This window comes from Ranitomeya variabilis, chromosome 4 (genome assembly GCF_051348905.1).
Source record: "Ranitomeya variabilis isolate aRanVar5 chromosome 4, aRanVar5.hap1, whole genome shotgun sequence".
NCBI classification, from domain to species: domain Eukaryota; kingdom Metazoa; phylum Chordata; class Amphibia; order Anura; family Dendrobatidae; genus Ranitomeya; species Ranitomeya variabilis.
The window spans coordinates 319,154,247-319,298,425 of NC_135235.1; the positions used below are offsets into that span (position 1 = coordinate 319,154,247).

A 144,179-nucleotide genomic window follows, 5' to 3' on the forward strand; every position below is an offset into this window, starting at 1 on the left:
ATTCAGCAAGGAAGTCGTTAAGTGGAGACTTATAGCTCTGAATTCCGCAGGTGGTCAACTGATACCAAATGGAATGACCCGGCTCTCAGAAACCAATTCCTACAGGGCCTCACTGAAAGGTTAAAGGACGCATTACCAGTGTATGAAACTCCTGTGTCTCTGGAGGCTGCTATGTCGTTGGCTATTCAGGTGGATAGACGCCTGGGGGACAGATGGGTAAGACCACCTGCTTCTGAAACCGCTTTCCGGGACAAGATCCCAGTGCTGGAGGAAAGGACCGTGGGTGCACCTATACTTGCGGTGTTAGGCTAGGTTCACATTGCGTTAACAGCAGCCCGTTCAACACATGCGTTAACGGGCTGCTGTTAACGCAAGTGCCAATTTGTCATCGCGCTAGTGCAGATAGAGCATCTGCTAGCTATCTGCGCTAGCAGTGACGGACCCGGAAATGCTGCAGCCCGCGTCTCAGGGTCCGTTACTCAATGACGGCACATGGCTAGCGCACCCCCATTGTGGGTGTGCGCTAGCGATGCGTCCGACATTGCATTCAATGGCGGCATTAACGGACTACGTTACACCGCATTATGCTGCGGTGTAACGTAGTCCGTCTAATGGATGCCAGGAACGCAATGTGAACCCAGCCGGCACCCATGCAGTTTGGAGGTACATTCACGTCACATGTTTCCCCCGACATTTGCAAGAAAAAGGGTGAGTGTTTTTTTTGTGGGAAGAAGGGACATTTTATTGGGGCATGTCCTGCAGTTCCAAAGCAAAAAGACGCGATTAACCCTTGGGAACCTTGAGTTGGATAATCAAGGGGTGTGTTCGTCTTTAACCTGCAATTCTCGTTTTGTCCTGAATTCAGAGGTGGTGCTAGAGAGCAGGTCTGAAAAAAATTCTGTGTTTGTAGACAGTGGAGCTGGAGTCAGTATGGTGGATGCTGAGTTTGCGAGAATTCATGGTTTTGTCTGCTCTAACTTGGCTAAACCAATTCCTATTTGTGCCATCGACTCAGCACCACTTGCACAGAGCTACCCTGCTTCCTGCCCTTCAGGGAGGTTATTTGTGACTTCTAAATTGAGCCACAAGGTAAGTAGAGAATTTCTTAACACTATACTTGCTGGCCACCCAGGTGGTAAGGCAACCGCGGACTTCCTTTCCCGTTGTGTTTTGGTGGCCGTGCTTGCATCGGGAAGTGGTTCGAACATGTGGCTTCCTGCAGTGTTTGCGCACGTTCTAAGGTATCGCATACCCGTCCACCTTGTCCTGTTTCACCACTACCTGTTCCTAACGGGGTCAGGGGAGACAGGTATAAATGTATGACTGTCAGTAAACGCGTGCTAGGTCCGGTCCTGAATGTGAATGACTTTGTGTGGTTGTCTACCAGTTATTTCAGGTTGAGAATTCCTTCCTGCAAGTTGGAACCTAGATTCATTGGTCCCTATAAGATTACCGCCTTCATTGGTCCAGCAGCATTTCATTGGTCCAGCAGCATTTCGTCTTGAGCTTCCTCAGGCTCTTAAAGTCTACAAAGTTTTCCACAGGTCTTTGCTCAAGAGATATGTGGAACCCCTTAAACCCTCACCCCTGACGTCTTCCCCAATAATGGTTAATGGAAACCAAGAGTTTCAAATTTCTAGGATTGTAGATTATCGCCTCTGACGTCGTTCCCTACAATACTTGGTGCATTGGTGGGGGTTATGGTCAGTTACGGACTGGAGCTGAAATTCAGCCCTGGCATTTGAAACCACACAGGCCCATGTTGTCCCCGTCCCCAAGAACCAGATGGGATATATTACTAATATTACCTTGGATGGAGGAAAGAAAGATTTACTACAAGACCAATATTTCAAATGATACCCATGGCATGCTGGGGTAAGTGACTGAGTCAGTGACCTTGTGCGTCATCACAACTGTTAACAGTATGGGTGTCCTGAGAACATGGATTCTGTTAACAATGTAGCAGACAAGGCAGCCCACAGCCAGAGAGGCCCTTCTGGCATTTGCCAGAATTGCCCAATGGCCAGTCCGGCCCTGGTTATGGTCCAGAGGAAAGGATGAGGGTTTCTGTAACAGAGAACACCCCCAGACTGGTTTGTTCATTTCATATCTCTTATCCTAAGAAACCTGGTCCGGAGTGTCAGGAAGCCACTCATAGAAAGGGGGGTACTGTAATGGGTGTGTCAGAGGCTGCAGACCGTTGCACTGAATCTGTCTGCAGAAGGTCTCAGTAGTTTGCTTTGCAGACGAGTGGCCACCTCTACCGGTGCTAATGGCCACACCTGGATCTGAGTGTTGATATGCTTGCTGCTGGCAAGCACGGTTGATATTTCCATTTGCATTTCCCTGTTGAGGCTTGGAGCTGTAGCAGTTGGCTATTGTCCTTTTTTTTGAGTTTGGAGGACGTTGGTGTTTCTCTCTGACTCTTCTCAAACTAAGGGTACCGTCTCACAAAACGATTTACCAACGATCACGACCAGCGATACGACCTGGCCGTGATCGTTGGTAAGTCGTTGTGTGATCGCTGGGGAGCTGTCACACAGACAGCTCTCCAGCGACCAACGATGCCGAGGTCCCCGGGTAACCAGGGTAAACATCGGGTTACTAAGCGCAGGGCCGCGCTTAGTAACACGATGTTTACCCTGGTTACCGTCGTAAATGTAAAAAAAAAACAAACAGTACATACTCACATTCCGGTGTCCGTCAGGTCCCTTGCCGTCTGCTTCCCGCACTGACTGAGTCAGTCAGTCAGTCTGGTCTCCACCCTGCTGGGTAGTAGAAAGCCGATTAACACAAAAATATATGGCAGAACTTAGAGGAAGTTCCTGTCATCCACAGGATCTGCTTTGGGAGGGAAGTTACCTCTCAAAGTGATCCTAGAGTTCCTTCAGAAGGGGCTGGAACAGGGGCTTTCACTCAGCACCCTAAAGGTTCAGGTATCAGCCTTAGGGGCGCTATACAACTACAACTTGTCAGGGAACATGTGGTGGTCAGGTTCATAAAAGCATGTACTAGAGCCAAACCACTCTCAGTATCAAGAATCTGGGACTTGAATTTAGTACTAGATGAATTGACAGGTCCCTCTTTTGAGCCCCTAAATTTGAGTTCTATAAACTGATCACCCTAAAGACCATTCTGCTGGTAGGTTTAACTTCAGCCCGTAGGGAGAGTGACTTACAGGCTCTGTCTGCGAGTCCTGCCTTCACCTTAGTTTTGGAGTATGGAGTAATCTTGAAGCCTCGCCCGGCTTTTTTACCTAAGGTCGTACCAAAGTTCCAGAGATCTCATGTAATATTACATTACCATCCTTCTGTCAGGTCTCTAAAAATCCTAATGGTACTGTCACACAGTGGCACTTTGATCGCTCCGACGGCACGATCCGTGACGTTGCAGCGTCGCTTGATTATCGCTCCAGCATCGTAGACTGCGGTCACACTTTGCAATGCACGGCGCTGGAGCGATAATTTCATGACGTAGTTGCGATGTAGAAGTCATACGGGACATTGGGAATATCGTGCACACCTTTGCTACACGCTGCGATCATGCCGCCACAGCGGGACACTTGACGACGAAATAAAGTTTCAAACGATCTGCTACGAAGTACGATTCTCAGCGGGGTCCCTGATCGCAGTAGCGTGTCAGACACAGCGATATCGTAACTATATCGCTGGAACGTCACGGATCGTGCCATCGTAGCAACCAAAGTGCCACTGTGTGACAGTACCCTAAGGAATTCACACCTTCGATGTCAGGAGAAGATCCATTATGCAGTATTTAGCAACTAACGGAGTCATGGAGGAAGGATAGGGCTCTTTATCTCCTTCCAGGGGACGAGAAAGGGGTCAAGGGTTTTGAAAGCTATCTTATCGAGGTGGATAAGAGAAGCCATCAAGATAGCCTACACACAGGCAAGTTGAGTGGTGCCATAAAACCTAAAAGCCCACTCTACGAGAGCGATGGTAACCTCCTGGGCAGAAAAATCTGACATGTCCATTGAGCAGATTTGTACGGCTGCGTCTTGTTCTTCTCCTGCTACATTTTATAGGCACTATAGACTGGATCTATCACCCTCCTATGATCTGATGTTTGGGAGAAGGGTTCTTGAGGCTGTGGTCCCTCCCTACGTGGCATTGGTTCTCTGTAATTCTCTCATTGGTGCTGTCATGGGTGACAGAAAAACACGTAGCGTATTTTTCAGACTTTAAGACGCACTTTTTTCCTCCAAAAATGTGGAGAACAATGGGGGGGTGCATCTTATAGTCCGGATGTATCTGCTCTGGGTGTGAATTTGCAGGTGGGGGAGCAGCAGCGGCAGAGCAGCGGGTGACTGGAGGCAGGAGCCAGCTACCGCTGCTAACTCCTGTGCCTGCTGCTAAAGAGAAATGAATATTCACTGCATTCCATACCCATGTGAGTGGAGAGCAGTGAATTTTCATTTCTGTTTAATAGCGGACACGCTGTTAGCCGCAGTAGCCGGATTCCTGCAGCTGCCGGGCTTTCGCGTGTGCCTGCTATTTAAGGGAATGAATATTTACTGCTCTCCACTCCCATAGGTGTGTAATGCAGTGAATATTCATTCTCTTTATTAATGGGCACACGTGGAACACCCGGCAGCTGCAGGAAGCCGGCGGCTGTGGCTAACACTGTACCCGCTATTAAATAGCAATAAATATTCATTACTCTCCATGCACATAGTCCCTTTGTGGAGAGCAATGAGTATTCCATCAGCTGTCCTCGGCTTGTAAGCAGTGCATGACGTCATGCACTGACGCAGCTGCTGGCATCGGAACAAGACACTGCGAGCGCAGGAAGGTAAGGATAATGTTTGCTTTTTTAAAATGCTTTTCTTATGGGGCCATGCATACCAGGATTGGGTTTGGAGCCAATCATACAAGATAAGGATGGGGCAATACATATCAGAATGGAGATGGGGACCCAGCATACCAGGATAGGGATGAGGGGACCATGCATGCCAAAATTGGCTTGAGGAGGCTATGCATACCAGGATAGGGATGAGGGGACTATGCAGGGCTGTATTTGCCACTAGGCACTTGAGGGCACGTGCCTAGGGCCGGGACAATGCAGGGGGCGGCACCTGAGCAAGGTTTGTTGTTGTTGTTTGTTTTTTTTTTATAAGTCCTGGGTCACCTCCTGACCGACTGCCCCCACGGCCCCCCCCCCCGGCCGCCCACCTATTCATGACCTTAATGAGCGGTATCACATGACCGCTCACGCAGGAAGAAGGTGCTGCGCTGGGAGTCGGGACAGAGCCAGAGGGATGTCGGCGCGGCCGCGCGGTGAGGGACAGGTGAGTATGAAGGACGGGGGGATGAAGGAGGACATAAGCCATCGCGCCATGCAAGATGGGAGCAGGAGCGGGAGCGGGGGGTGGAGAGATAAGCCATGTATACAGCGGGGGATATGAGCCATGCATATAGGGGGGATATGAGCCATGCATACGGGGGGGGAATATGAGCCATGCATTCAGGGGGGGGAATATGAGCCATGCATACAGGGGGGGAATATGAGCCATGCATACAGGGGGGGAATATGAGCCATGCATACAGGGGGGGAATATGAGCCATGCATACAAGGGGGGGGGGGGAATATGAGCCATGCATACAGGGGGGGGAATTATGAGCCATGCATACAGGGGGGGAATATGAGCCATGCATACAGGGGAGTAATATGAGCCATGTGGAGCGCCCCCACACCACCGCAGGGCCGAGGGGTACCCGGAGCCGGGCCTCTGGGTCTCTGCTCTGGGGTTGTCACGGTGGCTAGACCCGGTCCGTGGCCCTGTCTGTCAGTGGGGGACGTCCAGTGCAATAAGTGGTGTTGTAACGGTGCAGTTGTGGGGTGCAGGTCGCGGTAAATAACGAGGACACCAGGTTGCAGTCTCTTTACCTCTTTACTGGAGATCTCTGAGTCCTCAGTCCAGAATACGGTTCACCAGGCTGCGCAAGTCCGGCCGGTCCAATGGCACCTCCAGAGTTCACTTCACAGGTGGAAATCGGTGCCTTCCTTCTTAGCGCTATGTGTTGTAGTCCTTCCCTGCTGTGCTTACGGAAAGTACCCCACAACCGTTGTGTCTGTTTCTTAAGTTCCCTCACAACTCGATTAAATGATGTTCTTCTAATCTTCCGTCCCTTCCTGATGTTACAGTTAGAACGGCACCCGTTTGTCGGATAGGCCTGGAGTTCTTCCGGGACCCTAGAGACGCCCCTCTCCCGCAATTGCCTCCCAAGACTTCATAGGTGATATGTGTTAGACAGCCCGCCTTAAACTGACTGTCCTGCCGCTGTTTAGAGTATTGCTTGAAGCTGAATGTTATAATACTCCCTCGGCGTTCCGGCCACCGGTAGTGCGCCTCAGTAGGGTGTTGCTCCGGTCTTACAGCACGACCCCTACTGGAATTCTCCTATTGCTTGATCTCGTTTCTCACTCAGCACAATCTATCTCGCTTCTAGTCCCTTCTTGGGTCCCGCCGCTTCCCGGAGCTGGCGCGGACCCGTTACGTTCTTTTCAATGCCAAGCCTCTGTCAGGATCCCACCCCTGACAGAGACCCTACTGTCTCTTCCTCCACAACACCCTCTGCCACTAGGTGTTGCTTCGTCCAATCCAGTCAGCTTTCTGATCTAACTTCCTGCCTGACCCCCAGTTTACCCACTATGGTGGGGAGTGGCCTAATGAATAGAACCCTTAGCTCCCCCCGGAGGCCCGGCTGTGAAATGTATTGGTGTCTGTGATACCTGATCAGATGAACTCCTTCAGTGCCATCGGACGCACCATGGCTCCCCATAGTGGCGGAGCCACAGTACTGCAACGACCAGGACTCTGGGGCGCTGCACTCCCCCCTGGTTAAACACAGTACTCCGGGACTGGGAAGAAAACAACAATACAAGTTAGCAAAAAGACATACAATTTTGTTGAGTGCAATGACAATAAGTATACTTGAACAGGCTTCCCTTTATGGGAGGTAAGGACACTTGAACGTTACAAACATGGCAAAAAAATATCATAGCAACATGCTATAATTTACTTGTTACCCAACCGGGCATTCTACTTAAGTGCAAAATTGTTGAACAATAATTTAACATTGCCTTTAAGGACTCACACTCTAAATCCACTAAAGACCTTTCTATAATCACATTATAAGGCACTTTAACTTTTTCATTCTCCTACTTTGGATCTGCAGGACCGCCTGTCCTATCGGCACCAGACCTACTGCCTCTCCTTTCTGTTACAGGACCGCCCCGTTCAGCCAGGGCCTACTGCCTTTTCAACTACTATACACAGTATAGAACATAACTTTTCTTTCAGTTTGAGAACACTGAGCCGGCTCTACTTGGCTCCTATAAGGACTCACCCACTAACCCTTACGGGTTCACTTTCTGTCCTTAGTAACACATTACTAACTTTCGATGGGGAACGCAGGGTTTACCTTCTATCCCCCCCCTTTTCTTATCAACATTATCAACTATCTTCTTTTCACAACATTAAACTTTCTCATTACTTCCTTTTACTTTTTCTTTCAGAGAACATTATCAGCATTCCTTTACAATTAACTAATGGCATACATATAACTTTTACATGTAAATATTATCAGCATTTTCTTCCATTGACATTATTGCTACCGGTCTTAAAGCAATATCACCATTTACGTGCAACAAATGAACATCCCCTTTAAGAGGGGACCAAATCTCTGAGAGGTAGCACATCTTCTCAAGCTACCAGTCCATACTCATCAAAGGTTCCAGTACGGTATCTTCGCAAAGAGTCCTTGTTTAAGTAAAACCAGTAGGGAGCGCCTTTAATAAGGTGCAAACTATATACAAAAGAGTTCGGATCATGCACTGTTCATGATTCAGCAGTTTTTTTAAAACTTGTGCAAAACTTTTGGTAACAAAAACAAACAATAGGGATCCCGGGTCAACAAAGGGATCCCTTTAAGAGTTTACCCTGAACGGGTTTAGCAGCCCAACAGAAAACAGTAACTATTTACAGATTCATGGTATCGAGGTTTATTCTTTTAAGTCTGGGGGCGGTCTCCGTGAGTACTGCCCTCCTCCCGCCACCACATAAAGGGCATCAGCACCCTGGATAGGGGTCTGAGTACTCACGGTTCTCCTCGGAGTGATGGTCCGCAGACACTTGGCACACAGGGAGATCGGGGGAATGGCCGCAGGTCTTGGGGAATCATCAGGGGGTGGTAGTGTCACTTCCGGCTTGTATTTACGTACATGCAAGGCATACCACCCTTTATCCCCCCAGTGGCGGGTATACTTAACTCGGTCTCCTGGATAGAGATCCCGGCCTGGGTGTCCCTCAATGAGATGCGCCTCTACATCCCGCCGGTTTACGAACACTTCCAAGGCGAGACCGGGCTCCTTAATAAAGCCCCAACCTCCCTGCATCCGGAAGGTGTTGACCACGCCATATCGCTGCGGACCCCAATTCTCCTCAGTAGCCTGCCTGACTTGGGCTTTCTTCTGAAGGTCTTTCTCCCGCTCAGCCTGACGTCGGAGCTCCTTTTTGCGGGCCCACTCCTCTTCTTGCTGCCGCAGCCGTTGGCGGTATTCCCTCTGGCGGATGACCTCGACACTCTCCCCCTCCTCCTGGGCATCCCCTGGGAACCCCATCAGATTGGTAGTGGCCGCGCGGGTCCATTTGAAGGTTACCCATTCTCCCTGGAGCTGCGTGGGTTGTAGGGGGCGATCGGCCGTCTGCAGAGTTTCCCAGGGCCTCTCGCATTCAATGCAGCTACACACCCGTCCGGGTGGTCGTGGTGGGGGCGAGTCTACATCCACCAATAGGGGCTCCTCAATCGCCACGCCCGGGTCGGCGCCGTTACCTGCTCCCGCCGCATCTCCGGTGTCGGTCTCCTCTGTAGTCAATGGTGAGAGCGATGCCTGGTGCGGCCCCTCGCCAGGGATGGTTGCTCGCTGGCACAGACTCCGGAACTGCCGGCACAGCTCCTCCACTTCCGCCCCGAGGATTTCCTGATTAGTGATGCAGCCTGGTAAAGACTCCGCCGGCTCCCGTTGGTAGAACCTGGCACAGGTCTCCTCTCCCTCTCCGGGGTGGCTTCCGCGCTCCATGCTGCCAATCGCATTCTTCCTCGCGGTCTCCAGCAGTTCTTGCCCCTCCCCGTCCGGAGGGCGGCCTTTTTCTCCTCCACCATCCCACACTAGGAGGCGGGCCCTTCTCCTTGATGGGCACATTCTCTGGACATAGTAATAACGGTGAGGGGCGGGCTCCATCTTCGCGCCACTCTTCCAAGCTACGCCCACGAGGACACGCCCCATGCTCCCTGCGCGCCACATAGTGTTATAATGGCGGCGGTTTTGGCGGGGAATGTCGGGACACAGTCTTTGCAACATAATACAGTCCAAGCACAGTAAATCACAGTTCCAAGGCACACATGACCTGATTCTTCAGGCTTAAGTAGATCCTGTTCGTGACGCCAAGTTTGGAGCGCCCCCACACCACCGCAGGGCCGAGGGGTACCCGGAGCCGGGCCTCTGGGTCTCTGCTCTGGGGTTGTCACGGTGGCTAGACCCGGTCCGTGGCCCTGTCTGTCAGTGGGGGACGTCCAGTGCAATAAGTGGTGTTGTAACGGTGCAGTTGTGGGGTGCAGGTCGCGGTAAATAACGAGGACACCAGGTTGCAGTCTCTTTACCTCTTTACTGGAGATCTCTGAGTCCTCAGTCCAGAATACGGTTCACCAGGCTGCGCAAGTCCGGCCGGTCCAATGGCACCTCCAGAGTTCACTTCACAGGTGGAAATCGGTGCCTTCCTTCTTAGCGCTATGTGTTGTAGTCCTTCCCTGCTGTGCTTACGGAAAGTACCCCACAACCGTTGTGTCTGTTTCTTAAGTTCCCTCACAACTCGATTAAATGATGTTCTTCTAATCTTCCGTCCCTTCCTGATGTTACAGTTAGAACGGCACCCGTTTGTCGGATAGGCCTGGAGTTCTTCCGGGACCCTAGAGACACCCCTCTCCCGCAATTGCCTCCCAAGACTTCATAGGTGATATGTAGGGTTGAGCGAAACGGGTCGATCATTTTCAAAAGTCGCCGACTTTTGGCTAAGTCGGCGTCTCATGAAACCCGATCCGACCCCTGTGCTTGTCGGCCATGCGGTACGCGACTTTCGCGCCAAAGTCGCGTTTCAATGACGCGAAAAGCGCCATTTCTCAGCCAATGAAGGTGAACGCAGAGTGTGGGCAGCGTGATGACATAGATCCTGGTCCCCACCATCTTAGAGAAGGGCATTGCAGTGATTGGCTTGCTGTCTGCGGCGTCACAGGGGCTATAAAGGGGCGTTCCCGCCGACCGCCATCTTACTGCTGCTGATCTGAGCTTAGGGACAGGTTGCTGCCGCTTCATCAGAAGCAGGGAGAGCGTTAGGCAGGGTCCACTAACCACCAAACCGCTTGTGCTGCAGCGATTTCCACTGTCCAACACCACCTTCGGTGTGCAGGAACAGTGGAAGCTATTTTTTTTTTTTTTTCCCCTCAGCGCTGTAGCTCATTGGGCTGCCCTAGAAGGCTCCGTGATAGCTGTATTGCTGTGTGTACGCCACTGTGGAAACCAACTGCTTTTTTCAAAGCACATATCCTCTTGTTCCTTCCTTTCTGCACAGCTATCTTTTTTGTTTGTCCACACTTTTTATTTAATTTGTGCATCAGTCCACTCCTATTGCTGCCTGCCATACCTGGCTTACATTACTGCAGGGAGATAGTAATTGTAGGACAGTTTTTTTTTTTTTTTTGTTTTTTTTTTGTGGGAGATTAAGATTGGCATTTCTGCTACAGTGCCATCCCTGTGTGTGCCATCTCTCACTGAGTGGGCCATAGAAAGCCTATTTATTTTTTCCGTGATTTGTGTTCTAAAATCTACCTCAACACAGAAACACTACATCAATCAGTGGGAGAAAAATATTGGCCTCAGTCAGGGCTTGTGTGCCACTGCTGTGTGTGCGCTATCTCTCATTCAGTGGGCTATAGCAAGCCTATATTTTTTTTTTTTTTTTTTTTTTAATATTATTTGGTTTCAAAAGTCTCCCTGAAAAAAAAAAAAAACCTAAAAAAACAGTGGGAGAGTAATATTGCCCTTTCAGCTTGTGTGCCAGTCTTGACTCCTGGGTGTGCCACCTCTCTCCCTCTCATTCAGTGGGCCATAGAAAGCCTATTTATTTTTTTTTTTAAATATTATTGGGTTTCTAAAGTCTCCCTGAAAAAAACAAAAAATACATAAAAAAACAGTGGGAGAGTAATATTGCCCTTTCAGCTTGTGTGCCAGTCTTGACTCCTGGGTGTGCCACCTCTCTCCCTTTCATTCAGTGGGCCATAGAAAGCCTATTTATTTTTTTTTTTAAATATTATTGGGTTTCTAAAGTCTCCCTGAAAAAACAAAAAAAACATAAAAAAACAGTGGGAGAGTAATATTGCCCTTTCAGCTTGTGTGCCAGTCTTGACTCCTGGGTGTGCCACCTCTCTCCCTCTCATTCAGTGGGCCATAGAAAGCCTATTTATTTTTTTTTTTAAATATTATTGGGTTTCTAAAGTCTCCCTGAAAAAAACAAAAAATACATAAAAAAACAGTGGGAGAGTAATATTGCCCTTTCAGCTTGTGTGCCAGTCTTGACTCCTGGGTGTGCCACCTCTCTCCCTCTCATTCAGTGGGCCATAGAAAGCCTTTTTTTTTTTTGGTTTTTTTAATATTATTTGGTTTCTAAAGTCTCCCTGAAAAAAACAAAAAAAACATAAAAAACAGTGGGAGAGTAATATTGCCCTTTCAGCTTGTGTGCCAGTCTTGACTCCTGGGTGTGCCACCTCTCTCCCTTTCATTCAGTGGGCCATAGAAAGCCTATTTTTTTTTTTTTTTTAATATTATTTGGTTTCTAATTCTCCCTGAAAAAAAAAAAAAAACCTAAAAAAACAGTGGGAGAGTAATATTGCCCTTTCAGCTTGTGTGCCAGTCTTGACTCCTGGGTGTGTCACCTCTCTCCCTCTCATTCAGTGGGCCATAGAAAGCCTATTTATTTTTTTTTTTAAATATTATTGGGTTTCTAAAGTCTCCCTGAAAAAACAAAAAATACATAAAAAAACAGTGGGAGAGTAATATTGCCCTTTCAGCTTGTGTGCCAGTCTTGACTCCTGGGTGTGCCACCTCTCTCCCTCTCATTCAGTGGGCCATAGAAAGCCTTTTTTTATTTTGGTTTTTTTAATATTATTTGGTTTCTAAAGTCTCCCTGAAAAAAACAAAAAAAACATAAAAAACAGTGGGAGAGTAATATTGCCCTTTCAGCTTGTGCGCCAGTCTTGACTCCTGGTTGTGCCACCTCTCTCTCTCTAATTGTGGGCCATAGAAAGCCTTTTTTTTTTTTTTTTTTAATATTATTTGGTTTCTAAAGTCTCCCTGAGAAAAAAAAATAAATAAATTAGGTGGGAGATTAATATTGACATTAGTGCTTGAGTGACAGTCCTGCGTGTGTGTCATCTCTGTGATTTTGTGCCACAGAAAACAGAGTGTGTAACATTGTGCCTGATTTTCCTTGTGGTCTCACCAACCTGTTAAGGGATATTGAAATCATACTGAAGTTATAGCTCACCGTGTAAGTTGTTTGATAGCAACAAATAAAGTTACTTTGGTTAAGATTTTAAAACAATGAGGAAGTCTGGTGCAAGAGGTCGTCGTGGGCGTTCATTGTCAGCTGGTAATGATGGTAGTGGTAGTGGAGCATCAGGTGGTCGTGGGGATAAAAATATTCCACCTAAGTCTGGAGCTGTGGAGCCAGTTTCGTCGTCAGGCTACACAAGGCCTCGAACGCTCTCTTTTCTGGGAGTAGGAAAACCGCTTTTAAAGGCGGAGCAGCAACAGCAAGTTTTGGCTTACATTGCAGACTCAGCCTCTAGCTCTTTTGCCTCCTCTTCCGAAACTGGTAAATGTAAAAGCAGCGCGTCGCTTGTGGATGTTCACGGTCAGGGACAAGTCGCTTCCTTGTCCTCCTCAGCAAAAACTACAACAAGAGAGAAGGATGCAGCAGGCGACACAACGGGTCACTCCATGGAGCTCTTTACACATACCGTCCCTGGCTTAGAAAGTGAAACATTTAACAGGCCATGCCCATTACAAGTATATTCTGACATGGAGTGCACTGATGCACAGCCACAGCCAGAGTACTATGCTGCTCCTTTGACTCAGACCACCACATTGCCCTCTCAGGGTACAGATCCACAATCAGACCCTGATGAGACTATGTTGCCCCGCCACGAACGCTATACCACCGACCGACACAGTGACACAGACGAAGTTGCACACGAGCTCGAAGAGGAGGTAATAGATGACCCAGTTATTGACCCCGATTGGCAGCCATTGGGGGAACAGGGTGCAGGCGGCAGTAGTTCAGAAGCGGAGGTGGAGGAGGGGCCGCAGCAGGCATCAACATCGCAACAGGTTCCATCTGCCGGGCCCGTATCTGGACCAAAACGCGTGTCAAAGCCAAAACCTGTTGGAGCACAGCGTTGCCATCCGGTTAAAGCTCAGTCTGCAATCCCTGAAAAGGGATCAGAGTCTAGGAAGAGTGCAGTCTGGCATTTTTTTAAACAACATCCAACTGATCAGCGCAAAGTCATCTGTCAAAAATGTTCAACTAGCTTAAGCAGAGGTCAGAATCTGAAAAGTCTAAATACTAGTTGCATGCATAGACACTTAACCACCATGCATTCTCAAGCCTGGACTAACTACCAAACGTCCCTCAAGGTTGTAGCACCCTCGGCCAATGAAGCTAGTCAGCAACGCAACATCCCTTCCGTCACTGTAAGGCCACCATTTTCCGCACCACCGGCAGTATCTGTGCAGGTTTCTTTGCCAGCCAAAAGCAGTCAGGGTCAGGGAATCACCAGTTTTGTAGGAGGAAATATTGCATGTAGGGCACCGGCGGAAACAATACCGTCTCCAACCGTCTCTCAGTCTGCCATGTCCACCGGCACACCCGAAAGTTCCACGATCTACAGCTCTCCAGTCCAGCTCACCCTACATGAGACTCTGGTTAGAAAAAGGAAGTACTTATCCTCGCATCCGCGTACACAGGGTTTTAACGCCCACATAGCTAGACTAATCTCGTTAGAGATGATGCCCTACCGGTTAGTTGAAAGCGAAGCTTTCAAAGCCCTGATGGAGTACGCTGAACCACGATACGAGCTACCCAGTCGACACTTTTTTTCCAGAAAAGCCATCCCAGCCCTGCACCAGCATGTTAAACAGCGCATCGTCCATGCACTCAGGCAATCTGTGAGTACAAAGGTGCACCTGACTACAGATGCATGGACCAGTAGGCATGGCCAGGGACGTTATGTGTCCATCACGGCACACTGGGTGAATGTGGTGGATGCAGGGTCCACAGGCGACATCAATTTAGGGACAGTTGTGCCTAGCCCACGGTCTAGGAAACAGTTGGCTGTAGGCGTTCGCACCCCCTCCTCCTCCTCCTCGTCCTCCTGCAGAAGCTACAGCTCTTCCACAGAACGCAGTCGGCCAACCACTCCATCGGCAGATGACACTGTTGCACACCAGTTGTCCCATTATGGGCCAGCTACTGCCAAGCGTCAGCAGGCTGTATTGGCTATGAAGTGTTTGGGCGACAACAGACACACCGCGGAAGTTCTGTCCGAGTTCTTGCAACAAGAAACGCAGTCGTGGCTGGGCACAGTAGATCTTGAGGCAGGCAAGGTAGTGAGTGATAACGGAAGGAATTTCATGGCTGCCATCTCCCTTTCCCAACTGAAACACATTCCTTGCCTGGCTCACACCTTAAACCTGGTGGTGCAGTGCTTATTGAAAACTTATCCTGGGTTCTCCGACCTGCTCCTCAAAGTGCGTGCACTTTGCTCACATATCCGACGTTCGCCTGTACACGCCAGCCGTATGCAGACCTATCAGCGGTCTTTGAACCTTCCCCAGCATCGCCTAATCATAGACGTTGCAACAAGGTGGAACTCAACACTGCACATGCTTCAGAGACTGTGCGAACAGAGGCGTGCTGTTATTTATTTGTGGGAGGATACACGGGCAGGCAGTAGGATGGCAGACATGGAGTTGTCAGGTGTGCAGTGGTCGAAGATACAAGACATGTGTCAAGTCCTTCAGTGTTTTGAGGAATGCACACGGCTGGTTAGTGCAGACAACGCCGTAATAAGCATGAGCATCCCCCTAATGCGTCTGCTGATGCAAAGTTTGACGCACATAAAGGAGCAGGCGTCTGCACCAGAGGAAGAGGGAAGCCTTGATGACAGTCAGCCATTGTCTGGTCAGGGCAGTGTACAGGACGAGGTAGCGGGCGAAGAGGAGGTGGAGGACGAGGAGGATGATGGGGATGAGTATATTTTTAATGCGGAAACTTTCACGGGGGCACAGGAAATTGGTTGCGTGTCACGGCCGGGTTCTGGTTTTTTGAGGGACACAAGTGACGTAGATTTGCCTGCAACTGCCCCTCAACCAATCACAACCGGAGATTTGACAAGTGGAACTTTGGCCCACATGGCGGATTATGCCTTACGTATCCTACAAAGGGACACACGCATTACGAAAATGATGAACGATGACGATTACTGGTTGGCCTGCCTCCTTGATCCACGCTATAAAGGCAAATTGCAAAATATTATGCCACATGAGAACTTGGAACTAATATTAGCAACCAAACAATCAACTCTTGTTGACCGTTTGCTTCAGGCATTCCCAGCACACAGCGCACGTGATCGTTCTCACACGAGCTCCAGGGGGCAGCAGACTAGGAGTGTTAGGGGTGCACACATCAGAAGTGGCGTTGGACAGAGGGGTTTTCTGACCAGGTTGTGGAGTGATTTTGCTATGACCGCAGACAGGACAGGTACTGCTGCATCAATTGAAAGTGACAGGAGACAACATTTGTCCAGTATGGTTACTAACTATTTTTCATCCCTTATCGATGTTCTCCCTCAACCGTCATTCCCATTTGATTACTGGGCCTCCAAATTAGACACCTGGCCAGAATTGGCAGAATATGCATTGCAGGAGCTTGCTTGCCCGGCAGCAAGTGTCCTATCAGAAAGAGTATTCAGTGCTGCAGGGTCAATATTAACCGAAAAAAGGACTCGTCTGGCTACCCAAAATGTTGACGATCTAACATTCATTAAAATGAACCACAACTGGATTTCAAAATCTTTTGCCCCACCTTGCCCGGCCGACACCTAGCTTTCCTATGAAAAGCTCTTGCCTGTGAATTACTTTTCTAATGTCTAATTTGCTGCTGCAGATTGTACAGCATACGACATGTTTACACCTCCCTAAATGGCCAAACTCCCCACACGGGGCCGTGGTATCGCGACTTGGCGCAAGCACCCGTGAGACTGCTGTTTGTCTGAAGAGGTGGGTGTGCTCGCTTTTGGTTGACGGCATTGCTACTGGGTCCCTCATAGTACAATGTAGTGTCTCTGGCGGTGGTGGTGCGCACCCAACGTCAGACACACCGTTGTAACATGAGTGGCCCTGGGGCGGTCCCGCCGGCCTCAAGAGAGTTCCCCCCTACCCCAGCTCAAACTGGGCTCTACTACGTGCAAAATTATGTCGCACAGCTCCACCAATCTTTAGTCTATTCGCTGACATCATTCAATGTCTGGCACTGACAATACAAATTTGTAGACATCTATGATGCAACTTAAAGTAGTCTGTGTCTGTGTCCTATATTGGCACCATTAAATAGTTACTGCCAAATTACTATGTCAGAAACACAGCAGATGAGCCCACCCCTGTACCTAAGTATGCCATCTTTTTTTTTGTTTTGGTTGTTTTGCGAGACATTAACATCTATTTATATTTTGGGAGTACTGGGACAGACACTCCTTGCACTACTCCTCCACTCAGCACCAAGCTGCCTGCCCGTGTATCCATGTAACCGCTGTAAAACTGCCATGAGCCTATTGTTTGTTATTTTAGGCCTTTGATAGCCTGTCTGCGGTCCCTACTCCTCCACTGACCACCAAGCTGCCTGCCCGTGTATCCATGTAACCGCTGTAAAACTGCCATGAGCCTATTGTTTGTTATTTTAGGCCTTTGAAGCCTTTCTGCGCTCCCTCCTTCCACTAGTCCTCCACTGACCAGACCACTGCTGCCCGTGTACCCCTGGAACCAATTTTAAAGTGCCTACAGCCAGCCCATTTTATTGTGTTAGGCCTTCGAAGCCTGTCTGCGGTCCCTCCTTCCACTAGGCCTCCACTGACCAGACCACTGCTGCCCGTGTACCCCTGGAACCAATTTTAAAGTGCCTACAGCCAGCCCATTTTATTGTGTTAGGCCTTCGAAGCCTGTCTGCGGTCCATACTTCCACTAGTCCTCCACTGACCAGACCACTGCTGCCCGTGTACCCCTGGAACCAATTTTAAAGTGCCTACAGCCAGCCCATTTTATTGTGTTAGGCCTTCGAAGCCTGTCTGCGGTCCATACTTCCACTAGGCCTCCACTGACCAGACCACTGCTGCCCGTGTACCCCTGGAACCAATTTTAAAGTGCCTACAGCCAGCCCATTTTATTGTGTTAGGCCTTCGAAGCCTGTCTGCGGTCCCTCCTTCCACTAGGCCTCCACTGACCAGACCACTGCTGCCCGTGTACCCCTGGAACCAATTTTAAAGTGCCTACAGCCAGCCCATTTTATTGTGTTAGGCCTTCGAAGCCTGTCTGCGGTCCATACTTTAAATACTCCTCCACTCAGCACCAAGCTGCCTGCCCGTGTATCCATGTAACCGCTGTAAAACTGCCATGAGCCTATTGTTTGTTATGTTAGGCCTTTGATAGCCTGTCTGCGGTCCCTACTTTAAATACTCCTCCACTCACCACCACCAAGCTGCCTGCCCGTGTATCCATGTAACCGCTGTGAAACTGCCATGAGCCTATTGTTTTTTTATGTTAGGCCTTTGATAGCCTGTCTGCGGTCCCTACTTTAAATACTCCTCCACTCACCACCACCAAGCTGCCTGCCCGTGTATCCATGTAACCGCTGTAAAACTGCCATGAGCCTATTGTTTGTTATGTTAGGCCTTTGAAGCCTTTCTGCGCTCCCTCCTTCCACTAGTCCTCCACTGACCAGACCACTGCTGCCCGTGTACCCCTGGAACCAATTTTAAAGTGCCTACAGCCAGCCCATTTTATTGTGTTAGGCCTTCGAAGCCTGTCTGCGGTCCATACTTCCACTAGTCCTCCACTGACCAGACCACTGCTGCCCGTGTACCCCTGGAACCAATTTTAAAGTGCCTACAGTCAGCCCATTTTATTGTGTTAGGCCTTCGAAGCCTGTCTGCGGTCCATACTTCCACTAGGCCTCCACTGACCAGACCACTGCTGCCCGTGTACCCCTGGAACCAATTTTAAAGTGCCTACAGCCAGCCCATTTTATTGTGTTAGGCCTTCGAAGCCTGTCTGCGGTCCATACTTCCACTAGTCCTCCACTGACCAGACCACTGCTGCCCGTGTACCCCTGGAACCAATTTTAAAGTGCCTACAGCCAGCCCATTTTATTGTGTTAGGCCTTCGAAGCCTGTCTGCGGTCCATACTTCCACTAGGCCTCCACTGACCAGACCACTGCTGCCCGTGTACCCCTGGAACCAATTTTAAAGTGCCTACAGCCAGCCCATTTTATTGTGTTAGGCCTTCGAAGCCTGTCTGCGGTCCATACTTCCACTAGGCCTCCACTGACCAGACCACTGCTGCCCGTGTACCCCTGGAACCAATTTTAAAGTGCCTACAGCCAGCCCATTTTATTGTGTTAGGCCTTCGAAGCCTGTCTGCGGTCCATACTTTAAATACTCCTCCACTCACCACCAAGCTGCCTGCCCGTGTATCCATGTAACCGCTGTAAAACTGCCATGAGCCTATTGTTTGTTATGTTAGGCCTTTGATAGCCTGTCTGCGGTCCTTACTTTAAATACTCCTCCACTCACCACCTAGCTGCCTGTGTATCCATGTAACCGATGTAAAACTGCCATGACTGCCTACTGTTTGTTATTTTAGGCCTTTGATAGCCTGTCTGCGGCCCCTACTTGCAATACTCCTCCACTGACCACAATGCTGCCTGGAGTGCCTGCCTGTGTATCCATGTAACCGATGTAAAACTGCCATGACTGCCTACTGTTTGTTATTTTAGGCCTTTGATAGCCTGTCTGCGGCCCCTACTTGCAATACTCCTCCACTGAGCACAATGCTGCCTGGAGTGCCTGCCTGTGTATCCATGTAACCGATGTAAAACTGCCATGACTGCCTACTGTTTGTTATTTTAGGCCTTTGATAGCCTGTCTGCAGCCCCTACTTGCAATACTCCTCCACTGACCACACCAATGCTGCCCGTGTACCCCTGGAACCTATTTAAAAGTTCATAGAGCCTAGTTATATATTTTATTTACTATTAATAAGGCCATGATGGACTACGCTGTACCACGCTACAAGCTAACCAGTCGACACTTCTTTTGCGAGAAAAGCCATCCCAACCCTCCACCAGCATGTAGAAGACCGCATTGTCCATGCACTCTGGCAATCTGTGAGTACAAAGGTGCACCTGACAACAGACGCATGGACCTGTAGGCATGGCCACGGAAGATTACGTGTCCATTACGGCGCAATGGGTTAATGTGGTGGATGCATGGTCCACAGGGGACAGCCTACTAAGTCTGTCTGCAGTCCCTAATTCAAATTGTCCTCCACTGTCTAAATCGGAACTTCCACCTTCTGGCTTTCGGCCTATAGTATCAGAAATTAAACTGCATTTGGCCTTCAACTTTGGTTAGGGCCTACTAACGGCTTCTGCCCCTCCCTGGTGTTGCCCTCAACTAAATAAAGCTGAGCTTCAACCTTCCGGCTCTCATTATGTGGTTTTAAAAAAAAAAATGGTGGTTAGGGCCTACTAACGGCTTCTGCCCCTCCCTGGTGTTGTCCTCAACTAAATAAAGCTGAGCTTCAACCTTCCGGCTCTCATTATGTGGTTTTAAAAAAAAAAATGGTGGTTAGGGCCTACTAACGGCTTCTGCCCCTCCCTGGTGTTGTCCTCAACTAAATAAAGCTGAGCTTCAACCTTCCGGCTCTCATTATGTGGTTTTAAAAAAAAAAATGGTGGTTAGGGCCTACTAACGGCTTCTGCCCCTCCCTGGTGTTGTCCTCAACTAAATAAAGCTGAGCTTCAACCTTCCGGCTCTCATTATGTGGTTTTAAAAAAAAAAAAAATGGTGGTTAGGGCCTACTAACGGCTTCTGCCCCTCCCTGGTGTTGTCCTCAACTAAATAAAGCTGAGCTTCAACCTTCCGGCTCTCATTAAGTGGTTTTAAAAAAAAAATGGTGGTTAGGGCCTACTAACGGCTTCTGCCCCTCCCTGGTGTTGTCCTCAACTAAATAAAGCTGAGCTTCAACCTTCCGGCTCTCATTATGTGGTTTTAAAAAAAAAATGGTGGTTAGGGCCTACTAACGGCTTCTGCCCCTCCCTGGTGTTGTCCTCAACTAAATAAAGCTGAGCTTCAACCTTCCGGCTCTCATTAAGTGGTTTTAAAAAAAAAAAAAATGGTGGTTAGGGCCTACTAACGGCTTCTGCCCCTCCCTGGTGTTGCCCTCAACTAAATAAAGCTGAGCTTCAACCTTCTGCTCCAAATTACCATTTTAAAAAATGCAATAGGCTTTTCCGGCCTACTAAAGGTGTCTGCCCCTCCCTGGTGTTGTCCTCAACTGAACAAAGCTGAGCTTCCACATTCTGGCTTTCGCCCTATACTATCAGATATTAAACTGCATTTGGCCTACTAGTGTGGTTAGGCCCTTGAAACAGTGTCTGCTGCTCTTGGGTTTGCTACTCCACTGAACAAAGCAATGCCGCCTGTTTAGTCCTGTTACCAATTTTGAACTGCATGTAGCCTACTTTATTCTTTGGCCCTATATCTGTTTCCTCCTCATCCTGCCCATTGCCCAGCCACTGCTAAATGAGTCTGCTGGTACATTGACCTAGACCACTACATTCCCCTTGTACTCTACACAGCCAGAATCTGTCCCTGCTGAAAGTAAGGTTCCCCTTCCCGCATGTTATACCACCTTACACAGGGACAAAGAGGAAGGTGCAGATGAAAGTGCAGGTTCCTTCATCAGGTGGGGGGGCATACTCGTTGGCGACGTCACTGGCACAGGGCCCCTCAGAGTACGCAAAAGTGTCGCTGCTGGTGGGAGGCGCCCCCGCCATGCAAACACACCGCCGTACTTTGAGGGGCCCTGTGCCAGTGGCAATGCGAACGAGTGGGCCCCCCCTGCTTGCTCAGGATCACAGCACTTGCAACTTTTAAATACTTACCTTTCCCTGCAACACCGCCGTGACGTAGTCCGCATTTCCTGGGCCCACGAAAAACTTGAGCCAGCCCTACTCCCCCCACAACTTTCCCCCAATTCCCTATGCCCAACTATTATTATACAGTTAATTAAGATTGGCAAGCTTCAGAAACAAGAATGGATGTTTTTGGCATTAAAATGGGCACTGTAGGTGTTTTCCTGGCCTCCACTCACTGCCGACTATGCTTCCCCATTGACTTGCATTGGGTTTCGTGTTTCGGTCGATCCCCGACTTTTAGCGATAATCGGCCGACTGCACTCGACTCGACTCTGGACAAAATCGGGTTTCCCAAAACCCTACTCGATCTTAAAAAAATGAAAGTCGCTCAACCCTAGTGATATGTGTTAGACAGCCCGCCTTAAACTGACTGTCCTGCCGCTGTTTAGAGTATTGCTTGAAGCTGAATGTTATAATACTCCCTCGGCGTTCCGGCCACTGGTAGTGCGCCTCAGTAGGGTGTTGCTCCGGTCTTACAGCACGACCCCTACTGGAATTCTCCTATTGCTTGATCTCGTTTCTCACTCAGCACAATCTATCTCGCTTCTAGTCCCTTCTTGGGTCCCGACGCTTCCCGGAGCTGGCGCGGACCCGTTACGTTCTTTTCAATGCCAAGCCTCTGTCAGGATCCCACCCCTGACAGAGACCCTACTGTCTCTTCCTCCACAACACCCTCTGCCACTAGGTGTTGCTTCGTCCAATCCAGTCAGCTTTCTGATCTAACTTCCTGCCTGACCCCCAGTTTACCCACTATGGTGGGGAGTGGACTAATGAATAGAACCCTTAGCTCCCCCCGGAGGCCCGGCTGTGAAATGTATTGGTGTCTGTGATACCTGATCAGATGAACTCCTTCAGTGCCATCGGACGCACCATGGCTCCCCATAGTGGCGGAGCCACAGTACTGCAACGACCAGGACTCTGGGGCGCTGCACATGCATACAGGGGGGGGGATATGAGCCATGCCTACAGGGGGGGAATATGAGCCAAGCATACAGGGGGGGAATATGAGCCATGCATACAGGGGGGGGGGGAATATGAGCCATGCATACAGGGGGGGGGAAATATGAGCCATGCATTCAGCGGGGGGAATATGAGCCATGCATACGGGGGGGGGGAATATGAGCCATGCATTCGGGGGGGAATATGAGCCATGCATACAGGAGGGGGGAATATGAGCCATGCATTCAGGGGGGGAATATGAGCTATGCATACAGGGGGGGGAATATGAGCCATGCATATGGGGGGGAATATGAGCCATGCATACAAGGGGGGAATATGAGCCATGCATATAGGGGGGGAATATGAGCCATGCATACGGGGGGGGGGGGAATATGAGCCATGCATACAGGAGGGGGAATATGAGCCATGCATACAGGGGGGGGAATATGAGCCATGCATTCAGGGGGGAAATATGAGCCATGCATACAGGGGGAATATGAACCATGCATACAGGAGGGGGGATATGAACCATGCATATGGGATGGGAGGGAGATGAGCCATGCATACAGGAGGGGGGGTCATTATACAGTATTGAGCATCATGTGTGGCTGTTATACAGTATGGTGCATCATGTGTGGCTGTTATACAGTATGGAGCATCATGTGTGGCCAATGGCCATTATACAGTATGGAGCATTATGTGTGGCCGTTATACTGTATGGAGCATCATGTGTGGCCATTATACAGTATTGAGCATCATGTGTGGCCATTATACAGTATGGAGCACTGTGTGGCCATATTTTTTCGGTTATAATTATTGTATATAAAACAGTGTGATCAGCAGTGCTAAATGGCTGTGGTTGGGACGTGGATATGGGTGTGACTAGTTGTGAAATGGGTGTGGTCAGAGGCGTGGCCTAAAATTTGCCGCGGCGCACTACGCGCGCCGCTAACTTTATGCCTCCTTCCCTTCTTCAAAAGTTGGGAGGTATGGTACAACATTTGCCGGATCATGGCAAGTGCCGCAAATCCCATAGGGAATGAATGAGGCCAAACGCAGTGTTGCCGTAAGTGATCCGTTACGCGGCACATGCAGAAAAACTGCCGGACCTGCTGCAAAAGGCGACTTTCACATCTGCGATTCTTGCCAAAGTCACTGCCGATAGTGTCATACTCACCAAAGGGGGAGGCAGCACTAAAAGTGCCTAGGGCAGCAGAAACTCTAAATACGGCCCCGGGACTATGCATACCAGTATGGGGGACATGTCTACCGGGATAGGGATGAGGAGGCCATGCATACCAGTATAGGGATGAGGGGGCCATGCATACCAGGCTAGCGATCAGGTGAACATGCCTACCAGGCTAGGGATGAGGGGGCCATGTATACCGGAATAGGGATGAGGAAACCATGCATACCAAGATAGGGATGAGGAGACCATGCATACCAAGATAGGGATGAGGAGACCATATATACCAGGATAGGGGATATTAGTACATAATTGACCACATTTTTTGTTTCAATTTTTTTTTCTAATTTCCTCCTCTAAAACCTAGGTGTGTCTTATGGTCTGGTTCATCTCAGTCTGAAAAATACTGTGTATTACTTACCGGTAATGTGTTGTTTTTTGTTTTTTTTTCAGAACCCATGACAGCATCCTTATATTCCCTACCTTTACTAAGTTGATTACCTTTTTTGGGTGTGGTGTAAGTTATTCACTTGTGGTGAAAGTAAAGAATATTAATAATATATAATGTGTGTACACTAATCCTGGAAGTCCTGTCATGCTCTGTAAGGATATGTGCACACGTTGCGGATTCGCATCAGTTTTCCATCAGGTTTACCGAACCATATAAACCTATGGAAAACCAAATCCGCAGTGCCCATGGTGCGGAAAATACCGCGCGGAAACGCTGCGTTGTATTTTCCGCAGCATGTCAATTCTTTGTGCGGATTCCGCAGCGTTTTACACCTGTTCCTGTATAGGAATCCTCAGGTGGTAAAGCGCTGTGAAATCCGCACCAAAAACGCTGGAAATCCGCGGTTAATCTGCAGGTAAAATGCAGTGCATCCGCACTGAAATCTGCAACGCGTGCACATACCCTAAACGTACTGATGCAGAGAGAGGCGCCGCCCTTTTTGAAGGTTTTCTGTCCTCGAAGGGCAGATCCCCTCTCTCTGTGCTGCTATGAGTTCTGAAAAATCACATTACCAGTAAGTAATATACGTGTTTCCCTTCTGAATCCTGCCATTCACCCAATATTGGGTATAAGCATACTCAGGAGAAATGCCACAACACATTGTGCAGTGCAATTTCTCCTGTTTACGTTTTTCTTGGGAAAATTAGATTTTTTCGGCTCAATGTCATAAACGTTTGTGCAGCACCTAGTGGTTCAAGGTGCTCACCACACATCTAGAAGTTCACTGAGGGGTCTAGTTTCCAAAATGGTTTCACTTGTGAGCGGTTTCCACTGTTTAGGCACATCAGGGGCTCTCCAAACGCGACATGATGTCCTCTAATTATTCCAGCAAATTTTACATTCAAAATTTGAAATGGCGCTTCTTCCCTTTCGAGCTCTGCCGTGTGCCCACACAGTGGTTTTTCCCCATATATGGGGTATCTGCATGCTCAGGAGAAATTGTACAACAAATTTTGGGGTTCTTTTTTTCTTCTTACCCTTGTGGAAAAAAAAATGGCATCTAAAGTAAAATTTATGTGAAAAAAATTCTGTTAATTCCTGTGAAGCACCTGAAGGGTTAATAAACATCTTGAGGCCGGCGTCACACTGGCGAGTTTTACGGACGTAAGAGCGCAGAAACTACGTCCGTAAAACTCGCATTACATACGGCACAATTATTCTCAATGGGGCTGCTCCTATTAGCCGTATATTACGGTTCAGTATTATACGGCTTTCTACGGCCGTACAAAATCGCAGCATGCTGCGTTTGTCAGCGTATTGCGCTAATAATACGCCAATGAAAGTCTATGGGGGCGAGAAAAATACGGATTCCACACGGACCTGCAGTGTGACTTGCGAGAAATACGCAGCGGTGTTAGTGAAAAGTCGGTAATTCAATTGCCGGCTTTTTCCTTCTCCTTCACAAACCCGACATGATATGAGACATGGTTTACATACAGTAAACCATCTCATATCCCCATTTTTTTTGCATATTCCACACTACTAATGTTAGTAGTGTGTATGTGCAAAATTTGTGCACTGTAGCTGCTAAAATAAAGGGTTAAATGGCGGAAAAAATTGGCGTGGGCTCCCGCGCAATTTTCTCCGCCAGAGTGGTAAAGCCAGTGACTGAGGGCAGATATTAATAGCCAGGAGAGGGTCCATGGTTATTGGCCCCCCCGTGGCTAAAAACATCTGCCCCCAGCCACCCCAGAAAAGGCACATCTGGAAGATGCGCCTATTCTGGCACTTGGCCACTCTCTTCCCACTCCCTGTAGCGGTGGGATATGGGGTAATGAAGGGTTAATGTCACCTTGCTATTGGAAGGTGACATTAAGCCAGATTAATAATGGAGAGGCGTCAATTATGACACCTATCCATTATTAATCCAATTGTAGGAAAGGGTTAAAAAACACACACACACATGATTAAAAAGGATTTTAATGAAATAAACACAGCGGTTGTTGTAATAATTTATTGTTCTCGCAATCCATTTGCAAACCCTCGCTTGGCAAAATAATAAACGCACAAGATACATACCTTCTGATGTCAGATCACGTCCCACGATGTAATCCATCTGAAGGGGTTAACTAATATTACAGGCAGGAGCCCTGCTAAATGCAGCTGTGCTCCGTGCCTGTAATCCCCCGGCGAATGAATGAAATGTAGGTCAATGACCTACATTTCCTTCAGTCGCGGTGATGCGCCCCCTGGTGGATGTCCTCATATGACCTGGAGCGTGGGAAAAAGTTCCCAGGCTGCAGTTCATGAGAACATCCACCAGAGGGCGCATCACCGCGACTCAATGTAAGTACAGATCACTGCTTTCCTTTCAGCACCCGGGGATTACAGGCACGAGCGAGTGGTTTATCGCAGCTGTGCCTGTAATATTAGTTAACCCCTTCATATGGATTACTTTGTGGGACGTGATCTGACATCAGAAAGTATGTATCTTGTGCGTTTATTATTTTGCCAAGCGAGGGCCTGGAAATGGATTGCGAGAACAATAAATTATTACAACAACCGCTGTGTTTATTTCATTAAAATCCTTTTTAATCATGTGTGTGTGTGTGTTTTTTAACCCTTTCCAACAATTGGATTAATAATGGATAGGTGTCATAATTGACGCCTCTCCATTATTAATCTGGCTTAATGTCACCTTCCAATAGCAAGGTGGCATTAACCCTTCATTACCCCATATCCCACCGCTACAGGGAGTGGGAAGAGAGTGGCCAAGTGCCAGAATAGGCGCATCTTCCAGATGTGCCTTTTCTGGGGTGGCTGGGGGCAGATGTTTTTAGCCACGGGGGGGGCCAATAACCATGGACCCTCTCCTGGCTATTAATATCTGCCCTCAGTCACTGGCTTTACCATTCTGGCGGAGAAAATTGCGCGGGAGCCCACGCCAATTTTTTCCGCCATTTAACCCTTTATTTCAGCAGCTACAGCGCTGAAATTTTGCACATACACACTACTAACATTAGTAGTGTGGAATATGCAAAAAAAAAAGGGGATATGAGATGGTTTACTGTATGTAAACCATGTCTCATATCCTGTCGGGTTTGTGCAGGAGAAATGAAAAGCCGGCAATTGAATTACCGGCTGTTCAAAGATATCGCGCTGAATGAAATCTAAATACAGAATATATATATATATATATGTGTCTCAATGACATATATATATATATATATATATACTGTATATATGTTTTAATGAACATTTGAGCACATAAATCCATTAGATGTCGGTTTTGCAAGCCTGCGCGAAAATCTCGCAGTACGGATGCCATACGGATTACATACGGAGGATGCCATGCGCAAAATACGCTGACACACCCTGACTACGGATCACTATTTTGGGAACATTTCACCGTATTTCGGCCGTAGTACGGACGTATAATACGTGGCGTATTGTCTTACGCCGAGTGTGACGCCGGCCTGAATGTGATTTTGAGCACCTTGAAGGGTGCAGTTTTTAGAATGGTGTCACTTTTAAGTATTTCTGTCATATAGGACCCTCAAAGTCACTTCAAAATGTGATGTGGTCCCTGAAAAATAAATGGTTTTGTAAATTTTGTTGTAAAAATAAGAACTTGATTGTCAACTTTTAGGTCTAATAACTTCCCACCAAAAAATAATTGTTTCAAAAATTGACCTGATGTAAAGTAGATATGTGGAAAATGTTATTTATTGACTATATTGTGGGGCATAACTCTTTGGTTTAAGGGCATAAAAATTAAAAGTTTGAAAATTGCTACATTTTCTAAATTTTTGCCAAATTTCCATTTTTTTTAAACAAATAAACGCAAGTTATAGTGTTCAAATTGTACCACTATCATGAAGTACAATATGTCACGAAAAAACAGTCTCACAATCAGTGGGATCTGTTGAAGCGTTCTAGAATTATAACCTCATAAAGTGACAGTGGTCAGAATTGTCATGGCCATGAAAACAGGCTTGAGGGATGAAGGGGTTAACCAAAGGGAATCTGGATACACACCCTCCAAACTATATATCCTTTTGTGTTGAAACCTTACACCCTGTTGCAGAGAATATTCCAGCCCAGGGTTAGTCTCTTCCTAGATGTACCAGCAATCACATGACAGATCGGCTGTTGCAGCCACCCCTGTGTGTAGACATGGCTGACTTGCTAGCTGGTTAGGAATGTTCGCTTACTGCTTCCCCCTCCTCCTGTTGTGTCGCTCAACCATGTAAGTATTACCCAAGCGATATCCATCCATCCATCCATTCCTTCTGTAATCTATGACTTCTGTGCAGTCAGTGACCAGAGTTCTGGACATTGTCCTGCTATAAGAGCTTTCCCTGCACTCTCTTCTATATGAGGTTTATTGCACTAGAAGAAGTTATTCACTTACGAATATGGTTTCACTTTCAATACTATACATGTGAAAGTATCACAGCTTGTAAATGCTTTTTGTAGCCAGCCAGAAGTCTTTCACCTCTTGTTTGAGGGATTTTCATCCATTCTTCCTTGGAAAATTCTTCCAGTTCTGTGAGATTCCTGGGTTGTCTTGCATGTACTGTTATTTTGAGGTCTAGCCAGTAGCTCTGCGCTCTGAGGGGCCCACCTGGAGCTACGCTACTGTTAACTGTATCAGCGTGCGCAGCACACCCATACAGTTATACTTGGCGGTGGAGCAGGGAGACACTATGTATCAGTGGAAAGCAATGATGAGAGAGGGGGCATCACGCTCCCCATCATTCCCCCTTTGCTTCTGACAGGGGGTGAGATGACGTGACTACATGGCAACTGCTGTGCTGACATGTGCGGGTGCTCAGAGCAGTGGGAGATCCAGGAGGAGGTGTGTGTGTGTGTGTGTGTGTGTGTGTATATATATATCTAAAAAAATAAAGGGAACACTAAAATCCCACATCCTACATATCTCTGGATGAAATATTCCAGTTGCAAATTTTTATTCATTGCATAGTGCAATGTGTTCAGAACAATAAAACATAACAATTATTAATGTAAATCAAAATGAATATTCCATGGAGGTCTGGATTTGAAATGATGCTCAAAATCAAAGTGGAAAATCAAATTACAGGCTGATCCAACTTCAGTGGAAATGCCTCATGACAAGGAAAAGATGCTCAGTAGTGTGTGTGGCCTCCATGTGCCTGTATGACCTCTCTACTGTACAACGCCTGGGCATGCTCCTGATGAGGCGGTGGATGGTCTCCTGAGGGATCTCCTCCCAGACCTGGACTAAAGTATCCGCCAACTCCTGGATAGTCTGTGGTGCAACGTGATGTTGGTGGATGGAGCAAGACATGATGACCCAGATGTGCTCAATCAGATTCAGGTGTGGGGAACGGGCGGGTGTCCTCCGAGTATTTCGGTGTGCTCGGAGATTTAGTTTTTGTCAACACAGCTGCATGATTTGTGGCTGCTGGACAGCCTGAACACATGCAGGGATTGCCTGTTTGTTAGGGAATCCGCAAATCATGCAGCTGTGTTGACAAACTAAATCTCCAAGCACGCCAAAATGCTCAGAGGACACCAGAGCAAGCTCGGAAAAACCCGAGCAACTAGTATACTCGCTCATCAATACTCCCCATCTAACCCCCCTATAGCCATTTAAAAGAGTATATATATATATATATATATATATATATATATATATATATATATATATATATATATATATATATATACACAATGCAAAGACCAATATTATCAAAATTACTACTATAGAAGACCAAAACAAAACTATTCAATGTCTACCACTATCACCACTGCACAGCAAATACATAATATAATACACCATATATACTCGAGTATCAGCCGACTTGAGTATAAGCCGGGTATGCATTGTCCCCTCATCCCTGTCCTGCCATGCGTGGCTCCCCCGTCGCTGTCCTGGTATGTGTGGCTCCCCCTGTTGTATGCACGGCTCCCCCAGTCCCGAATTTCTCAGCTCCCCCAGTCCCGCATGGCTCAGCTCCACCGGTCCCACATGGCTCAGAGCCACCCCTTCCCCTGGTTTTATGTATGCTCACATTGCCTCCCCTCCCTGCCATACTCGCCCTCCTCGCGCTTGCATCTCCGTTGTCACGGCACCAGTGGCTGTCCTCTCCTTAGCGGTCACGTGGTACCGCTCATTAAGGTAATGAATATGTGCTCCACACCTATGGGAGTGGAGACGCGTCCATATTCATTACCTTAATGAGCGGTACCACATGACTGCTGAGCAGAGGAGAGATGCCGGCACCAGATAACGGAGATGCAGCGACGGAGGGTGAGTATAATGTCTTCTGATAGCCGGCAGCTGCGGCTGCATCTGTCACTGTGCCACAGCCTCCGGCTCCTGTCACCCGCTGCTCCACGCCACTCCCCCGCCAGCGTTCTGGACAATTGACTCTTGTATAAGCCGAGGGGGGCGTTTTCAGCACAAAAAATTGTGCTGAAAATCTCAGCTTATACACGAGTACGGTATATACGGTAATATGACCATTACCTTTACATAACAAAACACTATACAGAGACCAATGACATCCATACACTTCTACTATATAATGACTGAAACAAATTTAGCTGCTACTAAATAAAAATTTTTAAAAAAACCTACTAAAAAGAGCAATATTACCACCTTACTGTAACCGTATATTGGTAGATACCAGTCCCGCAGAACATACACATGAGTACAGTACAGTTATATATAGTGACTTAGGGTACGTGTCCACCTTCAGGATGGCCGGCGGTTTGGACGGAGCTGCAAACCCGCTCCACCCTAAGCTCCACCCCCTTCTGTGACGCGATGATGCCGGATGTATTCATTGCACACATCCGACATCATCACACCCCACACATAGGGCCCTGTGTTTTACCTTGCGGCGGCGCAGGGTCACCGCAAGGTACATGCTGCGATCTTAAAAGACGTGCCGCATGTCCGGAATCGCAGGGCCGACGGATGCGTGTTACCACGCATAGTGGAGACGGGATTTCATAAAATCCCTCCACTATGCTGTAACATCTGGACGCTGCGTGTTTGACGCTGCGGCTCTGCGCAGCGTCAAACACGCAGCATTTCCTGAACGTGGAAACATACCCTTACAGCTGACGATCTTTCTGATTTGGGTCACTCACTTTTCCCATTTCTTCCATGTCGCCCAGACCTCCATTACCACTTCTCCAGCCACAACTCGTCTGCACAGATTACAACAAAAACAGTTCTCACATTTCTAGTGAAGTCTCCAATCTATTCCCAACCTTCAAAAACACCCCACTCTGCATACACCTGAGGCATACTGTAGAATACTGACCCCAATATTTAAAAAACTGTCTCATTACTATGATCACTCCATCCCCCAAAAATTAAAGTGTCCCATAAAAAGTATTAATACCTCCACTGTACAAAGGCCTGTATGCTCCTTTGAAGGATATAATATCCCATCTCCCCCTTCCAGCACCAAATACCCTTGAGTGTCCATTTCATGTTAACAATTTCTGTAGGATGTTCACTAAACTATTATTATTATTATTATTATTATTATTATTTATTGTTATAGCGCCATTTATTCCATGGCGCTTTACAAGTGAGGAGGGGTATACATAATAAAAACAAGTACAATAATCTTGAACAATACAAGTCATAACTGGTACAGTAGGAGAGAGGACCCTGCCCGTGAAGGCTCACAATCTACAAGGGATGGGTGAGGATACAGTAGGTAAGGATAGAGCTGGTCATGCAGCGGTTTGGTCGATCGGTGGTTACTGCAGGTTGTAGGCTTGTCGGAAGAGGTGGGTCTTCAGGTTCTTTTTGAAGGTTTCGATGGTAGGTGAGAGTCTGATATGTTGCGGTAGAGAGTTCCAGAGTAGGGGCGATACGCGAGAGAAATCTTGTATACGATTGTGGGAAGAGGAGATAAGAGGGGAGTAGAGAAGGAGATCTTGTGAGGATCGGAGGTTGCGTGTAGGAAAGTACCGGGAGATGAGGTCACAGATGTAAGGAGGAGACAGGTTGTGGATGGCTTTGTTCGTCATGGTTAGGGTTTTGTACTGGAGTCTCTGGGCAATGGGGAGCCAGTGAAGGGATTGACAGAGGGGAGAGGCCGGAGAATAGCGGGGGGACAGGTGGATTAGTCGGGCAGCAGAGTTTAGAATAGATTGGAGGGGTGCGAGAGTGTTTGAGGGGAGGCCACAGAGCAGGAGGTTGCAGTAGTCAAGGCGAGAGATGATGAGGGCATGGACTAGGGTTTTTGCAGATTCTTGGTTGAGGAATGAACGGATTCATGCAATATTTTTGAGTTGAAGTCGGCAGGAAGTGGAAAGGGCTTGGATATGTGGTTTGAAGGAGAGATCAGCGTCAAGGATAACACCGAGGCAGCGAGCTTGTGGGACTGGGGAGAGTGGGCAGCCGTGTACTGTAATGGATAGGTTCGTTGGGGGGGTCACGTGAGATGGGGGAAAGATGATGAATTCTGTTTTGTCCATGTTAAGTTTCAGAAATCTAGCGGAGAAGAAGGATGAAATAGTGGACAGACATTGAGGGATTCTGGTTAGTAGGGAGGTGATATCTGGTCCAGAGATGTAGATCTGTGTGTCATCAGCATAAAGGTGATACTGAAAGCCATGAGATTCTATGAGCTGTCCCAGGCCAAAGGTGTAAATGGAGAAGAGCAGGGGCCCAAGGACTGAACCTTGTGGGACTCCGACAGATAGGGGGCGAGGTGAGGAGGTGGTGTGTGAGTGGGAGACGCTGAATGTCCGGTCTGTTAGGTATGATGAGATCCAGGATAGGGCCAAGTCTGTGATGCCAAGGGATGAGAGGGTCTGTAATAATAGGGAATGGTCCACTGTGTCAAAAGCAGCCGACAGGTCGAGGAGGAGGAGAACAGAGTAGTGTCGCTTGCTCTTGGCGGTTAAGAGGTCATTGGTGACCTTAGTTAGGGCAGTTTCAGTGGAGTGGTGTGACCGGAAGCCAGATTGTAAGCGGTCAAAGAGGGAGCAAGAAGAGAGATGGGAGGACAGTTCAAGGTAGACGTGTTGTTCCAGTAGTTTTGAGGCATAGGGGAGAAGTGATATAGGGCGATAGCTAGATACAGAGGATGGGTCAAGAGAGGGCTTTTTGAGGATAGGTGTGATGGAGGCATGTTTAAAGCTTGAGGGGAAAACACCAGTTGTTAATAGTGTTGAGCATTCCGATGCTGCAAGTATCGGGTATCGGCCGATACTTGCTGTATCGGAATTCCGATACCGGGATTCCGATACTCTTGTGGTATCGGATATCGGGTATCGCAACAACATTAATGTTAAAATGTGTAAAAGAGAGAATTAAAATAAAAAATATCGCTATCCTCACCTCTTCGACGCAGCCGGGACTTCAGCGAGGGAACCGGCAGCGTTGTTTGTTTAAAATTCGCGCTATTACTTGGTTACGTGAATTCCCGGCTTGTGATTGGTCAGGTCGGCCATATTGCCGGGACGCGGACCAATCACAGCAAGCCGTGACGAAATTACGTCACGGCTTGCTGTGATTGGTCCGCGTCCCGGCAATATGGCCGCCCTGACCAATCACAAGCCGTGACGTCACGGGAGGCTGGACACGCGCCCATTTTAAAATGAGCGCGTGTCCAGCCTCCCGTGACGTCACGGCTTGTGATTGGTCAGGGCGGCCATATTGCCGGGACGCGGACCAATCACAGCAAGCCGTGACGTAATTTCGTCACGGCTTGCTGTGATTGGTCCGCGTCCCGGCAACATGGCCGACCTGACCAATCACAAGCCGGGAATTCACGTAACCAAGTAATAGCGCGAATTTTAAACAAACAACGCTGCCGGTTCCCTCGCTGAAGTCCCGGCTGCGTCGGACAGGTGAGTATAGCGATATTTTTTATTTTAATTCTTTCTTTTACACATTTATATGGTTCCCAGGGCCTGAAGGAGAGTTTCCTCTCCTTCAGACCCTGGGAACCATCAGGAATACCGTCCGATACATGAGTCCCATTGACTTGTATTGGTATCGGGTATCGGTATCGGATTGGATTCCGATACTGTGACGGTATCGGCCGATACTTTCCGATACCGATACTTTCCGATATCGGAAAGTATCGCTCAACACTAGTTGTTAATGATAGGTTGAAGAGATGGGTTAGGGTTGGGATGAAGATTGTGGTGAGGTTTGGGATGAGGTGGGATGGGAGCGGGTCAAGTGCACAGGTGGTGAGATGCGATCTTGAGAGCAGAGTGGAGAGTTGATCTTCTGTAATGGTGGGGAAGTTGGTTTTGGAGGGGGAGGGTAGGGAAGTTGGGAGGAAGGGCTCTGGGGGTTGTTGACCAAAACTGTCTCTGATGTTATCAATCTTCTGCTTGAAGAATGAGGCAAAGTCTTCAGCAGAGATAAGTGGGGAGGGGGGAGGTGCTGGGGGACGGAGGAGAGAATTGAAGGTGTTGAATAACTGTTTAGGGTTGTGAGACAGGGAGGATATGAGAGATGAGAAGTAGGTTTGTTTAGCTGTGGCGAGTGTGGCCTTGAAAGTAGTGAGGGACTGTTTGAATGCGATGAAGTGGTCGTTGGAGTGGGATCTTTTCCATCTGCGCTCAGCAGCCCTGGAAGCTCGCCTCAGTTCTTTGGTCAGGCTGGTGTGCCAGGGCTGTCTGTTGATTTTGCGAGCTTTGGTATGTGTAAGTGGGGCAGCAGATTCCAAAGCTACAGCTATTGTGGTGTTATATAGAGCGGCAGCGTCATCCGCATTGTGTATGGAACTTATGTCTGTGAGAGGGAGGAGGGATTCAGAGAATGAATGTAGGTCAAGATGTTTAATATTTCTGCGAGGGTGTGAAAGTTTGTGGGGTGGGGACTCTAGACATGGAGTGGAGAGAGATGAGAATGTGAGAAGGTTGTGGTCAGAGAGTGGAAGAGGGGAGTTAGAGAGGTTAGATAGGGAGCAGAGGCGGGTGAAGATGAGGTCCAGTGTGTGACCATCTTTGTGAGTGGCTGCAGAAGACCATTGAGTGAGGCCGAAGGAGGAAGAGAGAGATAGAAGTTTAGTGGCAGCTGAGAGGGAGGTGTCAATGGGGATGTTGAAATCGCCCATGATGATAGTGGGGATGTCTGCAGAAAGGAAATGAAGTAGCCAGGTGGTGAAGTGGTCAAAGAAGATGGTGGCTGGCCCTGGGGGGCGGTAAATGACAGCCAGTTGGAGGTTGGAGGGGGAGTAGATGCGCACAGAGTGCACCTCAAAGGAAGGGAGGGTAACAGAGGGTGGCAGTGGGATTGGGGTGAAGGAGCAGTCATCTGACAGGAGAAAACCAACTCCTCCGCCATGCTTGCTGCTGGGGCAGGGTGTGTGAGAAAGGTGGAAGCCACCATAAGAGAGTGCAGCAGGAGAGGCTGTGTCAGAAGGGGTGAGCCTGGTTTCGGTGATGGCAAGGAAGGAAAGTTTGGTAGTAACAAAAAGATCATGGATGTAGGAAAGCTTGTTACAGACAGAGCGAGCGTTCCACAGAGCTCCTGTTAGTGAGACTGGGGAAGCGGAGGCTGGGTGAATGGGTATAAGGTTAGAGAGGTTACGGAAGTTTGTGATGGAGCGTGGGAGGGAGGTAGAAATGACTGTGGGAATATGGTGAGGAGGACCAGGATTTGGAGAAATATCACCAGCAGTGAGAAGGAGCAGAGATAGTGTTAGCAGGTGGGAGCAGGAGAGGGCGTGAGGGGGCTGCCTGTGCTTTGAGACAGAGGATTGTATGTTAAGGAACAGTTCTGAGGAGGAGGTGAGATGGATGGGGAGGATTGAAGAGGAGATGAACAGTTCCTTACTTGGTGTGGGGATTGGGGGAGGTAGCAGAAAGTGAAGGATTATAGGGGTAAAAGTGACAACAAACAGAAACATTGTTTACAGTGACAGGCCAGTTACCTTCAGTTCCCTTCAGGTTCAATTCAGGTTTTAATTCTAATGTAATCCACACTTTTAGAACACACTTCTAGGGATCACACTGCAGACTAAAGTCATGCAGACTTGTGCTATGCAATATATGGAAAACTAAGTGCGTTCAGGTGTGGAGCAGAGAGGAGTGGTCTCTGCTCATCTTGGTCAGAGAATTAAGGGTGGACCAGATGCATACAATCAGGCCTAAGTAAACAATGTCATAAATAACACAGGGCAAGCTGGGGTTAGCTGAAAGGCATACCATATGAAAGCAAAGAGCAGAGGGAAGTCTATGTGCAAAGCTGGGTGATGTATTATGTGCACTTCATAGCAGGAGAGCAGGAGAGCTGGATGAACATACCTGTTGGAAGAATAGAGATGCTTGTTAGAGTGCGATGGTGGCAGGTAGCAGGGCGCAGTCTGTATACATCTTTCAGGTTTTAATTCTAATGTAATCCACACTTTTAGAACACACTTCTAGGGATCACACTGCAGACTAAAGTCATGCAGACTTGTGCTATGCAATATATGGAAAACTAAGTGCGTTCAGGTGTGGAGCAGAGAGGAGTGGTCTCTGCTCATCTTGGTCAGAGAATTAAGGGTGGACCAGATGCATACAATCAGGCCTAAGTAAACAATGTCATAAATAACACAGGGCAAGCTGGGGTTAGCTGAAAGGCATACCATATGAAAGCAAAGAGCAGAGGGAAGTCTATGTGCAAAGCTGGGTGATGTATTATGTGCACTTCATAGCAGGAGAGCAGGAGAGCTGGATGAACATACCTGTTGGAAGAATAGAGATGCTTGTTAGAGTGCGATGGTGGCAGGTAGCAGGGCGCAGTCTGTATACATCTTTCAGGTTTTAATTCTAATGTAATCCACACTTTTAGAACACACTTCTAGGGATCACACTGCAGACTAAAGTCATGCAGACTTGTGCTATGCAATATATGGAAAACTAAGTGCGTTCAGGTGTGGAGCAGAGAGGAGTGGTCTCTGCTCATCTTGGTCAGAGAATTAAGGGTGGACCAGATGCATACAATCAGGCCTAAGTAAACAATGTCATAAATAACACAGGGCAAGCTGGGGTTAGCTGAAAGGCATACCATATGAAAGCAAAGAGCAGAGGGAAGTCTATGTGCAAAGCTGGGTGATGTATTATGTGCACTTCATAGCAGGAGAGCAGGAGAGCTGGATGAACATACCTGTTGGAAGAATAGAGATGCTTGTTAGAGTGAGATGGTGGCAGGTAGCAGGGCGCAGTCTGTATACATCTTTCAGGTTTTAATTCTAATGTAATCCACACTTTTAGAACACACTTCTAGGGATCACACTGCAGACTAAAGTCATGCAGACTTGTGCTATGCAATATATGGAAAACTAAGTGCGTTCAGGTGTGGAGCAGAGAGGAGTGGTCTCTGCTCATCTTGGTCAGAGAATTAAGGGTGGACCAGATGCATACAATCAGGCCTAAGTAAACAATGTCATAAATAACACAGGGCAAGCTGGGGTTAGCTGAAAGGCATACCATATGAAAGCAAAGAGCAGAGGGAAGTCTATGTGCAAAGCTGGGTGATGTATTATGTGCACTTCATAGCAGGAGAGCAGGAGAGCTGGATGAACATACCTGTTGGAAGAATAGAGATGCTTGTTAGAGTGCGATGGTGGCAGGTAGCAGGGCGCAGTCTGTATACATCTTTCAGGTTTTAATTCTAATGTAATCCACACTTTTAGAACACACTTCTAGGGATCACACTGCAGACTAAAGTCATGCAGACTTGTGCTATGCAATATATGGAAAACTAAGTGCGTTCAGGTGTGGAGCAGAGAGGAGTGGTCTCTGCTCATCTTGGTCAGAGAATTAAGGGTGGACCAGATGCATACAATCAGGCCTAAGTAAACAATGTCATAAATAACACAGGGCAAGCTGGGGTTAGCTGAAAGGCATACCATATGAAAGCAAAGAGCAGAGGGAAGTCTATGTGCAAAGCTGGGTGATGTATTATGTGCACTTCATAGCAGGAGAGCAGGAGAGCTGGATGAACATACCTGTTGGAAGAATAGAGATGCTTGTTAGAGTGCGATGGTGGCAGGTAGCAGGGCGCAGTCTGTATACATCTTTCAGGTTTTAATTCTAATGTAATCCACACTTTTAGAACACACTTCTAGGGATCACACTGCAGACTAAAGTCATGCAGACTTGTGCTATGCAATATATGGAAAACTAAGTGCGTTCAGGTGTGGAGCAGAGAGGAGTGGTCTCTGCTCATCTTGGTCAGAGAATTAAGGGTGGACCAGATGCATACAATCAGGCCTAAGTAAACAATGTCATAAATAACACAGGGCAAGCTGGGGTTAGCTGAAAGGCATACCATATGAAAGCAAAGAGCAGAGGGAAGTCTATGTGCAAAGCTGGGTGATGTATTATGTGCACTTCATAGCAGGAGAGCAGGAGAGCTGGATGAACATACCTGTTGGAAGAATAGAGATGCTTGTTAGAGTGCGATGGTGGCAGGTAGCAGGGCGCAGTCTGTATACATCTTTCAGGTTTTAATTCTAATGTAATCCACACTTTTAGAACACACTTCTAGGGATCACACTGCAGACTAAAGTCATGCAGACTTGTGCTATGCAATATATGGAAAACTAAGTGCGTTCAGGTGTGGAGCAGAGAGGAGTGGTCTCTGCTCATCTTGGTCAGAGAATTAAGGGTGGACCAGATGCATACAATCAGGCCTAAGTAAACAATGTCATAAATAACACAGGGCAAGCTGGGGTTAGCTGAAAGGCATACCATATGAAAGCAAAGAGCAGAGGGAAGTCTATGTGCAAAGCTGGGTGATGTATTATGTGCACTTCATAGCAGGAGAGCAGGAGAGCTGGATGAACATACCTGTTGGAAGAATAGAGATGCTTGTTAGAGTGCGATGGTGGCAGGTAGCAGGGCGCAGTCTGTATACATCTTTCAGGTTTTAATTCTAATGTAATCCACACTTTTAGAACACACTTCTAGGGATCACACTGCAGACTAAAGTCATGCAGACTTGTGCTATGCAATATATGGAAAACTAAGTGCGTTCAGGTGTGGAGCAGAGAGGAGTGGTCTCTGCTCATCTTGGTCAGAGAATTAAGGGTGGACCAGATGCATACAATCAGGCCTAAGTAAACAATGTCATAAATAACACAGGGCAAGCTGGGGTTAGCTGAAAGGCATACCATATGAAAGCAAAGAGCAGAGGGAAGTCTATGTGCAAAGCTGGGTGATGTATTATGTGCACTTCATAGCAGGAGAGCAGGAGAGCTGGATGAACATACCTGTTGGAAGAATAGAGATGCTTGTTAGAGTGCGATGGTGGCAGGTAGCAGGGCGCAGTCTGTATACATCTTTCAGGTTTTAATTCTAATGTAATCCACACTTTTAGAACACACTTCTAGGGATCACACTGCAGACTAAAGTCATGCAGACTTGTGCTATGCAATATATGGAAAACTAAGTGCGTTCAGGTGTGGAGCAGAGAGGAGTGGTCTCTGCTCATCTTGGTCAGAGAATTAAGGGTGGACCAGATGCATACAATCAGGCCTAAGTAAACAATGTCATAAATAACACAGGGCAAGCTGGGGTTAGCTGAAAGGCATACCATATGAAAGCAAAGAGCAGAGGGAAGTCTATGTGCAAAGCTGGGTGATGTATTATGTGCACTTCATAGCAGGAGAGCAGGAGAGCTGGATGAACATACCTGTTGGAAGAATAGAGATGCTTGTTAGAGTGCGATGGTGGCAGGTAGCAGGGCGCAGTCTGTATACATCTTTCAGGTTTTAATTCTAATGTAATCCACACTTTTAGAACACACTTCTAGGGATCACACTGCAGACTAAAGTCATGCAGACTTGTGCTATGCAATATATGGAAAACTAAGTGCGTTCAGGTGTGGAGCAGAGAGGAGTGGTCTCTGCTCATCTTGGTCAGAGAATTAAGGGTGGACCAGATGCATACAATCAGGCCTAAGTAAACAATGTCATAAATAACACAGGGCAAGCTGGGGTTAGCTGAAAGGCATACCATATGAAAGCAAAGAGCAGAGGGAAGTCTATGTGCAAAGCTGGGTGATGTATTATGTGCACTTCATAGCAGGAGAGCAGGAGAGCTGGATGAACATACCTGTTGGAAGAATAGAGATGCTTGTTAGAGTGCGATGGTGGCAGGTAGCAGGGCGCAGTCTGTATACATCTTTCAGGTTTTAATTCTAATGTAATCCACACTTTTAGAACACACTTCTAGGGATCACACTGCAGACTAAAGTCATGCAGACTTGTGCTATGCAATATATGGAAAACTAAGTGCGTTCAGGTGTGGAGCAGAGAGGAGTGGTCTCTGCTCATCTTGGTCAGAGAATTAAGGGTGGACCAGATGCATACAATCAGGCCTAAGTAAACAATGTCATAAATAACACAGGGCAAGCTGGGGTTAGCTGAAAGGCATACCATATGAAAGCAAAGAGCAGAGGGAAGTCTATGTGCAAAGCTGGGTGATGTATTATGTGCACTTCATAGCAGGAGAGCAGGAGAGCTGGATGAACATACCTGTTGGAAGAATAGAGATGCTTGTTAGAGTGCGATGGTGGCAGGTAGCAGGGCGCAGTCTGTATACATCTTTCAGGTTTTAATTCTAATGTAATCCACACTTTTAGAACACACTTCTAGGGATCACACTGCAGACTAAAGTCATGCAGACTTGTGCTATGCAATATATGGAAAACTAAGTGCGTTCAGGTGTGGAGCAGAGAGGAGTGGTCTCTGCTCATCTTGGTCAGAGAATTAAGGGTGGACCAGATGCATACAATCAGGCCTAAGTAAACAATGTCATAAATAACACAGGGCAAGCTGGGGTTAGCTGAAAGGCATACCATATGAAAGCAAAGAGCAGAGGGAAGTCTATGTGCAAAGCTGGGTGATGTATTATGTGCACTTCATAGCAGGAGAGCAGGAGAGCTGGATGAACATACCTGTTGGAAGAATAGAGATGCTTGTTAGAGTGCGATGGTGGCAGGTAGCAGGGCGCAGTCTGTATACATCTTTCAGGTTTTAATTCTAATGTAATCCACACTTTTAGAACACACTTCTAGGGATCACACTGCAGACTAAAGTCATGCAGACTTGTGCTATGCAATATATGGAAAACTAAGTGCGTTCAGGTGTGGAGCAGAGAGGAGTGGTCTCTGCTCATCTTGGTCAGAGAATTAAGGGTGGACCAGATGCATACAATCAGGCCTAAGTAAACAATGTCATAAATAACACAGGGCAAGCTGGGGTTAGCTGAAAGGCATACCATATGAAAGCAAAGAGCAGAGGGAAGTCTATGTGCAAAGCTGGGTGATGTATTATGTGCACTTCATAGCAGGAGAGCAGGAGAGCTGGATGAACATACCTGTTGGAAGAATAGAGATGCTTGTTAGAGTGCGATGGTGGCAGGTAGCAGGGCGCAGTCTGTATACATCTTTCAGGTTTTAATTCTAATGTAATCCACACTTTTAGAACACACTTCTAGGGATCACACTGCAGACTAAAGTCATGCAGACTTGTGCTATGCAATATATGGAAAACTAAGTGCGTTCAGGTGTGGAGCAGAGAGGAGTGGTCTCTGCTCATCTTGGTCAGAGAATTAAGGGTGGACCAGATGCATACAATCAGGCCTAAGTAAACAATGTCATAAATAACACAGGGCAAGCTGGGGTTAGCTGAAAGGCATACCATATGAAAGCAAAGAGCAGAGGGAAGTCTATGTGCAAAGCTGGGTGATGTATTATGTGCACTTCTGTTGTGAATTTGGATTCTGGGCTCCCCCGGTGGCCGCTTGGGGAATTGGACTTGTCATCCTCTTTCCTGTTTCACCTGGTTCCATCAGTAGTGGGTGTCGCTATTTAAGCTCATTTCTCTGGTGGTTTCTTGCCGGTCAACAATGTTATCTGATGCCTCTCAGTGCTTGTTCCTGCTTCTAGACTACTACTAGATAAGTTGGACTTTTGTCCATGTTTTGTTTTGCCTATTTGTTCCAGTTCACAGCTGAAGTTTTGTTACTGTGTCTGGAAAGCTCTCGTTGATCAGGGATTGCTACTCTGGCGTTATGAGTTAATGCCAGAGTTTAAGGTAATCTCTGGATGGTGTTTTGTTAGTGTTTTTTCTGCTGACCATGAAAGTATACTATCTGTCTTCTGCTATCTAGTAAGCGGACCTCAAATTTGCTAAGACTATTTTCCTGCTGCGTTTGTTGTTTCATCTGAACTCACCGTCATTATATGTGGGGGGCTACTGTCTTCTTTGGAATATTTCTCTAGAGGTGAGCCAGGTCTTATTTTTCCCTCTGCTAGCTATTTAGGTCTTAGGCCAGAGCTGGGCATCTAGCGATAAATAGGAAATGCTACCTGGCTATTTCTAGTTGCGCGGCAGGCTTAGTTCATGGTCAGTATAGTTCCATCTTCCGAGAGCTTGTCCCTCTATAGGCTTGCTATGATCTCTGCCTGCAGAGATCATGACAGTTTGACCGGCCAATAAAGTGTTAAAGACCCAGGTTGAGAAAGGAGAGTTATAAGAAGTCTGCTGGAATTTTTTTTTTTTTTTTTTCCTCCAGTCTGCCTTGCTGCAGTCTTTTTTCTCTCTCTCCTCCTAATCTCTGTATGGCTCTGTGTGCACCTGACAATAATGGATCTCCAGAGTGTAACTGCGGGTTTGAATAATCTCATCACGAAAGTACAAAATTTACAAGATTTTGTGGTACATGCTCCGGTATCTGAGCCGAGAATTCCTTTGCCGGAGTTCTTCACAGGGAATAGAGCTAGCTTCCAGAATTTCCGAAATAATTGTAAGCTTTATTTGTCCCTGAAGTCTCGTTCAGCTGGAGACCCTGCTCAGCAGGTTAGGATTGTGATTTCCTTGCTCAGGGGTGACCCTCAAGATTGGGCCTTCTCATTGCCAGCAGGGGATCCTGCGTTACGCGATGTGGATGCGTTTTTTCTGGCCTTGGGCTTGCTTTATGAGGAACCTCATTTGGAACTTCAGGCAGAAAAAACTTTGATGGCACTATCTCAGGGGCAAGACGAAGCTGAAGTTTTCTGCCAAAAATTCCGTAAATGGTCTGTGCTTACTCAGTGGAATGAGTGCGCCTTGGCGGCAACTTTCAGAGAAGGTCTCTCTGATGCCGTTAAGGATGTTATGGTGGGGTTCCCTGTGCCTGCAGGTCTGAATGAGTCCATGACAATGGCTATTCAGATTGATAGGCGTCTGCGGGAGCGCAAACCGGTGCACCATCTGGCGGTGTCTATGGAAAAGACGCCAGAAAGTATGCAGTGTGATAGAATTCTGTCCAGGAGCGAGCGACAGAATTTTAGACGGAAGAATGGATTGTGTTTCTATTGTGGGGATTCTACTCATGTTATATCAGCATGCTCTAGGCGTACAAAGAAGCCTGATAAGTCTGTTTCCATTGGCACCATTCAGTCTAAGTTTATTTTGTCTGTAACCCTGATTTGCTCTTTGTCATCCATTGCCACGGACGCCTATGTTGACTCTGGCGCCGCTCTGAGTCTTATGGATTGGTCCTTTGCCAATCGTTGTGGTTTTGATTTAGAGCCTTTGGAGACTCTTATTCCTCTGAAGGGGATTGACTCCACCCCATTGGCTAATAATAAACCACAATACTGGACACAAGTAACCATGCGTATCAATCCGGATCACCAGGAGATTATTCGTTTCCTGGTGCTGTATAATTTACATGACGATTTGGTACTGGGATTGCCATGGTTGCAGTCTCACAACCCAGTCTTGGACTGGAGAGCAATGTCTGTGTTGAGCTGGGGATGTAAGGGTATTCATGGGGACTTACCTTTGGTTTCTATTTCGTCGTCCATTCCCTCTGAAGTCCCTGAGTTCCTCTCTGATTATCAAGACGTCTTTGACGAACCCAAGCTTGGGTCGTTACCTCCGCACCGTGAGTGCGATTGTGCCATAGATTTGATACCGGGTTGTAAATATCCAAAGGGTCGTTTGTTTAATCTGTCTGTGCCGGAACATGCTGCTATGCGGGAATATATAAAGGAGTCTTTGGAAAAGGGACATATTCGTCCATCTTCTTCTCCCTTGGGAGCTGGGTTTTTCTTTGTCTCAAAAAAAGACGGCTCTTTGAGACCATGTATTGATTATCGGCTTCTGAATAAGATCACTGTTAAGTATCAATACCCATTGCCATTGCTTACTGATTTGTTTGCTCGTATAGAGGGTGCTAAGTGGTTCTCTAAAATTGATCTTCGTGGGGCGTATAATTTGGTGCGGATCAGGCAGGGGGATGAGTGGAAGACCGCATTTAATACGCCCGAGGGCCACTTTGAGTATTTGGTCATGCCTTTTGGTCTTTCTAATGCCCCTTCAGTTTTCCAGTCTTTTATGCATGATATTTTCCGCGATTTTCTGGATAAATTTATGATAATATATCTGGATGATATTCTGATTTTTTCTGATGACTGGGACTCTCATGTCCAGCAGGTCAGGAGAGTTTTTCAGGTTCTGCGGTCTAATTCTTTATGTGTGAAGGGGTCTAAGTGCGTTTTTGGGGTCCAGAAAATTTCCTTTTTGGGGTATATTTTTTCTCCCTCTTCCATTGAGATGGATCCCGTCAAGGTGCAAGCTATTTGTGACTGGACTCAGCCCTCCTCTCTTAAGGGTCTTCAGAGATTTTTGGGCTTTGCCAACTTTTACCGCCGATTTATTGCTGGTTTTTCGGATGTCGTTAAACCACTGACTGATTTGACCAGACAAGGCGCTGATGTTGCTAATTGGTCCCCTCATGCTGTAGAGGCCTTTCAGGAGCTTAAGCGCCGTTTTGCCTCTGCCCCTGTGTTGCGTCAGCCTGATGTGAATCTGCCTTTTCAGGTTGAGGTTGACGCTTCGGAGATCGGAGCTGGGGCAGTGTTGTCGCAGAAAGGTTCCGACTGCTCCGTCATTAGGCCTTGTGCATTCTTTTCTCGCAAATTTTCGCCCGCAGAGCGGAATTATGATGTTGGGAATCGGGAGCTTTTGGCCATGAAGTGGGCGTTTGAGGAGTGGCGCCATTGGCTCGAGGGGGCTAGGCATCAGGTGGTGGTATTGACTGACCACAAAAATTTGATTTATCTTGAGACTGCCAGACGCCTGAATCCTAGACAGGCGCGCTGGTCTTTATTTTTTTCTCGCTTTAATTTTGTGGTGTCATACCTACCGGGTTCTAAGAATGTTAAGGCAGATGCCCTTTCTAGGAGTTTTGACCCGGACTCTCCTGGTAATTCTGAACCCACAGGTATCCTTAGGGAGGGAGTAATTTTGTCGGCCGTTTCTCCTGATCTGCGGCGGTCCTTGCAAGAGTTTCAGGCGGATAGACCGGATCGTTGTCCGCCTGATAGACTGTTTGTTCCGGATGATTGGACCAGCAGAGTCATCTCTGAGGTACATTCTTCTGCATTGGCAGGTCATCCCGGAATTTTTGGTACCAGGGATTTGGTGGCAAGATCCTTCTGGTGGCCTTCCCTGTCACGAGATGTGCGAGTCTTTGTGCAGTCATGTGACGTTTGTGCTCGGGCCAAGTCTTGTAGTTCTCGGGCTAGCGGACTGCTGTTGCCCTTGCCTATTCCTAAGAGGCCTTGGACACACATCTCGATGGATTTTATTTCAGATCTGCCTGTTTCCCAGAAGATGTCTGTCATCTGGGTGGTCTGTGACCGTTTCTCTAAAATGGTCCATTTGGTTCCTCTGCCCAAGTTGCCTTCTTCTTCTGAGTTGGTTCCTCTGTTTTTTCAGAATGTTGTCCGATTGCACGGTATTCCTGAGAATATTGTTTCTGACAGAGGTACCCAGTTTGTGTCTAGATTTTGGCGGGCATTCTGTGCTAGGATGGGCATAGATTTGTCTTTTTCGTCTGCTTTTCACCCTCAGACTAATGGCCAGACCGAGCGGACTAATCAGACCCTGGAGACATATCTGAGGTGTTTTGTCTCTGCTGACCAGGATGATTGGGTTGCTTTTTTGCCATTGGCAGAGTTCGCCCTCAATAATCGGGCCAGCTCTTCCACCTTGGTGTCCCCGTTTTTCTGTAATTCGGGGTTTCACCCTCGATTTTCCTCCGGTCAGGTGGAATCCTCGGATTGTCCTGGAGTGGATGCGGTGGTGGAGAGATTGCATCACATCTGGGGGCAGGTTATGGACAATTTGAAGTTGTCCCAGGAGAAGACTCAGCGTTTTGCCAACCGTCATCGTCGTGTTGGTTCTCGGCTTTGTGTTGGAGATTTGGTGTGGTTGTCTTCTCGTTTTGTCCCTATGAGGGTCTCTTCTCCTAAGTTTAAACCTCGGTTCATCGGCCCTTATAGAATATTGGAGATTCTTAATCCTGTTTCTTTCCGTTTGGACCTCCCTGCGTCCTTTTCCATTCATAACGTTTTTCATCGGTCGTTATTGCGCAGGTATGAGGTACCTGTGGTACCTTCAGTTGAGCCTCCTGCTCCGGTGTTGGTTGAGGGTGAGTTGGAGTACGTTGTGGAGAAAATTTTGGACTCTCGTGTTTCCAGACGGAGACTCCAGTATCTGGTCAACTGGAAGGGTTACGGCCAGGAGGATAATTCTTGGGTCAATGCATCTGATGTTCATGCTTCTGATCTTGTTCGTGCCTTCCATAGGGCTCATCCTGGTCGCCCTGGTGGATCTGGTGAGGGTTCGGTGCCCCCTCCTTGAGGGGGGGGTACTGTTGTGAATTTGGATTCTGGGCTCCCCCGGTGGCCGCTTGGGGAATTGGACTTGTCATCCTCTTTCCTGTTTCACCTGGTTCCATCAGTAGTGGGTGTCGCTATTTAAGCTCATTTCTCTGGTGGTTTCTTGCCGGTCAACAATGTTATCTGATGCCTCTCAGTGCTTGTTCCTGCTTCTAGACTACTACTAGATAAGTTGGACTTTTGTCCATGTTTTGTTTTGCCTATTTGTTCCAGTTCACAGCTGAAGTTTTGTTACTGTGTCTGGAAAGCTCTCGTTGATCAGGGATTGCTACTCTGGCGTTATGAGTTAATGCCAGAGTTTAAGGTAATCTCTGGATGGTGTTTTGTTAGTGTTTTTTCTGCTGACCATGAAAGTATACTATCTGTCTTCTGCTATCTAGTAAGCGGACCTCAAATTTGCTAAGACTATTTTCCTGCTGCGTTTGTTGTTTCATCTGAACTCACCGTCATTATATGTGGGGGGCTACTGTCTTCTTTGGAATATTTCTCTAGAGGTGAGCCAGGTCTTATTTTTCCCTCTGCTAGCTATTTAGGTCTTAGGCCAGAGCTGGGCATCTAGCGATAAATAGGAAATGCTACCTGGCTATTTCTAGTTGCGCGGCAGGCTTAGTTCATGGTCAGTATAGTTCCATCTTCCGAGAGCTTGTCCCTCTATAGGCTTGCTATGATCTCTGCCTGCAGAGATCATGACACACTTCATAGCAGGAGAGCAGGAGAGCTGGATGAACATACCTGTTGGAAGAATAGAGATGCTTGTTAGAGTGCGATGGTGGCAGGTAGCAGGGCGCAGTCTGTATACATCTTTCAGGTTTTAATTCTAATGTAATCCACACTTTTAGAACACACTTCTAGGGATCACACTGCAGACTAAAGTCATGCAGACTTGTGCTATGCAATATATGGAAAACTAAGTGCGTTCAGGTGTGGAGCAGAGAGGAGTGGTCTCTGCTCATCTTGGTCAGAGAATTAAGGGTGGACCAGATGCATACAATCAGGCCTAAGTAAACAATGTCATAAATAACACAGGTCAAGCTGGGGTTAGCTGAAAGGCATACCATATGAAAGCAAAGAGCAGAGGGAAGTCTATGTGCAAAGCTGGGTGATGTATTATGTGCACTTCATAGCAGGAGAGCAGGAGAGCTGGGTGAACATACCTGTTGGAAGAATAGAGATGCTTGTTAGAGTGCGATGGTGGCAGGTAGCAGGGCGCAGTCTGTATACATCTTTCAGGTTTTAATTCTAATGTAATCCACACTTTTAGAACACACTTCTAGGGATCACACTGCAGACTAAACTACACAATCGCAATCTTTAATTACTGCTGCATTTTTTTTTCCAGCCTTTTGCCCTCATTTGATACATTTCTGGTGAAGCTGCGTTTCTAATGTGTGTTTTTTTTTTGTTTGTTTGTTTTTTATAGTACAGAAACTTTGATTCTGCACTTAAAAAAAGCAACCGCAGTTTTCTACTTTTTTTTTTTTTTTCAGGCTCTACATAGACATAGACAAGAGAGAAAAAAAAAAGCAAAAAAGTACCAAGACGCACAATTCATCAGTGTCTGTAGACCACAGGGGTTGCAATTTTCATTAAAATAAATCCCATTTGCTTGGACACTTAAACACAGCAGAATTTCAGTGCAAAAAAAAATATTGAAAAAAACGCTGCATTTACACTACATGTGAACATGGTCTAAATGTCTAAGCAAAGTGGATGTGATTCCATGAAATCTCCGCCCTCGGTGTGTCTAGAGACGCTGATGAACTCTATGGTTTGGTGCATTTTTTCTTTATAGGCTTGTTCTGCAAAAAAAATAATAAAAAAAAACAACAAAATGACATTGCATTTGTAAGTGCAGAATCAAAGCTTTTCTGTAGTATTAAAAATGCGGATTCACATCTGCACCAAAAACGTTTCCAATATGAGGGAACACGTAATAATTAGAGAAGATCGTTACTGAGTTGTGTGATGAGGACACCTGAAGAAAAAAAAAAAAGCAGTTAAAAAAGCTGCATTTATGCTCCCTGTGTGCGTGACCTCAACGTTACATTTTTATTACTTTTTTTATGGGTTTAATTGATCTTTTTTCTCTTTCACGCAATTTTTTCATTTACTGATTCCCGTAAATAATCTGATCTTTGCGTAGGTCATTACGATTAGAGACACCAAATACCGTATATTTATAAGTAGAAAAATATTTAGAATTGAGAGTCCTCAGTGGTTGATACCTTTTAATGGCTAACTGAAAAGATGGTAACAAATTGCAAGCTTTCGAGACTACACAGGTCCCTTCATCAGGCATAGACTAAGGCTAGTTTCACACTAGCGTTTACCTGATCTGCGGCAGGCTGCGGACTTCCTCCGTGAAGCCCCGCCCTCGGCCGCACCTCCGTCGCTAGCTCCGCCTACTTCTGCATGCGGCCCGCATGCGGCCTCCGTACCTATCTTTAACATTAGGTACGCAGGTCGTGCCGCTGTATGCGGATGCTGCCGCATGCGTCGTTTTGACGATGCGGAAAAAAAAATGCTACAGGCTGCGTCCTACGCTGGTCGCCGCATCGTCAAAATGACGCATGCGGCAGCATCCGCATACAGCGGCACGACCTGCGTACCTAATGTTAAAGATAGGTACGGAGGTCGCATGCGGGCCGCATGCAGAAGTAGGCGGTGCTAGCGGCGGAGGTGCGGCCGAGGGCGGGGCTTCACGGAGGAAGTCCGCAGCCTGCCGCAGATCAGGTAAACGCTAGTGTGAAACTAGCCTTAAGCAAATTCTGAAGAGTCACATATTTATACATAACACAGCACAGAACTGTCATTATGGGAGAGTGATAAGTGATAAACAGTTGTGTCCATAAATATTGGAAAGTTCCTATATTAGGAGTGAATGTTTTGTTGTCCTCTGATTCGGGTCTGGTTCTGTTATGATGACCCCACATGGTCTGAAGTGCAAATTCCTTAATTGATGTAAAAAGACATAAATTCATGCGACACATTCATTCCTGCACTAAGTATGTCAAAGGTCGTCATCAGTTTATAATCCCAGATTCTCCTGTCTCTCTGAGATTTGAAGCTACCTTTCAATACAAGTAATTTCAGGTCCGTGGTGCTATGATCAGGCATGCAAAAATGTTTGGCCACAGGTAGATCCATTCTTTTTTCTTTTATTGTATGGCGGTGAGATTTTATCCTTGTTCTCAGTTTTTGCTCTTTCTTCCTCATATCCCATCAGGCCTCTGGCCTACTACCACTACATTGATGACATTTTAATCATCTGGACGGAGTCTGAGCCACAGCTAAAGACGTTCCATGAACAGTTTAATCAATTTCACCCTACCATCAACTTGACACTCAACTACTCCTGTACTGAAATTAACTTTTTGGACACCATCATTAAGCTGCAGAACAATAAAATAGAGACATCACTGTATCAGAAGCCAATCGACCGTCCAACATACCTTAAATGGGACAGTTTCCATCCAAAACACATAAAAAACTCCATTGTCTACAGCCAAGGCATCAGATACAATCGTATATGTTCCAACCCAATGGATAGAGATGAACACCTTGGTCGCCTCAGAAAGACCTTTTTGAATCAGGGCTACCGTCCAAGAACAATTGAAAACCAGATCACAAGAGCCACCAGAATATCAAGGAATCACCTGCTACATTACAAAACTAAAGAAGAAAATAACCGGGTACCTCTAGTAGTTACCTACAATCCAAATCTGGAGGTGCTAAGGGGAGCTGCACGGAAATTACAACCTTTACTACAAAAAGATGCCCGACTACAATCCATTTTTCCAGACCCCCCACTACTGTGTTTTAGGCAGCCCCCAAATCTAAGAAGCATCAATGTCAGAAGCTCCCTGTCCTCTCCAACAGCTGCAGGAACCTTTCCTTGCAACCAGAAAAAATGTAAAACCTGTCCATTTATAATGACCACGGACAAGATAAAGACCCCCAACTCACATCAGGACTACAAGATACCAGGTACATTCAGCTGCGTCACTTCTAATGTGGTGTACCTAATCATTTGTACTAAATGTCCAACTGGGGGTCTGTATGTGGGGGAGACAGGGCAGAAACTGAGGACAAGGATGAACTCTCATCGCCATACAATAAGAGAAAAAAGAATGGATCTATACCTGTGGCCAAACATTTTTGTATGCATGATCAAAGCACCATGGACCTGAAATTACTTGTATAATATTTTTCTATCTACTGGCAAACACGGTACCAAGATATTTATCTTTCCTGTATTTATAAAGAGGAGAGCCACGGCGTCCACGAGTCCTGCAATTCAATGGTCCTTTATTTTGTGGCTGTGCCAAGCTTTTACTTTTCTACATAGCACAGATTACTCATAGTTTTAGGTCCTACATAAATGAACACAGCAGACATAAACTTTTCCATACGAGGAATGTGATATAAAAAATGCGGGCTATACCACATGCCCCCCAAAAAACATAAAATAAAAACAGATTTCTGACCGTACAAAAGAAAATGCAAATAATGGATCATCGGTGTGAAAGCGTGTCACAGATCAGCATAATGAACAACACAAGTCAGAGAGATTGGGATTGAAAAAGTTAAAGTAAACTTTTTTTTTTTTTTTTAATATGATTTATGCTCTTTAATTCTGAGCAGAGCGGTGGGGTACTGCCAAGTAATGAGATCCTCAAGAAACCCTCAAAAAATTATATTCTACCAAAGACTACTTTTTAATATTAGCAGCAAAGAGGAAATAGAAAATAACGGTTGCTGATCCGGCTGCATCCTGGATCTTCACATCAGAGACCAGAGTGTCCTGGGGATTAAACATCGGCATTATCTCATATATTGGCATTGATGGATTATGGTTGTAGCATAACGGTTACTATGACATGATCCAGAACTGTCCTTTGTGCAAGGTGTTTCCTGATCATAATCTCTTGTGTTTACATAAACAATGTATCTTGTGTTCAGCAGTCGTGACAAACTCCATACATTGGGGAAATATTGAATGAGAAAACGCCCTGTGCAGTGTCAGGCTGAGATAATGAACATTTTACAGTACCAGCAAACTGAAAGAGACTTCTGAAATCTGCTGAATTTTCCTTTGCTGATTTGAACAGTCAAAAGGTTTGGGGTTTTTTATATATCAAACCTGCAGATTGTCAATTCTTTCAGTGTTTTTTTCCAGGGAATTTCCACTTTCAAATGTATAGGAAAAAATACAAGTACGGTAAAAAGAAAAAATAATAATTTAATAATGCACATATTTTATGCAGCGTTTTTCCTGCCAACATTTTGTTTTTTTGCTGCAGAAGATCTACAAATCAAGACTCATAGGAGAGGGATGGTGTCCGATTAACCTGTTTTTATTTGCTTGGATATAGGCAAGGGTTTAATAAAGAGACCAGTGATCAGGAGTGCGGGACTTCGGGTATATCTGATGTTTTGGAATCAGAACCATCTTACTGCCGCGCACCCGGGAGGAGCAACGCTGCAGACACGGTGAGCCGACATTGATTCTAGCAATCCTATAACTCAATATTGCCATCCAAATGAAAACCTCTAGGCCAGCTGGATTATAGAACAAAATGATGTGATGTGATTGCTGTAATATTATGTTACTATTTTTTTTTTAAGAGAAAGACCAATATAGGATAAGCAAGGTCTGATTTGGTGTTAACCAAGCAAAACGACGAAACCTATAAAAATTAGCTGGGGGGATTTATTATAATTCTACCATGTTTTATTAATTTTTCTGTATCTGATATCTGAAACCTGCCTACTCTAGTGCTCACTGGACATAGCTGGGACGGTATTTATTTATACTTTTTTTTTTGTATTAGCTAAAGACCTGTAAGCGCTATCTCTAGTCCTATATTTAAGGCCTTTACTGCATGGGACATCAACTTTCCCTGCTCTGATCGCTGATCTGATACTCATCAATACTTTTGCATTGCAGGGTATTAGTTCTGTGCATAGCAGACAGGGAGGAGTTATGTCCGCTCCTGCGCTGAGCAGGAGCTTACAGGCCACGTCCCTGGGTGACCCCGCAGCCAGGGACACCATCGGCACAACACGATCGTAATCGCATTGTGCTGATGGGGCAGAGAGGGAGCTCCCTCCCTCTGCGATGCCCATCGATGTCGGGAAGGGGCTAAAGAGTAGCTGTCAACTTAATTTTCATTTCATGAATTAATGGTACACATGGAAATAAGAAACTTTGTAATATATCTTATCAGGGAAATCTGCTTCTTTCTCTGCCAGAACTGATAATTTGTTTTCAGTATTCTCAATTCACAGGTAAAATCTGTATTCAGTGCAGACAGATTGTTACATTACTGAGGTAGGAGATGACAGTTGGTGCTGATAAGATTCCACGTAGAGGGGAGGGAGGAGCTAGAGGCTGAGCTCCTCCCTCCTTTTCCTTCTCCTAACCTCTACATAGTATCTTAATAAGCACCAACTGTCATCTCCTATTACATACATTTTTCTTTACCGAATAAAGATTTTACCTGTGACTTGAGAATACTGAAACCAAATGATCAGTCCTGGGAGAAAAAGAATCAGGTTTCTGTGATAAGATATATTATGGTATGTGCACACGATCCGGAATGGCTCAGTATTTGCTCAGGATTTGACGCAGGTGAAATCTGCATCTGAGGTCACTGGTTTTTGACGTGTTTTTTTCAACATGCGTTTTTAATGCGTTTTTTCCATTACATGCGGTTTTTGTCACTTGAAGGAAAGCTAACTGAAAGTTGGCTTCTGGGAAGAAAAAAAAAAGATTTTCTGTTTGCAGATATATTGGGGTACGTTCCCACGGTCAGTAAATGCTGCGGGTTGGACGCTGCGTACATCCGCAGCATCCAACCTGCAGCATCCAGCTGTTACAGCATAGTGGATGGGATTTCAAGAAATCGCATCTCCACTATGCGTGCACCGATACCTGCAAAAACGGACATACAGCGCATCTTTCCAGACCGCAGCATGTCAAAGTATGTAGCGGAAACGCTCCATCTCTACTGCGTAAAGTACCCATAGACTTTCATTAGATACGATTATCAAAGGTGGAACAAATTGTATAAAAAATATAAGTCAAGCACAAGAATTAAATTAGGATCATGTATAAAAGGATTGTGCAATAAAGCCTAATAAATAGGATTATAATATATTAAATTTTTTATTGAAATAAATGATAATAATCAAATAATAATAATAGCTGATATAATAGATGGAGCACGTTTTATATAAAGTGTATAATATTCAATCCTCAATAGGAGAGGAAAATATAGTAAGAATGCCCTGAGATAAATAAGGAGCCAAAGAAAAATCAATTATATACTAAAAATTATCAGAAAAAATACTAAAAATGTATACTGCATATATATGGCTCAAAAAGAGTACACAAATCTCAATGAAGCACCTTAATAAAGACATAAACAAAAAACTTTTACTGTTTATTATTCTCATTAGCACTTTGCCTCTTTGTATGAACTTCAGCACTATCTGTCAGCACTTTGTTTATACATCATTAGCACCTTGTGCTCATAATCATTTACCTGTTATACCACTGTGGATATTGCCCTTCAGCACTCAGTGTTTTTGCAGATTAATGCTGTGTTTTTATTTGTTTTTTTTATATTTATCACTATATTGCGTACATATTTTTTTATTAATTATATTTATTTTTTATTTATGTCTTTATTAAGGTGCTTTATTGAGATTTTCACTCTTTTTGAGATATATATATATATATATATATATATATATATATATATATATATATATATATATATATATATTTAGTATACATTTTTAGTATTTTTTCTGATATTATTATTTTTTTTTAGTATATAATTGATTTTTCTTTGGCTCTTTATTTATCTCCGGGCATTTTTACTATATTTTCCTCTCCTATTGAAGATTGAATATTATACATTTTATATAAAACGTGCTCCATTTATTACATCAGCTATTATCATTTATTTCAATAAATTTTGTTTTAATATGTTATATTCTTATTTGTCTTTATTACACAATTCTTTCATTAGATGCGGTAAAACCGCATTATCTTCCTAGTAACTTGCGTATTAAAGAAGTTATCCACTATTATAACTTTTTTTTTCCATAAATCTTGCTATTATGTGCCACTGAAAATACCTACTGTGTTTATTTTAGCAATATTACCTTTTATCATGCTGTAGCAGCACATCTTTAGTGCTGGATCCAGCTCTCATGGGGTTAATCGACAACTTCCTTTCTCCTGACTTATTGTGCTCTAATACTACAAGTTCCATGATGCATTGCACTCGCCTGTAACTCTGCACCTGGCACACCCACTCCAAAACACACCCCAACCCCTCCCTCCTCTCCCCCCTCTATCTTCAAAAAGATTTGTGAGGTCATTTCTGTCCAACCTCCTCTTTTACATTTGTCCAACCCACACTCCATTACACACAGATAGATGGATAGATAACAAATAGATAGATAGATAACAAAGATAGATAGATATCTGTATCTATTTCCATAGATATGTCCATATCCATGTTTCTAAACCCCTTCACCCCTGGAGCTTTTTTCGTTTATCGCTCTCTTTCTTTCCAGAGCCATAATTTTTCCATCAATATGGCCATGTGAGGGCTTGTCTTTTGCGGGACAAGTTCTACTTTTGAACAACACCATTGGTTTTACCATGTCGTGTAACAGAAAATGTGAAAAAAAATTCAAAGTGCGATGAAATTGCAAAAAAAGTGCAATCCCACACTTTTTTTTTGCTTGGCTTTTTTGCTAGGTTCCCTAAATGCTAAGGCTGTGTGCACACGTTGCGGATTTGATTGCAGATCCGCAGCGTTTTTTGCTGCACAGAATTGCATCAAATCCGCAGTGTAGTGCACAACCAATGTAAGTCTATGGGAGCCGCAGACTTGTGCACATGCTGCGGAAAAAGCCGCACTGAAAGGCAGCTTTTTTTTCCCCGCAGCATGTCACTTCTTTTGTGCGGATCTGCAGTGTTTCTGTACCCATTGACTTGCATTGAGTTGGGCACATACGCAGCAAAACCGCAGATGTAAAAAAGATCTGCAGTTTTGTTGCGGATGTGGGTCCGAGAAACGCTGCAGTTCAGGAGGAGGGAAGTGTGTGGGCGGTGACTGTGTGCGTGTATGTGTGTGCGGGGCTGTTCGGGTGTGTGCGGGGCTGTTCGGGTGTGTACGGGGCTGTCAGGGTGTGTGCGGGGGGGTCTTTGGGGGTGTGTGTGTGCAGGCATCATCCGATGGGACTACAAATACGCAGCATCCAATCTGCAGCTAATTCTGATGTAATCCAGACAGTGGACACGCACTCTACACTACCCATACATCTATCAATAGATATATCTATCAATAGATATATCTATCCATAGATATATCTATCCACATATATCTATAGATAGATATATGAATAGATAGATGTATGCATCTATAGATCTATCTATATGTAGATCAATCTAATCATCTCATCTATCATCTATCTATCTGTGTGTGTAATGGAGTGTGGGTTGGACAAATGTAAAAGAGGAGGTTGGACAATAATTACATCACAAATCTTTTTTTTTTTGTTCAATAATTCTTTATTAAGCTTTCAAAAACGCATCAAAAACTGCATCAAAAACGAAGAAAAAAAAGCATCGAAACCGCGCGAAAACCGCACCAAAAACTGCATCAAAACCTGAATCAAAATCTTGCAAAAACTGCACCAAATACCGCACCAAAAACTGCATGAAAACCTGAATCCAAAACCGCACCAAAAACTGAATCAAAATCATGCAAAAACCGGACCAAAAAATGCATCAAAACCTGAATCAAAATTGTGCAAAAACCGCACCAAAAGCTGCATCAAAGCCATGCAAAAACTGCACCAAAACCGCGCAAAAGCTGCACCAAAAAGTGCATCAAAACTGCACCAAAACCTGAATCAAAATCGCGCAAAAAACACACCAAAAACTGCATAACAAAAGCATCAAAACCACGCAAAAACCGCACCAAAAACTGCATCAAAAACGCAGCAAAACTGTGCAAAAAACGTGCAAAAACGCATTAAAAACGCAGTTGCGTTTTCTGCCAGGAGATGCAGATTTTGTGCAGAAAATTCTGCACCAAAATCTGCAACGTGTGCACACAGCCTAAAACTGACCTGCCATTATGATTCTGGCATTACGGTCGTTACGAGTTCATAGACACCAAACACATCTAGGTTATTTTTTATCTAAGTGGTGAAAAAAAATTCCAAACTTTGCTATAAATAAATAAATAAATAAATAAATAAATAATTGTGCCATTTTCCAATACCCGTATCTTCTCCATTTTTCATGATCTGGGGTTGGGTGAGGGCTTATTTTTTGAGTGCCGAGCTGACATTTTTAATGATACCACTTTTGTGCATATACGTTCTTTTGATCGCCTGTTATTGTATTTTAATGCAATGTCTCGGTGACCGAAAAAACATAATTTTGATTTTTTTTCTCGCTACGCCGTTTAGCGATCATGTAAATTTTTTTTTTTTGTATTGAAAACAGCTGACATGTTGCGGCTTTGAAGTGGGCTCACCGCCGGAGCCCACCTCAAAGCGGGGGATACTGCCAGCTGACGTACTATTCCGTCATCTGGCAGAACGGGGCTAATGAACAATATGTTTCAGCTAAAAAAAATGAAAAAAAAAAATGGCATGGGCTCCCGTGCAATTTTCTGCACCAGAGGGGGAAAGCCGGGGGCCAATATTTGTATCCTGGGAAGGGGCGAATACCCATGGCCCCTCTCTAGGCTATGAATATCAGCCCGCAGCTGTCTGCGTAGCCTTTACTGGCTATTAAACTAGGGGGACCCCCCAAAAAATTGTGGGGTCCCCATATATTTTATAGCCAGAAAGGCTATGCAGACAGCTGCGGGCTGATATTCATAGCCTAGAGAGGGGCCACGGATATTGGCCTCCCCCTGGCTACAAATACCAGCCCACAGCCGTCCCAGAAATGGCGCATCTGTAAGATGCGCCAATTCCGGCACTTAGCCCCTCTCGTCCCACTCCCGAGTAGCGGTGGGATATGGGGTAATAAGGGGTTAATGTCACCTTGGTATTGTAATGTGACATTAAGCCTGGTTAATAATGGAGAGGCATCAATAAGACGCCTATCCATTACTAATCCTATAGTAGTGAAAGGGCTAAAAAAAAATAATTAAAGACACAGCCAGAAAAAAGTATTAATAATCTTAATTTCACCATACTTACCATACTCGATCGCCTGCAAAAAAATTAAAATAATAAGCCAACCATATACTACCTGTCCTCCGTAGTCCAATTAATAACGAATGTCCCACGACGATCTCGGGTGATGTCACTGCTCTATAGGCCTCCAGTGACACACTGACAGGAGACAATGGCTCCTGCAGTGCATCACGGAAGAGGTTACCTCAGTTCAGGGTCTCACTTTATGGCAATGCTGCGTGGGAATTTTCCCACACAGCAGTGCCAGAAGTGAGACTAGGGACTATTTTCTCATAGGGGCGTAGGAATACATTGTAGGGAATACAGTGCGGAAGGATACCTTCCATCATTGTATTCCTGGAGCCCCTGGAGAGCTGATGCTGCTGCTCTCCACAGGAGATTGTCGTGGGACACTCGTTTTAATTGGATATCTGCGGATCAGGGAGTATAGAGTTTGTTTATTATTTTAATATTTTTAACAGGTGACACTGGCTTCGGGGATCAAGGTGACAAGGTGATAGTGAGTATGTACTCTGTTATATGTACTGTATGTCTATATATATATATGTACTGTATGTCTTTTTGTATGTTGTATGTGTTTTATGCTGCATATTGCACGTCGCATGTCGCATGTTGTATGTCGCATGGTGCATGCTGTATGTCTGTATGTATGTTGCATGTCTGTATGTATGTTGCATGTCTGTATGTTGTATGTATGTTGCATGTCTGTATGTTGTATGTATGTCTGTATGTATGTTGTATGTATGTTGCATGTCTGTATGTTGTATGTCTGTCTGTATGTTGTATGTCTGTATGTATGTTGTCTGTATGTTGTATGTCTGTATGTATGTCTGTATATGTGTTTGTTTTTTGTTTTTTTTTAACATTCAACACATTAGCCGGATGATGGGACTACTACTGTCAAAAAATATATAACCAAAAACTAATATTAACGATACCTTTATTTGAATAAAAAAATAAGAATAAAAACTGACACAACACCCAAACCCCTCTTGGTGGGAGTGGGTCAATAAAAACCTGGCCCGATGATACGAGGGCAATGGGTGGGAGCACAATATTAAAGTATACACTCTATGCGTCCCTAGTATGCTCCCCTGCCTGTCTGCGGAGGTTGGCACCCTCTTGGACGCAATGTGGCGCCCCCGCTCCTCGACGGCTAACCCTATAAACCCTATGGGTCCCTTAACTTATTTGGAAATACTATACTGCTGTGGATATTCCTAAATTGCCCACACCCAGGGCCCAAAAAATAATACACACAAATCGATGCCAGGTGGTAATTCACCAAAATGTCCCGGTAAAGAAGGCCTGGACTGACAGTACACAACCCCTAACCATGTATGCCCGACCTGCTCTAATGGCTATTACACCCTCCAGAGTCCCTACTCCGACCACCCTGCCTAACAGCGGAGGTTGGCACCCTCTTGAGGGCAAAATGGCGCCCCCACTCCTCGGCGGCTGTCCCTGTTGGCCCTGGTCGAATCCCTACAAAAAGATGGGGATCCTATAAATAGAGTGGTGCCTATGGGGCTACAGTAGTGAACCACAATAACGGGTAGATATATCACGGTACAACCAACACTAAAGCCAAAATTGGTATAAAACACATAAACCAGGCAATCAGAATCCAAGGTATTTTTACAACCCACCAAACCTAGTTGCAGCTATTTCACAAAATAGGGGGGAGGTATAATGACTCAACTCCCCAAACATACACGGATGCAGGTATACTTATAATAGCATTTTAGCCTAGATAAATCTTACATTCTAAGGCCGGCGTCACACTGGCGAGTTTTACGGATGTAAGAGCGCAGAAACTACGTCCGTAAAACTCGCATAACATACGGCACAATTATTCTCAATGGGGCTGCTCCTATTAGCCGTATATTACGGTTCAGTATTATACGGCTTTCTACGGCCGTACAAAATCGCAGCATGCTGCGTTTGTCAGCGTACTGCGCAAAAAAATCGCCAATGAAAGTCTATGGGGGCGTGAAAAATACGGATTCCACACTGACCAGCAGTGTGACTTGCGAGAAATACGCAGCGGTGTTAGTGAAAAGTCGGTAATTCAATTGCCGGCTTTTAATTTCTCCTGCACAAACCCGACAGGATATGAGACATGGTTTACATACAGTAAACCATCTCATATCCCCTTTTTTTTTGCATATTCCACATTACTAATGTTAGTAGTGTGTATGTGCAAAATTTCAGCGCTGTAGCTGCTGAAATAAAGGGTTAAATGGCGGAAAAAATTGGCGTGGGCTCCCGCGCAATTTTCTCCGCCAGAATGGTAAAGCCAGTGACTGAGGGCAGATATTAATAGCCAGGAGAGGGTCCATGGTTATTGGCCCCCCCCCGTGGCTAAAAACATCTGCCCCCAGCCACCCCAGAAAAGGCACATCTGGAAGATGCGCCAATTCTGGCACTTGGCCACTCTCTTCCCACTCCCTGTAGCGGTGGGATATGGGGTAATGAAGGGTTAATGCCACCTTGCTATTGGAAGGTGACATTAAGCCATATTAATAATGGAGAGGCGTCAATTATGACACCTATCCATTATTAATCCAATTGTAGGAAAGGGTTAAAAAACACACACACATGATTTAAAAGTATTTTAATGAAAAAAACACAGCGGTTGTTGTAATAATTTATTGTACTCTCAGTCCATCAGGAACACCCTCGCTTGGAAAAATAATAAACGCACAAGATACATACCTTCTGCTGTCAGATCAGGTCCCACGAAGTAATCCATCTGAAGGGGTTAACTAATATTACAGGCAGAGCTGCGATAATCCACTCGCTCTGCCTGTAATCCCCGGGTGCTGAAAGGAAAGCAGTGATCTATACTTACATTCAGTTGCGGTGATGCGCCCCTGCTGGATGTTCTCATGAACTGCAGCCTGGGAACTTTTTCCCACGCTACAGGTCATATGAGGACATCCACCAGGGGGCGCATCACCGCGAATGAATGAAATGTAGGTCAATGACCTACATTTCCTTCATTCGCGGTGATGCGCCCCCTGGTGGATGTCCTCATATGACCTGTAGCGTGGGAAAAAGTTCCCAGGCTGCAGTTCATGAGAACATCCAGCAGGGGCGCATCACCGCAACTGAATGTAAGTATAGATCACTGCTTTCCTTTCAGCACCCGGGGATTACAGGCAGAGCGAGTGGATTATCGCAGCTCTGCCTGTAATATTAGTTAACCCCTTCAGATGGATTACTTCGTGGGACCTGATCTGACAGCAGAAGGTATGTATCTTGTGCGTTTATTATTTTTCCAAGCGAGGGTGTTCCTGATGGACTGAGAGTACAATAAATTATTACAACAACCGCTGTGTTTTTTTCATTAAAATACTTTTAAATCATGTGTGTGTGTGTGTTTTTTAACCCTTTCCTACAATTGGATTAATAATGGATAGGTGTCATAATTGACGCCTCTCCATTATTAATATGGCTTAATGTCACCTTCCAATAGCAAGGTGGCATTAACCCTTCATTACCCCATATCCCACCGCTACAGGGAGTGGGAAGAGAGTGGCCAAGTGCCAGAATTGGCGCATCTTCCAGATGTGCCTTTTCTGGGGTGGCTGGGGGCAGATGTTTTTAGCCACGGGGGGGGGGCCAATAACCATGGACCCTCTCCTGGCTATTAATATCTGCCCTCAGTCACTGGCTTTACCATTCTGGCGGAGAAAATTGCGCGGGAGCCCACGCCAATTTTTTCCGCCATTTAACCCTTTATTTCAGCAGCTACAGCGCTGAAATTTTGCACATACACACTACTAACATTAGTAATGTGGAATATGCAAAAAAAAAGGGGATATGAGATGGTTTACTGTATGTAAACCATGTCTCATATCCTGTCGGGTTTGTGCAGGAGAAATGAGAAGCCGGCAATTGAATTACCGGCTTTTAACACATATCGCGCTGAATGAAATCTAAATACAGAATATATATATATGTGTCTCAATGACATATATATATATATATATACTGTATATATGTTTTAATGAACATTTGAGCACATAAATCCATTAGATGTCGGTTTTGCAAGCCTGCGCGAAAATCTCGCAGTACGGATGCCATACGGATTACATACGGAGGATGCCATGCGCAAAATACGCTGACACACCCTGACTACGGATCACTATTTTGGGAACATTTCACCGTATTTCGGCCGTATTACGGCCGTAAAATACGGACCGTATTGTCTTACGCCGAGTGTGACGCCGGCCTAAGGGTACCGTCACACAGTGCCATTTTGATCGCTACGACGGCACGATCCGTGACGTCGCAGCGATCGTATGATTATCGCTCCAGCGTCGTAGACTGCGGTCACACGTTGCAATCACGGCGCTGGAGCGATGCCGAAGTCCCCGGGTAACCAGGGTAAACATCGGGTTACTAAGCGCAGGGCCGCGCTTAGTAACCCGATGTTTACCCTGGTTACCAGCGTAAACGTAAAAAAAACAAACAGTACATACTCACATTCCGGTGTCTGTCCCCCGGCATCTCAGCTTCTCTGCACTGTGTAAGCGCCATAGCCGGAAAGCAGAGCGGTGACGTCAGACGTCACCGCTGTGCTCGCTTTCTGTCCGGCAGGCGCTCACAGTGCAGAGAAGCTGAGACGCCGGAGGACAGACACCGGAATGTGAGTATGTACTGTTTGTTTTTTTTACGTTTACGCTGGTAACCACGGTAAACATCGGGTTACTAAGCGCGGCCCTGCGCTTAGTTACCCGATGTTTACCCTGGTTACAAGCGAACACATCGCTGGATCGCTGTCACACACAACGATCCAGCGATGTCAGCGGGTGATCAAGCGACGAAAGAAAGTTCCAAACGATCTGCTACGACGTACGATTCTCAGCAGGGTCCCTGATCGCTGCTGCGTGTCAGACACTGCGATATCGTAACTATATCGCTAGAACGTCACGAATCGTACCGTCGTAGCGATCAAAATGGCACTGTGTGACGGTACCCTAAGTTGTATATTAGTTAATGATATATACACAATACAGCTTAGGGCAAGTCCATACCCTGTTTGTGAATCCACAAATGGTGAAAAACCAATAAACAATAAAAAACACTGATACACTTATCTGTGTTCAGGTCTCGCCTCTACGCGTTTCCCCCCCATGATATGGTTCCTTAGGAGGCATATGGGAAAAAGATATTCCGTGTGCTTAAACCACATCAGAGATGCATGCTGTGCCTGATTGCAGGTGTCAGAGACTACTACTGTCCCATCATTGGCTAATGTGTCACTCACTGTCACTGTAGCAGGCATAGCCCGATGGGACTTGTGGTCCCATCGGACGATGCCTGCACACAGAGACACACACACACACACACCAATGACCCCCCCGCCCGAAGCAGACCCCAGCACGGCCAGCGGACCCACCGCACACACCCGCAGACTATAGAACCGCCCGGCGCCCGCACATCCCAGCTCAGCCCCACCGCACCGCCCGGGGCCCGCACATCCCGGTGCAGCCACGCAGACCCCTCGCGCCTGCACATTTCAGCGCAGCCCCACCCATCCCAGCACAGGCCCGCCCATCCCAGCAGAGCCTGCACATCCCAGCCTAGCCCCGTCAGCAGCCCCCAGCACCACCACAGGCCAGTCACTCTTGATGAGTGACCGCTGTCTGTGGAGGCTGGGTCACTCCTACCGATGATTTCACGTCAATTTCCAGAGTCTGGAAATTGACGTGACGTCGGCAGAAATTAGCGGCGGCTGCAGCCTGGGGCTCACGTGACCCTGACTCAGCTGCTGGCATAGCCACTCACAGGCAAAAAAGGCAACACAAGGTATTTACAAAATTCATTAGGGGCCCCGGGGGGATACATTGGGGGGTTAACTGAAAGTAGTGGACAACCCCTTTAAGTGCTTTAACACAGCTTAATACGCATGTCTGCTAATTTAAATAATGGTGAATCTTGTGGCACAGCCAGAAGTACACGACACAGGAAGAGGTGGAAAGCACAGAGAGAGGTCCCCTCCTTTTTAAATAAATTAATAATAATTAAACAAAAAAAGTAGTGTGGGGTACCCCTATATTTGTCAACAAGCCAGAGTAAAGCAGACTACTGGGACTGGTTTTTCATGCTGGTAAGGATGCAATATCTATAAACCTTATCAGCCTGATAATACCAGGTCGCAGCAGGCTGCTTACCTTGGATGGTTAGCAAAAATAGTGGGATCCCCTCAAAAAAAAAAAATTGCGTGGGGTCCCCCTATTTTTGTTAACCAGCCAAGGAAAAAGCAGACAGCTGCGGCCTGGTATTCTTAGGCTGGTGAGGCCAATGGATATTGGCCCTCACCAGCCTAAAAATAGCAGCCTGCAGCCGCCCCACAACTGGCACATCCAAAGATGCGCCAATTGTGGCACTTTACCCAGCTCTTCCCACTGGCCCTGTAGTGGTGGCAAGTGTGGCAATATTTGTGGAGTTGATGTCACCCTTGTATTGTCAGGTGACATCAAGTCCACGGCTTAGTAATGGAGAGGCATAATTGTTATAGTTGTATGGTAAATAAAGACACAGCCAGAATAAAGTCTTTTAATTGAAATAATGACACAGACGTCTTTAATAGATCTTAATTAAACCATACTTACGCATCGCCTATTCCACCGACGCTCTCGTCTCCTGTAAGAGAATTAAAAGAAAAAAGCAACAATATCCTTACCTGTCCACCAAGAAGATATACATACTGTCCCATCTCTTCTACATCTGGATGCCTTAGGCTGAACGGTGGCATTATGCCACCATTCAGCCTGACATCCAGACACAGCGGAGCTTGAAGACGATCACTGGAGATGTCCCCAGCGGTCACTTGCACTACAGTTCTTGCGATCACCTCAGCTCATCGCGAGAACTGCAGTGTAGGTGTACTTCCAACTGAAGTGAGTGGGTAATTTGTGCAGTGGAGACTGAGCATCTCCGCTAAATAAACAGACATGCTGCGGTCTGGAAAGACGCGCCGCATGTGCGTCTCTGTAGGTGAGCCAGAGGCGTCCGTGCATGCATACTGGGCATGGATTTCTTGAAATCCCTTCCACTATGCTGTAACATCTGGCTGCTGCGGGATGGACGCTGCGTCCAACCTGCAGCTTTTACTGACTGTGGGAACATACCCTTAGGCCATGTTCACACTTTGCGGGTTTTACCGCGGATCCGCGGCGATTTTGATGCTGCAGGTCCACAGCAGTTTCCATAGCGTTTACATTTACATGTAAACCCTATGGAAACCGCAATCCGCTGTGCACATGCTGCGGGAAAAACCGCGCAGAAACGCAGCAGTTTACATTCCGCAGCATGTCACTTCTTTGTGCAGAATCGCAGCGATTCTGCACACATAGGAATGCATTAATCCGCTAACTTCCCGCATGGGGCTGTGCCCACGATGCGGGAAGTAAGCGGATCATGTGCAGATGGTACCCGGGGTGGAGGAGAGGAGACTCTCCTCCAGGCCCTGGGAACCATATTAGTGTAAAAAAAAAAGAATAAAAATAAAAAATAATGATATACTCACCTCTCAGCGCTGCACGCGGCCGTCCGGTCGCAGGGTTGCTGTGCGAGCAGGACCTGTGGTGACGTCGCGGTCACATGACCGTGATGACGCCGCGGTCACATGACCGTGACGTCACAAAGGTCCTTCTCGGCACAGCATCTTTCGAACCGGACCGCCGCGTGCAGCGCCGAGGAGATCGGGACGTCAGAGGGTGAGTATTACCATTTTTTATTATTTTTAACATTACTATTGATGCTGCATATTGCTGCATATGCAGCATCAATAGTATAGGAGTAAACCCGCAGCGTAAACCGCAAAACTAACCGCGATAAATCTGCAGGGATAACCGCAGCGGTTTTGCCCTGCAGATTTATCAAATCCGCTGCGGGAGAACCCGCAGAGGATCCCGCAAAGTGTGCACATGGCCTTATAAAGTTTCTTATTTCTTTGTTTTCTATTTATTTATGAAATAAAAATTAAAATAATGGTTACTATTTAAGATGGCTGCAGCTAGAAGAGTATATTGAATGCAGAATCTGTCACACAGGTTCCTAAATACTATGAGCTATTTATAATATGTGTCTTCTTTGGGCGATGGGGCGTCCACCTCCTCCAGACCCCAGAGCTATCTCTGCCCTCACTTTCCACCATGACCTACTCCTGCTTACTCTGTCTGGCAGAACATGCTGTTTTTTTTCTACATGTATAAGTTTTCTAAAAGATTCTCTAGTACAAAGAAAAGTTATAGTAAATGCTGGAATATAACTTTTTTTTTTTCAATTTAATATTCTATATTAGTCTAAAAAAAAATCAATTTTAGATAATTAAGAGGAAACACTTGTCTTCTTCTCGTTCTATGTTTTTCAAGGTTTCTTCAACTTTTGTTTACAGTGAAAGTATCTCTGCAAGGCTGAGACTTTGCACTTAGATCAGTAGTCAGGACCTAATGTTGTCAAGAAATAAAGGGTTACAAAGTGACGTAGCAAATGGGCGTCGGAGAAAGAAGACACAGGGATGAGTGCCAAAACTTAACTATTAATAACGCGTGATAATAATTCTACTGCCTAGACTATCGAGAAGGAGCATAGCTTGTTGTAGTCTGTATGACATATCATGGACTGGGCCCGATGGCTGCCATCATTCTGTGTGCTGTTTGGTGTCTTACAGAAATGTATTCACACTGAAGAGCTTCCTCCTCCATGTGACAGGTAAGAAATCCTTATCATTTCCATAGTGTAACTCTACTTATTGCTACTTTCTCATTGATTTAATGGTGGCACATTAGAATTGATTATCTTGGTGGTAGAGCCTAAGAATTAATATATAGCACCTTGAAAAAGCATTAATTCCCCATGAAGTTTTCCACATTTTTTACATTACACCCATAAACTTAAATGTATTTTATTAAGATTTTATGTGATATTCAACAGAAAGGAGCAAGAATTTGTGAAGTGAAAAATAAATGAGGTTTTCTAAATATTTAAAAAATATAAATCTCAAAATGTTAACGTGCATTTGTATTCAGCCCCCTGTCGTCTGATACCCCTAAATAAAATCCTGACTGACCAATTGCCTCCAGAAGTCACATAATTAGTAACTTGTTTCCGCTTATGTGTAATTTCTTCTCAGTACAATTACAGCTGTTCTGTGAAGGCCTCTGAGGATTGATTGAGAACATTAGGGATCAAACAGAATCATGAAAACCAACGAGCACACCAGACAGGTCAAGGATAAGGTTGTGGGGAAGAGTAAAGAAGTGTTAGGTTATAAAAATAAATAAATAAATAAATAAATAACCCAAGCACTAAACATCTGAACATCTATATATAATTGGAATAGATATGTTGGTGCCAGTGAACACATTATAAGTTATAATGTGTTCACTGGCACCAACATATCTATATCAACATATAATTTATAACCCAACAACTTATAGTACACAAGAAATTCAAAGAAAGTGGGCAGCACCCAATAACAGGCTCCAAACGAAAAACCTGGTGTTTCTTAGTCCATGGGAACAGGTGGCAACATTACGACTCAAACACGTGAGCCTTTGTCATGCAACACACAGTGTAGCAAGCTAGTTTTTATAGACATCTCACATTAGCATAATTATGACATACAATTAAGCAATGTAAAAACACCAATGTAAACAGGAACACAAAGCTATTATATCATATACATAAAGAGAACCGTTGTTTTACTTTTATTTTTTTATAAATCAATATGAAAATATGAAACCTTGTGATTTATTTTAATAGAGAAATTGTCTTCTTTCTCCTCCTGGACTGATCATTCATTCTCAAAATTCTCAATTCACAAGGAAAATGTGTCTTCAGTGAATGCAGACTTTCCCCTTACTGAGATAGGAGATAACAGTTGGTGCTCGTAAAGTTCAATGGAGAACTGCATCTGTGTCTGCTTCTAGCTCCTCCTCCCTCCATAACATTTTAAAGTCACCAACCTGCCATTTCCTATCTCAGCAGTGGGAAATCTGTCTTCACTGAACACAGATTTTAACCATGATTTAAGAGTGAAATATCAATCCAAGAAGGGAAAGAAGCAAATTTCTGTAATAAGATAAATAACAAGGTTGCTTATTTTTATGTGCACTATTGAATTATGAAATAAAAATTTAAATAACATTTATTCTTTAAATAAAGTGAAGAAAGCAATATAATATTTAAAAAATTTTTTAAAAATGCTCACTGTTTTTATAATAATATATTTAGGCTTGCTTACCCAGTATATATCAAAGTAAATTATAATGATGGACAGTGTCTCGCCAATCAGGAGAATCAAACCTAATACATTCAAAAGTGAGTAAACTGCAGATATTGGTGTCCTACATTCATTACCTGCATGTGCTGTGTGTGATAGGAAGCCGATCCCAAGAGGGTGTGGGAAAGGGAAGTCAGGAGACTGCACATCGGTATAGCGTGATCACATTCCCAGACTGCCCATTGCCAAAATGCGGGAAGGAAACAAGAGACGTTGACGCTAAAGAAGGAATGCACATGTGCCAACATTCCTTTAAAGGGTATGTTAGGCTTTTGCTATGTAATCTTAAAGCAGCATGACATAAGGGCTGAGACCCTGATTTCAGGGATGTGTCACTTATTGTACTGTGTGCTGTTATTTCAATACAATGAGTGTTTTATCAGCAAGAGATTATCACTGCCCGAACTGGTGCTCTTCTGTCTCCTGGTCCAACCACACAGAAAACTGCTCATCAGGGGTGTGGGCAGGGTTAGCTTTCTGAGCTCGGCTTTATGCTACATCTAAAATCTATGTATCACGACTACTGCACCCAGTAAACAAAGTGACACATCACTGGAATCAGGGTCTCTATCCCTACATCAGGCTGCTCTCTGATGAGGTAGCAAAAAATTGGTGACAGATTACCTTTAATAATCCCTCATTATTGATCTCTTTTGCTACATAGTTACATAGTTCTTACATGTGATTACTGATGACTTACATAATTAGATTGTCCTAAGATTGACACATATAACCAGATAAGTGTCTCTGTGATCCCATTGGTCACTAGAATCGGGGTCTCGTTTCCTCAGTTTAGTTAGAGACACTTAGCAGTGCCGCTTCATTCACAGTTCATGAGGTTGATGGATATAGACCTTAAAATGGAACAACATCTTGTATGTGCAACTGCTGCTTCATTTAAATCAAGAAAACAGGCCCCCAATCTTGTGATCTGCGGGGTTCAGACAATTCAATTCTATACCATTCAGTGTTAAGATGAAAAATTAATGATGTATTGACAACAACTTTAAAGGCCACCTGTCATGTCCAGATACTTACCTGCAGATATAGGGTTAAGCTGCAGGTAAATATCATTAAAATCCTTCCTGTCTGCTTTACTGGAACAGCAGCTACAGGAAGAAAATGAACTTATATCATCCCTGCAGCCTCTTGCCTGCAGTCATTGGGAAGGTTCAAGGAGCGGTTACAGTCACTGCTCAGCTCACAGTGAGAACACTCCCCACTTTGATTGACAGCCAGCTCCGTAGCGTGTGTGCAGCTTGTGTGTGCAGAGCAGGCTGCCAGTCAGTCAGTGCTGAGATGTGCAGATACAGGGAGAATATAAAATATTTTTTCCCAGTAGCCGCTGCTCCAGTAAGTCAGCATTTTAATGCTATATATCAGCAGATTAACCCTATATCATCACCTAAATAGTGTTTCTGGACATGACGGGTTCACTTCAATACTCCCTGCTTTTTCCCATATCTCCTCCCATAGAAGTTATGATCATTAACATTCTTTATGATTTCTCTTTGCTCCTTCTTTTCTCAGTAACATCTATTGTACAGGGGAAGTCCTCCATCATGTCCAGCTTGCCAAGATTTTCACCGATGATAAACATTTTGTAGACATGGGCCTCCTGTATGCACCCGGTCAGTTTAATTTTGGATTCTACATTAATAGCTTCATGTGTTATACAGTACAAACAATTCACCTACTAGAGTCTGTCAGTATAAACTAAGCACACAGCCTTGCGGGGGACGCAGTCCTTATAAAAATATAGCACCTTTAGTGATCTAATCGCTGCTTCTGTTCTGCAACAATTGGAAGTTTGATCAAATATAATAATTGGGATGCTTGATGCACCATGGTGTTGTGACCAAGAGGCTCAGAGCACTGTTCTGTCCATTGACCTTACTGTTCTGCCTCCCTCACTGGTGAGTCACAGGGCTGGCTAGCCTGAGCTTTCTCTGCAGACAGCGCTTGCTCCAGGTGGCACCGTCCATCACCAGAAGGTGGGGTCTTTCTCTGCAGACAGCGCTTGCTCCAGGTGGCACTGTCAATCACCAGAAGGTGGGGTCTTTCTCTGCAGACAGTGCTTGCTCCAGGTGGCACTGTCCATCACCAGAAGGTGGGGTCTTTCTCTGCAGACAGTGCTTGCTCCAGGTGGCACTGTCCATCACCAGAAGGTGGGGTCTTTCTCTGCAGACAGTGCTTGCTCCAGGTGGCACTGTCCATCACCAGTGGGTGGAACAGTGACTAAGCCTCTTAGCCACACTCGGGGTGCACCAAGAATCCTAATTAGCATATTTGATGAAACTTCAGTTCCTGTAAAACAGAGGCACAATTAAATCCCTAAAAGTGCTATTTATTATAACAGCGATATCCTCTACAAGGATGTGTGATTATTTTATACAGTCAGTTTGAGCTGAAAAATTCCCTTTAAAGGAAATCTATCACCAGTTTTTTTCCACTAAATCAGAAAGCAGCATAGTGTAAAGACCCTGATTATAGCGATGTGTCACTTACTGGGCTGATTCAATTAAGTTTTCACTCACTTAACAGCAGGCAATTATCACTAGAGGATTGCTATGTAGTCCTCCATATTGATGAGCTCTGTATAACTCCACCCCCCAACACTGATTGTCAGCTTAAGGCCCCGTCACACATAGCGATTTACCAATGATCACGACCAGCGATATGACCTGGCCGTGATCGTTGATAAGTCGTTGTGTGGTCGCTGGGGAGCTGTCACACAGACAGCTCTCTCCAGCGACCAACGATCAGGGGAACGACTTCGGCATCGTTGAAACTGTCTTCAACGATGCCGAAGTCCCCCTGCAGCACCCGGGTAACCAGGGTAAACATCGGGTTACTAAGCGCAGGGCCGCGCTTAGTAACCCGATGTTTACCCTGGTTACCAAAAAAACCAAACAGTACATACTCACCATCTGATGTCCGTCAGGTCCCTTGCCGTCTGCTTCCCGCTCTGACTGAGTGCCGCCGTACAGTGAGAGCAGAGCGCAGCGGTGACGTCACCGCTGTGCTGTACTTTCACTTTCACTTTGCGGCGCTCAGTCAGTGTGGGAAGCAGACGGCAAGGGACCTGACGGACATCAGATGGTGAGTATGTACTGTTTGGTTTTTTTTACATTTACGCTGGTAACCAGGGTAAACATCGGGTTACTAAGCGCGGCCCTGCGCTTAGTAACCCGATGTTTACCCTGGTTACCAGTGAAGACATCGCTGGATCGGTGTCACACACACCGATTCAGCGATGTCAGCGGGACCTCAACGACCAAAAAACGGCCCAGGCCATTCCGACACGACCAGCGATCTCACAGCAGGGGCCGGGTCGCTGGTACGTGTCACACATAGCGAGATCGCTACTGAGGTCGCTGTTGCGTCACAAAACTTGTGACTCAGCAGCGATCTCGCTAGCGATCTCGCTATGTGAGACGGGGCCTTTAGTTTCTACACTGTGTAATCGGTGGCTATACAGAGCTCAGCATTCAAGAGAACTGCTAGATACAAAACAGGGATTTTATGAAAACTACAGCAAACAGTCCAATAAGTGACACATTTCTGGAATCAGGATCTCTGTCCCTACATCATGCTGCCCTCGAATGGGGTAACAAAAGCTGGTGACAGTAATTGTACTACTTCAGAGTTTTCTTCCTATGTTCAGTAAATACCACAGGGTGCTACAAACCCACAGGTAAGTGTCACTGTACCTTTTTAAAAAAAAAAAAAACTGCACAGAAAAGTATGATATACAGTATATACAATGTGTCTAACAATTGTCATGTATTACTAAGTCTCCCAAGTTTCTATGTCACGTATAGATCAGTAGTCTTTTTTTATATGGTAAGGTTTGGTGTATAGGAAACCATTACTTGGTATAATTGGAGAAAAAATTGTAATATGCAGGTGCTGGGATGCAGTTACACAAATGCTGCAGAGCAGGGGTTAACTATATTGAATAAGTCAACAGTAGGGAACTCTGTTCACTTAGCCTTCTTTCACATTTCCGTCGGTACGCGGCCATCGCTAAGCGTCGGCGCGACGTACCGACGGATGTTGCTAAAATTCGGCACAACGTGGGCAGTGGATGCAGTTTTTCAACGCCCATTCTAAAGTCCCGGGGAGGAGCTAGAGATCTCCGCCCGGGCATGTGTGCTCCTAAGTGCAGGATGCGACGTACGAAAAAACGTTCTCTTGAACGTTTTTTCGTGACGACGGTCCGCTAAATACCGACGCATCCAGTGCACGACGGACTTCACGTATGGCCATATGTCGCGATCCATCGGCAATACAAGTCTATGGGGAAAAAAACGCATCCTGCGGGCACATTTGCAGGATGCGTTTTTTTTCACAAAACGACGCATTGTGACGGATCTAAAAAGATGGAAGTGTGAAAGTAGCCTTATCGTGACTCTGCAGCCTGTTACTGGCTGAAGGTCCCGTGGTGGCAGGATTCTGGCGGCGGTCAGTGTGGTGCCTGCTGGCGTCCTCGCCCAGAACACGGTTCTCCTTCTGGAGGCAGCGGGCGGTCTCTGGTTTTGCCCGCTGAGCCCCCAGTCCATATATCTGTGGAGTAAGAGAGTAGAGCTCTCCTCCGCAGGATTCCTCTCCGTGAGGGTCTCTTTAAGCAGCCGCTGTGACCTGAAGGGCTGCAATGCTTTACCCGGCGTGCGCCTCTCTGGATATCGGCCGACACCCGGATGTCTGTACTGCATCGCACGCTCCCCTGCGCACCCGCTGGTTTCAGTGAGTCCCTCACTATGCCGCCCTTTCTGTTTTTCAGTTCTCCTGTCTTGATACAGTATATGCCCTTACATTGCAATGAGTCCTATTTTTAAAAGTGAACAGATGGCCGACACCTATCTCTACCGTCTCTTTGATACGCAGGAATAGTCTTCTTGGCAGAACGCTCCTGTGTTCTACGAGCGAGGCTTACCACAGTGCCGAACAAAAGGATCTGATGTTGAAATTCCCCCAATATCATATTTAGGGCGCAGACAGCCATATAACATGGACGACGATCTCATCGCAATGCCTGGACTGGCCGGCGGCTGTCCTGACAAAGCATGACAGCTGCATAGAAATAAATGCCGCCAGCCAGTCCAAGCTGTGAGATCGTCGTCTGTGTTATACAGGTGTCTGATTGCCCCCTTAAAGGAAAAGTCAGGAGGTATTAGATAGAGGGTCAATCCCACCGAAATCAGCGGGTTCAGGTTGCTTTAATGCAGTGTGTATGGCGGCCTTATGTTTTCATTATTCTAAAACAAAACATGTCTATCTCTATTATTCCAAGGTCTTGTACATACTTTGCACATTTTCACCAAGGAAAAAAACGCAGCGTTTTATAGAAACAGCAACATGAATGAGATTTCTGATATCTAACACACGCTGCTTATTTTTACCGCGCGGATTTGAAACTCCAATTCTGAAGCCTGTCAATTCTGCGTTTTTGCAGCGTTTTCCACCTATTCAAGTAAATGGAGGGGGGAAAGCCGAACATAAAACACACCAAATTTGTATAAAATGCCGTATATAGGTATTTTACGCAGTGTTTTTCTTGCCGATACTCTGGTATTTGCGGCAGAAATATTTGCAGCAAATACTCAACATGTCCCCATAGTAATGGATTGCGATATCTTATTGTAGCGGAGTAAGATTACATGTGAAAACAGCCTGATGTGATAACGCAGAAGTCCATGACATGTCAGGCGCTACTGGACAAAGGTCTGGGGGCAAGATCACATCAGCAACCTTTGCCCATTGAGGAGTTTCTGGTATAAGTATTTAGTTTTGTACTTGATACATTTCTAGAACAAGGATGGGAGTTTTTCTTAGATATAAAACTTCAATTCTAGGTCTTGGAAAATAAAATCCGAGGCATGAGGATGTACGGTATGGCTCCGTAGACTACTGCGGGTGCTGTATTAAATGCAGAGCTTGCCATAGCAGTGTCATATACATAACCCTGATTGTGGCCTAAATAAGCAGCTGATCATGCAGATAACATACCGTACTGCATGCAGTGAAGAACCCGCACTACTGCGCTAATATCACACCTATCATTCCAGCTGAAATAATAAGCAAGTTTCAGAATTTGTTGAAAAACCATACAATTGATCGGGCTGAGCTGATCGAGTTTGTGAACACGTCTTTTGCTCCTCCTGGAACAGAGTTTGAAGAGTGGAACCCTCCGGACTGGCACAAGAGGTATATACTCAAAGATTTCTGCAATTCTCTTTTACCAAACTTAAATGGTCGCTGTACTTATGGAACCAGCAAGATCTAGCGGGTACGAAGTCCTAGATAAGTATGAATGAAACTTAACATTTGATGAAATTGTTTAAAATCTCCAGGGTATCTGACCTGACACGTAAATAAATAGGTACAGGTAGTTTAACAGACCTATGCGTTTCGGCTAGCTGCTTTACTCATGGTTATGCGTCTAGTCAAAATGCGTAGGTCCGTTACGCTACCTGTACCTATTTATTTATGTGCCAGATTGAATACCCTGGAGATGTTTCATTCATACTTACTTACCTGGGACTTCATACACTAGATCTTTTTCTAACTTGCTGGTTCCTGAAGTTTTGTCTGCTCCGACCTGATCCATGCGAGATTTCCCGTTACTCCAATGGTTGAATATCCAGCTTGGTGAGCTACCGAGTCTTTATTAGTACTGCACTTTTGGATCCCATGTGATATTGTGCTAAATAGGCAACCACTTTATTTTAAAATGATGTTAAAAGGTTACAGGAAGCCGTGTTTGGTCCTTGCCTTACTGCTGCTCTCTCCGATCTACCATACTACTGAGGAAGCAGAGCGAAACGTGCATTGGGGCCCAGGAAAGATGTATCTAGTCAGCAGTTCAATATGTTACTTTGCATTTGCTGTGGTTCTCGGTACAGACTTATGCACTGGTACTATTTATCGGAACTAGTTTCACCTTGCCCTATTGACTTATACATAGGAAAATTAATATATATAGTTCTGGCAAAAATTAAGAGACCACTGCAAAATGTTCTCTAAGCTCTCCATGCATGTATCGTGACTGTCACACAGCTGCGACTCATGCAACTGCGGCGCCGATCAGCTGATGGGCCAGCGCGATCCAGGAAGTTGGGTTCCCTCTTCAGCTTGCCGAATAAGAGGGAACCTGAGCAAATTTGCTCATCTCTACCTATTATTGCTGTCACCATTTTTCTTGACTTTTTTATCCCTTTTTTTTTGTTACATTATTTATTTAATTATGTTCTTGAGATTATTCTCAATAAAAACATTTTTTTACTCCACATGGGGATAATTTCTTCATTTGTTATACCCTGAGATTGCTCTCAGAGGTTTGGTTGACATACAGCTCTGACAAAAATGATCATAGAATCATAGAATGATAGAGCTGAAAGGGACCTCCTGGGTCATCTGGTCCAACCCCCGCTCAAAGCAGGATTCACTAAATCATCCCAGACAGATGTCTGTCCAGCCTCTGTTTGAAAACTTCCATAGAAGGAGAACTCGCCACCTCTCGTGGCAGCCTGTTCCACTCATTGATCACCCTAACTGTCAAAAAGTTTTTTCTAATATCTAATCTGTGTCTCCTCCCATTCAGTTTCATCCCATTGCTTCTAGTCTTTCCTTGTGCAAATGAAAATAAAGATGATCCTTCTACAATGTGACAGCCCTTGAGATATTTGTAGACAGCTATTAAGTCTCCTCTCAGTCTTCTTTTTTGCAAGCTAAACATTCACAAATACTGTAACCGCTCCTCTTAGGACATGGTTTGCAGACCGGTCAGCATTCTGGTCGCTCTCCTCTGAACTTGCTCCAGTTTGTTGATGTCTTTTTTAAAATATGATGCCCAAAACTGGACACAGTATTCCAGATGAGGTCTGACCAAAGAGGAGTAGAGGGCAATAATGACTTTGCATGATCTAGACTGTATGCTTCTGTTAATACATCTCAGAATTGCATTTGCCTTTTTTGCTGCTGCATCACACTGTTGACTCATGTTCAGTCTGTGATCTATTACTGTAGTATACCAAAATCTTTTTCACATGTGCTGTTGCTTAGCCTTATTCCTCCCATTCTGTGAATGCTTTTTTCATTTTCATTGCCCAGATTTAGTACTTTGCATTTTTCCTTGTTAAAAACCATCCTGTTCGTTGCTGCCCACTGCTCCAGTTTATTTATATCGTTTTGAATCCTCTCTCTTCTGTAGTATTAGCTATCCCTCCTAGCTTTGTGTCATCAGCAAATTTAATTAGGGTACCCTCAAATTCTTCATTTAAATCATTGATAAAAATGTTGAACAATACAGGGCACAGGACAGAGCCCTGTGGTACCCCACTTGAGACATTCTTCCAACTGGATGTGCAGCCATTTACGACCACTCTTTGGGTCCGATCACTAAGCCAGTTATGAATCCACCTAACAGTTGCCTTGTCCATTTCATACTTAGTTATTTTTTCAATAAGGATTGTGTGAGATACTTTGTCAAATGCTTTGCTGAAGTCAAGATATACTATATCTACAGCATTTCCCTGATCCACCCAGTCAGTGATTAACTTGACTTATTAGTTACAAAGCCATGCTAACTCTGGTTAATCACCATTCTTATCCAGGTACTTACAGACATGTTGTTTAATAATTTGTTCAAAGATCTTTCCTGGTATGGAAGTCAGACTCACGGGCCTATAGTTCCCTGGGTCCACCTGCTTCCCCTTTTTGAAGATAGGAACGACATTTTCTCTTCTCCACTCTTCTGGGACTTCTCTTGTTCTCCAAGAATTTTCAAAGATTACGGAGAGTGGTTCAAAAATTTCTTCTGCTATCTCCTTCAGTACTCTGGGGTGTAATTCATCTGGACCTGGAGACTTCAATTAATTTATGTTAGCTAAGTGTTTCCTCACTATATTTCTGTTTATAGATATCCTGGATTCTTCTACTCCTTTAATAGGACAGTGAAGATCAGTTGATGTTACATTTCCTTTCTTAGAGAAAACAGATGCAAAATAGGAATTTAAAAGTTCGGCCTTCTCAACATCCTTTCTTACCATTTCATAATTTTCATCCTGTAAAAATCCTATAGCATCTTTGACTTTTCTTTTACTTTTGACATATCCCCCAAATCCTTTTTTATTGCTTTTGACATCTCTTGCAAGCCTTAATTCATTGTCAGCTTTAGATAATCTGATTCGTGCCCTGCAGGTTCTGCAGACAGCATTATATTCTTCTTTAGATATGCATCCCGCTTTCCATTTGATTAACATTTCTTTCTTCCTTTTTAGCAAGTGTTTAAGTTGTGTGTTCATCCATCCTGGTTTCCTTAAATGCTTTGTATTCTTCCCTTTTTTTGGAATTGTTAACGATTGTGCTTTGAGATTCTCATTTTTCAAGATTTCCCAACCTTCCTGGACATTTTTGTCCTTAAGGATATCCAGCCATTAGATCCCTCTGATTCTCTTTCTGAGTCCCTTAAAATCTGCCTTTCTGAAATCTAACCTTGAAGTTTGAGTCTTCACAGGTCTTCCTCCTCTAGTTATCCAAAATTCTAAAATAGCATGGTCGCTACCTCCTAGGGTCCCAGCAACTCTTACCTCGTCAACCATTTCCTCCCTGTTCATAAGGATTAGATCTCCTTGTTTTCTCCCCTGCCTTTTGGAAGATAAAGTTGTCAGCAAGAGAGGATAAGAATTTGTTTGACCTGTTAGTTTTACTTGAGAGAGAATCCCAACATATGTCTGGATAGTTGAAATCTCCCATAACGACTATGTCATATTTTTTGGAGATCTTGGCTATTTGATGCATAAAGAGTTCATCCATATATTCAGTTTGCACAGTCGGCCTGTAGTGAATGCCGACAATGGTGTCCTTTCCTTTGTTCTCTCCTTGTATTCTTACCCAAACAGTTTCCACAGAACTCCCAGTCTCTGAAGCTTCAATCTCTGTGCAGATATATGCTTTTCTAACATATAATGCGACACCTCCTCCTCCTTTATCAAGTCTGTTTCTTGCAAATAAGTTGTATCCTTCTAACCTTGTATTCCAATCATGTGTATCGTCCCACCAAGTTTCAGTGATTCCAATGACATCATATTTCTTCATTAAGGCTATGTGCACACGTTCAGGATTTCTTGCAGAAATTTCCTGAGCAAAACAGGAAATTTTCTGCAAGAAATCCGCATGTGTTTTTCTCGTGTTTTTTACCGCGTTTTTGGTGTGTTTTTTTGCGGATTTTTCCGTAGGTTCCCAATGCAATAATATAGTGGGAAATCCGCAAAATTAATGAACATGCTACGTTTTTTACCGCGATGTGTTTTTTACGCGGAAAAAAACGCATCATATGCACAAAAATTGTGGAATGCATTCTAAATGATGGGTGCATAATGTATGCGTTTTTTTCGCGTTTTTATAGCGAAAAATCTGCAACGTGTGCACACAGCCTAAGAGACCACCACATCAAAACCCTGTCATGGTCAGGCCCAATCTCCAGACCTGAACCCCATTGAAAACCTCTGGAATGTAATAAAGAGGATGATGGATAGTCACAAGCCATCAAACAAAGAAGGACTGCTTACATTTTTCCTCCAGAAACAGTGTGAAAGACTGGTGGAAAGCATGCCAAGACGCATGAAAGCTGTGATTAAAAATAATGGTTATTCCACAAATTATTGATTTCTGAACTCTTTAAGATGAAACATTAGTATTGTTGTTTCTAAATGATTATAAACTTGTTTTCTTTGCATTATTTGAGGTCTGAAAGCCCTTGTTTTTTTTTTTTATTTTTACCTTTTCTCCTTTTCAAAAAAACAAAAAAACAAAATTTATTGCTTGGAACTTTGGAGACATGTTGTCAGAAGTTTATAGACTAAAAGAACAATTTACATTTTACTCAAAAATATAGCTATAAAGAGAAAAATCAGACAAACTGAACATTTTGCAGTGGTCTCTTAATTTTTGCCAGAACAGTATGTTCTACAGTGTCAAATTTTAATTATTACCGTAACTTTTCAATTTTCTTTTCCTGACAGTCCTCAATTCTTGAATCATATCACTGATTCAGAATTGCGTTCTTGGGCTGCTGACCTTCATGATCTCTGGAAGTCTTTGGGGAGAAAGGTAAGCAAAGAAAATGAGAATGACTATTTATTATCTGTAATCATAATGACTGTAAGTGCATATCATAACTGAGTCTTCCACATTTATCTTTCAGATAAGTCAAAATGTTAAGAATCAACCAGATCGTCACTCACAAATCTATGTCCCAAACCCAGTTATAGTACCAGGAGGTCGATTCATAGAATTTTACTACTGGTGGGTGAAAAATCTGGGGAAGTTCTAAATTATAGGTTTAAAGGGAATCTGTCACCAGGTTGTTTGCACCTAAGCAGCACAATGTAGGGGCAGAGATTCTTATTCCAGTGAAGTATCACTTAATCTTCTACTAAGAGTATACCTAGAGGACTAGTAAGCATGCTGCCACGTAGTCCTCCATACTCATGAGCTCTGTATAACCCAACCCCCACCAGCGATTGGCAGTTTCCTGCCTATGCACAGTGTACACAGGAAGCTGCCAATCAGTGGTGTGGGCGGGGTTACACAGTGATTTTATGAAAACTGCGACAAGCAGCCCAGTAAGTGACACATCATTGGAATCAATATCTCTGCCTCTACATCATACTGCTCTCAGATAGGGTAGTAAATAACTGGTGACAAATTCCCTTTAAGATGGTTTTTGCACCGGACAAGCCATCTTTACACTGAAAATGACTTTCTACAGATTTCCAAGTGTACCTTTGCCCATGAGTAATTCACTTGTAAGTGATGGATTGGAAATAAAGTAATATACAGGGTGTCTCAAAAGAAAGGAAGCACACACAAAAGCCAAAAATGGTTTGACAGACCGTGATCCCAACACATTCTGCTTGGTATACCGCCATCCTTCACAGCACGCGAATAGAAGAAAAATCACTGTTGTAACATGAAAAGAAATAGGGTGAAGTTACCATGAAGCTCACTATTTTTATTTTTTTTTTGTAAAATTCACTACGGGTTTGATATATCGCACATTTAAGTTCCCATTTAAAAAATTCAAGTTTAATCCAAGATGGCGGCATTCAAGATGGCTGCAACGAAGGTGACCTGACCTAACAGGTTTCCTGATTCCCCCACAGCTTGTGTCTAGAACTGATTCTCCTTCTGCTGAACCATTTTCATTGTATATGGGTGTCTCCTTACTTGTGAGATACTGTCACATAGTCAGATTGGCGTACAATTCCTGGTTTTGCATGGTTTTTTAATTTATTTTTTATAAATTGTTCCTTAGGGATTCCTACTGGGTGATCAATGGACTTCTTTTGTCAGAGATGTACGACACGGCCAGAGGGATGATAGAAAACTTCTTGTACATGGTGGACAGGTGATGGACCAAAGAGGAAGAAGATCAAAATTTTATTTAATTTAACAAACGACAACAAAGTTTGAATTTTCATATTGAAAGAATTACCATTTTCTGCTGAAGAAATGTATATCTTTAGATGGGTTGATGCTTCATTTTTCTGATGAAGAACTCCGAAAAACCTGCATATGAGTAAATTATATTATGGCTCCGCAGGGGAGGAGTTTTACCGCATACCATGAATGTCCAATGAAAAAATAATATGCTGAAAGCTCCTAAGCCTGTAATTTTTTTTACCTGGTGTAAATGCCGCTGTTCTTCTGAATTTGGATTTTCTTTTTTTTACTCCTGCACCTCTCCAATCCTGAAATATGACCTTTTGTTCCTTGTATGTATATCTCATGTTATCCAAGTGGGCGTGGTCACACACATGCTTTGTGGGAGGCTTCATGAGGTCCATGCCCACTTGGCTAAAAATACTAGATTTATATACAGCGAAGATGGGCTATATGTCAGGAATGGAGAGATGCTGTAAAAAAAAAAGTCCTATTCGGGAGAACAGCGGCATTTCCACATGTATACTGGTAGTTTATAATAAAAATGGAAAAATGAAAAACTAATTAAGAAATGTTCTATTACTTATTGATCAAACAGTTATGGATTTATCCCCAATGGAGGCAGGGTTTATTATCTGAATAGGAGCCAGCCACCATTCCTAACCCTGATGATGGAGAGCTATATGGCGACTCGCAATGACGAGACCTTTCTCAGGTATTGACATCACGTACCTGCCGTCTAGTCTGATTACAAACACTAATAACATAACACTTTTCTTCTCTCTAAGGAATAACATCAACATTTTGGAAAAAGAGTATAATTTTTGGATGACAAATCGGAGTATTTCTGTGGCGCTGAATGGGAAGCACTATACACTAAATCGCTATTATGTGCCGGCAGGAGGTCCAAGGTACGGTGATCCAAGAGCCGGCATATGGAGAACAAAATCATGGATTACGTGTGATCACAAGAGTGGTTGGGATCCCTTTTCCCTTATGGAACTCTGCGGGGTTATGCCATGAACATTTGTCACCTTCTCAGAGGCATAGGTGATCGGTGGGATTATGAATGGTTAGACCCCCCAGAGATCCTGAAATGGGAGGGTGCAAAGTTTGGTGTGAATGTGGAGGTAGTGTGCATTCATTGCCACCACTGCATTGACTTCAGGTGTGGAAGTGCATTTATGTGATCATCGCTCTCTTAAATACTGAAGGGTGCAGTGGTCACACATACACATTGCTACTCTAGTTACACAGGACTTCCATTCTCGTGATCGTTTGGGCCCCAAAGTTCAGACTTCCCATATCCTGTGGGCAACCTCTATTAATAGAGTGGTCTCCCTCATTCAGGGCCCTAAACTTACTCAAAACCCTATATATATGGATAAAATGATTCCTTTTATTAGAGATTGATGTAGGGATTGGAGCACCACATACGAAGTCTCGGGTGAGGTGGAGCACTTCACGCAGCATAATAATGGCCATCATATCTGAGATAATGACTCGTTAAGAGACATGCTAACAATTAATCTATGAAACTTGTCTGAGCTAACATTAAATGAAGCTAACACATTTATAAAAACATATTTTTTTTTTGTAGACCTGAGTCGTATTCTAAGGATTATGAGTTGGCTGACGGTCTCGCAGCAGGTATGACACTCTTTAGATTGCCTTCTATTAAATCACGCTTGTGTCATGTATTGTCACCAACGTATTGCTCTTTCTTCAGATGCAAAACAGCTTTTATATTCCGAGCTGAAGGCAGCGGCTGAGTCCGGTTGGGATTTCTCGTCACGTTGGTTCTATGGTTCTACCAACAGTCTGCTGGACACAAAAACCAATGAAGTCATCCCTGTCGACCTTAATGCCATCTTGTGTCGGGTTGAGAGAACATTGGCTAAATTCTACACTGATCTGGGTGAGAAACCTCCAAAACTAAAGAGCCATAACCTGAACTGATATCAATGTAAAATGAACTAGGGGCAGAGGGTGTTTTTGGAATCACTATGTACGCCTGTGTTCATGAAAGATAATGGCAGCACTGTTTCGCAGAAGACCTAATGATCAAAGTTGAAAAATATGGAGTAGAGTGAACCACAAACTAGGACCTGAAGCTCCACATCATACAAGTAGATGTCAAATGCATTGACATTGTAATGTATCTTCCCTACAGGGAACTGGCCTAATAAGAATATTCATCACCAATCCACAGCTGATAAATATTTTACTGCTGGTCTCCACGCATGTCCTATGTCCCATTTGAATGGAGCGGTGTCATGCATGGCACCACCACAACAGCTCGTGTCAGATGGAGACACTGACTTTTTTTTGTCAATCCCGTAGTCCACCGTTAAAACTGGGCTTTGAGATATACACACACATTTGTTTTAATTTAAGTGAGATTTAGATTTTTCTAGGCCCAGATTCCTTTTGACTTGAATAATGCTCCACTGGATGGTTCTCTCTACATGAATGCCGAGTTTTGTGATATCCTTACATACCGAACATGTCTGCATCTTGTCTAACTGCATGATTTATTTTCTGTTTCTTGCTGTAGGTATGGCTGATAAGGCATCTAAATTTTCATCTGCTTTGGATCAGCGAATTGAGGCCGTCCAGGCTGTTCTGTGGGACGAGGGTCTGGGGATCTGGCTGGACTATTATATAAAAGACGCTCGTAGAAATCAACACTTCTACCCAAGCAACTTGGCTCCACTTTGGGCTTCATGTTATACCGACACCACAGTCGTAGATAAAGCGGTCTCCTATTTGGAGGTTTGTCCATTTACTTCTAATATTGATGCGTCATACTTTATAACAAACCCTATATAAGGTCAGTGAGAAATCTCAGGAACTGTAGACAACCTTATGTTGGCGGATGTCTTATTATCGTTTTCTTTGACCATAGTCAGAGATGACCTTAATTAAGGATCTCAAGTTCAAACGAGAGTCTAAAAATCCTCCCTTTTTAATCTACGGAGTCAGCAATGTATCTCTTCTTTTTTTTTTTAATGCGCTCATTGAATTCAATTACCAAGTCTCATCTGAAAAACAGAGACTAGTGCATTCTGCTTTTTCCCCTCACGGTCTATAAGAAAAATTGTCCAATTTTCATCCAGAAAAACTGATTGCCTACAGGGGAAAATCACTTCTTTTAGCTTATACTTTGGGGGATATATGTGATTACTCATGGGTATACTACATTTTGTGAATTCCATTGTGACTTGTGTAATTGAAAGGGTTTGAATAGGAGGAGCACCGCTGTTGTGTCACTGCTGTTGTAGATAAGATCTGTGACTGACTCGGCCTCAATACAGACATCCATCAATCGTGTAGTGCAGAACAAGTACCATTGTAATCCACTAGATGGTGGCCCGATTCTAATGCATCGGGTATTCTAGAATATGCATGTCCGCGTAGTATATTGCCCAACCACGTAGTATATTGCCCAGCCATATAGTATATTGCCCAGCCACGTAGTATATTGCCCAGTGATGTAGTATGTTGCCCAGCCACGTAGTATATTGCCCAGTTACGTAGTATATTGCCCAGTGACGTAGTATACAGCAGAGCCATGTAGTATATTGCACAGTGACGTAGTATACAGCACAGAGCCACGTAGTATATTGCCCAGTGATATAGTATACAGCACAGAGCCACATAGTATATTGCACAGCAACGTAGTATACAGCACAGAGCCACGTAGTATATTGCCCAGTGACGTAGTATACAGCACAGAGCCACATAGTATATTGCACAGCGAAGTAGTATACAGCACAGAGCCACGTAGTATATTGCCCAGTGACGTAGTATACAGCAGAGCCACGTAGTATATTGCCCAGTGACGTAGTATACAGCACAGAGCCATGTAGTATATTGCCCAGTGACGTAGTATACAGCACAGAGCCACGTAGTATATTGCCCAGCCACGTAGTATATTGCCCAGTTACGTAGTATATTGCCCAATGACGTAGTATACAGCACAGAGCCACGTAGTATATTGCCCATTGACGTAGTATACAGCACCGAGCCACGTAGTATATTGCACAGCGACGTAGTATACAGCACAGAGCCACGTAGTATGTTGCCCAGTGACGTAGTATACAGCACAGAGCCACGTAGTATATTGCCCAGCCACGTAGTATACAGCACAGAGCCACGTAGTATATTGCCCAGCCACGTATATCACAGGTTAAAAAAAATAAAATAAATATATACTCACCTTCCGCGAGGCCCCCTTGTAGTTCTGTCGCCTCCTTCCCGCATGCAGGACCTGTGATGACGTCGCGGTCACATGACCGTGTCGCGGTCACATGACCGTGACGTCACGGCAGGTCCTTCTCGCACAGGACTTGTGATGACGTCACGGTCACATGACCGTGACGTCATGGCAGGTCCTTCTCGCAGACCATCCTTGCCACCGGAACGTGCCGCTTGCATGGACCGGTCACCGGAGCGTCGCGAGGAGCGGGAAAGGCAGCGTAGGTGAGTATATAATGATTTTTTATTTTTTTTATTTTTTTTAACATTACATGTTTTTACTATGCATAGGCAGCCTCAATAGTAAAAACTTGGTGCCACAGGGTTAATAGCGGCGGTAACGGAGTGAGTTACCCACAGCATAACGCGGTCCGTTACCGCTGGCATTAACCCTGTGTGAGCCGTGACTGCGGGGAGTATGGAGCGGGCGCCGGGCACTCACTGCAGGGGAGTAGAGAGGGACTAATCGGACTGTGGCCGTCGCTGATTGGTCGCGGCAGCCATGACAGGCAGCTGGCGAGACCAATCAGCGACTTGGATTCCATGACAGACAGAGGCCGCGACCAATGAATATCCATGACAGAAAGACAGAAAGAAGGACAGACAGAAAGACGGAAGTACCCCTTAGACAATTATATAGTAGATGGAGTTAATGAATTGAATGCAGAGTTAAGCAACTTTCTAATACTCTTCATTTAAATGTTTCTACCAGTTTATTGCTGCATTGTATCTACAAGTCATTTATCTAGATGAGTGTTTTGCAAAACTGGTACTAATCTATCAGAGCACATGTTTCAGCTTCTGATGGCACTCTGCTCCCCCCTCCCTTCTCTCAGCGTTAGATGGTAAGAGGAAAGAGGAGAAAGCATCTAAAGTCTTATGGGGGGCAGAGGAGAAAGCATCTAAAGTCTTATGGGGGGCAGAGGAGAAAGCATCTAAAGTCTTTTGGAGGGGCAGAGGAGAAAGCATCTAAAGTCTTATGGGGGCAGAGGAGAAAGCATCTAAAGTCTTATGGGGCAGAGGAGAAAGCATCTAAAGTCTTATGGGGGCAGAGGAGAAAGCATCTAAAGTCTTATGGGGCAGAGGAGAAAGCATCTAAAGTCTTATGGGGAGAAGAGGAGAAAGCATCTAAAGTCTTATGTGAAGCAGAGGAGAAAGCATCTAAAGTCTTCTGGGGAGCAGAGTAGAAAGCATCTAAAGACTTATGGGGCAGAGGAGAAAGCATCTAAAGTCTTCTGGGGAGCAGAGGAGAAAGCATCTAAAGTCTTATGGAGGCAAAGGAGAAAGCATCTAAAGTCTTATGGGGAGCAGAGGAGAAAGCATCTAAAGTCTTATGGAGGGGCAGAGGAGAAAGCATCTAAAGTCTTATGGGGGCAGAGGAGAAAGCATCTAAAGTCTTATGGAGGCAGAGGAGAAAGCATCTAAAGTCTTATGGGGCAGAGGAGAAAGCATCTAAAGTCTTATGGGGAAAAGAGGAGAAAGCATCTAAAGACTTATGGGGCGGAGGAGAAAGCATCTAAAGTCTTCTGGGGAGCAGAGTAGAAAGCATCTAAAGACTTATGGGGCAGAGGAGAAAGCATATAAAGTCTTCTGGGGAGCAGAGGAGAAAGCATCTAAAGTCTTATGGAGGCAGAGGAGAAAGCATCTAAAGTCTTATGGGGAGCAGAGGAGAAAGCATCTAAAGTCTTATGGGGGCAGAGGAGAAAGCATCTAAAGTCTTATGGGGAGCAGAGGAGAAAGCATCTAAAGTCTTATGGGGCAGAGGAGAAAGCATCTAAAGTCTTATGGAGGGGCAGAGGAGAAAGCATCTAAAGTCTTATGGGGGCAGAGGAGAAAGCATCTAAAGTCTTATGGAGGGGCAGAGGAGAAAGCATCTAAAGTCTTATGGGGAGCAGAGGAGAAAGCATCTAAAGTCTTATGGGGGCAGAGGAGAAAACATCTAAAGTCTTATGAGGGGCAGAGAAATCAAAGTGAAAGATAGAAGCTAATGAAGACCACATTACCCAGACCTCAGATCCAGCCTATATTACTGCAAAGGACACTCAGACAACAGAAAAATCAGAAACTTGCATCAGGCTACAAGCTACATATGAAAATGAAGGGAAGAGTAAAGATTACAGCCTGAAACTTTGTGAAGTTTTATTAACTAAATGTAACAAAAAAAAGAAAACTGAGCCATAGTATGACTTGAAAACATGCATGATATAAAAAAATGTTCACACTTTGTTTGTTCCCATGGCCAGTGAGAACATGCTTTTACATCATGCATGTTTTCAAGTCATAATCCGTCTGTTTTCTGTTTTTCTTCAGTATTTTTGTATTCAGTATAAATAGGGTGTGGCCCCTTTTCATTGAGCTGTGTGCAGCGCCCCAGAGTCCTGGTCGTTGCAGTACTGTGGCTCCGCCGCTAAGGGGGGCTATGGTACGTCTGATGGCACTGAAGGAGTTCATCTGACCAGGTATCACAGACACCAATACATTTCACAGTCTGGCCTCCAGGGGGAGCTAAGGGTACTATTCATTAGGCCACTCCTCACAGTCTGGTAAAACTGGGGGTTAGGCAGGAAGTTAGAGAGAACGCTGACTGGGTTGGAACCAGGCAACACCTTGTGGCAGAGGGTGTTGTAGGGGAAGATTCGGTAGGGTCCCTGTCAGGGGTGGGATCCTGACAGAGGCCTGGCAAACAGAGAGAAAGCTACGGGACCGCGCCTGCACTTCATAGCGGCGGTGCCCTAAGAAAGGACAAGAAGCGAGATTTATTGTGCTGAGTGAGAAACGAGATCAACGCAACAGGGAGAATACCAGTAGGAGTCGTGCTGTTAGACCGAGGCAACATCCTACTGAGGCGTAAATAACCGGTGGCCGGAATGCCGAGGAAGTACAGGGCTCTAAGCATTACTTCAAACCAACGGCAGGGCAGAGAGCTATAGGCTGGCTGTCTCACCTACATCACCTACGCAGACATAGGGGGCAACTTGTGGAGAGGGGCGACTCTAGGGTCCCGGAAGAGCTCCGAGCCTTCCCGTCATACGGGTGCGTCCTACCATAAGATCTGGGGGACGAGAAGAAGAAGAAGAACATCAGAATCGAGTTGTGAGGGAACACGAGAAACAGACACAACAGTTGTGGGGACTATCCCGTAAGCACAACAGGGGAGGACCACAACACATAAGCGCTAGAAGGAAGGCACAGATTTCCACCTGCGAAGGGAACTCTGGAGGTGCCATCGGACCGGCCGGACTTGCGCAGCCCGGCTAACCGTATTCCAGACTGAGGACCCAGAAGCCTTCAGTAAAGAGGTAAAGAGACTGCAACCTGGTGTCCTCGTTATTTACTGCACCGCACCACCACCACCATCCACATCTATCACTGTGCGCCCCTCAGCAGGGTCACGGACCGGGTCTAGCCACCGTGACAACCCCAGAGCAGAGACTCAGAGGCCCGGTGCCGGGTACCCCTCGGCCCTGCGGCAGTGGGGGCGCTACATGTGCAGTTCATATATAGTCCCTCCAAAGCTGGGTGTCCAGTTGGGACCCTGTGACTCTCTGCCACTGTTCATATTAGGTAGGTTTTAACATTGGAGAGTAGGTACTGTCACAATTGGGTACACCTTGCTGCGGTGGGACAGCACTTTTTTTTTTTTAAATCAAAAACAGTGTTTACTAAATACCCTATGTTATTTAATGCTTTTGCTTTTTTACTTATTTTTTTTCATTAGGGTATATGCACACATTGTCTTTTCTTTGTTTTATTTTTGTAACTAACTGTAACAAGTTAAAAAAAAAAATTTTCATCTCAAAGGTGTCCAAAGCCTTAACCAAATAATGAGTGACATGCGCACCTCTTGCTAATATTGTGTTTTCGAGTTGTTCAACCCTTTTTTATGCATTTATTTTCTATATATTTAAACTAAAATGTAGTAATGAATTTTGCCAGAAAAGTAAAGCACTATCCTATCAGAACGGACTTCCAACATCCTTAGACGAAACTGGTCAGCAGTGGGATTTTCCAAATGCCTGGCCTCCCTTACAGCACATGGTCATTGAAGGTGAGAAACACTTTAGATCCAAAACAAATGATGTGCAATTTCTGAGATGAATGACAAATTTGTTGTAAAGTTGTCAGCTGAAGTGCAAGTTCACAATGGTGCAAGATTCTCTTTGTGCAATTTTTAGTTCACTTCCCCCCAAAAAATAACTAAAAATTGGGAAAACTCAAGGGAGCAGTAAGAATAAAATAGGTGCAAAACTGACCCCTTTTGACCTGGTGACGGGTCTTATTAATGACTCTGAAGCACTATACAACTGTATTGTTAATTGCAAACATGTCACAGATTAAAATGCGGTTTATGACCACATCTCCTATGTATGACTTCTAATTCTTGTATTATCTCTGGCAGGTTTGGAGAAGACCGAGTCTAAAAAAGCAAAGGAGATTGCATTTAGTTTAGCACAAAAATGGGTCAAGGTCAACTATGATGCTTATAAGAAGTATAAAGCGATGTTTGAAAAAGTAAGTTGTTAGTTTGAGAATCATTGGATAATATATTTGAGTCCCTGCGGCTGCATGTTTTGCGGCGGTAGACAGCTGCAATGCTTGCGGGGATTGCAAAAATGTAATAGTATGCAGGTACTGAGCATGTCAGCACGGAACAGACAGACCAACAGTTGAGGGGTTTAATAACAGGAATCAGGTTCTCCTCACAGGGAGGAAGAAATGGAATATAGCTAGCAATAAAACAGTGCAAAAATATGGGAGTCAAACAGTGTAACAGAAGTAAGCCGGATTTCTTGAGAAAAGAACACTTATCAGTCCGATGAGGACTTGCTTCAAGGGTCATCTTCTCCAACGTAGGCACCGAGAAACAGCGGCACTTGTCGTCCCTCTGTTGTCCGTGGGCTGATTAGTCTCTAGGAGCCCGCTGCCTGGGGTTTCGGGAGTTAATGTGATATGCACAGGCTCTGAATCTTTAGCTCTTACAGCACAGCCTATCCCGGGAAAACGATGGTCAGTCTATTATCAAGTCTCTCACAAGGAATCAGGGGCTCTGCACTGATACCGTGGGTACCAGGGGTCACAGTCTCTGTACTGATACCGCGGGTACCAGGGGGTCGCAGTCTCTACACGGGCCTATGTCTCTACATGGGTCTTAAAGCGCCCCTCTCCAGTCACAGCAGAGTCCGCTTTCATGTACTCACAAGATGCAGTCTTCTGGGCAATCTCCCTGTATTTGTCCTCTGACTGGGAGCTCTCTCTCTTGGAGCGCAGCTGTACCCTACTCTGACCGCTGCTCGCGCTGATCTGTTCCTTGTGCTCGTGCCTTTCCCGCTCTCTGCCCTGCTTCCTTCCTGTCCCAGTCTCCAAGTCTGCCCCCTGGGGAACCTGTAGCACAGCTCAATGGTTCCAGGCATAGAGCCGAGAAGGTAACTGGACTCTTCTTGTGCTTCACCTCCTTACATTCCCCCCTCTTTCTGCTCGCCATTCCACGGGCGAGATTTTCAGGAGTTCCTGTTGGCAATCTTCCAGTCTTTGCACAATCTGCTGCCAGATTAACTCATCCTGATTGTAGCGAACCGGGGGTACACCAGCCGTTGAATGTTCAGAGCGTCTCAAATCAGCAGGGGCGGTGGTGTCAACTGCGGTGGGAGGAGTCGAGGTTTCCTCCGATACGTTGGTAGTTTCAGGCACCAGCCCTGTTCTTGGGTTCCCTGGGAGAGATTGGGGAGTCTACCTCGTCTTCCACATCTACATTGATCACTGGCGCAGCTGGTGGGGGCGCTGGAGCCAATTGGACTGATTCAGGATCTCGAGACAAACAGGGACGCAACATATTCCTGTGCAGTGTGTGGGTGGGAGTCCCCTCTTCCATTTCGGGCTGGACCTCATAAATGGGACCCCCGTTGCCGAGCCGCCGCTTCACTCGGTATGGCCTTTTCTCCCACCGGTACTCTAGTTTGTTGCGTGGGCTTTTCCCTCACTAAGACTCGGTCTCCAGGCTACAGGGCTGTCCCCTTTTGAGGAGCTACCTGGGGATGCTCCAATTCTTGCAGCCGGTTCTGCACTAGACGTTGAATTGTCCGCAGCCGACGACGATGTTCTTGAACCCAGGAGTACACCCCCATCCGTGGTTAGTCCTCCTCGGGTTCCAGTTCCAGCTCTACCAGCCCCTTCCTGGGGCGGCCAAAGAACAAAGAGTAGATGGTGAATCCGGTGGTGCTGTGTTTCTGATTGTCATACGCCCACACCAAGTCAGGGACGGACTCAGTCCACTTTGCCTTCTGGTCCTCTTCCAGGGTCCTCAGCATTTGAATCAGAGTGTGGTTAAATCTTTCACAAGCCCCATTCCCCTGTGGATGATAAGGGGTGGTCCAGGAATTATCAATTTTGTACAGCTGGTGCAGCTCCTCCATCACTCTTCCGAGGAAGCAGGCCCCTTGATCAGAATGGATGTGCTTGGGACACCCGTACACCTGTATGAAGTGTTTGCAAATTGCGTGAGCAGCAGACTCGGCAGTCTGGTCCCGCGTGGGCGTCACTACGGCAAGTTTAGTAAAGTGGTCTATCATCACTAAACAATGTTCATAGCCTTGGTGTGCTGGTCCAATTGTAAAGTAGTCTATTGCCAGTAGGTCCATGGGGCCAGAAGACCTCACCGTCCCTGTGGGGGCTCGTTGTTCTGGTGGTTTGACCACCTCACAACTTCTGCATTGCTGACATACTGTACTTTCTCCACAATGTTCCTTAAGTTGGGATGATAAAATAGGCGCTGTAACCACTGGAAAGTTTTTTCTGGCCCAAAGTGTGCTCCTTTCTCATGTGCTTCCTTAGCCACCTGATCTATCAAGGACGAGGGAATCACCATCTGCCATACAAGACTGAGTTCTATTTGCAAGAATACCTTCCGGTACAGGATACCATCCCGCAACTGGAGCCTCTCTGACTGGCGTAGCATCTTCAGTACTTCAGGTGACATGGACCTCCTCTCGTGCCGATTGGGCATTTGTTCAGACACGACCCAACTTCTCAACTGAGCTAGCTCCGGATCCTCCTGCTGCACTCGGACTCACTCATCGTGGGGCTGCTCCAGCAAATTCACACAGGCCTCTTCCTGTTCAATTTCCCGCGTCACTGCCACCGTCCTGGCAGTCTCTCCAAAACCTGGAACCTCCAGTTCTTCATCCTGGCTGGGTGCTGGTTTGCGATAGATTACTCGGGAGAGGGCATCCGCATGAACATTCTCAGCTCCTCTTTTATACGAAATTCTGTATTGGAACTTGGCCATTCGGGCTACCCAACGTTGTTCTAGGGCCCCTAACTTGGCATTCTCGAGATGGGCCAACGGATTGTTATTGGTGCATACTGTACATAAACTTCTGAGCCAGCCAGATATTCCGCGAACTTCTCAGTCATTGCCCACACCAGCGCCAACAACTCCAGCTTAAACGAACTGTAGTTTTCTGGATTCTTTTCCGAGTCATGCAAAGACCGACTGACGAATGCGATGGCGCGCTCTTTCCCATCCTGCATCTGCGATAGTACTGCCCCGAGGCCCTGCAGGCTCCCATCAGTGTGCGAGATGAACGGTTGTGTGAAGTCAGCGTAGGCCAGCACGGGGGCCTCCGTCAAAGCCTTCTTCAAAACCAAGAATGCCTCCTCCTGACGCTTGTATGTTCCTGTTTTTGGCGCAAGAGGGCACTCCCCTCAACAACTTCTGGAGTGGATTAGCAAGGCGGGAAAAGTATTTTATGAAGCGTCTGAAAGTATCCTGTGAGTCCCAGGAACGCACGCACACCTTTCACAGTTTTTGGAGTTGGCCACTCTTGTACCGCAGCGATCTTCTCCTGGGAAGGCCTCACCCCCTCAGCGGAGACAATGTGTTCCAAGTATGCAATCTTGGTACGGAAGAGGTGATATTTCTGGGGTATCACTTTCAAGCCATACTTCTGTAGCCGACTCAGAACTTGCTCTAGTCTCTGCAGATGCTTCTCAAAGGTGGGGGCAAAGACGATGATATCATCCAAGTAAATCAAAGTGGCTTGAAAGATCAGGTCTCCCAGACATCTCTCCATGAGTCACTGAAATGTTCCTGGGGCGTTTGCTAGGCCAAAGGGCATCCGGTCGAACTCACAGTCTCATTGGAAGGATGAAAGCCGTCTTGGCTCGGTCTTGCTCAGACATGGGCACCTGCCAGTAGCCGCTGGCCGAGTCTAACAGGGGAGAAATATCTGGCATTTCCTAGTGCTGTCAGGGACTCCTCTATCCTGGGTAGTGGGTACGAGTCCCGCACTGTGCAAGCGTTGAGCTGGCGATAGTCCACACAGAACCGCAAGGACCCGTCTTTCTTTCTCACCAAGACTATAGGGGCAGCCCACGGGCTCTGACTCTCGCGTATAACTCCTTCCTTCAGCATGTGTGACAGCATTCCCTTCACCTCCTGGTACATCTGTGGGGGTATTTGGAGGTACCGTTCCCGGATTGGTGCCGCATCCCCGGTGGGTATCTCGTGGGTGATGGCCGTGGTATGTCCAAAGTCATCTTCGTCTTTGGCGAACGCCTCCTGAAATTTCCCCAATACGGCTTCCACCTGAGGTACCTGCTGCAGAGTAAGTCCTGAGAGCTCCGCCCTCATGCGTTCCAGTATCTGGCGCCCTTCTTGCAGTAATCTGGGGTCCGGAGCTGCCTCCGCATTGACGGTCACCAGCCACGGATCTTCTGGCCTTGCGGTCAGCTGTACCGCCTCAGTTGGTGCCAACTCTTCTGGGAGACCTAGGACTTGGGCGACTTCGCTTCTAGGGGGCAAAGTTGTATCTGTCTCCCCCAAATTTATGCAGCGCACAAGGACAGTTCCATCCCACACGGTAGCCAGGGACCGCGCGACCAATATTCTTGACGGCAGCTGGTCGGCTCTGCTGGGCTCAATTTGGACTTCGACCCCTTCCAGCGGGATGCCGGCTCGTATAGGCAGGGTAAGCACCGTCTGTCCAGGGGGCAACACTCGATTGACTGAGGCGGGGGCGACGACTTTGCCAAGTTCCTTTCCGTCGCTGTATGCTTCCCGGACCTGGGCGGTCCGTATCAGTTGTTGAAAGACCCTTCTCTGGGGGGTATGGTCGCTCCATTGTTACAGGAACTGATCCGGGGACTTGCTGAAAACCAGGCTTCTGAGGTCTTTTAACACATTCATGCCCAGGGTCACGGTATGGTCTTTAGCTACCTCTCCATCCACCAGTACCACTCCTCTTATCCCGAGGTCTTTTCCGCAGACCTCAATGTTCATCCATACCACCCCTGCGACCGGGATGGGCAAGTAATTGGCCACCATAAGTTTGATCACAGGGCCCCATTCGGGCCGTAGCGCCTCTGTGAAGTGACGGCGGAAATATCTCTCAGGCATGGTGGTCACTTGTGAGCGGGTGTCTATCAAGCACCGCACTGCTCTTCCATTGATTTCTGCCCAGACCAGAGGGCATGTGGAAACAAGGCTGTGGGGACTTTTACTACTCCTCCTCTGTTCTTCACTCTCCGAGTGGTGCCCCTCGAGCTCAGAGCCACCTAGTTTAAAGGAGGACGCGGGGATGGTCGGCTCCAGCGGGGACACCATCGAGCAATGTGGCCGGATTCTCCACAAGTATAGCATGAAAGAGGGCTTCTCCTCCTGGTATTTTCACCCTCTCTTCGGGGGGCAGCTTCTCTGTCTCGTACCAGAGGGCCGGGCCCTTCTGCCAGAGTTCTTCTGGAGGCCGCCATTTCTTCACGGACCTGTCTAATATCCATTCTCAGGTCCTCCACCCACTGGGGGATATTGTCTGCAGTGGTGGTTACCTCCCCTCTCTGCACCCTTCCCACCAGCCTCGTCGCTCCCTGTTCTTGTTCTCGCACACGCGCCTCACTGCCAACCTCAGAGAAAGTCATGTCTGGCTTTACTTGCATGCACTCTCGCAGCACCTGTTTTCATCATTGCGTCACGCAGTCCCGTCACCAGCTGATCTCTGAGCACCACATCAACTGACCCAACCCCTACACTGTCCTTTCGTCTGATAGCAGTGTGAAGCTCTTGTAGGGCATTCAAGAATTGGGTCACGGTCTCCCCCTCCCGTTGTACCCGGTGAAACAGTCACATGCGAAGTTCCCCTACATCAGTGGGGTCCCCATGCGTCTCCTCAAGTATGCGCAGCACTTTGTCCAGGGTATCTCTCTCCCGGGGGACCTATGCATGACAGAATCCCGCGCCTCCCCCTCCAGGGCCATCAATGCAATTTCTGCCTCTAGGGCTGGTGTCATGGGATGCATCCGCATCATTGTCCGGATACGCTCCGTCCAACTCCACAGCATTACAGTGTTCCCAGTGAACCTTGGCAAATTATTCAACATGGCTCCCAGGGAAATGCTAGACCTGGGAACTTCCCCAGCTGCTCGGTCTGCCCTGTCCGCGCTACCATGTGACATCCTGCTGACTATGCCAAATGTAATAGTATGCAGGTACTGAGTATGTCACCATGGAACAGACAGACCAACAGTTGAGGGGTTTAATAACCGGAATCAGGTTCTCCTAGCAGGGAGGAAGCAATGGAATATAGCTAGCAATAAAACAGTGCAAAAATATGGGAGTCAAACAGTGTAACAGAAGTAAGCCTGATTTCTTGAGAAAAGAACACTTATCAGTCTGATGAGGACTTGCTTCAAGGGTCATCTTCTCCAACGTAGGCGCCGAGAAACAGCGGCACTTGTCGTCCCTCTGTTGTCCGTGGGCTGAGTAGTCTCAAGGAGCCCGCTGCCTGGGGTTTCGGGAGTTAATGTGATATGCACAGGCTCTGAGTCTTTAACTTTTACAGCACAGCCTATCCCGGGAAAACGATGGTCAGTCTATTATTAAGTCTCTCACCAGGAATCAGGGGCTCTGCACTGATACCGTGGGTACCAGGGGGTTGCAGTCTCTACACGGGCCAATGTCTCTACACGGGTCTCAAAGCGCCTCTCTCCAGTCACAGCAGAGTCCGCTTCATGTACTCACAAGATGCAGTCTTTCTGGGCAATCTCCCTGTATTTGTCCTCTGACCGGGAGCTCTCTCTCCCGGAGCGCAGCTGCACTCTGCTCTGACTGCTGCTCGCGCTGCTCTGTTCCTTGCGTGTGTGCCTTTCCCGCGCTTTGCCCGGCTTCCTTCCTGTCCCAGTCTCCAAGTCTGCCCCCTGGGGAACCTGTAGCACAGCTCAATGGTTCCAGGCATAGAGCCGAGAAGGTAATCGCCCCCGGACTGTTCTTGTGCTTCACCTCCTTACAAAAACACAGGCAATCTCTTGCATGTGGTGTGGCTGTCTACCACCGCAAAACATGCAGCCGCAGGGACCCGAATATATTATCCGAGCACAAACTAGATACTCGGATAACATCTGAGCATGCTCAGATAAACGTTATCAGAACATGTTCGCTCATTGCTATTGGTTATTCCACGGTCCTCACAGAATAAGTCAATGGCAAAGTCAAATGCAGAAAGATTGTATGGTGCTATGCTATGGAGTCCATATAGCTCTGAATTAGAGAGCTGTGTCTACAGCTGATGTATCTCTTTATGGTGTCTGCAAAAAAGTTTTTCCACAGGAGTCTGAGAAAAGCCTTTTTATGTCTCTGTATAAAATCCACTTGTATGTGCAGCATTAGCCCATACATTTCTTTGGTTGCTCCAAAAGCCGTCAACATGACTCTGTAATATGGCTTTGCCCCTTGGAGCGCTCTGTTTGCTTTGCCCCTTGGAGCGCTCTGTTTTCTTTGCCCCTTGGAGCGCTCTGTTTGCTTTGCCCCTTGCAGGGCTCTGTTTGCTTTGCCCCTTGGAGCGCTCTGTTTGCTTTGCCCCTTGGAGCGCTCTGTTTGCTTTGCCCCTTGCAGGGCTCTGTTTGCTTTGCCCCTTGCAGCGCTCTGGAGATGTTAGTCGGACATCTTTTTAATCGAAATTTGTGACTGTAGAAATATAGGGAGCATTTAAGTACTGGTATATCACAACAATGTCTACTCCCAGGACATTTTTAAATTTTTAAGGTAATTTTTTTTTTTTTTTTTTTACATTTTAAAAATTGCTACGTTTTGCATGGTCTAACGGAAAAAATGCATAATTTCATAATGTACAAACTCCTTAAAATAAGTTTAATTAAAACAAATAACTCACTGTGCAAAAACCAACATGGATATTACCGCCATATGGTCAGTGGTAGATATCAGTCCTACAGAACATATAAAAGATTACAGTACAGTTATAGATGGTGACTTACAGAGGACGTTCTTTCTGATGGAATCGTTCACTTTTCCAGGCTTTTCCATCTGGCCCAGACCGATATGACAACTTCTTTAGCCAGGACTCGTCTGCAGAGAATACAACAAAGACACATTTCACGATCCTACTGGGGGGCGTGGTTTGCCAAGGGACAGGAGTGGACGTGCTTTTGCAGGGCTCCCGTTAATCCCTTAATTGCTACTAATTCAGCCTACGTAATTCTGGACTATTATATTCCCCAACATATATAAACATGCCAGGATCAGGAGGGGAGAAGAAAATCGCTGGCACACCTAAGAAATCTCCCTCATTTGGGCAGAAGAGTACCCGGGAGAAAAACAATGGCTGCAGCAGGCTTCCCCCTGGTGGGGAAGAAAGAAGTCCCGTGATCCAAAGCAGAGGAGCTGCCGGCCGAAAACCAACGGTCCTGCGGACCCAAAGCACACAGAAATTCACCCAGACAGCAGCTGCTCCGAGGTCCCCTGCCCCTGCACCAACTCTGATAAAGACCGCAAGAACATCGAGGGGAGGCAGAGGGACCGCGGAGATCCACGATGCAGCGTTGCGGCGGAAGGACACTTTGGACGGCGAGAAGGTGCCTGTTACAAGAATCCCGGCGCCTGTCAAGTCAGCGACGCCGGGCAAGTCAGCGACGCTGAGCGGTGAGGAGAGGAGGGGGAGCCAGGGATCCTTGTCAGCGGCGCCAGCCACCGCGCCGCTGTGGGAGCCAGGAGCGGGGACATGGACGGAGCGACAGACCGGCAGCGGAGTGATCCACCCGAAGCAGCGCGGCTCACTGAGGTATGACGCGAAGGAGTTCATACCCGGAAGTGACAGGAGCAGGAGACGCCAGTCGCCGGGAGCCGCAGCAGGGGACAGAGAATCTGCAGAGGAGCGGCAGGTATCGCCTGTTAATACATCGGTTTATGAAGGAGGGTGCTTGGGGAGACGATCGCCCCCCCAGAACAAGGGGAGGAGGTTGCTCCCTAATAAAAGTAAAAACAGCAATATTAATAATGGTATTGTGAATGACATTCAAAAAGGGGGCAGGTCTATAAGGGATGGGGCAGAGCCATATTTTAAACAGGAACTCAGCCACAGTTTTGGCTCCTTGTCACCCCCATTGATGAGCTATGATGGGAAGGAGGCAATGGAGATGAACCAAATGGACACCTACAATAAATGCCTATCATCATTAAGGAATCCTAATCTGCATGATGATGAATCCACTTCATTTGCAAAAATAGCAGAACTTACTGCTTTGCTGCCCAAATCACTTATTAAATCTATCGCCACAAGGCTTGAAGAGAAACTCAAAGAACAGCTTGACTCTGATAACCCTTACTTGACCCCTGACCTTTCTATGACATCTTTGGTAGAGAGGGGTGCACAATCAGACAATCACACAGTTTCTTCAGCTTCCTCTGACCGTGATTATAATGATCTTATGGATGACTGTGACAATGAGGCGTTAACAGATTTAGAGGGGTGCTCAGAGGAGTCCAGTGATATGGAAGACTTAAGTGGTTCAGATGACATATCGAAAACCTCAGATGTGAGCGACATGGAGCAGGAACAGCCTTGTACTGAGGTCCCTAATTACTCCCCAATTGATAAAATTGTGGCCTCTGACAAGTATCCCTCTATGAAATTCATGGTCAACCTGTGTAAGGCTCTTCTGTCATCTATGGAGCTAAAGGGAACTAGGTCATCTGAAAAAATATTCAAAAAACTATTCAGAGAAGTTTTTTCGCAAATTGACGGTGCCCCATTCTCTAATGTCAGCACGACCTCTGATGATTCCCCCAACATCCCGAATAAATCCTTCTCTCCAAGCAAACACCAAAGGTTGGCGTTTTGTAATAATGCGGAGGGCGAGCCTGCACGTCCAGATCCCCTGGTCAATCTAAAAAACGATATAGACTCCTTCAGGGCCAAATTAACTGATTTTGAAAATTACAAAAGAAAAAACAACTTGAAAGTCCGTGGTATCCCGGAATCGGTGGGGAAACTTCAGTTAGAAAAATATATTTCATCTATGATATCTTACATGCTCCCCGAGACTAAAGGTAAAAACCTAATAGTGAAAGCATTTAGGATACGGAGACCTCCCTTTCTCCCGCCTAATACTGCCGGGATGTCATCGTCTCACTATACCCCAATTGGCTAAGAGACTCGCTGCTAGTCGCCGCAAGGGAGCCAAGGTTTCTCTCGTCTCAGTATGGACACTTGTCCTTGTACAGGGATCTGTGCAAGGACACTATGCAAAAACGTAAACTGTTTCAGTTCGCCACCAATAGACTGCAACAGGCTGGAATGCAATATAACTGGCACCATTTCTCTAGTCTAAGATTCCTCTTCGCGGCAAAATGGCGTACTTTTACTTCTCCAGCAGAGGCGATGGACTTTCTAAACCGTGCGGGTATAGGACATCCCGGATCTACTTCTGACCCTACTTTCAAACCCAAACTAAACCCTTGAATGTTTCTCTTCTCTTTGTATAGTCCAGATCACAACATGTGATTGAACCGAACTTGTTGCCCAATAAGTCTGTGGACCATCAATGATGGTCCTACCTTGACAAGCTTTCATTTTTTTTCCCTCAGCTACGCAAACTTTGGTTACCAAATTTTTGCAAGATTTATTAAGCGATGTTACTCTTTTTATTATGCAGTTTTAGTTACAAATTCAGCTGCTGGCCTAAACTAACTTAGTTATTTCATAGCCTACTGCACCTTTAAAGTTGATATAATCATCCGTTATTATATAGTTTAGAGAGCTACATATATTAGTCTGGTCTACGCATATTTTACTTAACCCATTCTAAAGTATTACTTTTATGCTACATTTACCATGTGAAATTCTACTGATTTAAATGTCTGCTTGTCTCCCCTATTGTATAGGGGTCTTTCCCTATCCTCATATCCCTCCCTCCCATCCTTCCCTCCCTTGTTTACCCTTCCCGGTTAAATACAAAATTTAATAAAGTTCCTTTGAAAAACAGAGACACATTTCACTTCTCTCATTTTTTGCACAGTCCCCATCTATTTCCAACCTGCACAAACTCCTCATCCTGCTGATACCCCAATACTGAGCTGCTGCTGTCATATGTGTCCCTATTACTGCACCTACTGTGTGGTACAATAACTGCTCCTTTCAGTGCCCCACATAATGATGCCCACCACTGTGCCCCCCACATAATACGCATCACTGCGACCTCACATGAAAATGGCCATCGCTCTACCACTTACAAAGCCAAATGCCCTCTAGATGGTAAAATTTCCCCCTAGAAAATATTAATGCCCTCTGCAGGTGCCCTAGATAAGTGTCCAAAATTTGCCCCTAGAAAATAATAAAGTCCCATGTGCACCGTTGACTGTCATAATAACCTGTGCCCCTATAGCAATACTTCCACTTAACATTTAATGTCCCGAGTCCCCCATGTACAATTCCTCTATACGCAGTATGTTGGATCTACAGCTCCCCTATACACAGTATGATGGGCCCTCAGCTCCCCTATATACAGTATGATGGGCCCTTGGCTCCCCTATATACAGTATGATGGGCCCTCAGCTCCCCTATACACAGTATGATGGGCCCTCAGCTCCCCTATATACAGTATAATGGGCCCTTGGCTCCCCTATACACAGTATGATGGGCCCTCAGCTCTCCTATATACAGTATGATGGGCCCTCGTCTCCCCTATGCAAAGTATGATGGGCCCTCGGCTCCCCTATGCAAAGTATGATGGGCCCTCGGCTCCACTATACACAGTATGATGGGCCCTCGGCTCCACTATACATAGTATGATGGGCCCTCGGCTCCCCTATACACAGTATGATGGGCCCTTGACTGTCCTATACACAATATGATGGCCCTTGGCACCGCTATACACAGTATGATGGGCCCTTGGCTCCCCTATACACAGTATGATGGGCCCTCGGCTCTCCTATACACAATATGATGGCCCTCGGCTCCCCTATACACAGTATGATGGGCCCTCGCCTCCCCTATACACAGTATGATGGGCCGTCTGTTCCCCTATACACAGTATGATGGGCCCTCACCTCCCCTATACACAGTATGATGAGCCCTCGGCTCCCCTATACACAGTATGATGGCCCTCGGCTCTCCTATTCACAATATGATGGCCCTCGGCTCCCCTATACATAGTATGATGGGCCGTCGGCTCCCTTATACATAGTATGATGGGCCCTTGGCTCCCTTATACACTGTATGATGGGCCGTTGACTCCCCTATACACAGTATAATGGGCCCTCGGCTCCCCTATACACAGTATGATGGGCCGCCAGCTCCCCTATACATAGCATGATGGGCCCTCGGCTCCACTATACATAGTATGATGGGCCCTTGGCTCCACTATACGTAGTATGATGGGCCCTTGGCTCCCTTATACACAGTATGATGGGCCGTCGGCTCCCCTATACATAGTATAATGGGCCCTCGGCTCCCCTATACACAGTATGATAGTCCATCGGCTCCCCTATACATAGTATGATGGGCCCTCGGCTCCCCTACACACAGTATGATGGGCCATCAGCTCCCCTATACATAGCATGATGGGCCCTCGGCTCCACTATACACAGTATGATGGGCCCTCGACTCCACTATACATAGTATGATGGGCCCTCGGCTCCCCTATATACAGTATGATGGGCCCTCGGCTCCCCTATACACAGTATGATGGGCCCTCGGCTCCCCTATACACAGTATGATGGGCCCTCAGCTCCCCTATACACAGTATGATGGGCCCTCGGCTCCCCTATACACAGTATGATGGGCCCTCGGCTCTCCTATACACAGTATGATGGGCCCTCGGCTCCCCTATACACAATATGATGGCCCTTGGCTCCCCTATACACAGTATGATGGGCCCTCGGCTCTCCTATACACAGTATGATGGGCCCTCAGCTCCCCTATACACAGTATGATGGGCCCTCAGCTCCCCTATACACAGTATGATGGGCCCTCGGCTCTCCTATACACAGTATGATGGGCCCTCAGCTCCCCTATACACAGTATGATGGGCCCTCGGCTCCCCTATACACAGTATGATGGGCCCTCAGCTCCCCTATACACAGTATGATGGGCCCTCGGCTCTCCTATACACAGTATGATGGGCCCTCAGCTCCCCTATACACAGTATGATGGGCCCTCGGCTCCCCTATACACAGTATGATGGGCCCTCAGCTCCCCTATACACAGTATGATGGGCCCTCGGCTCTCCTATACACAATATGTCCTATTCTAATGTATAATGTATAATGTTCTTCTGTCAACTCCACTGTCATGTCAATTAAGTAATTCATTTTATGATTTTTATGATTTAAGTTGTGCTGCTGTGATACACTTTATTGATCCCGTGGGAAATTATGGTATCGTATCGTATCGTATGATGGCCCTCCACTCCCCTATACACAGTATGATGGGCAGACAGCTCTTCTATACTTAATTGCCCCAAATTAGCTCCTACTTTGTTTAATGGTCCCAAAATACTGTCATGCCCTCACAGTTCCACAACAAGTTTTGATCAAAATAAAAATCATCATATCGTCATGTAATCCTCAGTCCTAACGAGTCCTCTGTCAGAGTGCGGGTGGACCAACGCGCTGATGTCACAGTCCCGGAGCACGCACAGGACATCTCCACCAGTTCCGTAGACTGCTGGTTTAAAGCAGCCTGCGGTCTACAGAAAGGAGAGCGTTAATGCAATGAGATCATGCCTCTCTGCACTCCTGTAGGGCTTAACTATATCAGCATGCACCGCATAGTTAGGAGTAGCTGTAGCTCTGGGTGGGCCCCACTGAGCGCAGGGCCCTAAGGCCACACAACCCCTTTAATAGTCTTGGAGCCTAACTTTGGGATGTTAAACTGGTTACACACAGGAATCGTCTTTATGTTGAACTTTTTATTTTTTTTAAACTAAATCCCCAATAAACTATTTGGACAATAATTAATCCGACGTGAACGCCGCAGTACATGGTGCTGGATCCATGGATGATTGTCCTGACACCACATTGTGCTGACTGTTGCTTTCCTTGTCTTTCCTCAGTATAATGTTGAAGGTGATGGTAAACCAGGTGGCGGAGGGGAATATGAAGTACAGGTAAGATGACCAGATGATTAACAAGAAATAAAAAAAAACTATAAACTTGGTACAGAGTAACTTAGTTTTTCTTAAAGGGAATATGTCAGCAAATTTTTGCTATGTAATCTGAGGACAGCATGAGGTAGGGGCTGAGGCACTGATTTCAGCGATGTGTCATTTATTATACTGCGTGTTGTTGTTTCCAGATAATGAAGGTTTTATCACCAGGAGATTATCGCTGCCAGGACTATAGCTTCCATGAACTCTGGTCTGACCACGCCCCCTCCTCTCATAAGCAGCTCACTGTCAATAGACAATGTACAGAAAGAGCTGTAGTGTGGGCTCGGACATCTTTCTGAGCTCTGCTACATGTTGCAACTAAGAACTCTGTGTCAATACATCTGCTCCCAGTAAACTAAGTGACACATCGCTGGAATTGGGGTCTCTTTATACATTGTGCTGCTCTCAAATGAGGTAGCAGAAAGTTGGTGACAGATTCCTTTAAGGGGATGTCGCACAGTGGGCAGACATTACCAATCTACAGAATCCGTGGTACATTTCTGATTGATGATAGCCCCACCACTCAGAACTCCGCAAATTAGCCACAAATTGTTCCTCCATAGAATGAGAGATCTCGATCACAACTCCATGCCTTTGTTGTAGATGGGGCATTATGGCCATGGAGGGAATGCTTTTTTAAATGCATGTATACTGTTGGCCAATACCGGCCGCCATGAATCCCCAGCTCATTGTGAGCACGTGGCTGTCAGGGGCACTTTGATACCAGTCCTCTCACCGTACGCTCTCCTCCTTCTCTGCAGCTGGGCTTTGGATGGACCAATGGAGTGATCATGCAGCTGCTGGACCTCTACAGATCTCGCCTGACCAGCTCGGCCATCAGCACCTCCTACTCCGGCATCGTTTCTATGTTGCCTTTATTCCTCATCACTCTTTGGGTGTGAACACCCCAGTTTACTACTTTCAATAGACTAATTCACGTAATTGTCTACTTTTTTTTTCTCCTTTTTCTGCCTGTATATTTTTCATTGTCCACTCTGTACAATCATGTAAAGCATCAGTATAGCACAATAGGAATTATAAAACAGCCCCTTGTACATCCCCCACCTACAAAATCTGTCGAGAAGATGTAAAAAAAATCAACACTACAGTACCATTTTCCATGGTCTTATTTGTCATTTATGCTCTTTCATCATATTTTCTAGTAAAGGGGTTGGTTATTCACTTAAAACAAACCTGCTGTTTCCATGTGTTCCTGGTGTAACTTCATATATCTTTCTAATGCACTGATCGGCAAAGTTGCACTGATTTGTCACTTTCGGAGCTTTGCCCCGGCAGCCCCGACCTATTGTGGTGTAGTCAGCGCAGTGGGGCTTTTCCTGGGCTGAGCCCGTCAACTGTGCTCTGTAGAGGGGGCAGGCTGACTACTCATTTACATAGCTGAGCCAGCCCCCTTCTATCTATTCGTTGACATTTGCATGGGAAAGGGTCCTAAATTCTGTAGAATAGTTACATTTCCAATGGCTTAAACCTGGGATCAGTGTGTGTGTAAAGGCACACCTTCTTATACCAATACACCTAGAAATGGCTCATTCAGTAACGCATTGGCAGAGTTTACACAATTGGGACCTCACGTGGCTGTAATTGTATTTCTTTTTTTACTATACGTTTCAGTGCAAATGAATTATTTGTATTTTAATATATTTTCGATAAATAAAAAGTCAACACCAATATGGAAGCTGTACTAAGTGTTTATATCAGAAACTGTGTATCATTCAAGGCAGCAATAGTAAAAGGAGCAATTGTACAGGGGTCCCAACCCCCACCATCCCATAACACTTCCCAGACCCCCCCATAGCTTGTATAGTAGGGAGAAGAATCCCTGAGACGCTTCAACTGAAGTTGGAGTTGACAAGACGAAATCAGCAAGGAGATGTATCGGTCTTAAGCCGTGCGAGAGGACTTCCATCTGAGAGACGATTTTCTTCTTTTCGGCTCAGCAGCGAGGACTCCGTTTTGGTTCCTTGCTAATGTGTACACTCTAGAGCGGTTCATTCACAGACTGCTGGCTGCATTCTGCCATTATCTGCACAGTTCTCATCCTCCTCTGCACTAGGTGCTGGTGATGTAACTAGCCGGACCACTCAGCGCCTTCCGTGGTGGGTTTCGCTGTACATTCCAATGATGGCCATGATGGGAGTCTTATATAGATATATATATTATATATATATATATATATATATATATATATATATATATATAATGTATAGAGAGACTTCCCGTCCCGACGGGTAATGATGAGTGATCCGGCTACATCTCTGGTCACCTAGTGCAGAGGATGGAACTGTGCAGATAATGGCAAAATGCAGCAAACAATGAGTGAATTAATATCTACATTATTGACTGGGCACATTAGAGAAACTCCTATCTTGATATGATGGTCAGGCTGCGGATTTAAGTGGTATAAAATGAATAGCTGTTTGGGGTATGAAGAATCCGGCTTTTGTTGCAGACTGGAGCAAAATGAACCGGCGCACTAAAAAGAGCGTAAATTTCTGCTACTATCAAATGTTGCACTGGGTTATTGTAAGTGGAGCCCTGCTTTACGCCATCGTTATACTTTGTACCTGAACCAGATAAGCTACCAGACACAGCTCAGGAACTAGACAATTTTGTCAAGGAACTACTTTTTTTTTTACTAACAATGAAACCTGAGTACTCCAACAACATAAGAAAGGAACACAGTTACATTTCATACACACCTAGTCTGGGTCGACTAGGACCTCTGCGCTGCACACCTGATAGAATAGTCTGGGCTTAAGGCCAGCATCACACACAACGTATAAAAAAAAAAAAAATCTGTAAGTTTTTTATGGCCAAGATACACAGAAATGTTCTTGAACAGTGCACCATATGTCATCTGTATACAATGCGAGGATACGATTTTTTTTTCTCCGTATGTCAGTGAGACATCTAGTATATAATTACCAATCGCCTCTGTTACAACTTCCAACGATTGTGTCGCTACCACAATCCACCGCAGCAGGAAGCTGTGATAAAAGCCGCACAGCTATTCCATTGGGAGATCAGCGGCGCTGACAGTGGCGGATTATAATGAGGTCAATCTGGGCAGTAGCCCAGGGCCCAGTGGTGTGGGAGGGCCCTGGGCAACTGCTCAGATTGACTGCCGCCATCAGGGCATTACTGCCCTGACTGGCGTATGGGCCCAGTGGGCAGAGGGGGCCCGCATCGGGCCCCGTCTCATGTGCTCACTGGGCCCCTACCAGCACTGCGGCAGTTTAACGCTATTGACTTGCGGGCGCGCGCCCGCACGTCAATAGTTAACAGCCACCAGCCAATTGGAGGCTGGCAGCTGACGTCAGCCACAGCGCGCACGTCACCGGCATCTCATGTCATTGTCAGTTGCTGGCAAGTGCGCTCTGCTGGAGGGAGCTTCACCGAAGGAGCAATCCGGGGGGCCCGGGCCAGAATGCTGGACACTGGGGGCAGAGATGCTGGACACACTGGGGGCAATATGCTGGACACTCTGGGGGCAATATGCTGGACACACTGGGGGCAATATGCTAAACACACTGGGGGCAGGATGCTGGACACACTGGGGGCAATATGCTGGACACACTGGGGCAGAATGCTGGAGACACTGGGGGCAATACGCTGGACACACTGGGGCAATATGCTGGACACACTGGGGGCAATATGCTGGACACACTGGGGGCAATGGGCTGGAAACACTGACGGCAATATGCTGGACACACTGGGGGCAGGATGCTGGACACACTGGGTGCAATATACTGGAGACACTGGGGGCAATATGCTGGAGACACTGGGGGCAATATGCTGGACACTGGGGGCAGAGATGCTGGACACACTGGGGGCAATATGCTGGACATGGGGCAGAGATGCTGGACACACTGGGGGCAATATGCTGGACACACTGGGGGCAATATGCTGGACACACTGGGGCAGAATGCTGACAGCACTGGGAGCAGAATGCTGGGGGCAATATGCTGGAGACACTGGGGGCAATATGCTGGAGACACTGGGGGCAGGATGCTGGACAAACTGGGGGCAGGATGCTGGATACACTGGGGGCAGGATGCTGGACACACTGGGGGCAGGATGCTGGACACACTGGGGGCAGGATGCTGGACACACTGGGGGCAGGATGCTGGACACACTAGGGGCAATATGCTGGACACTCTGGGGGCAGGATGCTGGACACTCTGGGGGCAGGATGCTGGACACTCTGGGGGCAGGATGCTGTACACACTGGGGGCAGGATGCTGGACACACTGGGGGCAGGATGCTGGACACACTGGGGGCAGGATGCTGGACACACTGGGGGCAGGATGCTGGACACACTGGGGCAGAATGCTGGACACACTGGGGGCAATATGCTGGAGACACTGGGGCAGATTGCTGGACACACTGGGGGCAATATGCTGGACACACTGGGGGCAGGATACTGGACACATTGGGGGCAGAGATGCTGGACACTGGGGGCAGAGATGCTGGACATTGGGGGCAGGATGCTGGACACATTGGGGGCAGAGCTGCTGGACACTGGAGGCAGAGATGCTGGACACATTGGGGGCAGAGATGTTGGACACACTGGGGGCAGGACTGGAGACAGATGGGGCAGGATTGGAGACATGGGCAGAATGTAGATACGGGGCATGATTGGAGACACGGGGCAGAATGAAAGACATGGGGCAGGATTGGAGACAGATCGTGCAGGATCATGGGGCAGGATGGATACAATGGAGACTGATGGAGCAGGATGGGGAGATCTTATGGGGAAGAATGGATACTCATGAGGGCAGGATGGGAGAACATATGGCTGGAGCCAGGAATGAGATACACGGGGCCAGGATGGGGAATATTATTACTACCATAGGGGCTAATTAAGGGATATTATTACTGCAGTGATGTATTTATTTTGTTTTTTGAGTATACTGTTTTAAATGGGGGGGGGCGATCCTGTTACTGTGCAGAGTGACACTATGTTGCCTCTTTTTCTTCATGTGGTGTAATGTAGAAGTTGGGAAAAACTAAGTAATGTGTTCTGCAAGCGGAGCTCGAGATAACTGTGTTATTTCCTGCAGAGACGAGTCCTGGCTGGATGAAGTGATGGCGGTCTGTGCTGGATGAAAGATGAAGGACTTCACCTAGAGACGTCACTGGTGAGTCAGTGTTACCTATACACTGACACTATACACTGTATACTATATACAGAGGTCCTGTGTGCAATGTCACCGGTGATCACTGTATTACCTCTACACAGACACTGCATACTAAGTGCAGATCTCCTGTGAATACAGGCCCCTTTGGTGATAGTATTGTATTTTGTTTTTTTTTCTTCCTAACTGAAGGGTAAATTGACTAGATCAATGGATGTTTTACAGGTTATAGTTTCAAACAGCAACTATTTTTCTGGAATAATCTGGTTCAGGTATATGATGACCCCGTCACATGACCGGGGGACCCACAGTGTCTGAACAGCCCAGGGCCCTGGCTACCCTTAATCCACCCCTGCTTACAGATGCGCCATTTCTGGGGCGGCTGCGGGCTGGTATATGTAGCCAGGGGGAAAATATCCATGGCCCCTCTCTAGGCTATGAATATCAGCCCGCAGCTGTTTGCGTAGCCTTTCTGGCTATAAAATATAGGGGGACCCCACGTAATTTTTTTGTGGGGGGGTTCCTCTATTTTAATAGCCAGTAAAGGCTACGCAGGCAGCTGCGGGCTGATATTTATAGCCTGGAAAGGGGCCATGGGTATTACCCCCTTCCCAGGCTACAAATATTGGCCCCCAGCCGTCGGCTTTCCCGCTCTGGCACAGAAAATTGCGCGGAGCCCACGCCATTTTTTTTCCCTTTTTTTTTTCAATAATCTAATATGTAATTGCCAATCGACTTTGTCACAGCTTCCGGCGATTGTGTCGCTATCGCACAATCCACCGCAACCGGAAACTGTGACAAAAACGGCACCGCTATTCCGTCTGGAGATCAGCGGCTCATCTCCCGCCGCAGGGAAGTCAGCGGCAACGCAGCCGGGAGATGAGCGGCGCCAGCATCGGAACTATGCCTGGCGCTCAGCCAATGAGTGGCATGGGATTCAAATCCCCCCTGGCTGAGCCAATGAGCTCAAATGAAACACACAGGGTTTTAATATCTTTATTGCACGCTCAATCCAAACAAAGCCCTCGTTCTCCTGTAAAAAATTCCAAAATAAAAAAGCAACAATATCCCATGCCTGTCCTCGGTACAGTCAAGTCCCATGCTGTAAATCCATCTCAAGGGGTTAAATAATATAAATTCGGGAGGGCTGCTAATGCGGCTGCCCCCGGCTGTAAATGACTGGGGAATGAATGAAATGCAGGGTGACTAGCGGTGCCGTCAACAAAGCTGCACCCCCTGGCGGCATGAACTCATATGAACTCTGTAGCGTAGGAAAATATTTCGAAACTTTCCCACGCTACAGAGTTCAGATGAGTTCATGCCGCCAGGGGGCGCAGGTTTGGTGACGCGGGAGCCCACTCCAGTTTTTCCCGTGAATTAACCCTTTAATTTAACTTCTGGCCTAACAAGTAGTACCTCATGATGTCAGTTGCCCATTTGATGGCTAAGCATTCTTTCTCTACAATAGCATAGTGTTTATCACAGGAGGAGAGTTTCCTACTTAAATACAGGACTGGATGATCCTCCCAGTTTACTTCCTGGGACAACTCTGCTCCCAACCCGACGTGTCTGGACCACGAATTCTCTACTTAAGTCAGGTGCGATCAAGACCGGCTGCTTACACAGGCCGAGCTTCAACTCTTGGAACGCTTTATCTGCTTCAGGAGACCATTTTGCCATCGATGTCTTCGTGCCCGTAAGACGGTTTGTCAGGAGTGTGGCTATCATGGCGAAATTCAGGATAAACCGCGGATAGTATCTCACAATTCCCAGAAGCACCCGAACCTGCTTCTTGGAGATCGGTGGCGGACAATTTTGGATTGCCTCCACCTTATTCACTTGTGACTTTATTTCACCTGTTCCAATGATGTAGCCCAAGTATTTTGCCCCCTTTTTCCCCATGGCACCCTTCTTTGGATTTATAGTAAACCCTGCATTACTCAGTGCATCCAGTACCTCCTGGACCTTCGGCAGATGACTTCCCCAATCCAGGCTGAATATTTAAACATCGTTGAGGTAAGCTGCGGCATACTTTTTTGAGGGGCTAGGATCCGATCCATGGCTTTCTGAAAGGTAACTGGGGCTCTTTGCAGCCCAAACGGCATTCTGGTATACTGGAAGCACCCATCAGGTGTAGAGAAAGCCATATTCTCCTTGGCACTTTGAGAGAGGGGAATTTGCCAGTACCCTTTTGTTAGAGCACCACCCTGGAGCCTGGACCTATCTGGCTGATCCTAGCTTCTTAATGAGTTTGTCGACGCGGGGACAATGTATATGCGTCAAATTAGAACACCTCATTGTGTTTGCTGTAGTCATTACAGAAATGCCACTTTCCATCAGGCTTTGGCACAAGGACAATGGGGCTGGATCAGAAACTCTTTGACTCCTCTATGACACCCAGGCTCTACATTCTCCTCACCTCTTTTGAAATCACCTTGCAGTGGGCTCCTGGGATTCTATACTGCTTTTGGTTCACCCGCATATTTGGTTCCATCAGGACATCATGCTCCATAACCTGCTTACATCCTGGCAACTCCGAAAACAGGTCCTGGTTCCACTAATGCAGTTCTCGGAACTGTTGTTTCCAGGCCAGTGACAGTGTCTCTGCCACTGTGGCAACCTTAACCTTTGCTTCCGGATTGGCCTCCAGGCACGTAGCTTCTACAAGTTCCATGTCTCACCAAGGTTTAAGCAGGTTAATGTGGTACACCCGATATGACTTTCTTCTCCCAGGCTGGTGGACCTTGTAGTTGACGTCACTCAGCTTTTCGACTACTTCATGTGGCCAGAAATTCACTTTCGACCATGGGGATCAACACGAACACCTGGTCTCCAGGGCTAAATGTTCTCAGCCCCATCGACCAATTGTAGACCCTTGCCTGGGCCTCTTGTGCTTGAAGGAGGCTCTCCATCATGATCAAGATCACCCTCGTGATCCTGTCTTGCATCTGGGCCACATGCTTGATGATACTTTGGTGGGGTGTAACCTCTGCTTCCCAGGTCTCCTTCGCAATATCCAGAGGCCCCTGAAGGTGCCATCCCTATAACAACTCAAATAGTGAGAACCTAGTAGAGGCCTGTGGAACTTCCCTAATAGAGAAATGCAAGTATGGAAGTAAGCAATCCCAGCCTTAGCCATCCTTTCCTATGACCTTCTTAAGCATGGACTTCAAGGTCTTATTGAACCTTTCCACCAGGCCGTGCTACTGTGGATGGTACACTGACGTTCTGAGCCTTACACAACTTTCTCATTATGCTGGACATGAACGGCGTTCCTTGGTCCATCGGGATCTCTTTTGTCAGGCTTGTGCAGGAGAAAATATGAAATTGCTATTGGGCTATGCTCCTGGTGGAGGAGTTTCTCAGTGGAACAACCTCCAGGTACCCTGTTGCATAGTCCATTTTTATAGTCATTCTGTCAATGGGGGGTAGTCCTTGGTGTCCCAGTGGATTCAGCGGAAGCCCACAAGTTTTCCCGGGATCAACGGGCGGGGGAGTGTGGCCCTTATCAGAGTTACCAAACTCCTTGAGTCCGAGAGTCCAGACACCAGTACCCCATTTTTTGTTGCCGAACATGCCTGTGGCCCCTCACCAGGTCGATAGTCCACACTGTATTTTGGATAGCCATAATATGAACAGCCCCCTGAAGAAGTGCGGACAAAACGCGCGTCGGGTGGAGGGACACGGCACGGACTCCATACACCCAGTAAGTACACAATAAGAGGTTAATAGCCTATATCCATTATGTTATATTTTGCTAGCTATGGTTTTATGCATTTATACAAGTAGGACTTGCTGACCCATAGCTCTAATACTGTGAGTATTTTAGGTGTAATACCATTTGGCCAGTTATATTTCGTAGGAGACTTGGGCATACAGCTTTTACTTACCTTAGCACATGCACTTTATTTCAGCGTAACTCTGTTTCTTCTAGCTTAAACAATTACCAACAGGCTTCTCGCTCCTCTACAATTTTTGTAATATGTTACATAAATTTACTGTGAAGTAGCATATTGGTAGGGCGTGGTTAAAGGTGTCTATAGCCAACAGTGTCTCTCACATCAGAGGTTACTATGGTTTTCATTAATTTTTGTTTTCAATATTTAATAAATGGTTACTTATTAAATAATATTTTATATTTGTGCTTTTTCTGTTAGGCTATGTGCGCACATTGCGGATTTGCTTGTGGAAATTTCTGTGCGGTTTCTGCCACTCTTGACAGAAAACTCAGTTGAAATTCCGCGCGGTTTTGATACGGATTTTCATGTGGATATGTATGCGTATTTGTTAGCTAAATAAAGATATATTATTTAAAAAAAAAATTGTGATGTAATTTCCTTGTTCAACCTCCTCTTTTTTCATTCTCCATTGAAGACCATAATATCATCAGATAGCATGCTCAAATATAATGTTTACACATACAAAACAAATAAAAGTGAGTATAGTGTATATATACGATATATATATATATATATATATATATATATATATATATATATAGTAATACCAAGCACAAGGTTTAGTAATGAACAGGTTGGTCAGCCAGATACCCTCATTTGTAAAATGGTACACAAAGAGTTAAACAAAAAAACACACAAAATCTGCGTGAAATGCAATACCTGTTTATAAAAAAGAAAAATTGAGTGGGCTACCACGGGATTTTCATAACCAGCAGAGGGAAAGCTGATGGCTGAGGGCTGATGTTAATATTCTGGGAAGGAGCCAATAGCCATAAAGGTTCCCAGGCTATTAATATCCGCTTACAGATGTTTGCTTCGCTTTTACTTGCTATTTTACAGGGGAACCCCAGTAAAAAAAATTGACATGGGTCCCCCTATAAAATCGAACCAGCAAAGGCTAGGCAGACAGCTGCTGGCTGATATTATTAGCCTGGGAAGGAAAGGGCCATGTATATTTGCACCCCCAGGCTAAAAACATCGGCTCTCATCCACCCCAGAAATGACGCATCTTATAGATGTGCCAATTCTGGCACTTAGCCTTGCTCTTCCCACTTGCCATTGCTATTGCTAATCCTACAGTTACATGGTAAATAAAGACACAGCCAGAATAAAGTCCTTTATTTGAAATAATCACACAGACTCCTTTATTGACTCTTAATTTACCATACTTACTGAACGGCTAATCCCCGACACACTCATTTCCTGCAACAAAAATAAAATAATAAGCCAACATACAATACTTCCTGTCCGTTGTAGTCCACTACCAAGTATCCCATGACGATCTCAGGATTAGAACAGTCACATCAGGAGATGTGACTGCTCTACTCAGCCTCCGGCCATACACTGACAGGAGGTAATATCTCCCGCAGTGTATCACTGCGCCGCCGTGAGAGTTCACCGGAGTTCATCAGCTCCGGTGCTCTCACTTATGGCAGTACCGCTGTGTGAGAACTTTCCCACGCAGCGGTGCCGCAACTGACAGCATCAGAGCTGATCAGCTGATACACTGACAGGAGGTAATCGCTCCTGCAGTGTATCGCTGGAGGCCGGGTTGAGCAGTCACATCTCCCGATGTGACTGTTCTACATGTGAGATCGCCGTGGGACAATCTGGATTACCTGGACTATGGCGGACAGGGAGTATATGTCGGTTTATTATTTTGCATTATTTCTAGGAGACGAGGGCATCGGGAATTTGGTGTGAGCTGAGTATAATGGGTTCTTATTTTTATGTGAATATGTATGTAATTTCACTTTTTTTTCTGTAAGCACAGGCGCCGGCAGATGATACTACTCTCCCATCAGCGGCACCTGCTGTCACTGTTATTAATGATAGCAGACATAACCCGATGAGAGCAGTAGACTCATCGGCCCAGGCCTGCTTTTTTAATGCAGGTCACCGCTGAGGGTCACAGTTAGCTGCGGAATCCCACTGACATCTGCCAGCATGATCCCGCAGCGCGGTGACCAACAGTACCGGTGGTAGCGTTACCGCACACAGCCGAACACAGCTGCATACACACACAGACATCCGCACATACAGACATCTGCAGACAGACATGCACATATTCTCCTCTCACACACATTCTCCGCCCCCATACATATTCTCCGCACCCCATACATATTCTCCGCCCACACACTCTTCCTCCTTCTGGCATCATTTCCTTTCTGCAGTGTATCTGCCAGCACATCCGCAGTAAATCTGCAAACCTTTTTACACCTGCAGTTTGGCTGTGGATTTGACTGACTCAATGGAAGTCAATGGGTGCAGAAACGCTACAGATCCACAAAAAGAATTGACATGCTGCGGAAAATATAACGCTGCAAATAAGGATGGAAATTTCAGCAGCATGTGCACACCAATTCAGGAATGCCACTAACATTGCTTTAATATTCCAGTGTGGAATTATAGCATTTCCGTGCGGAAAAAACGCTGCAGAAGCACAACAAATTCGCAACGTGTGCACATAGCCTTAACATCCTCAAGACAATTGCCTTCAGATGACCCCAAAGATAAAAGTATAATGGGGTCAGACTGGGAGACCTTGGTGGCCATTCAACTGGCCCACGACGACCAATCCACTTTCCAGGAAACTGTTCGTGTAGGAATGCTCAGACCTGACACACATAATGTGGTGGTGCACCATCTTGCTGGAAAAACTCAGGGAACATGCCATCTTCAGTGCATAAAGAGGGCAACACATCATCATGTAGCAATTTCAGATATCCAGTGGCATTGAGGTTTCCATTAATGAAGAATGGCCCCCACTATCTTTGTACCCCTGAAGGCAATTGTCTATGCTGTGAAGATACAAGATGTGCAGCATCTGAAATAACGGATACTGAAAGCCTGTGCTAGCATTTCTACTGCGGTGTTGCTATCAGTGTGACAAGAGTGGGAGATGAGGGTTGCATTGACAATCCAACACAATGGGCAGCACTTTGAACACATTTTATAAGTGGTCATAAACTTGTAAATAACTAATGAAAGAATAAAGTTACGTTAAAACCAAGCACACCGTTATTTTTCTTGTGAAATTCTCAATAGGTTTAATGGGTCACATAACCTTCTTCCCATTGGGAAAAATAAAGCTGGATCCAAAATGGCCGCCTTCAAAACGGACGCCATGGTCACCACCCATCTTGAAAATTTTTGCCCCTCCCATATGCTAATGTGCCACAAACAGGAAGTTGATATCACCAACCATTGCCATTTTATTTAGGTGTATCCATATAAATGGCCCTCCCTGTATATGCATGTTGAGCACATGACATTCTCTTTGGATACTTGATTGATATAAACATAGTATGAACAGCGCCTCCATACGCTGCAGTCCATCTGTTTGGTGGACATAGGACAACGGATGGCTACATGCCCAGGACTGTGACATCTCCAACAGATTCTGGGTACCTCAGTACGGGGAGGCAACACCGCCCTGTTTCCTTAAAGACTTTTCACTAGGCCCGCCAGATTGTCCACATTACGGTGGTCTTACTGGGCAACCCAGGCCTGCATCGGCCTAGGAAGGGAGTGGATGAATCGGTCCATAACAACTCGCTCGACCATCTGGACTGGGGTGGAGGATTCCGGCTGCAACCACTTTTGTACAAGATGTAGTAGGTCGAACATTTGGGAGCGAGGGGGTTTGTCACCACAATACCCCCAGTGGTGGACACTTTGAGCTCTAACAGACATAGTCACTCCTGAACATGACAATATCTCAGTTTTTAATTTGACATACTCCTGTGTATCCTGTAAGGCCAGGTAATAAGAAGCCTTCTGGCGTTTACCTCTTAAATAGGGGGCCAGCACCTCCGCCCACTGCTACAGCAGCAGCTTCTCCCGCTCTGCTAGCCTTGCGAGCACAGTAAAAAATGCCTCAACATCATCCCTTTTTGATCTGGGCCATGACTATCTGTGTAATGGTGGTGTGAGATCAGTGGCCCACAGTCATTTAAGCCCTGAAAAACACCAGTTACTTATTCAAAGCTAAGAAAATTGGCAATTTGCCCACTTTGATGCCCTAATCCCATTTGGGCCAGAATGGAGTGACCTGAGTGTGATGTGGGGCTCTGATCTGTGTCTGCAATATGAGACCAGTGGCCCAAGGATCTTTAACGCTTTCGATAATGCCATTCGGTGCCCATTTTGGGGCAGTTTTATAACTTTTGTAGCCGATTTTAGGCCTCACGTCAGGGCTCCTCACGGTAATGTATTTTATTATTATGATTTTTATTTTTGTTGTTATCCCTGCAAAAAAAAAACAGAAAAAAAGAAACTACAGAATAAGAAACAGATTTCAGCATAATTGTATGGCATGACACGGCTCTGAGAGGCAGCAGCGGTGATCGACACGTGATCCGCCCGCAGTAGACGCTGCGTTCGGCGCTCAGTCATTCGTGAACGATCCGAGAAAAAGAGTCGGCTCCCTGCTGTGGGCGATGGGAGACGGCACCCCAGTGAGAGCCACTGAATTCTCTTAATGGCTCTCACTGGGCGTATAATTCCCAAGTTTGGCAGACATAACCCTGCCCACCTGTGATAAACCCTGCCCATTCATCAATTTAATTGGCTGTCTGCACATGGGCGTGGTTTTGACAACTGGTAGGGCGGAGTTTCAGCCATATTGATGTCACCTTAAATATGTGTTCACCTATGGTGAACACATATTTAATGGAGATCCATATAGGATCCAAAGAGAGCCGACTCTGCCCATCTATGTGCTGTTATTCTCGTACAGTGAGAGCATTTATCTTTTATAGTGCATAGCCGGTTTATTGGCCACTCGGCCATTAGTGCTTGCCTAGACCCTGGCCAGTGTGCATAATAGTTACATTCCAGGGGGGAGTTAACCTCTAACATACTAGCCATGTCTCTCCCACCCTCCTAAGCCATCTATACAGTATGGGCATGCAAGTCATAGGAAGCTGAATAAAATGATACCAACATATCTGCAATCTGATGTTTTATTCTAAAGAAATCCACATTTTTCTTGTATGTAAATGAGCCGTTCCAGGCTATTTGCAGGAATTAGAGAATCTGCCTCCAGAGATTAGCATAAAAAGGGAGAGTTACCAGTGTGAGGCATGTAACTAACACAGAACAGGAGAACTGAACTTTGTCTTCTTACAAACACATTTTTTGTAGCTCTTGTGCTCTGCTGTATTGCATCCTGTCCACCTGTGAGATAGAAGCTGAGGGGAACCTGCAGATGTGTCAGTTATGATCACACACAGCTCTGCAGTGAGATCAGGAGAGCAGAGAGCGGCCATCACACTGGAGGCAGATTCTCATGTAGATCAGTGTCCAGCCCATAGTCCTGAACAGCTCATTTACATATAAGAAAAACATGAATTTCTCTGCAATAAGGCATCAGATTACAGATATGAAGGTATAATTTTATTCAGCTTCCTATGACCTACATGCCCATACAGCATCTTCAGTGGGATGATCATACTGACAGATTCCCTTTAATTGGGTATTTATAAAGGTAGTATAACTGAAAAGGTCTGTGATGCCACCTAAAGGCGTCAGCCAATTTTACTGATCATGTCGACGCAAGTTTGCATGCCGACTGTACTGCTGCTGCTCTTGTGCCTATTATTGCTGGTGCCAGAAATGTGAGCTACACTTTGGTGTAATTTCTGTAGCAGAATGTTAGACTCCTCCCCTCTCGTATAAGTCACACCCCTTTTCAGCTAATCCACGCCTCTTTTCAGACAAGGCACAAGAAAAGTTTAAAACGTATGAAGCAAATCATGAAATTCTGACGTTGCTGCACATTACCACAGAATTCTGTCACATTTAATGGAGAATTCTCTCCCAGTGACTGCTCATTAATATTTGGATTTCTAGTGAACATAAAACTACAATCTTCGGACCATTAAATACATTATCAGCCTTCTTTATACACATTCAATTACCAACACAAGTTTTTTTTATCTCCCAAAATATCTCTACAGATCCTCTAAATGAATCTATGTAAAATATCAAGAGATATATTTGCCCCCACATTATCTGCACAGGGCCAGGTAATATCCAGAATTTGATGAACATTATAATAAAATGTACTATAGCACTATAACAGCGTCCTGTCCCTTTAAATCTTCAGATACTTCTGTCACCATGGTAACTGCATTCATGAACAACCAATAATATTGCTCAGTTTGAATTTGAAAAAAAAATAAAGTCAGTTTGTTCCATCTCATCCGAGTGTGAAGACTGACACCTGCAGTCAGTGCGAGATTCCAGGTATAACACATGAGATAATGTACTGGACGGACCCACATCCATCACAGGCACTCACACACCACAACTGACACTTCTGATAAATCTGCTCATTACCAAGCTATTATTTCCCCCAACACACGATGCGATGAGATATCAGTGGGTGACGCCGGCACTAGTGGCATCTCCCACCTGGATGGATCCAGCGACAAGATCCTGATATTTACCGCCCCTTCTGTTCCTCCATGGGGGATGGCCCCGGCACACACATGATGGCCCGCAGTGTAGGATTGCTAGTACTCTGCATGATATCCCGTCCTCCATATATACCACATACCACTGGGACAAGTTATCACCTATCTACGAGATAAGATCAGAGTCCGACCACTGGGAACCACACCAATCGCCAGAAGAGGGCACTGTTATCCTGTTAGAAGGCAGCGGCAGTACCTCCCCCGACCACCGGGACTGCCAGAGATTGGCGAGTACAGCTCCTGCAGGCCCCAGAGAGGATGAATGGAGCGGCGGAGGAGCATGTGCGCCTCCTCTACCTTCTAACGGGGATTCAGGGGTGGATTATCAGAGGGTCAATATGGGCGGTAGCCCAGGGCCCAGTGGTGTGGGGGGGCCCTGGGCTACCACACAGATTGACCCTCTGATAATCCGCCCGAGTACTGTGAATGCCCGCCGGCGCCGGCATTTATGTGCCCCCGGACCCGGTGGGCAGAGAGAGGGGGCCCGCATCGGGCCCCTTCTCATCTGCTCACCGGGCCCCTTCCGGCGCTGTGGCGGTTTCCTATTGACGTGCGGGCGCGCGCCCGCACGTCAATAGTTAACAACAGCTGCCAGCCAATTGGAGGCTGGCAGCTGAAGTCGGCCGCCCACAGCGCACACGTCGCCGGCGTCTGACGTCATTGTCAGTCGCCGGCGAGTGTGCGCTGCTGGAGGGAGCTCGCCGCCTGGATCGCTGGTCAGGTGAGGAGATTTTTTTTTTTTTTTGATAAGCTAACGGTGGACACACTGGGGGCAATGCTGGAGACACTGAGGCAGATTGCTGGAGACACTGGGGGCAATGCTGGACACACTGGGGCAGATTGCTGGAGACACTGGGGCAATGCTGGAGACACTGGGGCAATGCTGGAGACACTGGGGCAGATTGCTGGAGACACTGGGGGCAATGCTGGACACACTGGGGCAATGCTCGACACACTGGGGCAGATTGCTGGACACACTGGGGCAGATTGCTGGACACACTGGGGCAGATTGCTGGACACACTGGGGCAATTCTGGAGGACACACTGGGGCAGATTGCTGGACACACTGGGGCAATGCTGGAGGACACACTGGGGCAGATTGCTGGACACACTGGGGCAGATTGCTGGACACACTGGGGCAATGCTGGAGGACACACTGGGGCAGATTGCTGGAGACACTGGGGCAATGCTGGAGACACTGGGGCAGATTGCTGGAGACACTGGGGCAGATTGCTGGACACACTGGGGCAATGCTGGAGGACACACTGGGGCAATGCTGGAGGACACACTGGGGCAATGCTGGAGGACACACTGGGGCAGATTGCTGGAGACACTGGGGCAGATTGCTGGACACACTGGGGGCAATGCTGGAGGACACACTGTGGGCAATGCTGGAGACACTGGGGCAATGCTGGAGACACTGGGGCAATGCTGGAGACACTGGGGCAGATTGCTGGACAGACTGACGGCAATGCTGGACATACTGGGGCAGATTGCTGGACACACTGGGGTAATATGCTGGAGACACTGGGGCAGATTGCTGGACACACTGGGGGCAGTGCTGGATACTCTGGGGCAATATGCTGGACATACTGGGGCAGATTGTTGAACACACTGTCTGGGGGCAATGCTGGAGACACTGGGGCAATGCTAGAGACACTGGGGCAATGCTGGAGACACTGGGGCAATGCTGGACACACTGTGGGCAATGCTGGACAATTGGACATACTGGGGCAGATTGCTGGACACACTGGTGGTAATATGCTGGACACTCTGGGGCAATGCTGGACATACTGGGGCAGATTGCTGGACACACTGTCTGGGGGCAATGCTGGACACACTGGGGGCAATATGCTGGAGTCAGACACTGGGGCAGATTGCTGGACATACTGGGGCAGATTGCTGGACACACTGGGGGTAATATGCTGGACACACTGGGGGTAATATGCTGGACACACTGGGGCAGATTGCTGGACACACTGGGGGCAGGACTGGAGGCATGGGCAGAATGTAGATACGGGGCATGATTGGAGACACGGGGCAGAATGAAAGACATGGGGCAGGATTGGATCATGGGGCAGGATGGATACGATGGAGACAGATGGGGCAGGATGGGGAGATCACATGGGGTAGAATGGATACTCATGAGTGCAGGATGGGATAACATATGGCTGGAGCCAGGAATGAGACACACAGGGCCAGGGTGGGGAATATTATTACCATAGGGGCTAATTAAGGGATATTATTACTGCAGTGATGTATTTATTTTATTTTTTGAATATACTGTTTTAAATGGGGGGCGGTCCTGTTACTGTGCAGAGTGACACTATATCGCCTTTTTTTCTCCATGTGGTGTAATGTAGAAGTTGTGAAAAATTAAGTAATGTGTTCTGCAAGCAGAGCTCGAGATAACTGTGTTATTTCCTGCAGAAACGAGTCCTGGCTGGAAGAAATGATGGCGGTCTGTGCTGGATGAAAGATGAAGGACTTCACCTAGAGACGTCACTAGTGAGTCAGTGTTACCTATACACTGACACTATACACTGTATACTATATACAGAGGTCCTGTGTACAATGTCACCAGTGATCACTGTATTACCTATACATTATATACAGAGCTCCTGTGTATAATACCACCAGTGATCTCTGTATTACCTCTACACAGACACTGCATACTAAGTACAGATCTCCTGTGAATACTGGCACTTATGGTGATAGTATTGTGTTTTTGTTTTTTAATTACTGATCAGTATTGTAGTATTCAGTCACTATGTGGTGGTAATATGTGGTCTGGAAATGGTGTTGTGGTATTTGTCCCTTGAATGTGCTATTTGGTCACCAAGTGGTGGGAATATGTGGTCTTGACATGGTGCGGTGGTATTTGTTCCTTGTATATGATATTATTCGATCACTGTGGTTGTAATTTGTGGTCTGGTCATGGCGCAGTGGTATTTGTTCCTTGTATGTGATATTATTGGTCAAAATATACCTAAATTGTATTGCAGATTTTAACAAATATTTAATAGGTTACAGTAGAGTAGGGCCCGGCCATTTTTCTGGAATAATCTGGTTCGGGTATAACATGACCCCCGTCACATGACCCCCGTCACATGACCCCCGTCACATGACCGGGGGGGGGGGGCCACAGTGTCTGAACAGCCCGGGGCCCTGGCTACCCTTAATCCACCCCTGCGGGGATTCATGTTCTGGTGATGACTGAAGTTCCCAGCGGACGGACCCCACTGATCTATAAGTCATCACCGATCCCATGTATAAGGCAATAACTTGTTCCAACTGAAAATACCCCTGTAATGAAGCTCACATATGTAACAGGCAATATTCCATACATTTCCCAATTTTGCCCTTCCCGGCCTTTGAATTTATAGCAAATGTTTCTAAGATCAAATAAATATCAATCAATTACCTAAACGCCTGCTGACCGTCCCCGATGTCTGATAGGATTTGGATACATTTTGTCAGTGAAGATATCAGCGGTCACCATGTGGAGCGGGTATTCTGCCAGCGTTGGATCAGGTAGCTTCCATCAGTCTGTGATTACTGACCGTTCTCTACTCTGCTGTTGATGGGCTTCTGGGGCTTTACTTCACAGGGGTTGTCCATCTTTGGGAACTTTTTTTTAAACTTAAATCCATGTATTTTGTAAAAATTATTTTTGCAACAGAATTTCATTAAAAATGTCCCACTATTTCCTCCTATAATCTCTGCGCTGTACTGTCTATTGCTGGCTGCAGAATTAGCTGAGAATCTATCAGTGAGCTCCTTCTGACAGTCTTAAAAGGAAGTTTGTAGATCTTTTTTTCCCCTCAGTGCCACTTAGTAAATTTCAGCAGTGGCTCTCTATCACATCCTCTTTATACGGTTAGGATTGATCCTAATATCTGGTTGTGTTTTCTTCAGTTTACATCACACCTGAGGAGCAACTGAGAAGACTGGCGTATTGTATCAATCTTCTCCCGTCACCCCTCTACAAGAAGGAGGTCAGTGAGAAAACTAAGGTAAAGGTAGTTGTCAGGGGCGTAACGACCGCGGTCGCAGCGGTCGCCATTGCGACCGGGCCCCGCAGGTCAGGGGCCCCGGGCCGGCAGGTCAGGGCAGGGCCGGGCTGGACATCGGGCACTTCTGGCAAATGCCAGAAGAGCCGATGCCAGTAGTGGGCCGCTGCACTGTTCCTCCCCCCCGCCGCCGCCGCCGCCGCCGCCGCATTTAACTATACCGGCGTCTATGACACCGGTATAGTTCAATGCAATGATGGAGGAGAGCGTCACCTGACGCTCCCTCTCCCATCATTCCCCGCTCTGCCTCTGACAGTACACTGCGGGTGCGCGATGATGTCATATCATCGCGCACCTGCAGTGTCCTGGGCAGACTGCAGCCACCAGGAGCAGCGCGGGCAAAAGGAAAGGTGAGGAGAGTTTTTTTTTTTCATTTTCACCGGACTGTGGGGCCATTATCGGGGGGGGGGGGGGGATGAGATGCGGGCTGTGCTCTATATACCCCTGTGCTGGCTGTGCTCTATATACCCCTGTGCTGGCTGTGCTCTATATACCCCTGTGCTGGCTGTGCTCTATATACCCCTGTGCTGGCTGTGCTCTATATACCCCTGTGCGGGCTGTGCTGTATATACCCCTGTGCGGGCTGTGCTGCATATACCCCTGTGCGGGCTGTGCTGTATATACCCCTGTGCGGGCTCTGCTGTATATACCCCTGTGTGGGCTCTGCTGTATATACCCCTGTGCGGGCTGTGCTCTATATACCCCTGTGCGGGCTGTGCTCTATATACCCCTGTGCGGGCTGTGCTGTATATATCCCTGTGCGGGCTCTGCTGTATATACCCCTGTGCGGGCTGTGCTGTATATACCCCTGTGCGGGCTGTGCTGTATATATCCCTGTGCGGGCTCTGCTGTATATACCCCTGTGCGGGCTGTGCTGTATATACCCCTGTGCGGGCTGTGCTGTATATACCCCTGTGCGGGCTGTGCTGTATATACCCCTGTGCGGGCTCTGCTGTATATACCCCTGTGCGGGCTCTGCTGTATATACCCCTGTGCGGGCTCTGCTGTATATACCCCTGTGCGGGCTCTGCTGTATATACCCCTGTGCGGGCTGTGCTGTATATACCCCTGTGCGGGCTGTGCTGTATATACCACTGTGCGGGCTGTGCTGTATATACCACTGTGCGGGCTGTGCTGTATATACCCCTGTGCGGGCTGTGCTGTATATACCCCTGTGCGGGCTGTGCTCTATATACCCCTGTGCTGGCTCTGCTGTATATACCACTGTGCGGGCTGTGCTGTATATACCCCTGTGCGGGCTGTGCTGTATATACCCCTGTGCGGGCTGTGCTGTATATACCCCTGTGCGGGCTCTGCTGTATTTACCCCTGTGCGGGCTGTGCTGTATATACCACTGTGCGGGCTGTGCTGTATATACCACTGTGCGGGCTGTGCTGTACATACCACTGTGCGGGCTGTGCTGGATATACCACTGTGCGGGCTGTGCTGGATATACCACTGTGCGGGCTGTGCTGGATATACCACTGTGCGGGCTGTGCTGGATATACCACTGTGCGGGCTGTGCTGGATATACCACTGTGCGGGCTGTGCTGGATATACCACTGTGCGGGCTGTGCTGGCACCCAACACCATGTTGCAGTGCAGGAGATTCCTGCAACAGTCCGAGGCGTATCTAGGGGAAGGGGGTGGGGGGGCGTCACGGAGGTAGGGGGGGGGGCCCCATTTGGAAGTTCGCACCGGGGCCCATAACTTTGTAGTTACGCCACTGGTAGTTGTGTACTCGGATATTCCTAGTCATTCTTCTAACTTCATCTCTTCTCTTCCTAGCACCTCATGCCAACCAACCCAGAAGCTCAGAGAAGGTTTGCTGTAATGGACGAAGAACGGCCCGCTCCATCCATAAGTCTCCGAGCCAGGGAGAAAAGGATGTGGGAAGAAGAAGAAATGGCGCTGAGAGAAATGCTGGCCTATCTGGACGAAGAGGAAGACGAGAAAGAAGAGAAGGAAGAAGAGGAGATGGCGGCAAAGAGTATCAAACTGGACATTCGGCTCCCGAGAAGCAGCACGCGAAGAAGCAGGACCAGGCCGCACAACTTCCGCCATCAAGTCAGCAAAGCCTCTCCCATGACATGGAAGAACATCATGTGGACCATCCTGCTGGGACCTCTCTGCTGGTAACATGGCATTACCGGCCCATAAGTATAAAAAAAAGTAGTAGTAGTAGTAGTAGTAGGTGGAATAGCAGTGTGATCCAGGGTTCTAGGACTGATCGCCTTTTCTCGGGGTCAAGAAGGAATTTTTCCCCTGTGACACAAATTGGCCGAATGTGTCCAGAGGTTTTTGCCTTCTTCTGGATCAACAGTGTAGTAACAGGATAGCATTAATGATAATAGAAAAGTCAGAATAATACAGTCATAAAATAGCAGTATTAATAATAGTAAGAATATAAAATAGTTATATCTATAAAAAAGAACAAAAAACAAAATTAAAATAATTATAGTCATTGCTCAATCAGTGCTGTAAGGTGAAATAGTTACAGAAAGGTTAGAATAGTACCGTAATAAGATATCAGAATGTAAATAAATATAAAATTTATAAAAAGAAGAACAAAACCTAATCTAAAAGTTAGAATAGTACTGTCATAGAATAGCAGGAAATTAATAATAATAATAATAATAATATTAACCCCTTTCTGACCTCGGACGGGATAGTACTTCCGAGGTCAGAAGCCCCGCTTTGATGCGGGCTCTGGCGGTGAGCCCGCATCAAAGCCGGGACATGTCAGCTGTTTTGAACAGCTGACATGTGCCCTTCATAGGCGCGGGCAGAATCGCGATCTGCCCGCGCCTATTAACTAGTTAAATGCCGCTGTCAAACGCAGACAGTGGCATTTAACTACCGCTTCCGGATCGGAGGTCGGCGATGCTTCAGAATAGTAACCATAGAGGTCCTTGAGACCTCTATGGTTACTGATTGCCGGTAGCTGTGAGCGCCACCCTGTGATTGGCGCTCACAGCACACCTGCAATTCTGCTACATAGCAGCGAACATCAGATCGCTGCTATGTAGCAGAGGCGATCGTGTTGTGCCAGCTTCTAGCCTCCTATGGAGGCTATAGAAGCATGGCAAAAGTTAAAAAAAAAGTTAAAAAAATGTGAAAAAAAAAAAAATATATAAAAGTTTAAATCACCCCCCTTTCGCCCCAATCAAAATAAATCAATAAAAAAAAAAATCAAACCTACACATATTTGGTATCGCCGCGTTCAGAATCGCCCGATCTATCAATAAAAAAAGCATTAACCTGAACGCTAAACGGCGTAGCGAGAAAAAAACTTCGAAACGCCAGAATTACGTTTTTTTGGTCGCACCGAAATGGTATCACTAAAAATGCCAGCTCAGCACGCAAAAAATAAGCCCTCAACCGACCCCAGAACATGAAAAATGGAGACGCTACGAGTATCGGAAAATGGCGCATTTTTTTTTTGTCTTTTTAGCAAAGCTTGGAATTTTTTTCACCACTTAGATAAAAAATAACCTAGTCATGTTAGGTGTCTATGAACTCGTACTGACCTGGAAAATCATAATGGCAGGTCAATTTTAGCATTTAGTGAACCTAGCAAAAAAGCCAAACAAAAAACAAGTATGGGACTGCACTTTTTTTGCAATTTCACTGCACTTGGAATTTTTTTCCCGTTTTCTAATACACGACATGGTAAAACCAATGATGTCGTTCAAAAGTAAAACTCATCCCGCAAAAAATAAGCCCTCGCATGGCCAAATTGACGGAAAAATAAAAAAGTTATGGCTCTGGGAAGGAGGGGAGAGAAAAACGAACACGGAAATTCCCAAGGTCATGAAGGGGTTAATATGAAATATAAAATCTATAAAAGTAACAAAATCCTATATATTAAAATAATGATAACTATAGCAGTAGATTTAGCACTGTAATATTTTTTAGATAACTAGGAATACCATAATTAGGTTTGACCCAGGGTTCTAGGACTGATCGCCTTTTCCCGGGGTCGAGAAAGAATTTTTCCCCAGTTACACAAATTGGCTGAATGTGTCCTGGGGTTTTTGCCTTCTGGATCAAACGCTTTAGACTTAGGGATTTTAGTCATATCACTATTAGAGTTACAAGAGTAATAAAAATGAAAAAATTAATAAATAAAAGGTACATTTTTAATAAATAATAAAAATGATAGTAATAATAATAATAACAGGTTTGTGAGGCAGAGTCCCGTTAGTTAATAAGTTAGTGTTAGGTTACTGTAGGTCCCATCTGAAGAGGTCGCCTTGTCGTTGGCAGATGGGCTCGCACAATTTGCTCAAAATGTGCGCTAAGAACCTCATGTTTATATGTATAGAAAATATGCAGTAATACAGTTCAGGAGATGTAGATATACATGTACACAGCTGTTTTGTGAATAACTTTTCTACAGAATCACAGCAGCAGGTATACCAGGATAGGGAGGTCACATCTAGTGATAGGGCTACAGCGATATTATAACTGGGCTTTAAAGGGAATCGATCACCAAGCTTTTGCTATGTAATCTGACAGTAGCATGATGTAGGGACAAATGCAGCGCCCCCACTGCCGCAGGGCCGAGGGGTACCCGGTACCGGGCCTCTGAGTCTCTGCTCTGGGGTTGTCACGGTGGCTAGGCCCGGTCCGTGACCCTGCTGAGGGGCGCACAATGAAAGGTGGTGGTAAGATGATGATGTTATGGTGCGGTGAAGTGCCGGTCGCGGTAAATAACGAGGACACCAGGTTGCAGTCTCTTTACCTCTTTACTGAAGGCTTCTGAGTCCTCAATCCGGAATACGGTTAACCGGGCTGCGCAAGTCCGGCCGGTCCGATGGCACCTCCAGAGTTCCCTTTGCAGGTGGAAATCTGTGCCTACCTTCCTGCGCTTGTGTGTTGTGGTCCTCCCCTGCTGTGCTTACGGGATAGTCCCCACAACTGTTGTGCCTGTTTCTCGTGTTCCCTCACAACTCGATTCTGATGTTCTCCCTCTACGTCCCCCTGATCTTACGGTTAGGACGCACCCGTATGACGGGGAGGCTCGGCGCTCTTCCGGGACTCCAGCGTCGCCCCACTCCTGTTGTTACCCCCCTGTGTCTTCCTGGGTCTGGGTGAGACAGCCCGCCTGTAACTGACTGTCCTGCCGTAGGTTTGAAGTTTGGCTTGGAGCTCTATACTTCCTCGGCGTTCCGGCCACCGGTTATGCGCCTCAATAGGATGTTGCCTCGTCTTACAGCACGACTCCTACTGGTATTCTCCTTGTTGCGTTGATCTCGTTTCTCACTCAGCACAATATACCTCGCTTCTTGTCCTTTCTTGGGGTACCACCGCTATATCGTGCAGGCGCGGTCCCGTAACGTTCTCTCTGGTTGCTAGGCCTCTGTCAGGATCCCACCCCTGACAGGGACCCCTCTGAATCTTCCCCTACAACACCCTCTGCCACAAGGTGTTGCCTGGTTCCAACCCAGTCAGCTTTCTGTTCTAACTTCCTGCCTAACCCCCAGTTTTACCAGGTTGTGAGGAGTGGCCTAATAAATAGAACCCTTAGCTCCCCCTGGAGGCCAGACTGTGAAATGTATTGGTGTCTGTGATACCTGGTCAGAAGAACTCCTTCAGTGCCATCAGACGTACCATAGCCCCCCTTAGCGGCGGAGCCACAGTACTGCAACGACCAGGACTCTGGGGCGCTGCACTCCCCCCCGGTTAAATCCAGTACTCCTGGACTGGGAAGAAAACAACAATACATGTCAGCAAAAAGACATACAATTTTGAAGATGAAAGTACAAGTAAACTTTTTAACAGAGCTTCCCTTTATGGGAGGTGAGGACACTTGAACGTTACAAACATGGTTAAATACTTTCAATAACAGACTATAAATAACTTCTTTTACCCAACCGGGTATTGTACTAAGTGCAAAATCGGTGAACAATAATTTAACATTGCCTTTAAGGACGTACTCGCTAAATCCACTAAAGACCTTCTTATAACACATTATAAGGCTAAACAACTTTTATGCATTCTCCTTCTTTAAATCTGCAGGACCGCCTGTCCTAACTGCTCAAGACCTACTGCCTCTCCTTTCTGTACAGGACCGCCCCTTTCCGCCCGGGCCTACTGCCCTTCCACTACTATACACAGTATAGAACATATCATTTTTCTTTCAGTTCAAGATCACTGAGCCATCTCTGTATGGCTCCAAGGAGGACTCACTAACTAACCCCGTACGGGTTCACTTCCTGTCCTCGTTCTTCTATCAACATTATTAAACATTTCTTACAATCAACTAGTTAGTTACATTCAACTTTCACATATCAGCATTATTACTTTTTCTTTTAGAGCATCATCATTCTCTAAGTACTATCAATGAACATCCCCTTTAAGAGGGGACCAAGTCTCTATGAGGTAGTGCAACTTCTCAAGCTGCAAGTCCGTTCGCAATAAGGACTCCAGTAATATTTTCAAAAAACAGTATCTTCGCAAAGTGTCCTTTCTTTATGTAAAACCAGTAGAGAGCACCTTTAAGAAGGTGCAAACTATTTACAAAATCAGTTTTTGAATCATTCACCGTCCATGATTCGGCAGTCCTTTGATAACTGAGCAAAAGTAGAAAACAAACAAGAAACAATAGGGATCCCGGGTCAACAAAGGGATCCCTTTAAGAATAACCCTAGACGGGTTTTAGCAGCAAAACAGTAGAAACAGTTAACTATGTACATTCAATAAAGCATTCTTGCTTACTCTGATTGTGGCTGTGCAGGGGGTGGTCTCTGATCCGCAGCCGATGCGGTATCAGTACCGGTGGTTGATCTCTCAGGTGCCGTCAGATCACCCGGTGTCTGGATCTGAAGGCTAACACTGTTTGCAAGTTCGGTAGCCGCCACAAGGTGGACAGTGGTGAGAGTAACCAGATCTGTCAAGCCCGGATCAGTCATGGTCGGGGCAACAGGTGACGCCCCCTCAGGCTCACAACGTTGGACATTCCGGGCGCACCACCCTTGCGCACTCCGGTGGCGGGTGTAGGTTACCTGATCCCCCCTTTGCAATGGGTCACCATATTGGTTACAGCAGGGAGTTTTTACGTTGTAACTAGTAACGAAGACATCAGTCGGTAGTCCCGGTTCCTGTATGGAGCCCCAACCCCTCTTCGGGTGTAAGGCCAGCACAGTTCCCCGCTTTACCACGTCTTTCCTGCCGTGCGCAGACTTTCTGGATTGCGTTTTTGGCATGTCAGGTCGTTCCGTCTCGTCTCGGTGTCTCCAATGCAGGATTAAACATTGTTTATACTGCTCCCAAGTGAGCACAGCAAGGGTGAGGCCGTCCTCCCGGGCTCCATCTGGCCTGGTCCAGGGGGTGTCCCACCATAGGACCACCCCATCTGGGCCCACGTCTATGGGCTCTCCCATCTTGGTCGGTAGTGGAGGTACCAGCTTCCCCATCGCGTCGGGGGTGAGGATCACCCGCTCCACCAAGAAGAAACAGTTATTGTTGGGGTGAGGAGCGGTCACGGGAGCGGGATCGGTCAGGAGAGCTGGATCGGTCGGGGGAGCAGAATTGGCCGGGAGAGTAGGGGCGCCGTCCATACCTGCGCCTGATGTGATTCCACCGATGTCGATCTGTTCCGTTGACGAGGACACTGGAATCGGCGGCAACCTGGACCGTGGCTCCTCCTCGGCGGCCTCCCGATGTGGCTCCGCTCTCCATGGTTCCGTGGTCGGGATAGGTAGGCTCGGCTCCTCCGCTGGCGGCTCCAGGGAGTTCAGATCCTTCACTGGCGATGGACGCAGATCCGCCTCTGGTGGGTGAGGACAAGCCGGGCTCATTTCGCCGCTGCCCAGGCACCTGCTGATCGTCATCGCTGTCCGGCATTTGGCGGCAACGCATGCACCTGGCTCCGCCATTTCTCCAAGGTCGAGCTCCTTCTTCACCTCGTTCCCGCCGTTGCAAATCAGGGGGTGGTTCTCCTCTGCTGCTGGGCAAGTCGTCATCTCGCAGCAGAAGTCGGAGGGGGCGGTCGCTACTTCTGGCGCCGCTTTGATAGTCTCCTCCCATGGCACGCCCTCCTTCTTCCTCTGCGCTCTCTGTGGTGCTGCAATGGCGGCGGGTTTTGGCGGGAACTTTTGGCGGCAAGTAGTGCGGCACAGTCTTTGCAATAAATCACAGTTCCAAGTATAATAAATCACAGTTCCAAGTCACACATGACCTGATTCTTCAGGCTTAAGTAGATCCTGTTCGTGATGCCAAAATTGCAGCGCCCCCACTGCCGCAGGGCCGAGGGGTACCTGGTACCGGGCCTCTGAGTCTCTGCTCTGGGGTTGTCACGGTGGCTAGGCCCGGTCCGTGACCCTGCTGAGGGGCGCACAATGAAAGGTGGTGGTAAGATGATGATGTTATGGTGCGGTGAAGTGCCGGTCGCGGTAAATAACGAGGACACCAGGTTGCAGTCTCTTTAACTCTTTACTGAAGGCTTCTGAGTCCTCAATCCGGAATACGGTTAACCGGGCTGCGCAAGTCCGGCCGGTCCGATGGCACCTCCAGAGTTCCCTTTGCAGGTGGAAATCTGTGCCTACCTTCCTGCGCTTGTGTGTTGTGGTCCTCCCCTGCTGTGCTTACGGGATAGTCCCCACAACTGTTGTGCCTGTTTCTCGTGTTCCCTCACAACTCGATTCTGATGTTCTCCCTCTACGTCCCCCTGATCTTACGGTTAGGACGCACTCGTATGACGGGGAGGCTCGGAGCTCTTCTGGGACTCCAGCGTCGCCCCACTCCTGTTATTACCCCCCTGTGTCTTCCTGGGTCTGGGTGAGACAGCCCGCCTGTAACTGACTGTCCTGCCGTAGGTTTGAAGTTTGGCTTGGAGCTCTATACTTCCTCGGCGTTCCGGCCACCGGTTATGCGCCTCAATAGGATGTTGCCTCGTCTTACAGCACGACTCCTACTGGTATTCTCCTTGTTGCGTTGATCTTGTTTCTCACTCAGCACAATATACCTCGCTTCTTGTCCTTTCTTGGGGTACCGCCGCTATATCGTGCAGGTGCGGTCCCGTAACGTTCTCTCTGGTTGCTAGGCCTCTGTCAGGATCCCACCCCTGACAGGGACCCCTCTGAATCTTCCCCTACAACACCCTCTGCCACAAGGTGTTGCCTGGTTCCAACCCAGTCAGCTTTCTGTTCTAACTTCCTGCCTAACCCCCAGTTTTACCAGATTGTGAGGAGTGGCCTAATAAATAGAACCCTTAGCTCCCCCTGGAGGCCAGACTGTGAAATGTATTGGTGTCTGTGATACCTGGTCAGAAGAACTCCTTCAGTGCCATCAGACGTACCATAGCCCCCCTTAGCGGCGGAGCCACAGTACTGCAACCACCAGGACTCTGGGGCGCTGCACAAAGACCCTAATTCTAGCCATGTGTCACTTAGTTTTCTTGGTGCAGCAGTTGTGATAGAAGCTGTAACACTATTGCCAGCTTCCCTGCATGATTTCCCCTCCCTCCCCATGCAGGGACCCTGGCATACTCACTGTTCCAGCCCCGCAGCGTGGTCCCCTTCTGCTGGAATGTATTGAACATGCGCACTTCCTGGCAGCGCAACTAGTTTCATGTGAGTGTGCTTTCCCCTTCTTAAAGGGGCAGCGTGCATATAGTGTAATGCCCTCAGCCTGTTGCTAAGAGGCATTTAGTATACACTATGTTCCAAATTATTATGCAAATGACATTTTTCTCGGATTTTCCTAAATGGTCAGTGCAAATGACAGTCAGTCTAATAAAAGTCATCACCCGGTAGATTATACATCAAATTTTATTGAAGAAACCTCCCAATGATAACAGTATAATCTCCAAAATGAATAAAAACTCAAAATGCACTGTTCCAAATTATTAGGCACAGTAGTATTTCTAAACATTTGATATGTTTTAAAGAACTGAAAATGCTCATTTGTGGAATTAGCAGCATTAGGAGGTCACATTCATTGAACAAAAAAAGCTATTTAACTCCAAAACATCCTAACAGGCCAAGTTACATGTTAACATAGGAGCCCTTCATTGATATCACCTTCACAATTCTTGCATCCATTGAACTTGTGAGTTTATGGAGAGTTTCTGCTTGTATTTCTTTGCATGAAGTCAGAATAGCCTCCCAGAGCTGCTGTTTTGATGTGAACTGCCTCCCACCCTCATAGATCTTTTGTTTGATGATCCTCCAAAGGTTCTCTATAGGGTTGAGGTCAGGGGAAGATGGTGGCCACACCATGAGTTTATCTCCTTTTATGCCCATAGCAGCCAATTACTCAGAGGTATTCATTGTCATGCATGAAGATGATTTTGTTCCTGAAGGCACGTTTCTGCTTTTTAGACCATGGAAGAAAGTTGTCAGTCAGAAACTCTATTTACTTTGCTGAGGTCATTTTCACACCTTCAGGAACCTTAAAGGGCCCTACCAGCTGGTTCCCCATGATTCCAGCCCCAAACATGACTCCTCCACCTCCTTGCTGACGTCGCAGCCTTGTTGGGACATGGTGGCCATCCACCAACCATCCACTACTCCATCCATCTGGACCGTCCAGTGTTGCTCGACACTCATCAGTAAACAAGACTGTTTGAAAATTAGTCTTCAGGTATGTCTGGGCCCACTGCAACCGTTTCTGCTTGTGAACACTGTTTAGGAGTGGCCGAATAGTAGGTTTATGCACCACAGCAAGCCTTTGAAGGATCCTACACCTTGAGGTTCGAGGGACTCCAGACGCACCAGCAGCTTCAAATAACTGTTTGCTGCTTTGTAATGGTATTTTGGCAGCTGCTCTCTTAATCCAATGAATTTGTCTGCCAGAAAACTTCCTCATTATGCCTTTATTTGCATGAACTCTGTCTGTGCTCTGTTTTAGTCACAAATCTCATCAGAGTATGATGATCACTCTTAAGTTTTCGTGAAATATCTAATTTTTTCATACCTTGTCCAAGGCATTGCACTATTTAACGCTTTTCAGCAGCAGATAGATCCTTTTTATTTCCCATATTGCTTGAAACCTGTGACCTGCATAATAATGTGGAACATCATTTTTGAGTAGTTTTCCTTTAATTAGAATCACCTGGAAAACTAATTATCACATGTGTTTAAGATTGATTTCAGTGATTAATTGAGCCCTGAGACACAATACCATCCATGAGTTTATTTGAAAAACAAAACAATTAAATCTTTAAGACACTTAAATCCAATTTGCATAATAATTTGGAACACAGTGTAATTAGTTCACCTGCAAGATGGCTCCCAGCTAATTGCTGGGAGTCATCCTGTATAAAAAAAATGTCCTCTCCCTTAGGGTATTGTCGAAGCAACATCAATCATTAGTATGTAGTCTCCCCCACTAGTGAGTTGTTAGGTCCCCTGGTCCTGGTGTGGCCAGATCCCTGAACCCAAATTCCTGGTCCTGGTGTGTTTAGTACCCTGAACCCGAATCCCTGGTCCTGGTGTGGCAAGGTCCTGAACATGAATTCCTGGTCCTGGTGTAGCCAGTAACCTGAAGCCGAATACCTTGTCCCAGTGTGGAGAAGGTCCTAAACCTGAACTCCTGCTCCTGGTGCAGCCAGAGTCCGGAGCATTGTCGCCTGGTCCTGGTGCGGTCACTCCTGTTCCTGAAGTCTACTGTTCCCGAAGGGCCATCTCCTGAACATCGCCCCCTAGTCCTGGTCTGGTGCGGCCAGTATTGTTCCCAAAGTCCCCTGGTGCCTATGTGGCCAGTATCTCAACATTGTCCCCATCTGAATCTCTTGTGTCAGTACTGTTCTACAGTGAACTCAAACTTAACCTGCTAGTCTGAACAGAGCCCTATTTAGTGTCAGTATACCTGACCCCTGGGTCAGCAGCTGTAGTATCAGGTTCTGCCTAGGAGTGTTACCTGGTGGCTACCTGCCACACCAGTCTGACCTCACCACTAGAGGTTCCAGTGAACACTTGGTAGCTGCTTAGTCACGCCCCTTCCTTGGCAGGCCCAACCTTGTGGCACAGTAGGTCCACTAATCCACGTGCACCACCTGTTGGCGTAACAGAAGCACACTATTCTCTGCTGCAGATCTAGCAGAGCTCAGACGTTGAGCTGTGTATAACACCGCCCACGTCACTGCTTGACTGCTTTTTTCTGTGTACACTGTATATTGACAGAAAGCTGCTAATCAGTGCTGGGGACAGTGGTTGGACTAGGAAACATTAGACACCTAGTCCTGTAGCAGTATCGTAGCGTAGGGTTCAGAGCTCCCCTTATGGCCTGGAATCAGAACGTGTTGCATGTATGTACTACCTGTTAAAGGGATCCTCCTCTCTTCCAGGCATGGCATCACCCTCCCCGAAAGGAAGGCAACACCACTGTAACAACCGGCTTCCTGGGGTGTTACAGTAGCGTAGCGGCCGGAAGTCGCCCCGGGCTCCGCACTCTGAGGTGGCCCAACCAGAGCTATGCTACTGTAACTGTATGGGCGCGCAAAGCAGGGAGAATCGATCTTCCTGCTCTGCCACTCGGCCGCTATGGGGCCCCTAAGCAGTAGGGTAGGGGGCAGTGCCAGCAGTGGGCCTCCCCGCTCGTCATCGCAGGCTCAACTGTATTGTCTAGATGATGATAGTTTACCACATTGATGAGAGTCGAAGCATTACGCTCCCTCTCCCATCATCACCCTCTCAGTGTCTGACATCTCTGACGCAGACACTGACAGGGATCGCGTTGACGTCACTACTCGGTGCCCACTGTCCAGAGATGTGCAGGCACTCGGAGCAGCGGGGGAATGAAGAGGAGAGGTGAGTATGGATTTTTTTTATGGGGATGCTTTATATTATATAGAGTCTGCCTGTACGTGTGCATTATATTATATAGAGTCTGCCTATGGGGGATGCATTATACTACATAGAGCTTGCCTATGGGGGTGCATTATACTATATGGAGTCTGCCTATGAGGGGTTCATTCTACTATATAGAGTCTGACTATAGGAAGTGCGTAATACTATATAAAGTCTGCCTATGGGAGGTGGATTATACAGTATAGAGTCTGTCTATGGGGGGTGCATTATACAGTATAGAGTCTGCCTATGGAGATGCTTTATATTATAAAGAGTCTGCCTAAGGGGAGTGCATACTATACAGAGTCTCCCTATGGAGGGTGCATTATACTATATAGAGTCTGCCTATGGGGGTGCATTATGCTACATGGAGGCCTATGGGGGGTGCATTATACTACAGAGTCTGCCTAGGGGGGTGCATTATACAATATAGAGTCTGCCTATGGGGCTGCACTATACTATGTAGAGTCTGCATATGGGGGATGCATTATACTATAGAATCTGCCTATGGGGTGTGCATTATACTATATAATCTGCCTATGGGGAGTGAATTATACTATAGAGTCTGCCCATGGGGGCGCATTATACTATAGAGTCTGCCTATGGGGAATGAATTAAACAATATAGTCTGCCTATGGGTTGCATTATACAATATAGTCTGCCTATGGGGGGTGTATTATACTATAGAGTATGCCTACGGGGGTGCATTATACTATAGAGTCTGACTATGGGGGTGCATTTTACAATATAGTGTCTGCCTATGGGGGTGCATTAAACTATATATAGTCTGCCTATGGGGGTGCATTATACTATATAGAGTCTCGCTATGGGGGTGTAATATACTGTATAGAGTCTGCCTATGGGGAGTGAATTATACAATATAGAGTCTGCCTATAGGGGGTGCATTATACTATACAGAGTCTCCCTATGGGGGGTGCATTATACTATAGAGTCTGCCTATGGTGGTGCATTATACTCTATAGAGTCTATGGGGTATATTATACAATATGGAGTCTGCCTATGGCGAGAGTATTATACTATAGAGGCCTATGGGGAGTGCATTATACTATATGGAGGCTTTCTAGGGGACCATCATACAGTGTGGAGATTACAGTGAGGAGCCATCAGAGCCATCAAACAGTGTGGGGCTACTAAGGGGTCAGAATACTGCGCGGGTGGTACTATACAATCATAATGTGTATAGGGGAACTGTTCCGGTGGGAGACTTGGAACATTATTGAATGTAAAGTGGGCACTTATTGTTATAGGGAAACTCAGGTTACTGTGACTGTCAAAGGGGCACACAGGACATTATCATATTAATCATAGACCTGAGACAGGGACAAGGGGGCATCCTCTACGTCTGGAGGAAAGAAGGTTTAAGCATAATAACAGACGCGGATTCTTTACTGTAAGAGCAGTGAGACTATGGAACTCTCTGCCGTATGATGTTGTAATGAGTGATTCATTAATTAAATTTAAGAGGGGACTGGATACCTTTATGGAAAAGTATAATGTTACAGGGTATATACACTAGATTCCTTGATAAGGCGTTGATCCAGGGAACTAGTCTGATTGCCGTATGTGGAGTCGGGAAGGAATTTTTTTTCCCCATGGTGGAGTTACTCCTTGCCACATGGGTTTTTTTGCCTTCCTCTGGATCAACATGTTAGGGCATGTTAGGTTAGGCTATGGGTTGAACTAGATGGACTTAAAGTCTTCCTTCAACCTCAATAACTATGTAACTATTATTACTTTCTAGGGGGCAAAATGTGGGCAATGTTTTCTAGCGCACTTGCACCCGGCATTACTATATTCTAGAGGTTTGTTTTACCAGCTAGAGGCACACAGTACCACACAGCAGGTGCGGTAATAGGGACACATATGGTAGCAGCGGCTCAGTATTGTGTATCAACAGGATGATGAGTTTGTGCAGATTGGGGATAGATGGGGACAGTGCTCAAAATATGAGAAGTGAAATATGTCTGTGTTGCATTCTCTGCAGTCGAGTCGTAGCTGGAATAAGTTGTCATGTCGGTCTGGGCTAGATGGAAAAGATGTGAAATGCGAACGATTCCATCAGAAAGAACGTCATCTGTAAGTCACCATCTATAACTGTGCTGTGATCACTTATACAGTATGTTCCGTAGGACTGGTATCTGCCACTGATCATATAGCGGTATTATCAATGTCGGTCTTTGTATAGAGATTATTTGGTATATAAGCCTCCACAAAAAGTTCAATTTTTTTTTCCTGATTCAATTTGTCATCCATAGAGTTTAACATGCTTTGTGCAAAATGATAGTGGGTTAAAATTTTTACAAACCGCTTGTCCTGGTACAGTTAAAATATTTTTGCTCCAATAATTGACTATTGTCACATATACTCTACAACTTGTTTGTGTGAATTTCCTTTGGTTTGAAATAAAATCCAAAATTGGCCTGGTACAGTTGTAGAATTTTTTTTTCAAACATTGACTATTGTCACACATAGTCTAAAACTTGGTTGGTGTGAAATTGTATTGGTTTTAAAAAAACATAAAAAAAATTGGCTGGTACAGGTGTAGAAATTTGATTGTTCAAAAATGGAATATTGTCACATATAGACTAGAACTTGATTTGTGTGAAATTTCGCTGGTTTGAAATAAAAAAAAAAAATTGTCCTGCTCTAGGTGTACAAATTTGGTCCCTCGGTACTTGGTCCCCCAGCTGCCACTACTTCTCCCGTTGTGGCGTCCCCACCTTGTACTAGCAAGTATCCAGGAATATCACCTGTGCCCTTACCAATGCAGTTGCTGGGATTATGCACTTAACGATGGACACGTGGACTAGTGCATGTGGCCAGGGACCCTACATTTCCCTGACAGCACACTGTGGAGACAGGGGACAAGTCCCACCCTGGCATGGCACACCTGTTACCAACACCGAGGATTGCTGGCCCTACTTTCAGGGATTCCTCCACCTCCTACATGAGTTCCTGCACTCCCTCCTGCTCCTCCTCATCCTCCATCTCTGATGTGGTATCTCAGAGCACATCATCCACATCAGCTGGAAGCTCTGCAGCACTATATCCGCAAAGCAGCAAAAGGCTCTGCTGAAGCTAATTTGTCTAGAAGGCAAACCGCATACCGAGGCAGTTATTGAAAGGAATATCAGACCAGACAGATCTGTAACTCTCACTGTTGAACCTCCAATCAGGCACGGTCGTGTTTGATAATGAACGCAACCTGGTGGCGGCTGTGAAGCTTGGCAAGCTCACACATGTACCATGCTTGGCCCACGTGCTCAACTTGGTAACTTAGCGGTTTCTAAAGACATACCCAGATTTGCCAGAGCTTCTGTTCAGCACCCATTTCCGCAAGTTGCCTAAAGCTGACGCCGCTCTGGCAGTGCTGCTGCAGCGCATGCTAGTGCCAGCTCACCGACTGCTGTGCAACGTGACCACACGTTCCACACTGCACATGCTGGCAAGGTTTTGTAAGCAGCAGAGGCCAGTTGTGGAATACCAGCTCCAACACGCCCGTCTGTATTTTGGTAAGCCTCCGCACATAACTGAAGTGTGCGCACAGATGTCTGACATTTGTTTGGTTCTCCAAGACTTTGAGGACTCCACAAAGATGGTGAGTGGAAATATGTCAGCATCAGCACAAAAATCCAGCTTCACGACCAGAGGTATTTTCGTTTTTGCATTTTCATTTTTTGCTCCCCTTCTTCCCAGAGCCATTACTTTTTTTTTTCTGTCACTATGGCCATGTCAGGGCTTTTTTTTTGCAGGACAAGTTGTACTTTTGAATGACACCATTGGTTTTAACATATCGTGTACTGTAAAACGGGAAAAAATTCCAAGTGCGGTGAAATTGCAAAAAAAAAGTGCAATTCCACAGATGTTTTTATTATCATCTTCACTAAATGCTAAAACTGACCTGCCATTATGATTCTCCAGGTCATTACGAATTCATATTTTAAAAAACTGACAGTCACTTACCTACAGTCACAAACTCATATACAATCTAACAAATAAAGCACCACTCTGTAGCACCATAGCATGCAATTATGAAATATGAAAATTGAATTGCATCACTGCACTAGATATATGAAAAATTGAGAATGCTTCAGGCATAAATTGGCCAATTCATGTGTACCTGGAAGCCACGTTAAGGTATTTCATATTTCCAGGACCTAAGTTAATGCCAGTCCTCTCTTAGAATAAAGTCTTCATCTGTATAGGAACTTAATGTGAATCCTCTCTTGGACTGAAATCTATATCTCTGTGGAGGGGTAGTGGTCCTGCTGTGATTAAAAACGCCTGAAGCTAAGAGGCGGAGTTCTCAGTCAGAAGGCTTATGAATACAAATTTCAAAAAACTGACTGTCACATCCAAACATAAACTAGGTGTGAACTGCTTTATTTGTTTGATTGTATATGAGTTGGTGACTCTAGGTAACCACCTGTTGACACCTAGTTTATGTTTGGATGTGACAGTCAGTTTTTTGAAATTTGTGTTCATTAGCCTTCTGACTGAGCACTCCGCCTCTTAGCCTCAGGAATTTTTAATCACAGCAGGACCCTACCCCTCCACAGAGATATAGATTTCAGTCCAAGAGAGAATTCACATTAAGTTCCCATACAGATGAAGACGTACAAGAACAAGTAGTGCCAAAAGACTTTAAAACACCTAAAAAAATGTATACAAAATGTGTAAACATCAAGAAACCCGGGGTGTGGCCTAGCACCTGATGTGAGAGGACGGATTCTGGAGCTCCTCCGCTGTAACCCTGCATTTATCCTAGTATATGTCCCTTCTGTGAGCTGGTAACGTTGTGTGCCGGTGAGAGAAGATACCGGAGATCCGCCCTGACATGCGGTGCTGTGGGGAGCTGCTGAGATGGTGCGGAAGCGGCAGCAGGATGCCAAGGCAGGAGCAACGAGTTGGACCCAAGATGGCGCCGACGGTGTGGAGGCGGCTGAAAGAGCAGACGCTGCAAATGCCTCCTATGCGAGGAGGTTAGAGGTGGCTGCCAAGTTGGAGAAATATGCTTGGGTGGATGGAGCAGAGAAAGAGACGGCCGACGAGGAAGAGGAACAGACCAGAGAGAAAGTGAAAGTGCAAGGAGAAGGCTCAGAGGATGACATGGTACAGGCGGAGACAGAAGGGGAGGAAGGATGGTGGGAAAAAGACTGTGTGGGGCAAGAGACTGTGGAGGAGCCTATAATAGGGGAGCCCACATTGCGGGACATTTATGATCTGATCAGATCCTGCAAAACTGCAATAACGACCCTTACACACAGAGTGGATGGGACTAAAGAGGAAGTGACTAAAATAAAGGCAGACATGACTAAAATGGATACAAGAGTTGGTGAGGTGGAGGAAAGAGTATGTGTGCTGGAGGATCAACTTTCTAAAATGCAGAAGTCTCATACTCAATGTCTGCAAAAATGTGCTGCTCTGGCTACTAAGAATAATGATCTGGAAAATCGTTCAAGGAGGAATAATGTAAGATTTGTGGGCATCCCTGAGAAGATTGAAGGGTCTGACTCTACAAAGTTTATTGAGGAATGGCTCCACAACAAGATAGGTGCTGATAACCTGTCTAAGTTATTTGTGATGGAAAGGGCACACCGTGTTCCTATGAGACCCCTCCCACCCGGGTCCTCACCTCGTACTATCCTTGCTAGGATCCTTAACTATAGAGACAGAGACACTATACTGAGGAGTGCTCGTACAGCTGAGGACATGTGCATTAATGGCCAAAAGATTTCTATTTACCCAGATTACTCGATTGAGGTGAGTTATGGATCGGTTAAAAGGAGACTGAGGGACCTGAACTTGATTTACTCTACTCTATAACCGGCAAAGCTTAGGGTTGTAGCCTTGGGAGCAGTTCACTTCTTTCCAACACCAGAAGAAGCCACTAAGTGGCTGGACTTGAATAAAAAGAAGCTTATAGCTGACAAGGAAAGAGGGAAGTGAAAGGAAAATGTTGGAGATGGAGATGTTGTTGCCTTACAGAAGCCTCTGGACCCTGTTTTAATAGTTGATGCGGATCACAGAGGGACTTATTGTAATAATGTTGTTATATATGCGGAGGAGTTGGGGAGGTGTTATAGTTAGCGCGGTTTACAGTCACTGTGGAAAGGTTAATTGCTCACTCTCTGATAAGAGCGGCGAAATACACCAAGGGAATGGTTATGGTTTTTTTTGTTAATGAATATTGAGAAGGGAGGAGGGAGGGGAGGGTTGGGGTTTATTGTTGGAAAATGGGAGTACTGTATACGGGGAGCAGCATTCTATTTTAAGGGGTCAGGAATTTGCATATGTGAGGCTATATGATGGAGGATAAAATTAAAGTCCTTAGTTGGAATATAAGAGGACTGTCGGAAGGAACTCGAAGAACGGCAATTATGGAATATGTTAAAAAACAGAGTCCGGATGTCATTTGTCTCCAAGAAACGCATTTAGTTGAGGAAAAGGTGGAAGTGTTGAAAAGGAGGTGGATTGGGAAGTCATATCATTCTACATATTCTTCGTATGCTAGGGGGTCTCAATTTTGATAGGGGCATCCACACCCTTTGAAGAAATTGAGAGTCATGTAGATAGGGATGGGCAATATGTTTTGATAATTTGCAAAATTTATGGGCAACCATAATGTATCGCGGCTGTGTACTTCCCACCCCCATATTATGGGAAAAAGGTCCAAGAGATATTTGAATTATATAAACGGGTCATGGGATTACCATTGTTAATTATCAGGGATTTTAATAATGTGGTGGATGAAGGGTGGGATAGGCATAAGCAAAGCTTAGGATAGGCTTGAGCAAGGGCATTAAAAAACTGTCGCCATTTGGGAACTATATGAAAGAATTGGGGATGGTGGATCTCTGGAGAGCGAGGAATGAGAATGAAGTCTGTTACGCCTGCTACTCTGCAACTCATGGTTCTCTCTCCAGGATTGACCTAGCACTGGGTAATGATCTAATGACTCACGTGGTCTGTGGGGTAGAATACCTTCCGAGAGTGATTTCAGATCACAAGCCTATAGAGTTGATACTTAGATGGACAGGAGGGATGATTGGACGGGGAGATGGGTGGAAATTTCACCCTTTATGGCTTGAATATATCAATATAGATAACATTAAGAAGGAGATTAAAGAATATTGGCAGTTTAACGAGGATAGTGCTGATAAGCGGATAGTTTGGGATACAATGAAAGCTTTTTTGAGGGGCCTTCTTTTTAGGGAGATTTGTAGATGTAAATCCAAAACTAGGACAGAAGATAGGGAAGTCACAGAGACACTAGGAAGGGCAGAAAAAGACATGGTGTCAAACCCATCAGTGGTAACTCAATGTAGATTTAGGGGAGCCCAGGAAGCAGTCAATAAGTTGTATATGAAGAAAGTGGAGAGAAGAAGAGCATTTCAGAAACTACAGTTTTTTGAGGAAGGGGAAAGAGTGGGGCACTTGCTCTCGGTGGTAACGGCAGCACAGAAGGTCTCGTCATATGTATACAAACTAAGGACAGATGAAGGGACTGAGATAATGGGCACAGAGGGTATTTTGGGGGAGTTTAGAAGATTTTATGAACAACTGTATACATCTGGACTAAGGGCCATGTTTAGGGATATAGAAGATTTCCTTGGAGTGGCGGGACTTCCCAAGATTGAGGATTATGATAGGAGGAGGTTGGATGAACCTACAATGGAAGAGGAGATTAAAATTGCTATCATGTCAATGACTAATAATAAGGCACCTGGAGCAGATGGACTTCCAGTTGAGATATAAAAGAACTTGATGGATGTATCAGTGGGTAAATTAAAGATAGTCTTAGACGAGGCGTTAAAGGAAGGGGAGTTGCCGGCGTCCATGAGAGAGGCAATAGTGATGGTTATTTTGAAGGAAGGCAAGGACCCTGGGTTGGTAGAATCCTATAGGCCCATTTTGTTGCTGATGGCAGATGTTAAGATATTGGCCAAAGTAGTGGCTAACCATTTGGCAAGCGTGGTCCAGAATTTGGTCCATCCTGATCAATCTGGTTTCATGCCAAATAAGTTTACAGCGATAAATTTTTTATTTCATGGGTGCGACTATTATATACATCCCCGACTGTTAGCATTAATGGACAGTTGTCTGGAAGTTTTAATCTTTATAGGGGGACTAGGCAGGGGTGCCCGCTGTGTCCGCTGCTTTTTGCGTTGGCAGTGGACCCATGGCACAGACAATTAGAAATGCGGTCTCAGTTAAAAGGTTTCGGTATGGCCTAGTAGGGGAAAAAATAGCCCTGTATGCAGATGACCTGTTGTTTTTTTTGGAAGACGCTGGGGAGTCCTTGTTGGAAGCGATGAATATC

At 46.1% G+C, this 144,179-nt stretch overlaps 1 protein-coding gene across 1 annotated transcript; it reads left to right on the top strand.

The window, feature by feature from the left end:
• The first annotated feature begins 28,021 nt into the window (after positions 1–28,021).
• TREH (trehalase) lies at positions 28,022–105,054 on the top strand. The gene is made up of 17 exons (XM_077250466.1): positions 28,022–28,211; positions 52,049–52,166; positions 66,610–66,650; positions 69,754–69,854; positions 74,295–74,433; positions 79,251–79,338; positions 79,433–79,533; positions 80,546–80,638; positions 81,272–81,388; positions 81,462–81,584; positions 82,274–82,323; positions 82,403–82,591; positions 83,231–83,448; positions 88,870–88,981; positions 89,333–89,445; positions 103,270–103,323; positions 104,127–105,054. Exons 1-17 carry the CDS (start codon positions 28,165–28,167, stop codon positions 104,265–104,267), a joined length of 1,845 nt encoding a protein of 614 aa, XP_077106581.1. The 5' UTR covers positions 28,022–28,164; the 3' UTR covers positions 104,268–105,054.
• The last annotated feature ends 39,125 nt before the right edge of the window (positions 105,055–144,179 follow it).

Excerpts from the sequence above, each read along its gene's own strand:
- TREH (XM_077250466.1), top strand. The coding sequence starts at position 28,165 with ATGTTCGCTTACTGCTTCCCCCTCCTCCTGTTGTGTCGCTCAACCAT. Across the intron at positions 74,434-79,250 it reads CCTCCGGACTGGCACAAGAG|TCCTCAATTCTTGAATCATA; the intron begins GTATATACTCAA and ends TTTTCCTGACAG. Across the intron at positions 80,639-81,271 it reads TTCTTGTACATGGTGGACAG|TTATGGATTTATCCCCAATG; the intron begins GTGATGGACCAA and ends TTGATCAAACAG.